Source organism: Bubalus kerabau, chromosome X (assembly GCF_029407905.1).
Source record: "Bubalus kerabau isolate K-KA32 ecotype Philippines breed swamp buffalo chromosome X, PCC_UOA_SB_1v2, whole genome shotgun sequence".
In the NCBI taxonomy this organism is placed as follows: domain Eukaryota; kingdom Metazoa; phylum Chordata; class Mammalia; order Artiodactyla; family Bovidae; genus Bubalus; species Bubalus kerabau.
The window spans coordinates 7,670,138-7,814,316 of NC_073647.1; the positions used below are offsets into that span (position 1 = coordinate 7,670,138).

The 144,179-nt window shown below is 41.7% G+C and overlaps 2 protein-coding genes and 1 pseudogene across 5 annotated transcripts; 1 reads left to right on the forward strand and 2 right to left on the reverse strand.

The window, feature by feature from the left end:
* The first annotated feature begins 20,673 nt into the window (after window positions 1-20,673).
* LOC129639518 (RNA-binding motif protein, X-linked 2-like) lies at window positions 20,674-22,011 on the forward strand (annotated as a pseudogene).
* Window positions 22,012-32,071: 10,060 nt separating this feature from the next.
* Window positions 32,072-105,605, reverse strand: LOC129638938 (fibrous sheath-interacting protein 2-like). Of its 4 annotated transcripts, XM_055563700.1 has the most exons (20): window positions 104,678-105,605; window positions 104,175-104,300; window positions 102,202-102,363; window positions 101,416-101,505; window positions 101,073-101,212; window positions 99,856-99,997; window positions 95,274-95,384; window positions 94,712-94,859; window positions 73,796-73,864; window positions 69,711-69,811; window positions 67,842-67,887; window positions 66,664-66,749; window positions 64,878-64,938; window positions 60,288-60,324; window positions 55,561-55,594; window positions 42,840-43,328; window positions 40,295-40,395; window positions 36,717-36,760; window positions 34,594-34,660; window positions 32,072-32,280 (listed from the first exon to the last, which is right to left on the reverse strand). In XM_055563700.1, exons 1-18 carry the CDS (start codon window positions 104,774-104,776, stop codon window positions 36,751-36,753), a joined length of 2,052 nt encoding a protein of 683 aa, XP_055419675.1. In that variant the 5' UTR covers window positions 104,777-105,605; the 3' UTR covers window positions 32,072-32,280; window positions 34,594-34,660; window positions 36,717-36,750. The 4 variants fall into 4 exon arrangements, with proteins under 4 accessions (XP_055419675.1, XP_055419674.1, XP_055419672.1 ...); XM_055563697.1 differs by lacking the exons at window positions 32,072-32,280; window positions 34,594-34,660; window positions 36,717-36,760; window positions 40,295-40,395; window positions 42,840-43,328 and adding an exon at window positions 51,246-52,719; XM_055563699.1 differs by lacking the exons at window positions 32,072-32,280; window positions 34,594-34,660; window positions 36,717-36,760; ... (1 more) ...; window positions 42,840-43,328; window positions 104,175-104,300 and adding an exon at window positions 51,231-52,719.
* On the reverse strand, window positions 91,815-92,401 carry LOC129638939 (adenosine 5'-monophosphoramidase HINT1). Its single transcript, XM_055563702.1, has one exon. The coding sequence runs from the start codon at window positions 92,347-92,349 to the stop codon at window positions 91,969-91,971; it is 381 nt and encodes a 126-aa protein (XP_055419677.1). The 5' UTR covers window positions 92,350-92,401; the 3' UTR covers window positions 91,815-91,968.
* Window positions 105,606-144,179: the final 38,574 nt, after the last annotated feature.

Here is a 144,179-nt window from a genome sequence, read left to right on the forward strand (position 1 = left end):
ATTGGCCCTTGGTGGATACTGTGCACATGATTCATGGTTGTGAAGTAATCTTTTAAAAAATAGTTATTTATTTATTTATTTGGCTATGTCAGGTCTTAGTTGCGGCATGTGGGATAATTCATTAAGGCACACGGGCTCTGTAGCTGTGGGCGCATGTGGCTAAGTAGCTCCGAGCCATGTAGGATCTTAGTTCCCTGGCCAGAGGTCAAATCTGCATCCCCTGCATTGGAAAGTGGATTCTTAACCACTGGACCACCAGAGAAGACTGTAAGTAATCTTAAGACCATAGATTTTCTTTGTCCTTACTGATTCTTGTTTTTCATTAAATGATACACAGCATGTAAAATACGCAGGACATGCTTAGTAGAGTTATGTAACATACTTAATTATTTTAGGAGAGTTGAAATTGAGTTCTTTTCCCCCAAAATCTAACAGACAATGCCCTTGTCAACAAAGTTTATTAAGTATAGATGAATAGGCTCACCAATACATCATCTTTCACCTACTAATTACTTGCTTAAAGCCTCTGCGCCTCAGTTTGCTCATATATAAAATGGGCATGTTGATAACACTTTACTCGTAGATTTTCTTTTTGATTAAATGAAGAGAAGGGTGCAAAACCACCAGGACATTGCTGAGAAGATCTAAGCAACTCAAATTTTTTTTTAATACAGAGAATTGAAATTGGGATTTTCCTCCAACAATCTAGCCAGAAAATACCCTTTCCCACACAGTTTTAACTAAATAGATAAACATGCTCAACAAAAAGCACGTATTTCCCTAACTAGTAACGACAGTAATGTCTCTGTGCCTCAATTTCCTCCTCTATAAAATGGGAATGCTGATAACACATTCCTCGTGCATTTTCTTTCTACCGAAATTAAGGCGAGCATGTAAAACCCTGAGGACATGCTTAGTAGAGTAACATACTTCATTTGGGTTTTTTTGTTCAATAGAATAGAAATCAAGTTTTTCCCCCAAACATTCTAGATAGACAATGCCCTTTCCCACAAAGTTTACTAAATATGGATAAATACGGTTAGCAAAAGCATCTCTCTCACTTACTAGCAAATTCATTAATCCCTGAAGTATAAGCTTCATTAAGCTTCCTGAAGTATAAATAGGAATATTGACAACAATTTCCTTGTAGATTTTGTTTTAATTAAATGAAGCAGACCATCTAAAACACCGACGACACTGCTTAGCAGTCTAAGTAACACACTTAACTTTGTTTTTTTTTTTTTTTTTCCTTTCAGAAGAATGGGTTGAAATCAAGATTTTCCCCCAATATTCTGGACCGACAATGCACTTTCCAACAAAGTTTCCTAATTATAGATCTGTACACTCACCAAAAAGCATCTCTTTCACTTTCTAGTTACTTCATTACCTCTGGGCCTCAGTTTCCTCATCTATAAAATGGGAACGTTGATTACACCTTCTGTGTAGTTTTTCTTTGAATTAAATGCAGGCAAGCAGGTAAAAGAAGACAGACTTTGCTTGGTAGATCTAAGTATCATACCTAATTTTGTTTTTTTTTTCTAATAGATGGAGTTGACATTGAGCTTTTTTCACCAACAATCTACAGACAGTGCCATTTCTGCAAATTTTACTGTGCCCATAAATACGCTCACCATAAAGTATCTTGTTCACTTATTAGTCACTTCCTGAATGCCTCTGTGCCTCAGTTTACTCATCTACACAATGGGAGTGCTCTTTGTTTTTAATTAAATGAAACAGAGCCTATGACACATCCAGGATGTTACTTAGTAGATCTAAGTAAAATACTTCATTTCTTTTTTTTAGAAGAGAGAGTTGAAATTGAGTTTTTTTCTCCAACAATCTAGAAAGACAATGCCCTTTCCCACAAAGTTTATTGAGTGTAGATAAATACACTCTCAAAGACATCATCCATTTCACTTCTTGTAACTGCATTACTGCCTCTGTGCCTCAGTTTACTCATCTGTAAAATGGGAATATTGACACCACCTTCCTCTGAGATTTTCTTTTGAATTAAATGAAGCTTAACATGTAAAACGCCCACCATTGCTTAGGAGATCTAACTAACATACAAAATATTGTGTTTTTTCTTTTAAGAGTGTTAAAATCTTTATTTTTACCCCACAGCCTTGTAGATTTTCTTTTACTTTACTGATTCTTGTTTTTCATTAAATGAAACAGAGCATGTAAAATACACAGGACATGCTTAGTAGAGTTAAGTAACATACTTAATTATTTTAAGAGAATTGAAATTGAGTATTTGTCCCCAAAAATCTAACAGACAATGCCCTTATCAACAAAGTTTATTAAGTATAGATAAATAGGCTCACCGATACATCATCTTTCACCTACTAATTACTTGCTTAAAGCCTCTGCACCTCAGTTCCTCATATATAAAATGGGAATGTTGATAACACTTTACTCGTCGATTTTCTTTTTGATTAAATGAAGAGGAGCGTGCAAAAGAACCAGAACATTGCTTAGAAGATCTAAGCAACTCACTTAATTTTTTTTAATACAGAGTATTGAAATTGGGTTTTTTCCCCAACATTCTAGCCAGACAATGCCCTTTCCCACACGGTTTAATAAATAGATAAACGCGCTCAAGAAAAAGCATGTATTTCCCTAACTAGTAACGACAGTCATGTCTCTGTGTCTCAGTTTCCTCATCTATAAAATGGGTATGTTGATAACACCTTCCTCGTGCATTTTCTTTGTAAATAAAGCCTCAAATCAAAATAAATAAATTTAAATTAAAAAATAAATGAAGCAGAGCATGTAAAACACTGAGGACATGCTTAGTAGAGTTAAGTAACATATTTAATTTGTTTTTTTAATACAATTCAAATCAAGTTTTTCCCCTAAACATTCTAGATATGAGGCCTTACAAAGTTTACCAAATATTGATAAATATGGTTAGCAAAAGCTTCTCTCTCACTTATTAACAATTTCATTAATGCCTCAGCTTCCTGAAGTATAAATGGGAATACTGACAACAATTTCCTTGTAGATTTTGTTTTCATTGAAATGAAGCAGACTATCTAAACACCGAGGACATTGCTTAGCAGTCTAAGTAACATACTTAATTTTGTTTTTTTTTTAGAAGAATAACTGGAAATTGAGTTTTTTCCCCATAATCTGGACTGACAATGCACTTTCCCACAAAGTTTCCTAAGTATAGATCTGTGCACTCACCAAAAAGCATCTACTTCACTTTCTAGTAACTTCATTAATACCTCTGGGCCTCAGTTTCCTCATCTATAAAATGGGAAGGTTGATTCCACCTTCTGTGTAGTTTTTCTTTTGAATTAAATGCAGGCAAGCAGGTAAAAGAAGACAGACTTTGCTTGGTAGATCAAAGTATCATACCTAATTTTTTTTTCTAATAGATGGAGTTGACACTGAGCTTTTTTCACCAACAACCTATGGACAGTGCCATTTCTGCAAATTTTACTCTGCATAAATACGATCACCATAAAGCATCTCGTTCTCTTATTAGTAACTTCCTTAATGCCTCTGTGCCTCAGTTTACTCATCTACATAATGGGAGTGCTCTTTGTTTTTAATTAAATGAAACAGTGCATATGACACATCCAGGATGTTACTTAGTAGATCTAAGTAAAAACTTCATTTCTTTTTTTTAGAAGAGAGAGTTGACATTGAGTTTTTTTTTTCTCCAGCAATCTAGATAGACAATGCCTTTTCCCACAATGTTTATTGTGTCAGGAGCCAACACGGGAGATCCCACCCATGACAAGGTCATGCTGAGGAGACCTGACAGGCAAGCCGGATCAGGACTCGAGGGACTGCCTGGACCTGCTCGAGCATCGACCCCCAAAGCAAAGTCTGTCTGTCTACTGTTTACTGTATTATGCCTTTCACCAACTCTTCTGACATTAACAGGGTGCTAACTCCGACCACCTTTCTCTGAAGAAAATCAACTTAAGGATCTAGTTAATAAGTGTCCTGGTCTTAAAAGGAGTATTTTAACTTTAACCCCTCAGTTACTATTTTAGTTTGCTTGGCAGGTTTATCCACACTCTTGCAACTAACACACATGATTGTTCACAACACCCCAAGCATAACCTTCGAGCGATAAAAAAGTTTTATTAAACAATACAGCATTGTTGAGCCAATGTTTGTTACTGAGTTTCCTTGTCTTTACCCAATGTGCGCCTGGGAGTGCATTAGCTAGTATAGTTGGTATGCAAGAAAAACAAGCAGTAGCCTTGGAATTAACAACATAAGACCCTTGAGTTAATACATTCTTTCTTTGTTGTAACCCACTGCACCTTTGCTCCATAAGAATGTAGCTGTGTTTCCTGAGGGGGACTGCAGACCGGAAAGATAAAGGGAAAGCAGGTTTTCTGGTTGACCAACCTTTATCAAGAAAGAGTCACAAATATGTTAATAGGCCTCTGGGCCAAAAGATAATGTACATAACACAAAGACCCTTGTAAATGAAAAGGTATGCAGAAAACATCCTGGTGCCAATGAAGGTCAAACTGCTCTAATGTTGAGCTGACTCTACATGACTTTGTATCTTTCATGTCTGGAAATGTGTAACTCAGGGTATAAAAGCTCCCTTTAAAAATAAAGCTGCAGACCCGGCTTCATCAGAGCTTGGCCTCCCCGTGTCATTCTTTCTCTCTTTCTTTCTCTCTCTTTCTCTATCTCTTTTTTTCAGGCTTATTCCCTGGAGCACAGAGGCTCTCTGAGTTCACTTTTCTGCCTGGGCTTCTAAAACCCAATTGAAAAGGCGCTCTGCGTCTTCACTCCGGAGAAAAGGTGCTCTGAATCTTTGCCCCACGTTGGGCGCCAAAGAATATCAGCCTCTTTCTCTCTCCTTTTACTTTCATCTCTCTTCGCCGACGCTGTTCATCCTGAGGGTATCCCTAGATCCTGCTGGGGCTGGACCCCGGTATTATTGAGTGTAGATAAATACACTCTCAAAGACATCATCCGTTTCACTTCTTGGAACTGCCTTACTGCCTCTGTGCCTCAGTTTCCTCATCTATAAAATGGGAATATTGACAACACCTTCCTCATAGATTTTCTTTTGAATTAAATGAAGCTTAACATGTAAAATAGCCTCCGTTGCTTAGGAGATCTAACTAACACACATAATATTGTTTTTTTTTTCTTTTAAGAGTGTTAAAATCTTTATTTTTACCCCACAGCCTTGTAGATTTTCTTTTATCTTATGGATTCTTATTTTTCATTAAATGAAAAAAACAGAGCATGTAAAATACATAGGACATGCTTAGTAGAGTTAAGTAGCATACTTAATTTTTTAATGAGAATTGAAATTGAGTTTTTTTCCAAATATCTAACAGAAATGCCCTTATCAACAAAGTTTATTAAGTATAGATAAATACGCTCACTGATACATCATCTTTCACCTACTCATTACTTTCTTAAAGCCTCTGTGCCTAAGTTTCCTCATATATAAAATGGGAATGTTGATAACACTTTACTCGTCGATTTTCTTTTTGATTAAATGAACATGAGAGTGCAAAACAACCAACACATTACTTAGAAGATCTAAGCAACTCACTTAATTTTTTTTTTTAGTACAGAGAATTGAAATTGGGTTTTTTCCCCAACAATCGAGCCAGACAATGTCCTTTCCCACACAGTTTATTAAATACATAGACACGCTCAACAAAAAGCATGTATATCCCTAACTAGTAATGACAGTAATATGTCTCTCAGTTTCCTCATCTATAAAATGGGAATGTTGATAACACCTTCCTCGTGCATTTTCTTTGTAAATAAAGCCTCAAATCAAAATAAATAAATTTAAATGAAAAAAAAAATAAATGAAGCAGAGCATGTAAAACACTGAGGACATGCTTAGTAGAGATAAGTAACATACTTAATTTGTTTTTTTTTTTTTTAATAGAATTAAAATCAAGTTTTCCCCTAAACATTCTAGATAGATGAGGCCTTACCCACAAAGTTTACTAAATATAGATAAATATGGTTAGCAAAAGTATCTCTCTCACTTACTAAAAATTTCATTAATGCCTCAGCTTCCTGAAGTATAAATGGGAATACTGACAACAATTTCCTCGTAGATTTTGTTTTCAATTAAATGAAGCAGACCGTCTAAAACACCGAGGACATTGCTTAGCAGTCTAAGTAACACGCTTAATTTTGTTTTTTCATTCAGAAGAATGAGTTGAAATTGAGATTTTTCCCCAATAATCTGGACTGACAATGCACTTTTCCACAAAGTTTCCTAAGTGTAGATCTGTACACTCCCCAAAAAGCATCTCTTTCACTTTCTAGTAACTTCATGAATACCCCTGGGCCTCAGTTTCCTCATCTATAAAATGGGAACGTTGATTCCACCTTCTGTGTAGTTTTTCTTTTGAATTAAATGCAGGCAATCAAGTAAAACAAGAAAGACTTTGCTTGGTAGATCTAAGTATCATACCTAATTTTGTTTTTTTCCTAGTAGATGGAGTTGACATTGAGCTTTTTTCACCAACAATCTACAGATAGTGCCATTTCTCCAAATTTTACTGTGTGTATAAATACTCTCACCATAAAGCATCTCTTTCACTTATCAGTCACTTCCTTAATGCCTCTGTGCCTCAGTTTACTCATCTATAAAATTGGTCTGCTCTGTTTTTTTTTAATTAAATGAAACAGACCATATGACACATCCAGGATGTTATTTAGTAGATCTAAGAAAAAGATTTCATTTCTTTTTTTTAGAAGAGAGAGTTGAAATAGCGATTTTTTTCTCCAACAATATAGATAGACAGTGCCCTTTTCCACAAACTTTATTGAGTGTTGATAAATACACTATCAAAGACATCATCCGTTTCACTTTTTGTAACTTCATTATGGACTCTGTGCCTCAGTTTCCTCATCTGTAAAATGGGAGTATTGACAACACAACACCTTCCTCGTAGATTTTCTTTTGAATTAAATGAAGCTTAATGTCTAAAACACCCACCATTGCTTAGGAGATCTAACTAACATACATAGTATTGGTTTTTTTTCTTTTAAGAGTGTTAAAATCTTTATTTTTACCCCACAGCCTTGTAGATTTTCTTTTACCTTACTGAGTCTTGTTTTTCATTAAATGAAACAGAGCATGTAAAATACACAGGACATGCTTAGTAGAGTTAAGTAACATACTTAATTTTTTTAAGAGAATTGAAATTGAGTTTTTTTCCCCAAAAATCTAACAGACAATGGCCTTGTCGACAAAGTTTATTAAGTATAGATAAACAGGCTCACTGATACATCATCTTTCACCTACTAATTACTTTCTTAAAGCCTCTGTGCCTCAGTTTCCTCATATATAAAATGGGAATGTTGATAACACTTTACTTGTAGATTTTCTTTTTGATAAATGAAGAGAAGCATGCAAAACAACCAGGACATTGTTTAGAAGATCTAAGCAACTCACTTAATTTTTTTTAATACAGAGAATTGAAATTGGGTTTTTTCCCCAACATTCTACCCAGACAATGCCCTTTCCCACACAGTTTACTAAATAGATAAACACGCTCAACAAAAAGCATGTATTTCCCTAACTAGTAACAACAGTATTGTCTATGTGTCTCAGTTTCCTCATCTATAAAATGGGAATGTTGATAACAGCTTCCTCCTACATTTTCTTTGTAAAGCAATTAGCCTCAAATCAAAATAAATAAATTTAAATTAAAAAAATAAATGAAGCAGAGCATGTAAAACACTGAGGACATGCTTAGTAGAGTTAAGTAACATACTTAATTTTTTTTTAATAGAATTGAAATCAAGTTTTTCCCCTAAACATTCTAGACAGATGAGGCCTTACCCATAAAGTTTATTAACTATAGATAAATACGGTTAGCAAAAGCATCTCTCTTACTTACTAACAATATCATTAATGCCTCAGCTTCCTGAAGTATAAATGGGAATATTGATAACAATTTCCTCATAGATTTTGTTTTCAATTAAATGAAGCAGACCTTCTAAACACCGAGGACATTGCTTAGCAGTCGAAGTAACACACTTAATTTTTTTTTTTTTTTGGAAGAATGAGTTGAAATCTAGATTTTTCCCCAAGAATCTGGACCAACAGTGCACTTTCCCACAAAGTTTCCTAATTATAGACTGTACACTCACCAAGAAGCATCTCTTTCACTTTCTAGTTACTTCATTAATACCTCTGGGCCTCAGTTTCCTCATCTATAAAATGGGAACATTGATTCCACCTTCTGTGTAGTTTTTCTTTTGAATTAAATGCAGGCAAGCAGGTAAAAGAAGACAGACTTTGCTTGGTAGATCTAAGTATCATACCTAATTTTGTTTTTTTCCTAATAGATGGAGTTGACATTGAGCTTTTTCACCAACAATCTACAAACAGTGCCATTTCTGCAAATTTTACTGTGTCCATAAATACTCTCACCATAAAGCATCTCGTTCACTTATTAGTCACTTCCTGAATGCCTCTGTGACTCAGTTTACTCATCTACAAAATGGGAGTGGTATTTTTCTTTTTAATTAAATGAAACAGAGCATATGACACATCCAGAATGTTACTTAGTAGATCTAAGTAAAACACTTCATTTCTTTTTTTTAGAAGAGAGAGTTGAAATTGAGTTTTTTTCTCCAACAGTCTAGATAGACAATGCCCTTTTCCACAAAGTTTATTGAGTGTCGATAAATACAGTCTCAAAGACATCATCCGTTTCACTTCTTGTAACTGCATTACTGCCTCTGTGCCTCAGTTTCCTCATCTGTAAAATGGGAATATTGACAACACCTTCCTCGTAGATTTTCTTTTGAATTAAATGAAGCTTAACATGTAAAACACCCACCATTGCTTAGGAGATCTAACTAACATACATAATATTATTTTTTTTCTTTTTTTTATTTTTAATTTTATTTTTTTTAAACTTTACAATATTGTATTGGTTCTGCCATATATCGAAATGAATCCGCCACAGGCATACACGTGTTCCCCATCCTGAACGTCCTCCCTCCTCCCTCCCCATACCCTCCCTCTGGGTCGTCCCAGTGCACCAGCCCCAAGCATCCAGTATTGTGCATCGAACCTGAACTGACGACTCGTTTCATATATGATATTATACATATTTCAATGCCATTCTCACAAATCATCTCACCCTCTCCCTCTCCCACAGAGTCCAAAAGACTGTTCTATACATCAGTGTCTCTTTTGCTGTCTCGTATACAGGGTTATTGTTATCATCTTTATAAATTCCATATATATGCTTTAGTATACTGAATTGGTGTTTTTCTTTCTGGCTTACTTCACTCTGTATAATAGGCTCCAGTTTCATCCACCTCATTAGAACGGATTCAAATGTATTCTTTTTAATGGCTGAGTAATACTCCATTGTGTATATGTACCATGGCTTTCTTATCCATTCATCTGCTGATGGACATCTAGGTTGCTTCCATGTCCTGGCTATTATAAACAGTGCTGCGATGAACATTGGGGTACACATGCCTCTTTCCCTTCTGGTTTCCTCAGTGTGTATGCCCAGCAGTGGGATTCCTGGATCATAAGGCAGTTCTATTTCCAGTTTTTTTTTAAGGAATCTCCACACTGTTCTCCATAGTGGCTGTACTAGTTTGCATTCCCACCAACAGTGTAAGAGGGTTCCCTTTTCTCCACATCCTCTCCAGCATTTATTACTTGTAGACTTTTGGATCGCAGCCATTCTGACTGGCGTGAAATGGTACCTCATAGTGGTTTTGATTTGCATTTCTCTGATAATGAGTGATGTTGAGCATCTTTTCATGTGTTTGTTAGCCATCTGTATGTTTTCTTTGGGGAAATGTCTATTTGGTTCTTTGGCCCATTTTTTGATTAGGTCATTTATTTTTCTGGAATTGAGCTGCAGGAGTTGCTTGTATATTTTTGAGATTGGTTGTTTGTCAGTTGCTTCATTTGCTATTATTTTCTCCCATTCTGAAGGCTGTCTTTTCACCTTGCTAATAGTTTCCTTTGTTGTGCAGAAGCTTTTAAGTTTTATTAGGTCCCATTTGTTTATTTTTGCATTTATTTCCAATATTCTGGGAGGTGGGTCATAGAGGATCCTGCTGTGATGTATGTTGGAGAGTGTTTTGCCTATGTTCTCCTCTAGGAGTTTTATAGTTTCTGGTCTTACGTTGAGATCTTTAATCCATTTTGAGTTTATTTTTGTGTATGGTGTTAGAAAGTGGTCTAGTTTCATTCCTTTACAAGTGGTTGACCAGATTTCCCAGCACCACTTGTTAAAGAGATTGTCTTTAATCCATTGTATATTCTTGCCTCCTTTGTCAAAGATAAGGTGTCCATATGTGCGTGGATTTATCTCTGGGCTTTCTATTTTGTTCCATGGATCTATATTTCTGTCTTTGTGCCAGTACCATACTGTCTTGACAACTGTGGCTTTGTAGTAGAGCCTGAAGTCAGGTAGGTTGATTCCTCCAGTTCCCTTCTTCTTTCTCAAGATCGCTTTGGCTATTCGAGGTTTTTTGTTTTTTTCATACAAATTGTGAAATTATTTTTCCTAGCTCTGTGAAGAATACTGTTGGTAGCTTGATAGGGATTGCATTGAATCTATAAATTGCTTTGGGTAGTATACTCATTTTCACTATATTGATTCTTCCAATCCATGAACATGGTATATTTCTCCATCTATTAGTGTCCTCTTTGATTTCTTTCACCAGTGTTTTATAGTTTTCTATATATAGGTCTTTAGTTTCTTTAGGTAGATATATTCCTAAGTATTTTATTCTTTCCGTTGCAATGGTGAATGGAATTGTTTCCTTAATTTCTCTTTCTGTTTTCTCATTATTAGTATATAGGAATGCAAGGGATTTCTGTGTGTTGATTTTATATCCTGCAACTTTACTATAATCATTGATTAGTTCTAGTAATTTTCTGGTGGAGTCTTTAGGGTTTTCTATGTAGAGGATCATGTCATCTGCAAACAGTGAGAATTTTACTTCTTCTTTTCCAATTTGGATTCCTTTTATTTCTTTTTCTGCTCTGATTGCTGTGGCCAAAACTTCCAAAACTATGTTGAATAGTAATGGTGAAAGTGGGCACCCTTGTCTCATTCCTGACTTTAGAGGAAATGCTTTCAATGTTTCACCATTGAGGATAATGTTTGCTGTGGGTTTGTCATATATAGCTTTTATTATGTTGAGGTATGTTCCTTCTATTTCTGCTTTCTGGAGAGTTTTGATCATAAATGGATGTTGAATTTTGTCAAAGGCTTTCTCTGCATCTATTGAGATAATCATATGGCTTTTATTTTTCAATTTGTTAATGTGGTGTATTACATTGATTGATTTGCGGATATTGAAGAATCCTTGCATCCCTGGGATAAAGCCCACTTGGTCATGGTGTATGATCTTTTTAATGTGTTGTTGGATTCTGACTGCTAGAATTTGGTTAAGGATTTTTGCATCTATGTTCATCAGTGATATTGGCCTGTAGTTTTCTTTTTTTGTGGGATCTTTGTCAGGTTTTGGTATTAGGGTGATGGTGGCCTCATAGAATGAGTTTGGCGGTTTACCTTCCTCTGCAATTTTCTGGAAGAGTTTGAGCAGGATAGGTGTTAGCTCTTCTCTAAATTTTTGGTAGAATTCAGCTGTGAAGCCGTCTGGACCTGGGCTTTTGTTTGCTGGAAGATTTTTGATTACAGTTTCAATTTCCATGCTTGTGATGGGTCTGTTAAGATTTTCTATTTCTTCCCGGTCGTGGTTTGGAAAGTTGTACTTTTCTAAGAATTTGTCCATTTCTTCCACGTGGTCCATTTTATTGGCATATAATTGTTGATAGTAGTCTCTTATGATCCTTTGTATTTCTGTGTTGTCTGTTGTGATCGCTCCATTTTCATTTCTAATTTTATTGATTTGATTTTTCTCCCTTTGTTTCTTGATGAGTCTGGCTAATGGTTTGTCAATTTTATTTATCCTTTCAAAGAACCAGCTTTTGGCTTTGTTGATTTTTGCTATGGTCTCCTTTGTTTCTTTTGCATTTATTTCTGCCCTAATTTTTAAGATTTCTTTCCTTCTACTAGCCCTGGGGTTCTTCATTTCTTCCTTTTCTAGTTGCTTTAGGTGTAGAGTTAGGTTATTTATTTGACTTTTTTCTTGTTTCTTGAGGTACGCCTGTATTGCTATGAACTTTCCCCTTAGGACTGCTTTTACAGTGTCCCACAGGTTTTGGTTTGTTGTGTTTTCATTTTCATTCGTTTCTATGCAAATTTTGATTTCTTTTTTGCTTTCTTCTGTGATTTGTTGGTTATTCAGCAGCGTGTTGTTCAGCCTCCATATGTTGGAATTTTTAATAGTTTTCCTCCTGTAATTGAGATCTAATCTTACTGCCTTGTGGTCAGAAAAGATGCTTGGAATGATCTCAATTTTTTTGAATTTGCCAAGCCTAGATTTATGGCCCAGGATGTGATCTATCCTGGAGGAGGTTCCGTGTGCGCTTGAGAAAAAGGTGAAATTCAATGTTTTGGGATGAAATGTCCTATAGATATCAATTAGGTCTAACTGGTCTATTGTATCGTTTAAAGTTTGTGTTTCCTTGTTAATTTTCTGTTTAGTTGATCTATCCATAGGTGTGAGTGGGGTATTAAAGTCTCCCACTATTATTGTGTTATTGTTAATTTCTCCTTTCATACTTGTTAGCATTTGTCTTACGTATTGCGGTGCTCCCGTGTTGGGTGCATATATATGTATAATTGTTATATCTTCTTGGATTGATCCTTTGATCATTATGTAGTGACCGTCTTTGTCTCTTTTCACAGCCTTTGTTTTAAAGTCTATTTTGTGTGATATGAGTATTGCTACTCCTGCTTTCTTTTGGTCCCTATTTGCATGGAAACTCTTTTTCCAGCCCTTCACTTTCAGTCTGTATGTGTCCCCTGTTTTGAGGTGGGTCTCTTGTAGACAACATATGTAGGGGTCTTGTTTTTGTATCCATTGAGCCAGTCTTTGTCTTTTGGTTGGGGCATTCAACCCATTTACGTTTAAGGTAATTATTGATAAGTATGATCCCGTTGCCATTTACTTTATTGTTTGGGGTTCAAATTTATACACCCTTTTTGTGTTTCCTGTCTAGAGAATATCCTTTAGTATTTGTTGGAGAGCTGGTTTGGTAGTGCTGAATTCTCTCAGCTTTTGCTTGTCTGTAAAGCTTTTGATTTCTCTTTCATATTTGAATGAGATCCTTGCTGTGTACAATAATCTGGGCTGTAGGTTATTTTCTTTCATCACTTTAAGTATGTCTTGCCATTCCCTCCTGGCCTGAAGAGTTTCTATTGAAAGATCAGCTGTTATCCTTATGGGAATTCCCTTGTGTGTTATTTGTTGTTTTTCCCTTGCTGCTTTTAATATTTGTTCTTTGTGTTTGATCTTTGTTAATTTGATTGATATGTGTCTTGGGGTGTTTTGCCTTGGGTTTATCCTGTTTGGGACTCTCTGGGTTTCTTGGACTTGAGTGATTATTTCCTTCCCCATTTTAGGGAAGTTTCCAACTATTATCTCCTCAGGTATTTTCTCATGGTCTTTCTTTTTGTCTTCTTCTTCTGGGACCCCTATGATTCGAATGTTGTAGCGTTTAATATTGTCCTGGAGGTCTCTGAGATTGTCCTCATTTCTTTTAATTCGTTTTTCTTTTTTCCTCTCTGATTCATTTATTTCTACCATTCTATCTTCTAATTCACTAGTCCTATCTTCTGCCTCTATTATTCTACTATTTGTTGCCTCCAGAGTGTTTTTGATCTCATTTATTGCATTATTCATTATATATTGACTCTTTTTTATTTCTTCTAGGTCCTTGTTAAACCTTTCTTGCATCTTCTCAGTCCTTGTCTCCAGGCTATTTATCTGTGATTCCATTTTGATTTCAAGATTTTGGATCAATTTCACTATCATTATTTGGAATTCTTTATCAGGTAGATTCCCTATCTCTTCCTCTTTGGTTTGGTTTGGTGGGCATTGATCCTGTTCCTTTACCTGCTGGGTATTCCTCTGTCTCTTCATCTTGTTTAAATTGCTGAGTTTGGGGTTTCCTTTCTGTACTGTGGCAGTTTGTGGAGTTCTCTTTATTGTGGCGTTTCCTCGCTGTGTGTGGGTTTGTACAGGTGGCTTGTCAAGGTTTCTTGGTTAGGGAAGCTTGTGCCGGTGTTCTGGTGGGTGGAGCTGGATTTCTTCTCTCTCCTTTCGAAGACAATGGGCTGCTTTTCTGGGCGCCTGATGTCCTCTGCCGGCATTCAGAAGTTGTTTTGTGGAATTTACTCGGCGTTTAAATGTTCTTTTGATGAATTTGTGGGGGAGAAAGTGTTCTCCCCGTCCTATCCCTCCGCCATCTTAGCCTCCAATTTCTTAAACACGCAGATGAGCTCTTCGTCTTCCCCGAGCTCCAGTCCTCTTCATACGTAGCCTGTAGTCTGGCTCCAATAGCTGCTGAAAGTTCTCTTCTGGCAGGCCTACCCCACTGTCCACAATCAGCTCTTAGTTTTGTTGAAATTCTGGGTACTCTGAGAGTAGAGTCAGTCCCTCTCACAACCTCAGCCCCTTTGAACCCTCACCCACTGGGAAAGTGCCACCTCCTCCACCAGAGGCACATTTACCCACAAAACAAGAACTCTGATCTCATCTTTCAGTTATTCAGGGCTCTACCATGCCCGGAGAATATTTATATACATAGCGCAGGAAGGCAGAGTGGATCTTATCCCCATTTCATAGATGAGGAACATTACCTCAAAAAAATCATGCACACTAGCGCGGTCACATCAGTTCATTTAATGCCGAACTAATTCTAAGCCAAGTAGTACATAGCCATTGCCCCAAGACTCCTAAGTCTATTGTCTTCTTTTCAATGTCGGGCATTATTTCCAATATTTTGCTGTTATGAATTATACTGCAGTGTACATTGTGATATATACATCTTTGTCTGCCTCCCTGATGGTTTCCTTCATGAAATTAATTTATAAACATTGTCAAATTACTCTCCGAAAAGGTTGTATCAGTTTTCACTCTGACTGGAATGCTCATTTTCCTGAATCCTAATCAGTAATGGTTATTTTAAGAAAATATTGCCATATGATTTCTCATTATTATTTTACTTTGCCTTTATTTCATCATCCGGGAGGTTGAACATCTCTTCGTAGATTTATAGGCCCTTATTCTTTTTCTTTGTAAGTTGTCTATTAAGATCATTTGCCTAGTTTTTCCCTGTTAGTGTGTTCCTCATTTTCTTACTGATTTTACAAGAGCCCTTCATGTATTAAGGATATTAACTTATTGTTTTTAACACTTTATCATGTATTGTATTGCTGTGGACTTATTTTTTTAATTTGATGTGTTATACTACATTGCCATTATTATTATTTCTTGATGCTCAAACTGTCCCAGTTTGGTCTGTAGTTATCCTGTCAAGCCAGCTCCTGTATTCTTTTTTTCTTTTACTTTTTATTTTGAAATACTTGAAAAAATTTCTGGGTTAAAACAGGAAAGTTATGAAATAGAATGAAGAATACCTATATCCCCTTTACTCAGAGTCCCCAGATGTTAGCATTTTGTCACATTTGCTTTATTATTTCTCTCCACCTGTATGCATATTATTTTTTTTCTGAACCATTTGGGGGTCAATTGCAGACACGATGCACATTTACCCCTAAATTCATCAGTGTGTATTTCCCAAAATACCGGGACATTTAACTTCAGGATAGTGATCAAATTCAGGAAATCAACACTGTTACACTGTTATCTAATCTATAGACTTTATTTGACTTCCAGTTGTCCTGGTAATGTCCTTTATAGCAAAAGGAAAAAAAAATGGCTTTCTAGCCTTAATCTGTGATGTAAATTGCAGACGTTTTCTCCTAGTTTGTCATTTGACTTTGTTTATTGTGATTTTTTTTTCTTTGCAAAATTATTATTTTTAAATTTTTATGCGTTCATTTATTCATGTGTTTAAATGATCTTATGGTAACATTGACTTTTTAGGGGATGTACAGTCCTATGAGATTTTTCTTTTTAGTACTTGAATAGATTTGTGTAATCACCCTTACAATCAGGATGAAGGACATTTCCATCATCCCCCAAACTCCCTCATGCTGTCCCTGTATAGTCTGTCCTCTAATTGCTGGAGAAGGCAATGGCACCCCACTCCAGTACTCTTGCCTGGAGAATCCCATGGATGGAGGAGCCTGGTAGGCTGCAGTCCATGGGGTCGCTGAGAGCCAGACACGACTGAGCGACTTCACTTTCACTTTTCACTTTCGTGCATTGGAGAAGGAAATGGCAACCCACTCCAGTGTTCTTGCCTGGAGAATCCCAGGGATGGCAGAGCCTGGTGGGCTGCCGTCCATGGGGTCGCACAGAGTCGGACACGACTGAAGCAACTTAGCAGCAGCAGCAGTGGTCAAATTTATCAGTCTTTTATTGCTTCTGGATTTGAGTCATAATTAGAAAGTATTTCTTCCCACCCATCCACGTTCTCTTCTAATACTTGTATGGTTTCAATTTTATGCATTGAAATCTCTGATCCATTTAGAGTTATTCTGATGTGTAGTGTGAGATATGGACCCAATTTCATATTTTTTCAAATGGCTATCTAGTTGTCCCAACAGCATTTATTTAAAACTCCATATTTACCCCCAGAAAATTGGAGTGTCACCCTTATACATAAGTATTAACTTGGGAGGTGATTTTGATATCTTTATAATGTTGAGTCATCTTATGCAAGAAAAAGAGGTGTCTTTATATTTATTGCAAACTGTGTTTGTGTCTTTCAGCAGTTTTTAAGAGTTTTCTTTGCATAGACCTTGTACATTCCTTGTTGTTAGATTTATTTCTAAGTATTTTATCTTTTTGTTGTTGCTGTTACAAATAGGGCTCCTCTTTCCTTATATCTTATGATTATTGTTTGTAAGAGGGTGGTTTATTTTTGTTGTCTTTATATCCTGTTATCCTACAGATCTGTTATATTGTTTGTTTTTAACACTGTTTCTCATTGCTTCTCTTGGGTTTTCTATATATATCATCATATATAATCTTCATACAGAGATAGCTTTACTTTTTCATTTTTAAATTAGTTTTTAAAATTAGAGTATAGTTGATTTACAGTGTTGTACTAGTTTCTGCTGTGCAGCAAAACGTGTCAGTTATACATACACATATATTTACTCTTTTTTTATATCTGTTTTCTCCTGTCTAATTGCATGGGCCGATACCTACAATATTAAATAGTGTTAAATAGCTGAATACCATATACCATAGTTGAATCATTTCTAGTGTTTTCTTTTAAGTAAGATGCTAGATTTGGGGCTGAGGTATATGTATGTGATCATGTTATAACATTTCCATCAGCTACTATTGTATTTTTATGACTGTAGTTTTAAGTTTATGAAGCTTTCTGGAATTAATTTTTATATAATGAGTAAGGTAGAATTTTTTCTTTTTTTTTTTCATTAAATTATGTCTTTACTAACTTCCCCCTACCTTCCTAAGATTTACTATCCCCCACTCCCCTGTGGCTTGTGGGATCTTAGTTCCCTGACCAGGGTTTGAACCTGAACCCTGGCAGTGAAACACCAAGTCCTGACCACTGTGACTGCCAGGGAATTCCCCTTTCCTTTTTGACAATAACATTCTTTAATGTCACAGATTTTCCTGAGTGTGGTTTTAGCCACATCCTGTAAGTTTTGGTGGGCTCAGACAGTAAAGGTAAAGGTAGCTCAGACGGTAAAGCGTCTGCCTGCAATGCAGGAGGCCTGGGTTCAATCCCTGGTTCAGGAAGATCCCCTGGAGAAGGAAATGGCAACCCACTCCAGTGTTCTTGCCTGGAGAATTCCATGGACAGAGGAGCCTGGCGGACTATAGTGCTTGGGGTCGCAAAGAGTCGGACAAGACTGAGCGACTAACACACACAGACACCAAGTTTTGGTATATATTCCCATTTTTGTTGTTTTCTAAATAGTCTACCATGATTTCTTTATTTTATTTCACTTTCTCTTTCATCCAGTAGTTAGCCTGGAGAACAGGTTTCAAGTTCTAGTTAGGGCATTTTTTGTTTTGAAATTATTGTTCTCAGCTGTTTCACATTATGATTGGAGAACATGGTCTGTGCTGTTTTTGGCGATGATTCAGGTTTACTTTGAGATCTAGTCTACAGTCAGTTTTAATATGTGTTTCATGGATTCTTGAGAAGAAACTCTCTGTACAGTCGAATATATCTGTATATCTACTAGTCTGATGTTAATATTTTTAACAATGTAAGTGTTATATTATTAAGTATATGTTTATTTGTAGTTATATAATTTTATATTAATTCCTCTGACTTATTTTTCTCAATTTTATGTGTTGTGAACTCAAAGTGGTGTGTTAAAATCTCTAATAACTTGAACTCTTAGTTGCTCTTTGTATTTTTAATTAAAATTTTGGATGTGTTATTTATGTATAAAATTTCATGACTTATGTATTAGGACCTTTTTCTGTGTAAAAGAGCCCTCTTAGTCACATTTAAATGTCTTGTTTTGGTTGGCCTTGAATTCATCTTTGATCTTAATGCTACCACCCATTTTTAAAATCAGGTGTTCTTGATATATCTTTTTCTAACTTTTGATTTTTAACCTTTCTTTGTCATCTTGTTCTCAGCGTGTCTCCTGTACAGATTATATTATTTGAATTTTGTTTTGTCGTCCAATCTGAAAGTTTTTACATTTTAAGTCAATAGTGTCTTACTCTTTTATAAATTAAATAGATACAGGGAGATTGTTAACATTAATCTGGTACCGGACAAGAAGACTGGGAAATCCAAAGGATTCTGTTTCCTCTGCTATGAAGACCAGAGGAGCACAACTCTGGCTGTTGACAGTTTTAATGGGATCAAGGTGAGTATGCTTACTGAGCAGAACTTTTCCATTGGGTAGGGTGTCAGTTTCATTTCCCAGCTGATGACTACAGGCTCAAGGGCAGTACTGCTCAGCTGGGTTGCAGAGGTGTGGGGACATACTGACTGGGAAATGACCCCAGGACATAATTCCGTTGGCTCATGACCCTGTCAACATGCGTTTCTTTTCCCCATCACTTAGCAAGCTATGTCCTCAGGAGCATAGGTACCATGACCCCCCACTCCCCTTCATCTTGCACCCAACCAGGCGTCTGTTTTTCACCTTTTCTTCCTCACACTCCACTCTCGTTTCTGCTGTATTGGAGGGCAAAGAGACTAGCAAACACTGCTGTTCTATGCTGTCCTGTATCAGGGAATTTGGGGTTCTATCATGGTTTCGTGGCTGAGGACCTAGCCATGTATGTCTCTCATATGTCTCCATTGACTTAGCAGTACTGGGCCATGAAAATTCTCTAGTTAAAATCTTATGACAAAGTCTATGAAAGTAACTCATTCTGAAGGTTTCTGTCCTCTATTCTCTCTCCTCCACCCTTGTAAGTGCGACGGTGAGTGATGACATGAGAGTGAGGCATGAAAAGGGGATGGGGCAAGTCAGGGTTACCTATGCTCCACATGCTCCCTGTGCTCATTTAGGAAAAGCACTGCCATTGAATGAGCATTGTCACAGGTTGGAGGGGTGACTCTTGACTTGGAGAATCTGTCACTGATTGCACCAGCAGTGAAAGGGAGTCACCATAAAAGGTGACTTTATTCCACCTTTTATGGTGGAATGGGATAGGTGAAAGTACTCAGGCTTAGGGGTAAGAGTAAAAACTTGCTCTTGAATGGAACAGTAAAAGCCAGACATTTCACATTTCTGATGGCATTGCCTATAGAATAAGTCTGTATCTGCCCGAATGTTTTTGTTTTAAGTGAAGGTTTAATTTTTTGTTGTTCACCTGGAGAGTTGGGATTCGCAGTGATAGTATCAGCATGAGCCAGTGGTTCCAGTATGGTGGGGGTGGAGCAAGGAGTGAGGGCTTAAGAGAAAAGAAAGTAGTCCTTTCTAGATTCCTTACCCCCTCCCAGCTGTTGTTCGCTTTGGCCTCATCCATTTGTGTTGAGAAAGCAGCTGTAGCATTGAGCTGAATTTTAGGAATTCCCTTTAGCTTCCAGGCTTCTTAACAGTGTGTTTCACTGTAAATTAATGTTACAGATGGAAGGTAATTCATGTTTGTGCATCTAAACTCTTGCAGTTTTCCATGCTGCTTATGCTTTGGGGCAGTACTTCCCAGGCTCCTTTCACTTCATGGCACACTTATAACATGGAGATATTTATATAGAACTCTGGGATAAACTGATGAGGCTCCCAGGATCTCCAGCTGCCCCAGGCTCTACCTGACTGCCCCCAGGGTTGAGCGAATGTGTAGGGATGTGTGCTGTGACACATCACTTGAGCAGGTCTGCTTTTGAGATTTTCTGAGAAACAGAATTAGCAAGAGGATAATGGGAATGGCTCAAACCATGGATTTCTGCAGCTGGGTTCAAATAGATGGAAGGCTGTGTTTGGTAGCAAATAGTCAGCTATCTGCCAAAGCATTGCCTGTCTGTCTTAGATCAAAGGAAGAACTATCTGAGTGGATCATGTATCTAACTATCGACTTCCTGAGGACTCAGAAGAAATGGATGAGGTGACCAGAGAGCTGCAGGAGAGGGGCTGTGGGACTCATGCTCCTCCACCAAGTTCATCTGAGGGCTCTGAAGATGACAAACCCACCAAAAAAAAAACACAAAAAAGGTAAATGGTTAAGGCCTATGAGAAGACACTGGGTAGGCTTAATGTTTGCTCTTCTTAGCCTTCACTGAGATTTGGTAGTCAGTTCTCAAGTGTGAAGGGGGCAGGTGTGGGGAACCTTACCTTAACTGGGAAAGAAGAAGTATCAGCAGAAGACTAATGCTGTGGGCTAAATTCTGGCCACCAAAATGTGTATGTTGAAGTCCTAACCCTCTGGTGCCTAACGTGACTGTTTGGAGGTAGGGTCTTTAGAGAGAGAATTAAGAGCTGGAGTTGCCTTATATAGCAACCTGACATATTAAGGGTGACAGACATCCAGCTTGGATTCTTGGAGGCACTTTTCTAGAAGTAGAGACCGTGAGTGTTTCATGCTGCTGCCAAGCATGCTTTTCTTTTGTATATCCTCCATCTTTTCCATCTTCTTTTTCTTACTGATTGTGCCCCTCTTTTCCTCCAGACAAAACGGAAGAAAAGAAAAAAAAAGAAAGACAGAAGACTGGCCGGGAGGTACAGGCAGAGTAGCCAGCCTCCTCTTCCTTGCCCAGAAGCAAGATGATAAAGGAAAAGGATGACCCTGGCTCTAAAAAGCACAGTGGCAAGCACTCAGAGAAGGCAGAGAAGGGTCAGAAGTCAGAGTCCAGGGAGGTGCGGAAGTCCCACCCCAGTTCCCCTGAGGTCAGGAAGACCTGCCGTGGTAGAATGGAGGACCGAGAGAGGGAGCCAAGAACGGAGAAGTCCAAGCACGAACACAAGTCATCAAGCAGAAGGGAAGAGAGAGAAGACAGGCACAGGGAGAGAGACAGGGGTTGAAGCTCAGACATACATTCCAGATGGCATGACAGGCGCTCTGAGGGGCGGCATGACAGGTGCTCTCTGAGGGGCGTAGTCACAGGAGTAGAAGTAGGCACCAAGATAAATCCCACTGGCACAAAAGGTCCCGGCACTCCCGGGACCCGGAGTCCTCTAATCCCAAGGAGTGCAGGCATCACTGATGCCGCAGCCTGTTCAGCTATTCAGCACGGTAGAATTAAAAATGAACTGTATTTTTCAAATGCAATGAAATTCAGTTATTCTTTTACTATATTTACATGTAAAGTCTCTGAAAATGAATTCTTTTGATCCCTTGAGTATAATAATCATCAAGAGAGCTGTAGTTTTTAACAGCTAAATGTCCTGGATTTTTGAGCAGAATCCATTGTCCCTGGGAATATACTTGGTACTTTTGGTACTTACCAGAGCATGTACCTAAATCTGGGTTTATCAATAGGGCCATTGAATTCATGACCCCAATTTCTGATGAAATGGCCAGGAAGGAGAAATAGCAGACAGTTCTAGAATTCCAGTCTTTGTGCTACATGTTAAGAACCTTTCCAGTTGGCAGCTATAACCACTGAGCGGAGAAGTGTGGCTTAACTAGGTTCAGACGGGTTGCTATACATGTGATAAGGATTCTTAACATCAGCCTGCTCCTTCCTTATTTTTGCCTACCTGCCCCCTGTTTTTTGAAATTGTAGACATCTTTTTTTCAATTTTGCTGTTTTTGTTTTGGTTGGTATGTCTACATTTTTTCCCTTATAACTTATTTATTTATTTGATTGAGAAGAAATTCACATGAAATTAACCATTTAAAAAATATATATTTATTTATTTATTTTTAATTTATTAAAAAAATTTTTTTTACATTTCTTTCATTTTATTTATTTTTTTAAGTTAATTTTATGTTTTAACTTTACAATATTGTATTGGTTTTGCCATATATCAACATGAATCCGCCACAGGTATACACGTGTTCCCCATCTGGAACCCTCCTCCCTCCTCCCTCCCTGTTCCCTCCCTCTGGGTCGTCCCAAACTGGAGTTTATTTTTTAATTTAAGGATAATTGCTTTACAGAATTCTGTTTTCTGTCAAACATCAGCATGAATCAGCCATAGGTGTACATATGTTCCCTCCCTCTTGAGCCTCCCATCTCCCTCTCCATCCCAACCCTCTAGGTTGATACAGAGCCCCTGTTGGAGTTCCCTGAGACATAACAGTAAATTCCCATTGGCTATCTATTTTCCATATGTTATTGAAAGTTTCCATGTTACTCTCCGTACCTCTCACCCTCTCCTCCCCTCTCGCTGTGTCCATAGCCTGTTTTCTATGTTTCTCCATGTCTGCCTTGCAAATTCGTCAGTACCATCTTTCTAGATTTCGTATATATGTGTTAGTATACGATATTTATCTTGAGATTAACCATTTTAAAGGGGATATTCAGTGCAGTTGGGTACATTGACAGTGTTATAAAACCACCAACCCTATCTAGTTCCAATATATTTTCATCACCCCAAAATGAAACCCTGTATACCCTTGAAGCAGCTCCTCCCCATCCCCTCCTCCTCTTTGTCCCTGGCAACTACCAGTCTGCTTTCAGTTCCTGTAGATTTACCTATTCTGGGCATTTCATGTAAGTGGAATTGTACATGTGGCCTTTTGTGTTTGGGGCCTTTCACTTAGTATAATAGTTTTGAGGTGCATCCATATTGTATCAGTGAAAATGTTACGCAATCGTGTCCAACTCTTTGTGATCCCATGGACTGTAGCCTTCCAGGCTCTTCTGTCCATGGAATTCTCCAGGCAAGAATATCAGAGTGGGTAGCCATTCCCTTCTCCAGACACCTCATTCGTTTTTGTGGATAATGTCCCATTGTATAGATATTCCATGTTTTGTTTGCCACTCCTGAATGGATAGACATGTGGGTTGTTTCCACCTTTTGGCTAGCCAGGTATACCAACCTGCTTCTGTGCTTAGTCTGCTTTTCGAGTAGCTGCTCTTGGTGAGGTGGGAACACTTTGTCAGCTCCATTGCATATCTGTCTGGTCTGCTGGGTAGTTCTTTCTCATTTTGAGATTTCTTTTTATTTATTTATTTTATTCTACTTATTTATTTAATCAATCCTTTATGAATTTGATAGGAACAGTCCACAAAACCTTAATACCTCTGCTGAATTATTAAAATGGAATTTCTGACACTGTAAAGCAGAGGACTAGAGCTTTAATAGTGAATGTGCTAAGTTAAATCAACTGGTGTGTTTGTATGGGTCCTAGATGAGATGTGCACCTAGACTGGTGGTTGGGATGTCCATGAAGGAGAGTGGGGAGGGAGCTGGCGGAGATTGGGAAAGCCGTCAGACTATGACGTATGTCTAACTTGTGGAGAAGAAAGGGAGGGAAAGAAGGAAGTTACATAGGAAAAGTCTTAAGACTGCAGTGGAGTTCTAAGACTATTTCAGCAAGACCAGTGGTGAGCCCTTGATCAAGAGTCACCTGTCAGAGGAGTCCCAGGAGATGAGCCTTGGTAAACAGGCGTCCTTGCTGCTGGACTTCCGTCAGCCATCGTGACCACTCTGCTCGTGTCCATCATGCCAGTTGTGTAGTAACTAACGAAGGCCCCTGCACCTGGCTGAGTCGTTGTGTCTGCCTGGTGGTTCAGTGCCTCTTCCATAAGAGATGTTTTCTGGTGGTGGTTAACATATGATGCAGAAATCTTCACACTTTGCATGCTCCCATGTGTCAGTCCACGGCCTTTGCATCAGATCGCCTTGTCTCTGATCTTCCAGCCCTTTTCCTTCCAGGCTTCCAATTGGATGGTCAAGCCATTGGCCACTTCCTAGAGTCTTATGTATTCAATAAACGGTCTCACTTTGGGCCACTTTTTCCACACCAAGTCAAGTGCCCTGCTTGTTCCATCCACTGGAAAAATGTTCCTTCTCCCCCGTGAATGTATCTGCTGTTATATAGATACCACCCATCTTCGTTTTGTACTTAGATATTGAGTGCTGACCCATCTGTAAACCAGGCTCAAGCTGTTTCCTCCTTCAGCTGGTCATACAGGAATCCCCATATGGCCATAGGTGCAGAGTTACCATAGAGCCTACCACTGTCTGCATCATTCAGGTGTTTAAAAGCAGTGCTGATCTACTGCATCTCCATGGAATATGTATTTGATTTATGTATCAATTAGGGTTTTTCCAGAGAAACAGGGTATACATATATGAATGTGTGTGTGTGTGTATGTGTGTGTGTGTGTGTGTATATATATATATATATATATATATATATATATATATATATATACACATACACCATATATATCTTGCATCCAGTATTCAAATGTCTGGCTATTCTTGCCCCAGTGTACATACAGCGTTAGTGCTGGGAGAAGCATTACATGGCATTGTCCTTCCTTCTAGGGGCCCAGCTACTTCTTCTAGATCTGAGGATGGGCTGATGTCTGGAAATTGAGCAAGTAATTTGGACTTTTTATTGGGGAGAACCTCCCTTGGCCCCCTGTTTCTCCACTTTTGCCTTTTTCAGCTTGTAGATCTTGAGTGATAACCCTTGGTGGCTCTCTGTATTGCTTCTAGGGACACCATGGTCCGTTTGCGCTATTTCCATGAGTCCATGTGGGTGAAGCCCGCTTGGTTGCCCTTCTGACCTTGAGGTTCACTTTAGTATTTGTGTCTTCCTGGCTTCTGGGGATAAGCACCACTCAGTTCAGTTCAATTACTCAGTCATGTCCGACTCTTTGCAACCCCGTGGACTGAAGCACACCAGGCTTCCCTATCACCAACTGGAGCTTGCTCAAACTCATGTCCATGGAGTCAGTGATGCCATCCAACCATCTCATCCTCTGTTGCCCCCTTCTCTTCCTGCCATCAATCTTTCCCAGCGTCAAGGGGCTTTTCTAATGAGTCAGCTCTTTGCATCAGGTGGCCACAGTGTTGGAGCCTCAGCTTCAGCATCAGTCCTTCCAGTACTATTCAGAATTGATTTCCTTTAGGATTGACTGGTTTGATCTCCTTGCAGTCCAGGGGACTCTCAAGAGTCTTCACCACCACAGTTCAAAAGTATCAATTCTTCGGCACTTCCTAGGTTTTTATTACTGTGGGGCCCCAGCTCTGTGATGATCTCTTACTGCCATCCCTGGCCTGCAGAGGAGGCCACCTCTGAACCTAATGAGCCTCTGAGTGGGATATCCTCTGGACCCTGCTATGGAATACTACCCTCTGGTGAGGTTTCTTACCTCATGCAATCTCTCCAGGATACCTACTCCCCTTGGCCTCGTCATTCCTTCCTTGGTCCTTTGCCAGGACAGCTCAGGTGTTTCTACTTTGCCTGGTGGTGGCCAGCACTTTCTCCAGTCCTCTGTGAGCCACCTCAGTGGAAGCTGCTCACCCCCTGCAGTTCTTGCCTGGGGGTTAAATTCTGTATGTATGTGTGTGCGTGTGTTCAGTCGCCACAGTCGTGTCTGAGTCTGCAACCCTATAGACTGTAGCCCACCAGGCTCCTCTGACAGTGGACTTCTCCAGGCAAGAATACTGGAGCGGGTTGCTGTGCCCTCCTCCAGGGGATCTTCCCCACCCAGGGATTGAACCTGCATCTCCTATGTCTCCTGCATTGCAGCTGGATTCTTGTACCACTGAGCCACTTGGGAAGCCCTCTAAATCCTATATGCTGAGTTCTAAGTCTGAATTCCTGCTTTTCTGATTCTTGATACAGCACCCTTGAAAACCAAACCCAGTGTTCCCATGGCTCCTGCCAGTTAATTCTTGCAGCTTTTTGGTAGGCCCAGCACTTCCCTAGCCAGGTAATGCTGGAATTTAATCCTAGATAGCAGTTTGGTAACCAGGAAAGAGGCTGGACACAGCTCCTGGGTCAGGGAGGAGGCGGGGGGGGGTGGCCGGCGGGGCACTGCATGTCTGGTGAGGGGAGCAGCCTCTAGCATCTTCCAGCACAGGGTGTGCAAGCCCTTGTTTGGAAAGAATGGCCCCCTTTGCATACTGAGAGCTGGGTAGGGGTGTCTCCAGAGCCACCACCTTCAGGAAAGTCTAACCAGATGTTCCTATCCCACGTTTCAGGGTCCCAAGGATTTTCCAACCATATGAAGTCATGTGGCCCTGACTGCAGCAAAGCCGACCTGCCATATGTTAGATATTGAGTATTTAATCTCCCTGGAGTTATGCAACTCTTATGGCTTCTTTGTTGCTCTGCTGCATCCACTCCTCCACTGCAGGAACTGAGGGGCTCTTGGGAAGCTCGCTGGAGGCCCTCTGGCTCTCACACATACTCTTTACTTAACGGTCATCCATTTCTCATTACCCTGCTGCAGGGCATCAGTATACTTAACAGTATGCAGCCATTTCCACTGTCTTTGTAGGCCTTCCTTATTCCTCCATTTTCAAAAGTCTGAATCACCACATCTGGCAGCCTGTTTTCTCAGTTTTCCCACATCATCTCCAGAGAAATCTGTAGCAGTTGGGTCCTCAAGGCCTAGGACTATCCGTGCCCCACATCCCCTCAGGACAGTGTCCATTCTGCCCACCAGGCAGTGACTGAAGCAGTCCCAGGCCCCATCTTACACAGCCTGTTCTCTTGGACCACTGATGGCACCATCTGTGATAATTCGGGTTCTCTGAGAAGCAGGGGCCAAGGTGGGATCAAACACATAAGAGATTTATCAGGGTAAAGGCCTATGAGGGAGAGTGGGGAGGGAGTCAGGGGAGAGCTGTGGGACTAGATGCGGGTCTCTAACCCCGGTGGAGAGAGGGAAGGAAGGAAGGGTGGAGAGGAAAATTCTTAACCAGGTGGTGCAATTCTAAGGACATTTTGCGAAGCAAATGCGTCTTTCAGGACAGGCAGTCCACCATGGGCCCTGAGCATCTGCACATTCTTGCTGAGGTTCTTGAAAGCACAGTTTACCTGCTTCTTGATGCTGAACCATTTCTGTGTAGGGCAAAGTGACCATAGTATGACTACTGTTTAACCACTCGCTTCCCAGGGGAAGGAGCACTGGTTTGTTTGTTCATTGCTCAGAAGGTCCTGGGCCCTTGACCCTGGGTTCCTCGGCAGTGATGCAACCCGCCACATAGGTAGCATGTCTCTGAGCCCATTGCATTGCCCTTGGGGGACTGGCAGAACTCCACTGATACCCATGCTGTTTGCTGATAAAGTATTACTATCTTGTTCTGCCCCATGAAGTCTGTCTACTTTGCATCTGTAATGTGGGATCAGGTCGACCTGCCATCCTTTGTGAGGATGGGCTTCTTCCCTGACAGCATCCCTGCCCAGTCACCTGTGGGGGAAGTCCTGTGTCTTGCAGGAATAACCAATCTTAGCATCTCTGCTACACTCTGCCATTGGCCGAGAGTAGCCCATGAGAAATTTGGCCTTGGTGAAAATGCAGCGGTGATGGAAAGTGCAGCAGCACTGCATTTCAGAGCTCAATAGCTGTGGCAGTCAGTCACTTATGCTCCCTGGAGTCAGAGATCTGAGAGGGGCAAATACACCCTGCACTACGCCCAGCTGAGAACAGCCAGCTAGCTATTGGTTTTACTTGATCTTTGGCAACAACGAATGCTTACTGGTTTCTTTCATGGGTTCACTTCACAGAAGAGTTGCAATTCATTGGTGGACAAACTCGCAGTGACCTCAAAGCTGAACAGCCAGTGAATAAAGTGCTCATTAAGAACAATTTTTACTTCTTGGCATATCAGTATTTCTTTCATGTGGCCTGATTAACACCCTAGTCTGTCTCTTTCCTTCCTCTAACCTACTGGAATGTGTACCTCATAAGTATCTATCTTGGCCGTTTATGGACTCAGTGAACCCTAAATTGGAAGTGATCCTTATCTAGTACAGATGTTCTGTAAACAGGTTTTAAAGCTTTTTGAAAGGAGTAGCCTGGTCATTGTCTAAATGGTAGTCCAGTGAAGTATAAAGTGCTGTGCACTATGCTGTTGAGACCAAACAATAGTCAAACATTTGCTGATATCTTTCATCTGAAAAGTTAAGCTTAGAAGACATGTTTGGGTGTGACTATTTGCACTGAAAGGATTTAACCTAGTATCTTTCCTTTACTAAATAGGTGGCCCGTGATTTCTGCAAGTGTTACTGGGAACTCCATCATAAAATGAATGATAAGAACAGATCAGTTTTTCCAGTTGGAAATAATAATTGTATCTGTGATAAGCATTTGTTATTCTTTAAGTATGGGCTTCCCTGGTGGCTCAGTGGTACAGAGTCCGCCTGCAGTGTACGAGGTGCAAGTTTGATCCCTGTATCAGGAAGATGCCCTGGATGAGGGCATGGAAACCCACTCCTGTATTCTTGCCTAGAGAATTCCATGGACAGAGGAGCCTAGCAGGCTACAGTCCATTGGGTTGTAAAGAGTTGGACACAAATGAAGCAACTTAGCATGCATGCAAACTAAGTATGACCAATAGCGTGTCATCAAAGACACATTGGTCCCTAGATGAATCATTAAAAATACTGAAATTATGTGCTGGGTCCTAAAAAGGGGCAAAACCATATGACACAAGTTACTCTAAAATATATGCTTGTCACCTAGCTATATAGCTATTGTATATTTGATGCCAATATACTTTCTATAATGAACATCAGTCAAAAATTTGGTTACCTTTTGTCAGCTTAGAATTTAGAAGAGCACCTTGGGGTTGACTGAAGATGACCTACTATCTTTACAGAAGTTGTTCGAAAAAATCTGAACTAATGCTTTGTTTTTCTACGCCTCATAAGAAACTGAGGCATTTGGTATTATCCACCTTAGGCTAGGTTTAGAATTGGCATAAGAACTGATGTTGGAGATGGTTGTGATGATGTTTCCTCAAGAGAAAGGCATTTGTTAGCAAGCAGCTAACAGCAGCCAAAAAAAAAAAAAAGTCCTTCATGATTATTTAGATCTCTTAAGTTCCTTGAATTTTTATTAGTATATTATATGGTTGCCAAATCATAAAGTATACTGTGTAATTGTTATCAGTGTGACATCTTTTTTTTTTTCCTCTAGCCTTCCCTGGTGGTTGTGGGAAACCCCGGGGTCTCCTTGGGTCTGTGGCCGCATTCTGGCCCTTCCGGTTCATGTCCTGCTTGCTTGGCAGGCCCGGTTGGGCCCCTTGGAACACGTCCACAGCACGAGGGGAGGGGAGGGGCACTGACGCCTCCCCTCCCAGCGCCCCTGTGTGGGGAGGCCCGAACAGGGCCTTATTCTGTGCTCACATCTTATCTGTGTGCTGGTTTTACTTATTTCATATCTGCATTTCTTTGTGTGTATATTTTCACTAGCATTCTTTCCTGATAATACACCACACCAGTGTCCCACTAGGATTGTTTTAATTTGTCTTCATAATTAATAGTAATGCTATGTACATTTTCATATAGTCTTTTACATTTGTTTTCACTTTATATTATTCCCTTGGACCAAATTTACCTAAATGCAGTTACCAGGTCCAAAAGTACAGCTGGAACCATAACCCATCTTATTGTTAGACTGCTTTTCAGAAAGATCAGATTTGTGGGATTGCCACCACTGTAGAGTTGAAATGTAATTCCCCACATCTGGGCAACACTGGATTTTTATCATTTTATTCCTGTTTTCTTCTCTGAAAGGTATATTGTGATACATTTGCGTTATTCTAATTTGCATTTTATTTCATGGCATTGTTACTTTTAGTGCTTTCGTTTTTAAAAAATATTTAAATGGTTCTCTCTCTAAGGACTGTAGTTACCAGCTCATACATTCTTAATGTATTTTGGCCAGCAGACTTGGAAGAGCTATGGTAAGCACCTTTCCTCCCATTCTGGCGCTCACCTTTTGACATTTAATTCATTAGACAAAAGAGCATTTGAAAAAATGACTGACTTTGAGACTACGAATGCAGTGATATTAGGACATAGTAGCCGTCAGATAGCGTGCACGCATTCTCTCCTTCCATTCTCACCTCCCTCTTCCTCTCTGTTTTCTGCCTTTTTTGAGGGAGGATATTAGACTTCTTGCTAAAGTCATATGAAAATACACTTGTTATCCAAAGCCTATCTCTGAGAAGGATACTGGTCCCATTGGTAATAGAGATTGCTTTGGGAGAGGTGAACCAGGCCAACAGCTGGGAGAGGAGAGGGAAACTTTTCACTGTAGCTTTCATACCTTTTGATTTCCAAACTGGATTGCTATTACTTTAAAAAAGTTTTATTTTTTGGTATTACTTTTTAATAAAAACAAAGGCTTATGTAATATCAGTGCTTGCCATTATTGTAGATCTTTCAAAGCTAACTTTAAACTTATGCTGCTGCGTGCGATGAACTTCAGTATGTAAGGGCAGAAATGAGATGAAGGCAGTGCAATTTAGGTATATGTGATATTTGGGCAGAACTGCCTGCCATTCTATTTACTAAACGTCACTTAACATTTCTGGACTATAGGTACAGCATAAAGGAAATTTACTTTCATAGAAATAGTTCCCTTGGGCATTAGTATAAGGCTGAGACCTTCCACTGACCTAAATTCCTGGATAAAGCTGGGGTATGAGAATGACTAGTGAGTGATCATCTTCATGTGTTGCTGTCTCCTGGAAGCCGTTTCTAGCCAAGCACTGCTTGAGGCCAGCTGGCAGATGCAGGTTCCAATTTTCTGTTTGTGATTCCCTGACTTTGGTGTTCTCCATGGGGCTTATCCTTTCTCCATCAATTGAGTTTCGACAAGTGCAGCGGCACAAATATGGCTGGAAACCATGAGCTCCTCTCTGGCCACACGGGTGGTTCATGTCTCTTAAAGGGACCAAGAGGATGCCTGGAGGCTTCAAAGCCCCCCTGAGGAGTTAGATCTCTACACGTCTTTGTTTGAGGATAGACTTTGGAAATGAACTTTCGGGGAATCCTTCAACCTAATTGGAATTGGCTGCTGTCCCTGAGGCCTTGTACCGATTAGACTAGTGCTGTCTGATAAGGCAACCACTAGCTACATGTGGCTATTTAAACTGAAATAAAATGGAAAGACTGGGTTCCTCAGTCACGCTAGTGACAATAGCCACGTGGGGCTGGTGCCTCCTGTACCAAACTGAGCAGATACAGACCATTTCCATCATCGTAGAATGTCCTATGGGCCAGAGCTAAATTGTTCAGGCGTGGCGGCAGTGTATGCAGGTGTGTGACCTGAGGGGATAGCCTTCCCGGTGCCGTCAAGGCCTCCCTAATCCGAACGGTCCTTTGAGGATTGTCTGAATTCCAGTTCCTCCAGCAAATGTATCCTGACCACTCCAGCCCACAGCGATGACTCCCTTCTTTGAACACCTAGGGTGCCTGAAAGATGTGATGACACGTTGTTTTACTGGTATCACACGTTTGCTTTGAAGTTAGTTCTCATCTTCCCGGCAAGGCTGCAGGGCCCTCAAGAGCAGAGCTTCAACCCCACACTGTCTGCTAGATGGATCTCTATGTGACACAGAGCTGCTCTTTTCATCCCAAAATGCTTGTCAGAAGCATTTATCAAAACCCTCCTTTTCTCCAACTGCCTGTTTATGCTTTCTTTGCTCTTATTTTCAATATAAGAATCAGTGTGTAGGACACAATGTCAGCTTTAACAACCGTTTATTTTTTGAGGAAGGTCAACATGCTTACTGTTATTGGGTATTACAGTCTCAGTTTCTGTTTTGGTGAGGGGGTGAGGGTGAGGAAGGTTTCGGAACACTGGTGTTAGATTCTTGAAAACACTTGGGAGGAAGTTGATGATATCTTCCTCATCATTTCAGACCCATCTAGAGGAAGTATGGGGCTTTTCAAAGTCTGTGAACAACCAAAAGAGAAATGTGATCAGTTACCAGGCTTTCCAATTGCTGTCAGGCCCCGGGGAGTGATCATTTAGGATTCAGAAATAAGTAGTTATATCATAGCTTTTGTTTTTAAAAGTGCTTTCACAAAGAGTATTTTGCTCCTTCTGACAGCCTTGGGAAGAAAGCAGGAGAAACCCAGTGAAGTCAGATGCCTTGGCTAAGGTCACATGGGTAGCCTGATGAGCTAATTCCACACAAGAAGGTAACTTTCAACTCTCAACAGTACCGGTGTCCATTTCAAAATGTCCAGGCAAAAGCAGCTGCGCACTACAAAAGGCTAGCATTTCTCTCAGTCTGGGAACATTTTCAGTTGTCTGACCTTAAGTGATCTGTTTGTTGTGTGAGCTATACAGGACTTGTGTGGCCAATAAAAGTCTCCATTTGGACTCATTGTTCTATACCACTTGTCTTGTGCAAAGGGCTCTTAAAGCGTCTAATAGTTTATGTTAACAAAATGACTGTTGTATCTGTAAGGACAGAAATGAGCATTTACCTTTGTTGCTGATGAACTGTGACAAGATGTCATAAAAAGACACAGGGCAGTAAAGAACATACCTTCTTATTTCTAGTAAAAGACAGGGTTCTCCTAGACCTCTTGCAAATCCTCAGCTTTTCTCATTAGCAATATAACCTTAGGAACCTCAAGGATCTATGATTAAAACTAAGGTAGCAGATAGCAAATTTAACCGCAAATAAAGTGGGGGGTGGGAATAGTTTAGCTCTTCAGATCAATAATGCAGTACTGGAATGTGCTGATAGCTCAAACAAAATAAGAACAACCAAGAAATTAATAAGGAAAAAGCCAAAATTTGCAAAGGCAAAGGTAAAGGCTTGAATGGAGAGATCTCTTCTGAAAAAGTAAGACAAAGACAGTTACAGAATTCAAGCATATACTGCAAGGCCACATTCTGAAAATCTTGAGGGGAAAAATAAAGCTTTGTTTTTGCAATTTGCGGGTCTTGTTAAAAATGTAGATGCCTGGCCACCATTTCCAGGTCTCCTTCAAGACACCCTGCTGCTGCTTTGATCTGCTTTGTGGGCAGCACCATGGACTTCACTTGGTTGGTACTGGTCACTCTCAAGAGAGAAATGTACCTGGGTGTTTATGGCCATGACACATGCCAAGGGCTAGGGAATGACACGTCGTACCATGAACTGATTTTGATTCCCCCAAAATCCTATTCGTGAAAAATAAGCTGTAATGAGCCTGTGTTGGTCCAGAAGTCCCCTCTTTTGGGGTGGGTTTTCCTAAGCAGGTATCATTGTAATTTCAAATTCAATGTAAATTCTCCTCTGTGGGGAGCTTTACTACTTTGAGCACCTTAGCACAGGGTGAGCCATTTCTGCATTTCTTCCTCCAAAAGCCCTTATCAGAGCAAAAATAGGTTATCTGAACTGCTTCTCAGTGAACTCCTCTAATGTGTGGAATGTAGGGGTTGGGAGGAGGCGTCCCCATCAAACTGAAGTCACAGAAGAATGGGATTTTACTCTTTGACTGGACATGCTACTTGGAAACCTAGATGGGATCTTTTCTACTTATCACTAAACTCTGCAGGAAGTTCCTGGTCACCGCTTAGTTCTGAGATGTGACCCCTGTTTGGCAGGAAAAAGAATATGGGAGAGAGCCTCAAGACCTGTGATGTTAGAGCCCTGGCTCAGCCACCTGCTGGCTGTGCCACCTCAGGCAGGTCATTTGCCTCCATTTTCTCCTCTCTGAGAGAGAGCTTCAAGACTTGCAAGGAAGCATGGTATGATAAGCTTTAGTGACTGTTACCTTGTCGATATAATGGAAATGATGCTTCACAGGGTGGATGTGAGAAAAGCACTTAGCAGAATGCCTGGTACATGGCCGGTCCCTAATAAATGTTACTCCCATGACCAGGAACTGCCTGCAGGTTTAAGTCAGAGAACTGCATAATAACCTGCAAATTGCAATCTACATACATACTAAGGGAGAAGGAAATGGCCACCCACTCCAGTATCCTTGCCTGGAGAATCCCATGGACAAAGGAGCCTGGAGGGCTACAGTCCATGGAGTCGCAAAGAGTCAGACACAACTGAGCGACTCACATACACACACACACACACACACACACACATACATACTAAGTCATATTATCTCATCCTCATATTGGTGGTGGGTGGGTGTGCTGCAAGGCAAGACCCATTCAATGTGATGGGCAAGGGGGGGTGAATGATCAAAACTCCTCTATGTTCAAAATGACATAATTGAGAGCTTCATTCTAAAATGATAAATTTGTTGTACCTGAAGTGCCATCGTTTGAGGAATATTGGCTGGTCCGGTCACTTCTGCATTGATAGAGGGTGAGAAACTGCCAAGACAAAGGTGAAATACTAGCTTAAGCCTCTGCCCTTTGATGGACAGCGAACACTAGAAACCCTGAAGGGAGCACAACCATGGTGGCATCATACATAGTAATCTCAGGGCCCCTCAGTCTCAAAGAATTATCTTCTGGGACTTTGGTTATTCCTAGGCATGACTTCTCATAATTCTTGCTAATTAGGACACCCAGGATTGGCGCCAGACTCAGACAAGGGCTGCCCCTGGCGGATAATTTCAAGGGCTCACGTGTCCCAGGTCACAGAACAATGTCAGCCATGCTGCCCTTCCCCTCCGGGAACTTGGAACAAATAAAACATTTTCGATCCTTCTCTGAGCAAAGCTAATGATAGTGGAGGTCTTAAGGGAAGGAGGAGGCAAGGGGAGGTCCATTTTACTACCCCAATCTTCTTTGAAATAATTCTTAACCATTGTGAGGTCTGGAGCAAGAAAGTGGTAGTGTGAGGTTGCAGCAGCCTGGAGGGGGCAGGGCGGAGATGGTGGCTCAGGTGCTGGCTTTGCTCTGTGGACCTTCCTCACCCCCTGGAATGCAGAAGCAGCAGGGTCCCAGAAGGGCCTGCAGTAGGCTGGGGGAGGTGGCTGGGCTAGGTGTGCCATGGTGAGGGCGGTTAAAAAGGATGGGGCAAATCAATGAAGGCAAGATGAGAGAAGCATGAGAGATGAGAGAACTCTCCACACCAACACCTACCATTGGTATGGAGAGCAGAGTATTATGGTGAAATTTTGGATTTGAGGCAGTTTATGGATTAAGATATGGAGGATAGGATATATAAAGGGATAAACTGGGACAGAACAATCTAAGGGACTGGTTCTCAACGTTGGCTGCACAACACAACCATCTGGAGAAATATTACAAATAGGCATGCTTGGACCCCGCCCCAAATGAACAGGAATCCTTGAGGCTGGGGCAAGCATTGTTCTCTTTTCTAAGTTGCCTAGGTGACTCTAGCATGAAGTCAGGTTGAGAATTCCCTATCTAAAGGAAGGAGGGGAAGGGGCAGATGCTACTAAATGGCCAGACACAAGTCCGCTAACTCAGTGGTTCTCAACACTGCCTGTTCGTCAGCATCACCCAGGGCCCAGGCTGCAACCCAGACCAACTGAATCCGAATCTCTGGGGATGGAACGCTGGGCGTCCGTTGTTAAAGTTGATTCCAGGCTGCAGCCAGGGTTGAGAACCTCTGCTCTGTGTAACAGTTCCCACACAGGGCTGTCCATCAGCTTCATGGGGGTAGGAGTTGAGGCCCTCCTGACGTGGTTGAAATTTGACTCTGATGGTGCTAAGGCAGTTATTCTGACAAGACAAGCCCTTGCTGTCATGAAGCTTATACTCAAGTGAATCCTGTGCCAGAGGATGAGGGCAGGAATATTTGACAGCTTTGTTTACTTCTGAATCTCTAGCCCTTGGCACATAGTAGGCACTTGATAAATGTTGAATAAATGACTAAATGGTGACCTAAGTGGTGTGAAGAAAATAACGCAGGATAAGGGGGATGGTTTGTGTTTATGTGTGTGTACACGCATGCTGGGGGATGGTTAAAGTGAACCAAGAGTAAAGCAAAAGTAATACAAAACAGAGAGGAGGATCTAGGAGGAGCTGTAGTTTCAGTCTCCTCAGAGACTTCCTAAGAGGGCTTTAGGTGGAGGGAATTTCTTGGGATCACACTAAGGAGTGGGCCAGATTTTTGGAAAGCTGCCTAGGAAGGGTACCCTGCAAAGCAGATGGAGCCAGCGTTCACTTCCCTCAGCCAGCGCCCCTTCCTCTTCGAAGCATCTGTTCCCTCGCTGCCCCCACCGGGCCCTCCAGTTCCAGGGCCTCACTCCTTGCGTGCCATTGTTCTCAGGTGCTAAGGGGCTTACCCTATGCGCTTACTCGGGGACAATAACTTCAACCAGAGGTTGGTCCCAACTGGGAGTGCTTCCTGAGGCAACCTCAAGGCATGCCACACCCTTACTTTAAGGCACTCCCTCATTTTTGTCAGGGTTCCACTGGCTCACAATGAGGGGACCCAGTGAAAAATATTTACCTCAAGACTGCTCAAATTCTCCAGACATGGACATTCAAGACTTTCTGTGATCAAAACACAATATTGGAAAATAGTTATTTCTGAGACATATACACATTTTAGCACAAAAATAACCTCAATAATTTCATCAGAGAATCGCAGAAACTAGGCAAGCAGAAGAAACCAAAAGAGGTGAGATCCTCAAATTCAGGGCACAGGTTGTGGGGAAGATGCCTCTAACATGCCAAACTCATCCCATCTAGGGTCCGTTGCACTTACTGAACTCTGTGCGTGGGACCCTCTGCTTCCAGATCTTCTTGTGGTCACTTCCGTCTCATTATTAAGATCTGATGTTTCTAGACTTCTTGGACCAAACTAATCTAGCCAGTCATTCTATATCACTTGGGCTCTTCTTTATTTTTTTTTTTTTCATATTCATTCATGAATTTCACAAATACGTACTGAGTATCTACTCTGTGCTTCTTTTGTAGACATGTGGGGATACAGTGAACAGAGAAAAATCCCTGCCCTCATGGAACTAACATTCTAGGGAAGGGAGAGAGTCAATAAACAATTTTTTAAAAAAAGCTTTCAGATGGTACAAATGCTAGGGATAAAATTAAAGCAGGGAGTGCTGGGGTGGCATTGGGGTTTCAGTTTTAAAGAAAAGTGTTCAGGGAATTTTTGACTTCGAATATAATATTTCAGCAAAGATCTGAAGAAGATAAATGTTCATGTGGCGGGAGTGGAGGGATTAAGAGGGATCATAAAGAGAGGTGGTCAAGACAGGTCACCAGGAGGGGAGAATGGAATCCAGACCATGTGTGGCCTTGTAAGCCATTGTAAAGACCCCGGCCTTTATCCTGGGTGAAATGGGAAGTACTTATTCCTATCTAGAATTATTGTGTTTATGTGCTGTACTCAGTCACTCAGTCCTGGCCAACTCTTCACCACCCCAGAGGAAGCCCTATTGTGTTGATATCCCCTTCCCAATTAGAAGGAGGTGAAGACTTTGTCTCTCATTCGCAGCTCTATCTCCACAACTTAGAACAGTGTCCAGCCCGAAGAAAGTGCCCAGTGACTCTGTTGAATGTGAATGAATGCATGAACTGGACAGGTGCAATATTAAATATTACCACAGGATACCTATATCTAAGCGTGACTCACTGCAGTGAAGTTGAAGAAAACAATGACATTGAGTTCAGATTTAGGAGACGTGGGATCTATATTCTGACTGACAGTATGACCTTGGACAAGTCACTTCCCTACCCTGAACCTCAGTCTCTTCAGCTGTAAAATAAGGTTATACCAGCTACTTTCTGGCTCTGACAGCCTATGATTCCATAATACAGGAAACACGCCAGTGACGTATCATCCTCTGACGATGACCTATTTATGGGATTCTGGCAACTTACCTCCATTCTATGATTCATCTTTTAATAAATGTTATTCCCACTCTCAAATGGAGAGGATATATTTCTTGAGTAACTTCTTGAGTGGGTGCAGGCTTGAAACAACCAAGGCCAACTCCAGCTCTGTAGTTGGAGTTTTCAGGCCATCTTTACCGTAAACATGATACCCCTACCTCAGTGCTGTCCCACTGTTAGAGCCACATTGATCCTTTGAGCTTTAAAAGAATAGAGGACCAAACCCAACTCATAAATAAGGAGTCAGTTTTAACAGAGACAGAATTAAAGTGGGGCGCACCCTAGCCAGGATTTAATGCAAGCAAATAAACGTAGGTTTCATTTTTAGCTTTAAAAGCTTTTAAATATATTTTACTGGGGCTGACCTAGTTATACAAAGCAAGCATACCTACTTAAAGAGATGATTAAACCCTAGTAGCATGGGCTGTAGTCTACATATAGATGTGATAAACCTTTATTTCCTGGATATTTCCCACAGGATCATGGTAACTGTAAACTTATAGTCACACTACATACTTTTCGCCACAATTATTAATGGAATCTTACTAGTGTTTCAGAAAAAGCAAACTAGTTCATCACACTAGCTGGTTAACTGACTCAGTATTCTTCCAATTTAGATCAGCCTACTGGAAAACTCAGTATTCATCAATGTGATGAACAAACTCTCTTTTTAAATACAATCTAATTTAAAGTAAGAAAAGAAATCAATCCAACCTTCTGTAACTGTGGCACTTGGATCTGTGGAACTCTCATCATCAAAACTAAAGAAAAGATACAAGACATTTCATTTTCCTTGTATTTTATATGAAGGAATGAATAATTATTAATGAATAATAATGACTGTTAAAGAACCATCTGTGCAAGTCTTTATTTATATAGATGCAAACCTGGCGTGGAATGTCTGTGAGTTCTCAAAATAAAAATGACAGCTACATTGACTTTGGTTTTATATGTTCCCACTTGTGTTATGCAATGATACCAATAGTTGAGATTTGCCTGCAATACTAATTATGTATGTTAAGACAAGCGTGAGTGGAGATAAAGCCAGTGGTGGGCCAGGAGTGGATGTCCTAAAATGGCATCGGGTCAAAAAGAAACCTTGATTTCATGGTGCCAGGTGGAAAAGGATATAGTTGGGACAGGGTGGATTTTCTTCCTTATGCCCTATTTCTCCCATGATACAAAGTGCTACTGTTCCGAACTTATGGTTACCAGCGGGGAGGGTGGGGTGAAGGGGTGGTTAGGGAGTTTGGGATGGACATGCACACACTGCTGTATTTAAAACGGATAACCAACAAGGAAGTACTGTATAGCACAGGGAACTCTGCCCAATGTTATGTGGCAGCCTGGATGGGAAGGGAGTTTGGGGGAGAATGGATACATGTATATGTATGGCTGAATCCCTTTGCTGTCTACCTGAAACTCTTACAACATTGTTCATTGGTGATACCCCAATATAAAATAAAAAGTTTTAAAAACCAAAAACAGAGTGCTACTGTTCCCAGTTTGTGAATATTCTTATGGACACAAGGGCAATTTTAGACATGTTTTGGCTATTCTAGAAAAACTATTAAGACTTCAGTGTACTTTGTTCCTCCCTGTCCCTATAGATACCACATGGTCCAGCCTTTCTCTTATAGTCTTTTCCGAACGGATGGTCTTATCTAAATCTTATCCATCATTTAAAGCCCAATTCCAACTCTAATGCCTTTGAGAATTCTTCCCTGAGTGCTCTAATTTACATTGCCCCTCTGTGTCCTTGGGATTCTTCTGACAGGGCCACCCTGCTGAGCATTTAGGTACATACATGAACTAAGTGGGAACTCCTTTAGGTGAGCCGTTAGTGTGGGGACTGTTGACTCAGAGCCTGTCTCCCAGATTCAAGAACCTAACACATTAAAGACTCAAAGTAACTATACTATAGACCACTATACTAGAAAGCAGATCCCAGGAGAAGAAAGTAGAGACCAGATAAATAGGAATAGGAGAAAAGATGTGAAGGGAGGGCCCAGGAAGTAAACACAGAGGGGAGTTAGGGGAAGGAGTGAGGGGAGATTGAAGGGCTAAACTGGCTTCCTCACAGGTGTACCTGAGAGGCCCATTCTTCCCATCAACGTAATCTTCATTTCAGATTTCTATTTCCTTAGCCAACTAGTATTACTTTGACTGTACCTAGAGAATGAAGCCAGATCTTCTTCATCATTTAAAGATACACTCATCATTCTATGGATGAAGTCATGTGTTGGTTCGGTGCTAGGTCTCATTTCTGTTTCCTGGAAAAATACAAGTAAGACACAAAAGAGTGTGTATAATAAATAAAATATACCACAACATTTCCTTAGTTATCTATATAGCCAGCATTTCTGACCAGGCACACTTTGTTTGCTCATGAGATTTCACATGGCTTTCCAGTAAATAAACAGATCCCAATACACAGAGTTTGTGCAAGGCTATTGACCTGATGATGAGCTCCTGAACTGGCCAGAGTCATATCCCTGTGTTTTGTTTTCTCTGGTTCATTGCTGCTTCTGAGTTAATTGGAAAGAAGTGAAAGTGAAAGTTGCTCAGTCATGTATGACTCTTTGCAACTCCGTAGACTGTAGTCGATGGAATTCTCCAGGCCAGAATACTGGAGTGGGTAGCCTTTCCCTTCTCCAGAGGATCTTCCCAACCCAGGGATTGAACCCAGGTTTCCTTCAAATGGATAATCCATGGGATTGTTTTACTAGGAAATTCTAAATCATGTGTAATCCCCATACATATGAGTAAGGTACGATTTTTGGGGTAGGGCTAACCCAAGAGGTCAGTGAGGCCCAGATCACCACTAGAAGGGTACAGAACCAGGGATAAGAGCTAGAGTTTATGGGCTGTTAACAGGGGGAATATTCAACATATTCAACTAGCAAGCTGGATAAGTAATTTTTAAGAAGATAGTTGGTTAAATAACTTTCCCCAATGTCACATAGCTACTAAGTGACAAAGCCAGAATTCAAACCCAGATAGGCTGAATTTGCATGAATGTTTTTACTCCCCTTCAAGTCCATCTTCTGTTCCTGCCCACTGGAATGGAGTTGGTACACACAAAACTTCCAATGAATATTTACAGGTCAGTGTACCAAACCCCCCCACAACCTATCATTTTAAATAATTAGCTTGTGTTTCTCCTAACCAGTTTCTATTTTCTGTTTTTCTTGTCCTTCTAAATAGCCTAGGACTCTTTCCATGATCTGTTGTTCTTCAGTTGAGGCTCCTGGCTGCCGGGAGCCAGCGTGAGGAACTCTGCCCGTGGCAAAGGTCATGAGGAAGGAGGCTTGGCATAGGCAAAGGCGGGATCGAGCCTCAGGAGTCCCCCTGGAAATTCTCGAGCATCTACCCCCATAACCAGAGTCTGCCTACTTTACTGCTTTGTGCTCTCACCTACACCTCTGACTTTACGGGGGGCTGTCCCCCACCACCACCTCTCTCTGAAAAAGAGTTAACTTACAGCTCCAGCTAATAAAGTTCCTGGGCGTGACAAGAGTGTTTCAACCTACAGACTCCTTTGGAAGTCCTCTAGCCTGCCTGAACAGATTCTTCCGGCCACGTGTGATTGTCCATAGCCTCCCAACCGTGAGAGGCGTGAGATGTTCTAAACTGTCTAAATACAGATTCCTTGGAGCAGTTAAAAGATTGATTAGAAATTGTATTGGTGAAGGGTTTTTCACTTGTTGGGCCAATGTTTGCTGCTAAGTTTCCATATCCCTTACCTTCTGTGTCCCTGGGAGTGTATTGATTAATATAATTGGTGTATAGGAATGTAAGTAGTAGCTTTAATGTTTGTAACCTTGGACCCTTGAGTTAATTCTTTTCTTGTTATAGCCCACCACACCTTTGCCCTATAGGAATGCAACTTTATCTAATGCTTTTGGAGGGTGGTGCCTGACTTTAGAATAATCACCTTTAGAGAAAAATGAGTTTTCTGAAGAAAGGATCTTAAAATGTTAACAGGCCTCCTGGCCAGAAGATGATGTACATCACCTACACTTTTGCATATGATAAGTTTGCAGGAAGAAAGCCTGGCTTACTGCATGACTCTACCCCTTCCCCCATTATCCTCTATGCACAACTTAAGGTATAAAAACTACTTTGGAAAATAAAGTGTGGGCCTTGTTCACCGAAGCTTGGTCTCCCCATGTCGTTCTTTCTCTCACCTTCTGGCTGAATTCCCATCTGTAGCGTGGAGGCTCGTCAAGCCTACTAATTTTGCCTGGGCTTCTAAGATCTGACCAGGGAGGCCTTAGTGTCTCCTCTCCTTCGGGAGAATGGGAGGACGCCTGCGGCCTACGTAGGTGACGCAAATTCCTTGTCTTGGAATTTTATTAGCTTTCCATGTAAACCAACTTATTCAGCCTCTTTTCTTCGCTGAATTTTCTCACTGATTCTTTCTCACTATCCTTATTTAACCACTCTTTATATCTTTAATTCTATTGTATCCTGATCACCGAAGCCATCTCCCCTTCCAATTCCCTGGACCCACCAGGGCTGGACCCCGGCACCTGGCTTCATCTGTTAATCATTTCCCTTTTGTTGTAAATATCATCAGAGCTGGGAGAGACTACTTGGGATCCAGGTGATGCCCTTATCTTCCTACCCAATGTGTATTACTTGGACTAAGTTTGTGAAACTCTCTACCCTTTCTAGAGACACCTGGTCACTGATAGTTACATTTCTCACTTACGCTCAGTTGTGTCTTTTTCTCCCAAGGCGAGTTTGTGACAGTCAAGCATTTTGAGGTAGTTACATCAATGTTAGAATCAGTTATTAGTGTCTGTTCAGATTCCGTCTGTTTTGCTGGTGACACTTCAGTCATTATAGTTACTCTGGATTTGGGCTGACATTTTCCTACTGACAAAAATTTTTTCAGACTGCATTTGCTAACTGGTGGCTTAGGGTGAGCCACTGTGCTGGTAGTGAGCTTCATGTCTTCTTTTACTTGATCTTCAAGTGGGCTTTCTAGAAATTCTTCTTCTTCTTTTACAACCTCTTGTAAAACAACTTCATCTTCATCAGAATCTAAGCTTTCTTCTTTATTTTCTAAATTTTCTTGAATTATTGACCGAATGATTAACCGAATGATAAGATCTTTTTTGCTTTGAACATCTTTTAAAAGCTCCACTTTGGTGATGTCGGGCTTTATTAAGCTCTGAAATGAATTTCTACTAGAAGTCTGGAATTAAAGAGACAGTGAATGTTAAAAAACAATCAACTCAGTCATTTTTGCTGTGGTTCTACTGTATTGAATAGTAAGGCAACTTTCACATGGTTTCTATTTCAATTTAGTAAAATTACTTATCTTTAAGTGCCTTTTACTTATATATTAGTCATATGTTTAAAAGAAAAAATAAATGAAAATCACAAGCAATATTTCCTCTTTTCGATAATTCTTTTTTGCATTCAAGATTAACAGTCCAGTTCAAAGAAGAGACCCTAAGGTTCCTCCTTTTGCTTCAAAGTTTACATTTTACTCATCAAGAAATGCAAAATGCATACTTTAAGTACACTGTTTTCATCATTTGCTTTGCAAGTCTTTTAACAGATTTAGACACGATAACATGTTTTTCTGAACTTCTTACTAGGGAACTAATACACCAATCTAAATAAAGAAATTTTCATGGAAAAGACAAAGTGTTGGCTGACCGGGATTTTTAAAACTGATGACTAATGGCAAAATTGTGAAGGACTTTGAATGTTCACTCCTCACCCCTCCAACACCCTAATCCTTGGAACATATTTTCCAAAGGAAGCTTCAAAGAGTAAATTTTCATTCTCCTCACCTCCCTAGTCAAATGTTACTTTCCATTTTGCAATGTTAAAGCCAGATTAAGGAAGAGACCATTACAGTTAAACAAATAACTTTTCCCATTTCTGTAGCCTTTTGATGATGCCACAGAACTTTTAAGTTAATTTGAGTTATCAATCCTAGATCCCTCTGTAACACTGCAAACCAGATTTTCAGATAAATGCTGCCTTAAAGGAATATCCTTTGTGCAAAACAAAATCTGAGTTAACAACTGGTTTGAGGGGCTCATAGTGAAGCACTCTTTGATTTTCACCCTCTTCCGCTTCTTTGAAAGACATGGGGTGCTCTAGTGCTGCCTGTGCAGAGTCACTGGATTTCTGAGATGAAATTTGTAAGACAGTGCCTTCTGGGAGAGAGTAGTCTCCTTTCACAGCTTGATCAAAATGGCTGAAGGCTTGGGCTTCACTTCTAGGAGATGATGGTTTAAACTCGGATTCGAGCCCTTCCATTGGCTCTATGGTTTTAGTTGAATCTCCGGTAGAGTATCTGACATATGAAGGTACATCTAAGGAAGTCTTGTCCTTTATTTTCATATCTTCCTCTGAATAAGACAACAAGCTGGAGACTTGTGGAGGATCATCCCAGCAGCTAATTCCCTTTGACTTTGAAGTGGACATTTCTGGTCCAGTTGTAAATCGGGAGCAATTAACACTGTAGACATTTTTAGCTCCTTGGAGCAGATTTTCCTTTGCATGGCTTTTGATCATCAACTCATAGAAATAAGTGCACTGGTTTATCAGTGTGCTGATGATCTGACTTGCTACAATGTTTTCTTCAAATATGCTAGTTGAAGATGGTTCCTTGTGCATTTTTGTCTAGTTTGTTCTTAATTATACTAAGCATGTCAGTAACAGTATTAACAGCATAAGTAAGCAATTCTGAATGGAAAAAAATAAAGCTGTTGAAGGCGTTGTTTATCTTTTCCTGGGAAATCATACTACTTGGTTTAGATTCATCAGGAAACGTAGTCAGTGTTTGTAACTTGGGAAATGTTGTTTTCATTGGTGGTTTCTGTTGCACAGCAAAAAAGTTTTCAATAGGTGTTCTCACAATTTCAGAAAAAGCATATGTAGAGACATGTTTAAACTGTAGGTCTGCAAATGACTCTAAGGTGTTCAGAACCCCTTCCAAGATCTCTTGAGTGATTTGGTGGCCAGCGATCCCCAGTGTTTTGTCTTTCAACTTTGTGTTGTAAGTTGGTACATCGTTAAGATTGTTCATGAGGAACCACATTTTCTTCTAGCAGCAGTTTCTTTCTTGCTTTGTAGTGTTTCTTTACTATCCGTTGTGAACATCTGAGTCAAGAAGCACAACTCTAATTTTTCAAATAGTTTTTTAATGATTTCCTGGCCAAATATATTAATTTGTGCTTGAGAATCCTCAACTCTAGAAGCAGCTCTTTTAAAATGATGGTGACTGCTTTCACATGGCTCAAGAAGTGACAAACCTAAAAGTGAAATGGAGTTTTAATTCTTTTGCTTTTGTTGAAATTTCATTCAAAACAGCCTCGGCTATCATTGGTAGCTTATATTTTTCGTTATCCATGTTGCTTGATTCTGTTTGCCATTTGTCAAACATTTGTTTAAAAATATCTTCTTTGGGAAAGAGTTTGTCTAGTTGTGAAGAAACATTCTCCAAGGAGAAATGGGCTTCTGGATTTGCAGCAGAGGTTGTACTAAAATACCCCCCGTGGAAGTTTGAGATCATCTGAATGTGAGCCTTTTATTGGATTGGCCAAATTATTCTTCATAGCATGTAGTCCTTGCAAAACTGCACTCACTATTCCACTTGCTCTCTCAATTTGATCAGAAAGTAAAGTGTTTACATTTGCCACTGCTCTGTTTTGCCTCACCTCTTCAAATTCATTCACAGTTGTTTGCAGAATATTACGTAGTATATCCCTGGCATACATTTTTAGCTCTGCAGTGGGGAGTTTTGCTCTCAGTGAGGGACTTTTGGCCTCCCCTATTGACAGTAGGTGTGGGAGCCCAATGGAAGTCTTGGACCAGCTACCTTTTAGGGTCTTTTCTCTAGGACCTAACTTGGTTTTGCTTTGGGCTTTAGCTCCACTAGGTCTGAGCTGTGGTTTTGTTCCAAATTTAGACAAAGAGTTAACTTTTGATTTTGTTTTAAAATTTGTCTTAACACTTGCCCTAGGGCTGCCCTTGGGGCTAGCTTTAGAATTACATGGCCTCAGAATTTCATCAGATTGACCTTTAGGGGACGAATTCTCTTCTAGATTCAGCAAAGCAAAATCTGTGATCTTTTTGAGAACCTTTTGAACCAAGTGTTTACCCAGTCACAATGGAGAAAATTGCAATAAGGTGTTTTCCAATGAACTGACACTTCCAATGCCTGTGTAAGGATAAACTTGTGGTATCACAGGTTTAGGGGGAACACTGCTTTTTTCTGCTTGTTTCAGTTCTCTAAAGCATGATGGATTCATCAGTAATCCATCACTGCCAGAGGCTTCCATTTCTCCTCTGGTCTCACTGTTTTCATATAACGAGGTCATAATTACTGAGAACAGTTTTGTGTAAGCACTTTCAACTGTGTCATTTACAACACTGCTTATATGTGACTGTAAGGCTTTTTTTCATGCTGATGTTTTAATTTTAGAATCAGATGTAAAGTGGGGGAGTTCATTGAATGGAGAACAATGTTCTGTGTTTTCCAATACCCTTTGATATGCCTTCTTTAAAATTTCCTTAACTACACTTAACAAAGAATTTGTTTTTTCCTGTCCAGATTCTCCATTTCTAAATATTTCTTCCAATGTCCTTCTCTGGTTTTCCACTTCTTGTGTTTTTTGGTTTTCACCTGACTATTTTGAAAAGAGAGACAGTTTGGTGTTGTCTTCCATTTTTCTTTGACCTGGCACTATTTCATTTTGTACAGCTAGTTGGGTAAAAAGATCAGGGTCCTGCTTTGAGTAAAAGCCACTTGCCTTCAAAGATACTTTATTACATAAACTCTTTAAGATGTTGTTGACAGTTTCACTTGCAATGATGTTTTCTTGAAATGAAGTATTGTTTGATATGTATACATCTTTTGGATTTCTAGGTCTTTGTCATTTTTTATAAGCGTCAAAATGGTACTGGCGATGAGGTCAGCATATTCCTTAAGACTAGCTTGTGATATATGAATTGCAGGTCTATGGTTTTCTCTGTAATTAGCTAATGTGTAATTTGTGACTTCTTGATGGACAATGGTTCCAGCTGTTGATATTTTCGGGACAGTCACATCTAATGGCGTTTGGTTTGATTCAAGAAACACACTGTCATTTTGTTTCCAATTTGTAAATTCTGAGCCAACATCCGGTTTTTCTCTAGTCTCAGGATCAAGAATAAGTAGCAAATCTATTCTTTCTGTGGCAAAAGATTTTAATCTATTCAAAATAGTTTTAGTAATAAAGTAACAGTAAGCATTTTCCTTACATGGATCAGGAGTAGGTTTCTTAGCATCTTGTTTCTTAAGTACAGTTGTCTGATTATCATCAGAAAGAGCTGATTTCAGCTGAATATCTCTTACCTTTCTTGCAAGAGGAAATCTCTCCCTTTTCCTTTCATTCACTGAATCTATAACAGGAGGTTGCTTACGCTTTGCCCTTTCATTCACTTAGTCTGTAACAAGAGGTTGTTGACGCTCTGCCCTTCCATTCACTGAGTCTTTAATGGGAGATTGTTGATGCTCTGCTTTGGAAAATGCATCAGAAAATGCTGTAGACAATCTTGGAGAAATGGAATCATTTGCACTGATGCGAACCATGATAGCAGAAGTGAGATTTTAAAGAACAATATCCACCATATCATTGGAAATCATAGCAACGCGCTCCTTAGGAACTAAAAGTGTAAGAATAGCCTTATTTGTATACCTAGGGTCCCTTTCAGAGTTTGTTTCTAAATGTCTCCCACTTACATTACATTTAAGAGTGGATACAGCAAGTGGGAGATTATTCTCATCTATTGTTTCCTCACAGATATCAATTAAGATACCTTCAATGGTATCTAGTACTTGAAATTGAAGTTCTTTTACGATAATCACTTTTATTGAATAGCTTTTCAATAATATCTTCTGGTGCAACTGGATCAGTCTCTCTGTCAAATACATTTTTTTCATATTTGCCTTTAGTAGACACAGTATCTAGCACTGTGCTAACAACCTGACTTGGAATACTTTCAAAGGCCACAACACTCTGAGTTAAGAATGGACTTCTTATGTCTTGATCTAATTTATGTTTGATTCCTTGTAAAATTTGTCTAGCCACTTCTGTTGCATACATATTTAATTTAGAGGCACTCAGTTGACATATCGAGGCGGTCTTTCCGGATTTACTGTGATCCATTGAGCAACAAGAAAATTGGTCTTCAGAATATGAATCTTTGGTGGATAACCATGGTTGTTGTAAAGCAATCTCATCCTGCTGTGAAGGTAAAGCCACAGGAACTGTGAAAATGATGTGAGGACAAAAGAGAGCCTTTACTGTGGAAGTAGCAAATGCTTCTAAATTTGTTAATATTGACTGTATAATATCTTCAACTACATTTATTTTGGTCAGTTTACCAATATTGAAAGTGGACTGAAATGTGCGTGGATTTCTATCCAGTATGGTAGAATAAACAGGGGACTTTCCTCCATGGGTAGGTTTAGGAAAAGAGATTATCTGCTGGAAAGGTGATAGTATTATTATACCTATTTTCACTTTCATTTCTATCTGTCATGGCAGCAGAATAAAGTTTTTGAAATATGGTTCTAACGACACCATCTGCAACAATGGTTACATCTGCTTCAGATACTAAAGGGCCCACTGTTTTCTCCAGGGACTGAACAGATGTTTGAGCAAATGGTTCATCTTCAGCATGAGGAATGTCACATAAATGGGACTGGGGAAGAGTGAACACCTTTAACTGACCAATTAAATCATTGTGAAAAATTTCATTCAAAGTATTTCTTACAATGGGCACAACTGGGGACTTTTTTGGCTCTTTGAGTTCCACTTCAAAAGTTTTTAGTGTTTTTTTCTAGTTCCTGTTGCTTAAGAGAATTGGATTTAGTTTCATCTTCTGCTGGTCTTTCCTCCACAGCACTTTCTTTCTCTGTATCTGCAGGATCTTCTAGATATGAATCTGGGTCAGCTCCTCCAGGAAGAAAATTTCCATAGATTGGCCTATATCTGTAATTTTCAATGCCTCTCTCTTCTGGTTCAGGTTCGTTAAACATATCTGGAGACACTGCATCTAAAATGAAATTGACTAAACTCTTAAGTATTTGTTTCTCTTGTAGTGGCTTACTTATACATGTTTCCAAATCTGGCAAGTTCATGTTTAATTCAGTTTGAAGAGCTTTCAAAATAGTACTTGACACTTTCTTTGCATGCCTGTATAAAGTCGACTGCAATCGTTTTTCATGTGTGTTACCACAAATGTTGGTATTTTCACTTTCACAGTATGTCTTGTTCTTTTTATATCCACAGATTATAGCACCAAGATTTTCCAAATTTCTATTGGCAAACCCTTCCAACTTAGCAAAAACCATTTCAAAGATGTCCGAGGCCAAGGTTTTCAGTTTATTCAGATGCTTTTCTTTTCTGGTTCCTATTTTGGGGGCAGTAGTTTTCCCCTTGTTAGTTATCTCTTGGCTACCTGTAGTTTTCCCCTTGTTAGTTATCTCTTGGCTACCTGGCCAGGTCACATTGGATGCTATGCTTGAGATTATGTCATAGCATCTGCTCATTTCCTCAAGAAGCAAAGCAAATGACAGGCTGTCAGTGTCAATACACTCTGAGATAGCTTTAAATTCTGAATTTTTGAAAATGCCATCTGTCTCAACACCACATAGTTTTCAAACAATACCTTCTAGAATTGTACGAGAAATGAGCTTAATACTGGACTGCAGTGTACTGGTTGTTCTCAAATTCTTATTGATCCCCTCTGTATTTTGCTCATCAGATAGGGGAGCATGTGGGTGGTCTCCAGTGAGCTTGCATAACATACCATACAAGGCATCTCCAATTCTACCTAACACTTGAAATCTAGTACATTGGTGAACTTCCTTCTGCATGCGAGGGCAATGAGAAGGCAAAAGTTTTTGTTGATCAATGCCATCAGTCCCATGTGAGATTTTAGACCTTAGCTTATCTGAAGGGAGTAAAATATTACTTTTATCTGTGTTTCCACTTAACACCTCACAAATGCAAGTAGCTAATGAACTTGTCATAATGTCATTATTTAGCTTTGTGACAACAGAGTCTAATTCATTTTCGGCGTCAGCAAAAAATCCTGTATCTCTAAAGTTCTTGGGAGGGCTATTCTTCCTAACATTTAGATTTTTCTTATTGTGTCGTAGTTCTTTCTGGATAGCACCCAAAACAATTTTTACCACTTTAGTTGTGAAAGTACTAAGGTGAGATCGAAATGAAGATTTCTTGTCAGGAGCAGGCTTTGAATGGGCAGCATGGCTTTCTGGTTTGAAGCAGGTTTGTAATTTTGGACAAATAAATGAGTTCAACTTCTTAAAAATTGTGCTAATGGTTTTATCATTAAGGTTATCTACAGATTCTGATGTTGAGCCATTTGTTCCAGATTCTACCCAGGAAAGTTTTGTAGGGTCCACGCTAAGTGCAGATAAAATTTTCATCTTCCTTTTACTGTCAAACCATATTTGTAATAACTCTTTGCTTGGTACATCAGCATTATCTAGAGGAGTTTGATGTACTGATGAAGAATGTTCGATAATATGACAAGAAGTTACGTGAAGTATTTTTAATATAGCATCTACAGTATCTTGAGATACCGTATGGATTTCTGACACAGAGGACATCTGGTCCATCCATTCTTGATGTGATGGATCCTGTGGTTCTCTTGAGGTAAGAAGTGAAGCCTCTCTACCATCTTCATAATCTGAGCGATCAGATGGCCCAGAAGATAGATCTTTGAGCATCTTTGCTAAAATACTCCTAATTATATATCTTCTGAGGCTTTTTGTATTTGATATGTTTCATCTTGACTGAAAAGCAAAATGTCTTTATTCCAACTTGGCTTGTCCTTTAAAGGGTCCTTATTAAAAGCTGGAAAGTCAGTATTTAATCCCTGATCGTGAAATGCTCCTTTGCGTCCATAAGCAGGCTTTGTAGGTAAGTTCATATTTCTTCTGCGTTTAAAATCATTGTTTTCTCCAGTTAACCAGTAGTCAGGAACCTGTTCTTGTAATTTTGCTTTTTCGTCTTTGACAGATGAAATCAATACATTTTCTACAATTCTGTCTCTTTCTTCATTTTTGTCTTCAGAATAAAGGGCCACACCAGGAACATTAACAGGTGGAAACAGGCTCCCATACCTAGGAGCACTAGCTACTCCAGTCCTGGTGAGTCTGTTCCTTTCTTCAGTGCCAGAGGGACTGCTTATTCTGGAGTGTCTGCTCTTTCGGACATCTGTTTTCACTGGTTTCTGATGCAGCTGAGCCAAGAGAGCATCAAGTAGCTGTAGGATGATCACTGTTTCTTCAGTTGCAACTAGCCTTTCATTATGAAGTCCAACTTGTATATAACCTAGTATAGTGCTGACTGCTTCCTTTATATAACCAACCAGAGAGGACTTGGAACAAATAGTTGAGACTAAATTTTGTATTTCTTCTTTGCAATCAAACTGGGAGCATCGGTCTTAGCACTGGATTTCCGTTTGCTGGCTCTTTGAAGGAACGTATACGTTGGGTCTTCTCTGTGTTGCTGATAAGCTGGGTCAGTAGTGATTTTAAGATGAGCCAATTCACTTTGCTTAGCAGATGCAAGGACCGTCAGCTTTTCTAAAATCACACGAACCATGTCCTCTGCAACATCATTCATGTTCTCCAAAGCATAAGGCAGTGAAACTTCTGAAGTTTTTTCTTTTGGAGAAATAAAATGTTCTCCACTGACTTAATCTGATTTAAAGTGAACTGATACATTTCCTGGTGAAAATTCCTCAGTACATGTTTTCTTAACTGCAGACTGTAACTTCCCAAGCACATTTTCCATAATTTCAGCAGCTGCTGAGGAAATATCAACATTGGAGAGCAAGTCTCCTTTGTCAGTGTCAGTTTGGGCAGGCAAAGGTTCGGTCGTAACAGAGGAAAGGGTGGGGATGGTCTGGGTTAGTTCAGACACCATTTCCTGAAAAACGTTTCTTAAAATCAACTCAGCTTCCTCTTTTAGATGATGTTTAAAGTTAACATAAACATTATTTAACTCCTGCATCTCATTGATAGCTTTTGCTTTTTCATCTGAAGACAGTGGGCATTCTAGGCTATCTGTTTCATCTTTACATTTCCTAGTGCCTGTTTCAATCCGTACAACAAGGTGACTATCGGATTTACAGGTTTTAAGGTTGGCGGATTCAGATATCTCATTATATTCAGGTTTGGGGGCTTTAGGTTTGTCTTCCAAGTGTTCTTTCCTGTGATATGTTGTTTCTACATCTGTTCTTTCTTTACGGGCAAGAGATGATTTTGATGGGGCCACTGGCTGCTCTATTGACCTGTCAGCTGCCTCTGTACAGGGCTCCGCCTGAACCATCTTACTTGTTTCATACAGAAATGTCTCACAGCATGAGCTGCAGCAACTCGCACTATCAGAAGAGAGGGTGGAGTTATCAGGCATCGGGCATGTAATATTTTGCAATCTTTCTTCATATTTTGTGATGGCTGGGTATAATACACTGGTCACTGCAGCCACGACCCAGGTCATGACATTTTGAATTCTACTGTTCAGTTCTTCAGAAGTTACCTGGAAGGGAGGTGAGTGGGGATAGAAGGGAAATCATGGATAAATTACTCGTTTTAGGGACAGCAACTAACTTTTAATTCCTTATATCAAACAATGCATAGTTAGAATCCAGCCATGGTGTATAAGGAGAACATAGGAAATCTATTTAGAACACCAGATTAATTTCAAGTTGGTTTATTCTCTATGGCTGTGATCTATTTTTTGAATGAGATTTCCTTTGATTCAAAATCTCTTGGACGCTATACTTGTGCTCCTAAATGTATACTTGTATCATCCCCTAGATTGCCTAATTGTTGAATATTTATTGTGCAGTGTAGCACCCTTAAAGCTGTCTGTCCATTTTATCTTTATTTCAAAAATCTGAACGTATGCCTAGCATATACTTGAGCTCACTGTTGGTGAAATTTAAATGTTAATAAAGTAGTACACCCATTGAAAAATAAAGCAGAAAAAAAAAAATCCCTTGGAACTATATAATAGTTTATTACTGAGGGTAAATGGCTTCTTGGTTAGAAAAGATAGCCAAGCTCATAGAAAACAAATTCTCTAGCAAGAGGTAAGACTATGTTATGATCCAAGCGATACCTAAAAAAACCAGATTGCCTCTAACAAACTATTTCATGAAACAAATCTGCAGTTCAAACATGTATGTGCCTTTGTGGACAGAGTCTCCTTTTAGGCATCTGTTTAGCTAGGAGATGAGGGTGAAAAATAAAGCCTCACTGTGGAGAGGTCAGCCTGTGGGCTCCCTGGCTGGTCTGTTGCTGCCTTTCTCGGTCAATTGACTGTGTTGATTTGCATATGCAAATCACCACAGCTACTTGTTTAAGTTTAATCAATGGGCAACAATTAGCACTGATGATTTAAGGGAAATGAACAGGCTTAGGTCCAATAAAAGATTATCAGTGCAAACTGTCTTAGATTGGGAGGCAGAGGTCAGCTCAAGAAACAAATACATTAATTTCAGAAGGAAAAAAGGCTGAGCCCGAACTTGGCTCAAACAGCCAGAAGGTGGAGCACTTGAGGGAAGCTGGGGTCTCTTTCAGTAAGTGCTGAAGTAGAAACCCAGGGCCTGGACTTGAACAGCCATTTCCTCATGTTTAATTGTGTTTATTGTTACAGCTTAGACAGGGGACCAGGGGCAGATGACAAGTGCACCTGCCAGACTCTATAACTGTTTGTGTACGTTTACTTATTGCAGATATATTTGGGGGTCATAAAAATCCTTTTGCCTATAATAAAATAGCATTCTTTTTAAAGTTGTTACTATCCTCAAGACAGCCAGACCAAGCATGTGTACCTTCCACAGGAACTGTTTCTCAACGCTGTGGCTACAAGCCAGTGGCAGCAAAGGCTGGATGCCTGGCATTTTAGCTGTGCATTGTTTGATATCCTGGCATTTGGGCACCGGATTCCCTATCATGTGGTTGTTAATTCACAATTATCTCTGAAGTTAGCCTCAGATTGTTCAAGGTTAGGCCAACATTCAGAGAAAAGTTAACACCTTGCTGAATGTAGCATATTCTCTCCTGACCAGTTAGAGAAGGTTTGGAGGACACCTCCAGGAAAAGTCGTGTTATTAGAATCCTTCCCAAATCTCTTAATGTATGTTTTATTGTGATAAAATGCACATAACATAAAATTGACCGTTTTAAATTGTACAGTTGAGCAGCATTAAGCACATTCACAGTGTTATGCAAACATTACTACTATCTAGTTCTTGTAAAGCACTTTTTTTCACCTACCGTGCAGACCAGAAAATGGCTACTGAGTTTGAAGAACATATTAATAATTTGAAATGACAGCATACGGTTGAAAAACACTTGTTTTACATAAACATGACCTAAATCAGACACTTCTAAGAATCACATTTAAACATTAATAAATAAGCTACTCACCTTCTTGGTCTAAATTGATTGAAATCTGTTCCAATACATATGAGCTAAGCATTTCAATACATATTATTTTCTTGTTACCAGAGATAATGTACAGTAAGTAGATCTACATTATTACTCTTAGGGTAGCTGAGAAGCATGTCCAACTTTGACATATAAAATTGGGACATTTGTCAAGTTTTTAATGAAGTGAAATGTGATAAGTAGAATCTGATTTTTAGCTCATTTTCACTATACTAGTAAACCAAGAAATATCTTCCTGGTGCCAGTATGTCTCAGCCTTTGTGTTTGTTGGACGGTCTATGAAACTCTCACGTACGTGTGAAAAAGTATGTGAATGTGCTACTCCCCTGAACCCCTTTCTAGTTCATGTTTCTTCTAGCCCCAAAGTTGGGGCTTATCAGACTTACCTTATGCTCTTCACCTGGTCCAAGTTGCAGCTCTCTTGAGACCCCCTTCTTCTGATGGAGTAGCCATCCTAAGATTCTTCTTACTCCCAGGAGAATTACAAGATAGATCTAGGCATCTTGGTTCACTTACCTGAGGGGCAGGGTGCTCAGCCCTTCAGCCAGATCTGCAAGGGTCTGCAAAGGCATTTCCTGTAATGCCTTCCCATTATGGAGTGAGTGTGTGGTATTGGATGTTTTCTTTGTGATGATTAAACCTCCCAAAGCTCCCCCAATCTACCCTCCTGAGGACCCGGGGCAAAATGGCGGTAACAGTAACTTTGTACCCCGCATAGCAATAACTCTTTGAACAATAATTTCGGACCTTGGCAAAATTCAAGATTAACAGAGAGTGAAAGTCAAGGAAGAGAAAAAGGCAAAGAGGAAAACGGACTAAAATCAATAGATGATTTTGCTGGTAGTCTGATTCACAGATTTTTCTCTAATAACATATCGGAAAATATCCTTAATTGCTCTATAGTGAATTTCATCATACATACTTTCTCTTGACAGCGATTTGGATGGTAGTCTTGTCTGAAAAAGTAAAAAGAGATTGATTTTATTACTCATGGTTAATCATTTATGTAACTTTCCTCCAAATTCCTAATCATTGAATCAGATTACCTGTTTTGTGCTTGGGAGTTTTGTTTTCTCCCCAGCAATTCACAAAGAAGAATAAGCTTTATTTTTTTATCTAATCTCCCCATTTATCCTCTTATTTAGATATTGGCCCCTGGGCATAGGACATGCTCTATTACCCAGAAGAATTATTACGCAGAATAATTGCGGCATAAACAGTAGAATAATAGGTGCTGTATAAACTAACACTTGATGTTGCCACTCTTGACCCACCTTAGCCATGTTTGTTCTGTAGTGAGTTGAGAAGAGCATGGGGTTGGAAAGACAAGGGATGGGCTAGTTCTTTCCACTTGACCTGCCTGATCAGAGCTTTCTGATAATTCACTTTCTACTCACCCCCTCAAAATTCCTAATCTCCTCTCCTCACCCTGCAGTAGAAGATCTATGTATGATTACTGACAAGGACATTAAAATAATGGGTTTCGGATGACATGCAAAGCCAAATTAGATGGAGCCCCTTTCTAGGTATCACAATATTCTCTTCTATGCTCTAATCAGGATTATTTATTCTGATCTACTACATGGAACCAAAATTATATTTTATTAAATTGTAGCAAGAGAACAACAAAATCATGTAGATTATAGGATAACACAAAGTTAAAAAAAAAACAAAGCCTAAGTCTGATTTACTTTCATATTTTACTGCCTCCATGGACCCCTTGCCATAACCTCTTGACCCTCTTAAAGGAAACATGGTGCTCTATTTTCATTTTTACTTGGCCTGCCCTTATGTTATCAAATTTACTTTTTTCTACCAAGGCCTAACAATCCAATATTGAGACATACAGTCAGACTGTGAAATGACAACTTTAACACTAGTAGGAAAAGGTCTCAGCTAGGGTTAGGCAGCAATAGCCCATCCTAGGATTAATACCTTTTTGCAATATGGAACCTAGAACATGAATGCTCACCATCAGTGACATAGTTCCTATCCTTTGGCTTCACTAATTTTTCTGAGACCCAGTTTCTCAGGCCATCTCCAGCACAATTTCCTCTTTGTAGATCCTCTGCAATCTAACGCACCCAGATTCTTTTTTTCCTGCTCTCCCTAACCTCATACCATAGGCAGCAAGTGGAGTCCTATGTATGTTTCTACCTGTCTCCAGACTTTCTGTCCCAAAGGCATACTTTAAGATAAAAGGAAACAGCAAAGACCTAAGAACAAAACTAACCATATAGATTTAAAAAACCTTATATAAGACCACTAGCAACTAGTTGTAATATTGGATACAAATCTGCAGTTTGCCGCGAATTATCAGTTTCTCATTGGAGTCAATTGAGCAGAAACACGCAAATAAACTCACTGTTATGTGGGAAAGTTCCACCACAATTCTAGGAGTGCCATGATATTACATCTACTTTTCTCTAGTCTTCAGTGTTTTTCCCTGATAGGTTGATACTACTAAAGTGTCAAAGGTTTAGGTTCGTTTGTACTGCCAACTCTACTTCTTAAAGAGGGCAGTGATATTAATGACACTTAGTTTAGAAGCCCCAAACATAAGGCCCAGTTTTTCACAGTTTAATTTTCCATGTTATAAAACTATAAACATAACCTTTCTGTTCCTAACCTTTTCCGCCATACAACCTTACTTTAGTCCAGAAAATAACTGGCCAACCACCCCTTGAAGATTAATGTAACAAGACTACATTTTAGTCCGTCTGCCTAATCCTTCTGAATATCTAAGTTTTAATCTAATTGTAATTGGTGAGCCTCTATTGGTACCTCAGGCCCCTAGCTTGGGATGATGCCTGATACCTCCTGATCATACATACGTGTGGTCCATTCTATCACCAAATCTGTTGAATTATTACTACTGTTTACCCCCCATCACTATCTTATCACATTGGCATCCTCTTGTCCTGATTTTTTTGGTTCCTAATTCTATTTTATTAAGCTCACCTGACTGCCTCTTGAGAAACCTGTATGCAGGTCAGGAAGCAACAGTTAGACCTGGACATGGAACAGCAGACTGGTTCCAAATAGGAAGAGGAATATATCAAGGCTGTATATTGTCACCCTGCTTATTTAACTTATATTCAGAGTACATCATGCAAAATGCTGGGCTGGATGAAGCACAAGATGGAATCAAGATTGCCGGGAGAAATATCAATAACCTCAGATATGCAGACGACACCACCCTTATGGCAGAAAGTGAAGAAGAACTAAAGAGCCTCTTGATGAAAGTGAAAGAGGAGAGTGAAAAAATTGGGTTAAACCTCAACATTCAGAAAACTAAGATCATGGCATCCAGTCCCATCACTTCATGGCAAATAGATGGGGAAAACAGTGGAAACAATGGCAGACTTTATTTTTGGGGGCTCCAAAATGACTGCAGATGGTGGCTGCAGCCATGAAATTAAAAGACACTTGCTCCTTGGAGGGAAAGTAATGACCAACCTAGACAGCATATTCAAAAGCAGAGATATTACTTTGCCAAAAAAGGCCCGTCTAGTCAAGGCTATGGTTTTTCCAGTGGTCATGTATGGATGTGAGAGTTGGACTATAAAGAAAGCTGAGTGCCGAAGAATTGATGCTTTTGAACTGTGGCGTTGGAGAAGACTCTTGAGAGTCCCTTGGGCTGCAAGGAGATCCAACCAGTCCGTCCTAAAGGAGATCAGTCCTGGGTGTTCATTGGAAGGACTGATGTTGAAGCTGAAACTCCAGTACTTTGGCCACCTGATGCGAGGAGCTGACTCATTTGAAAAGCCCCTGATGTTGGGAAAGATTGAGGGCAGGAGGAGAAGGGGATGACAGAGGCTGAGATGGTTAGATGGCATCAACGACTCAATGGACATGGGTTGGGTGGACTCCGGGAGTTGGTGGTGGACAGGGAGGCCTGGCGTGCTGCAATTCATGGGGTCGCAAAGAGTCAGACACGACTGAGCGACTGAACTGAACTGAACTGAAGTTTACTGTGTATGTCTTTATGTTAGCATTAGAAAAAACAGAGAACTAAGGAGGTGGAGGAAGAGAAGAGAGATGAGGTATGTGATGGAATAGACATAATGCACCCACACTTGAGTCTCAGGGAGCAAGGAGCTGCAACAGATCAAGAGGACTAAGCCAGAGGCCTTGAACCTGTGTTCTTTCCTGTAAGGTAAAGAGGTGTGGCATGGGTGCAATGGGCAGAGCCATACCAGATGGTATTCTAGCTGTGTTTTCTTGTGTTCTGGCTTGGAATTGTCCTGCTGCTGCTGCTGCTAAGTTGCCTCAGTCGTGTCCGACTCTGTGCGACCCCACAGACGGCAGCCCACCAGGCTCCCCCATCCCTGGGATTCTCCAGGCAAGAATACTGGAGTGGGTTGCCATTTCCTTCTCCAATGCATGAAAGTGAAAAGTGAAAGTGAAGTCGCTCAGTCATGTCCGACTCTTCGAGACCCCATGGACTGCAGCCTACCAGGCTCCTCTGTCCATGGGATTTGCCAGGCAAGAGTACTGGAGTGGGGTGCCATTGCCTTCTCCATTGTGTTCTGGCTTGGAATTGTCCTAGGCTCAGATAAAGGTGTCTTAACTTGTGTATTTGTGAGGAATGAGATAGCAGCTCTGGGTCATGTGCATAGCTCTTCATCTTAGCTGATTTTTATAATAAAGGGCTATCCAGAACATTTGCTGTTGAAAAGACTGAAGTGATTCTGTAGTTCTGTAGTCTAGGATGATAGTGGGGACAGGAAGAAGAGGCAGGCAGGAATTAACACTCTATAATGCACACATTCTCTCACCTTTATTTCTTGAAACTACCTTGATACTGAGCTAGTCAGTTTCTTTCCTTCAGCATCCTTGTACCCCATGAGCCCTCTGTAAATGAAACTGACTGCAATTACTCCTACCTCAAAATCCTTTTCTAAGAAGCCTGGTCTGAACATCAACACCATTTACCATCATACACTACTTCCCTTTACCTAACCAATTCATCAAAGTTTGGGATTTATAAAAATTATCCTGAACCTAATTTGGTTTGTTGAGGGTTTATAAAAGATGATAGGTATGTACATTCCATCAGGAGGTATTTTATATGCATGAATTATTATTCAAGTTTGAGGGGAACAGGACATCAGCAGAATGGGTGGCCATCAATGTTTGAGAGCTGAAAGGCCCCAGGCCAAAAGAAAACTTCTCCACTGGCCTTTATTTTAGATCATGAGAGATTGACTTACTTTGGATGAAAATGCAAATATCCTCAGGGAGTAACAGATTACGTCATTAATACTATACGGTAAACTAATTTATCATCATTTGAAAACCAATAACCTCAAATGGTACAAGTAATGCATTTTTGAGTGGGGACGGGGGAAAAGAACAGATCTAGATCCTAGAAGGAGTAATGCTACGTGAAAGGGGAGTCAAAGTATTGCCTATGAGGAGAGCCCAGGACTAAAGTGAGATCAGAAGAGGAACTGGAAGAGCATGAATGATTAACTTTGCCTACTTTACAATTTTAGCTTAGTCCTGAGAGGTTGCAAAAGGTGAGACTTTTACTACAGACAAGTAAAACTACAAGAGTAGAGGATTCAAGCAGCACTCTTGTGTAATTATTTAAATATTAATTTAAAATAACACATTCCTTTATTAGCTTTCTTAGATACTTACCTAATGGGTGAGTCGTGAATGAAGGAGACTCCGGGAGCTGCAGATGAATTTTTAGAGAGAAAAAGAAAATCACTATTTGTTGGTATCCTTCACAGGCTACTTATAAAATTGTAATTAAGGCTGTGGTTTTTCCAGTGGTCATGTATGGATGTGACAGTTGGACTGTGAAGAAAGCTGAGTGCCAAAGAATTGATGGTTTTGAACTGTGGTGTTGGAGAAGACTCTTGAGAGTCCCTTGGACTGCAAGGAGATCCAACCAGACCATCCTGAAGGAGATCAGCCCTGGGATTTCTTTGGAAGGAATGATGCTAAAGCTGAAATTCCAGTACTTTGGCCACCTCATGTGAAGAGTTGACTCATTGGAAAAGACTCTGATGCTGGGAGGGATTGGGGGCAGGAGGAGAAGGGGATGACAGAGGATGAGATGGCTGGATGGCATCACTGACTTGATGGACGTGAGTCTGAGTGAACTCCGGGAGTTGGTGGTGGACAGGGAGGCCTGGCGTGCTGCAATTCATGGGGTCGCAAAGAGTTGAACACGACTGAGCGACTGAACTGAACTGAACTGAATAGGTCTTTTTTAAAAAAAAAAAAAAAACAAAAAACTTTTATTTATTTATTTGGCTGTGCTGGGTCTTAGTTGCAGCCTCAGGATCTTCCATCTTCGTTGTGGCATATGGGACTTTTTTACATGTTTTTTTTTTTTTTTTTTTACTTTTTTACTATGTTACAGCATGTGGGATCTCCTTCCTTGATCAGGGATTGAACCTGGACCTCCTGCATTAGGAGCTCGGAGTCTTACCCACTGGACCTCCAGGGAAGTCCCTTAATAGGTCTTTCATTTCCTGCTGTCAACACTCTTTTTAAATCCTCCAGGGACTACCAGACAGGCATCAAGTACCTTAAGATTTGGGGTGACTGCCTACCTCATCAGCCTCATCTGTGGTCACCATTCTACATATATTCTCTGCTCCAGAAGTACTGAACAACACACAGTTCCTCTGCCTTCACTATTTCCCTTGTAACTCAGGTCCCTTTTTAAAACTTTCCATCCTTTAGGACTCATTCAGCTTGTGTCACCTCCTTCAGAGAGCCTTCCTTTATATCTGCCCAGATAGACAGGCGTTCTCTGTCAAGCTCCTGAAGCGCCCTATACATCCCTCTGTTATAGGACTTACTATGCTGTATTGTACTAGTTTACAGTGCCTGGCATATAGTAAGCACTCAAGAACATTTACTTGTTCAATTAATTCTTTAATATACGTGTTGGCTCAATGTTCATTCATTAGTCTTCCTGTCATTAATCTCTTCCCACTTAAATACTAACATGCTTTGTATGCCGTCTAGCAAAGTTCGCAAGTGGATTTTAGTAACTATTTCTGGATAATGATACTAAAGCAAGTCTTCATGTAGAATATGTCCATAGGAATACTGGGATGGTGTATGTCAGTTATGCACGTGTGTGCGTGCTAAGTCGCTTCAGTCATGTCCAACTCTGTGCAACCCTATGGACTGTAGCCCACCAGGCTCCTCTGTCCATGGGATTCTCCAGGCAAGAATACTGGAGTGGGTTGCCATGCCCTTCTCCAGGGGGTCTTCCCAATTCAAGGACTGAACCTGTGTCCCCTGCATTGCAGGCTGATTCTTTACCTCTGAGCCATTGAGGAAGGCCATCAGTCATGCATATACATGACTAAACAGTCTTAGACAAACAGAATACTTTGAATAATAAAAAGTAATGTTACCAATTAAAAGTCAGTTCATAGTCAGGGTGAATAGCTATTGTTCTCCCAATAAATATAACATGTATTTTGAATAATCAATGAATTCCAATGATCTGCATCAAAGTTAACTTCAATTCTGTGTACTTTCTTAAGTGTCTTTGTGTGTGAGTGTATGTTTGAGTGTGTACAGTTTTGAAAGGAAGGAGCTGGAATTAATAGTGCACATACCTGAAAAAATAAGTGTGAAGATAATACTGTTGTGGTGTTTTTAAAATACGTCTACAAATTCTCTGATAATACTCTCTCCAAGTGGTGGAGGCTAATTCTTTTCCCCCTTGAGTGCGGGTTGTACTTAGAGACTTGCTTCCAATGAATAGAGTGGAAGTGATGAGTGGAAGTGAGAGTGTGCTGAGACTAGGCTATAAAATATAGTGTGGCTTCTGCCCCTCTCTCTTGGACCACCCACTCTGGGAGAAGCCAGATGCCATATCATGAGGATATTCAGAGATGTATGCAGATGCCCACATGGTGAGGAACTGAGACCTCCCGCCAACAGCCATGTGAGTAAGCCACCTTGGAAGTGACTTCTTCAGTCCCAATCAAGACTTTAGATGACTGAAGCAGCCCTGGATGACATCTTGACTGTAACCTCATGAGAGCCCCTGAATCAGAACCATCCAGCTAAGTTGTTTCTGTATTCCTAACCACAGAAACTGTGAGATAATGTTTTTTTAAGCTGCCAGGTTTTAGGGTGATTTGTTATTCAGCAAATAGTAGACCAAAAAATTAGAAAAGACATATAACAGTTGAATAATATAATCAATAAGTAGAATTTAAAATTCATTTAGAGCCTTACAGCCTTTAAATAGAGAATATATATTTTTTGTATATCTATGGAATACTTTCAAAATATCAATCACATATTTGGCCACAAAGAAAATGTCAACAACTTCAATGTGTTGAATATTTACAGGCTACATTCTCTGAATCTAACTTTAAAAATGTGACTGAAAATATGAATTTCTTGATAATTAAGAAACATACTTAAGGATAACTCTTAGATCAAAGATGGAATAAAGAGGAGAAAGTATAACCTACCTTAAAAAGAACAGGTATATCAAACCTATGGGAACGGCTTTCATTATTTCCCATAGGTTTTGACATAAGGCGTTCCTTTCATTTCTTCTCCCATGCATCCCAGACCAATACCTATAACTGCCTCCTTGACTGCTCCACTTAGATGTCCCATTTGGATGCCCTCAGGCACCTCAAACTCAATATATTCAAAGCTGAACTAAATATTTGTCTTCCAAACTTGTTCGTCTTTCTGTATTGCCTATCTATTGAATGGCACCACAATCCATTAAGTTGCCTGTACTAGAAATATGGGCGTTGTCTTCAATTCATTCTTCTCCCACATTCAATCAGTAGCCAGATCTCATCCATTTGCCTTTCTTAGTCTGAGTCAAATCTGTGCCCAGCTCTTCATCTTTACTGCCACTGACTTTGTTCAGGACTCATTTCTAGCTTTGACTATTATAATAGCCTCTTAATTGTAATAAGGGGCAGTGTGGTATTGTGGTTAGGATTGGTTGAGTAAGATAGACCTGGCTTTTAAAACCTTGGCTTTGCCACATGTTATGTGAAATCTTGGGCATGATAATTTACAACTCTGAGACTTAGTTTATTCATGTGTAAAATGGTAGGTAAAACAGTTTTGTTGTTCAGAGGGTTAAATGAGAGAATACGGTTTAGCGTAGAACCTGCACATAGTGAGTGCTCAATATGCTATTATTTTTATTGTCTCATTGTCTCAAGTCTCCTCACCTCTAATTCTGCTTTCCTTTTTTAGAAAAGGCAAATTCTTTCTTTCTTTTTTGGGTCATTTTTTGAAGTATAATTAATTTACAATGTTGTGTTAGTCTCAGGTGTACAACAAAATAATTCAGTTCTATATATATTATATATTATATATATATATATATACATACACATCCCTTTTCAGATTCTTTTCCATTATAGGTTATTACAAGATATTGAATATAGTTCCCCATGCTATGCAGTAGGTCCTTGTTGTATATCTACTTCATATATAGTAGTGTGTACCTGTTAATCCCAAACTCCTAATTTACTCATCCCCCCAAGCCCACTTTCCCCTTTGGTAACCAGAAGTTCCTTTTCTATCTCTGTGGGTAGAAAAGGCAAATTCTGACCATATTAGGTTCCTGTCAATATTCTTCAATAGTTGTACTTTGATAATAGGATAAAAGGTAGATCTCCTGGCACAGCTTACCAGAATCTTAATGATCAACCGATATCTACCAGTCAAGCTTCATCTTCTGTAATTCTCTGACTTGAACTTTTACCTAAAACAATTCTGAAAAAAAATCTGCATTTCCACAAACCCACTAGGCTCTAATGTATATATCTTGGTAAATGTATTCCTTTCTCCTGGAAGTTCTCTTTCCATTAGTCTGCTTAGAAAATTCTTTCTCTTTTTTTTTTCTTATAAATTTATTTTAATTGGAGGCTAATTACTTTACAATATTGTATTGGTTTTGCCATACATCAACATCTCGTCCTTCATGTCTGAGCTCGTGTGGCATCTTCTGTAGAAGCTTCCTTGTCTCCCCTATGCTTCCAGTGGACTTTGTATTTGCCTCCTTTATTGCACTTATTATATTATGTTGTGATTACTGGCATGACTGTTTTATACCACACTGTAAAATCCAGGGTAGGAACCATGGCTTCTCTACTTTGTTCAATAATTAGTATAGTGCATGGCGTGTAGCAAAAGCTTAGTAAATGTTAGTTGAATGTATTAATGCATTGCATGATTTCCTTAACAGCTGTTGATAATGTTTACCTGGCTCATAGTTTAAGCTTGATTTCTTGGCCTTTTCCCCATTCAAATCAGCACGTGTCACCTATACATGCCACAAGAAAAATGAAAACAAAAAAAATCCTTAAAGGAGTTTTCAAAGAATTTGAGCATCACCTATGTCTCACAGAAATTTAATAAAATGATTTTAGAAATCTATTTATCATAAATATTTATGTTTTATTTGGTTTCCATTTCTTACATAATTCAAAGGCTTACAGAGTTCCTAGTATGCTAAAATTAATTAACTGAAGAGTGCACTGACCAGCATGGAAGGTAATCAGTTGAATAGCTAAAAACAATATGTGTGGGTTTTAAAGAAAGTTAAGCACAGGGGGAATGCTGTGAGGGAGCTGGAAGGCAGAGAGCAGTTTTTCTGCATATGTGCGATGGGGCTCTCTCAGTTGGCCAGGAGCTCCACCTGCTTAGGTAATCATACAGGAAGAGAAATCCAGCAGAGTAGACTTTGCTTTTTCCTAGGCCTGAGAACTGAACACAAGCCACCAGAAGTACATTTCATGACACTGATGGGATGGGTGAAGTAAGCTGGAAAATAGTATTGGATTTTGTTGGATAAAAGTGGTCGTACTATTTCTCAAACCGAATTAGGTATTTGTGACAATTTGACTTACTCATATTGTCCAGTGTATTTTAAAGCCTTAAAAAACAGATGGTCTAAATTTGTTTATTGCTTATTTTTTGGATAACATATGTATTGATAGTATTAAGTTTCCCATCTATACTACACTCAGAAAATACTTTTTTTTCTGACTGTATAGTGAGGCATGGAGAAGGAAATGGCAACCCACTCCAGTATTCTTGCCTAGAGAATCCTGTATACAGAGGAGCCTGGTGGGCTGCTGTCCATAGGGTCGCATAGAGTCGGACACGACTGAAGCGACTTAGCATACATGCATAGTGAGGCAAGTGAAAAAAGTTATTAACTCCTGATGTGCAACTCATATATTGTCTTAAGGTAGTTAAGATTCTTTCTTCAGATACTGAGAATACAGATTATGCATTCAACATAGGATATAGGAAAATGTGTTAACTTTTTAGAACAGGTGAGTCATTTAATACAGTGCTAATGGAGCCAAGGATGTGGGTTTGAGTCTGAAAGTGAATGACCAATTGGTGACCCACAGAGATGACAGATGCTGTGACCAGAGGCTGTACCCTAAATGTTTGTTGTCAATTTCCCACCATCGACTGAGTGATCACTGACCACAAAGGCGAGAGGGTGAGGCTGTATGGCTGTTTCTGTACAACCCATCAGCATGAGAAGAGAAATGATTCACGAAAGTCCAGTATGTTGCTTCCTGTGTGAATGGACTTGAAGCTCATCTTTTAAGAAGCCTACATACCTAAGAGCTAAGTGAGAACACTCACATTGTTTCTGGTAATTTCTATTAAGAATTGAGACAAGTATTCAAATTTTGGGTCTATTTAACACATTTAAAATCTCAGGCTCACCTGAGATTTTTCTTCTGTTAGCTTACTAGTTGTTATTGATACTCCCTACACTTAGAGTATGGCAACACTAACACAACAGATAGCCATAAGCATTGGAAGTCTGAAGTAACAGGATTATTACTGTGGATTCGCATTTCAATTTTTTTAAATAAAATCTTACTATAAGATGCCTAATTTCAGGGAATAAGACTGTTCTGAATTGTCATTTAATGAATGAAATTGTGTTATGTCAGTCTTGATCCTCATTTTATACTTCATTGTTTCTGTGTGTATGTGGGACAAAAGAAAAGTTACTTGCCTGTTGTTTTGAAGTATCCTGTAGACAGTATCTACAGATACTTGGTGTTTTCGCAGAAACACCTGGACTCTGAAGTGTAGTAATTTCTAGGGAAAAGAAGAGGTAACTTTAAATATGAAAAAATCATATAGTTCTCCTTGCTGGGCTGCCATAAAGTCTAAGATTACCATAATCGAGAATGTATGTATTTATGGACATTAAGGCAGTATCTCCGAGTATAAGATCCCCTTTTGTGAAGTCCCCTGCTTACCAGCTTCCAGGGGCCACTGCTGCCATTAGGGACAAGCCTGAACTCCCTGGCTCTAAGTTACTTCGCCAGCTAAACTTCTCACCACTCCCCTGCCCTAGAGCAAACTGTTCTGCACTTCATTCAGTAAGCAAAGGGGAACCACAGAGGACTTTTGGGTAGAGGCATTATATGTTCAAACCTGTATTTCAGGAAGGTTACATTCACAGCAAAATGTAGGACAGATCAACAAGAAAAAGAAATTGGAGACTAATTATTACAGTGCTTAATGGCACAGGAAGCATGAATGGAAAGGAAGGGAGTTATGAGAGAATTTAAGGAGGCAGACTGGACTGGAGCAAATAGCAAAGAGTCAAAAATGACTCAGGTTTTGTGCCTGAATAAAGTTAGGAGGAACAGAGCGCTGGTTTGGGGATGAATATGGTTTTGCGCATGTTGGATCTGAGGTACTCATGGGCCGCCCAGGTGAAGATGTCCCAGCGCTCTTGGTAAGTGTGGAGGTTACGCGTGGGAATCTTTTATGGAGACGAACAGAGACTTAGCTAATCTCTAGTCCAGCCCTGGGAGATGGGAAACAGGATGGATTTTTATGTCTGGGGAGAAAAGATGGTAAAAGAGACCTTCCTGGGGAGACATCTCTTCACTGGGACTCTCTAATGGCCGCATTGTCAGGAACTTACAGAGGCAGTCACAGCAGAAACTCTAACTTCCTCACACCTTGTCGATTCCAGAAGGCCTATTCTCCCAGCAATCACTTAAAAATGTGATGCTTATATTTACAACCATGAATAATTCTTCTGTCTTCCTTTATCAAATTAATCATGGATTGTATAATCAGAGAAAAAAAGCATAACTTGGAAGACTATATGACACAATGAATTATTTAACCAAAAGATATCAGAGCAATTATAAATATTGTTCCTTTTCTTACCTCCATCATTTGAAGGATATGATGTCCTAATGGTTTCTCTATCTTTCTGTATGGTTTAACATTCAAGAAAAAAATTAATTAGTAATTCTTCTTCTAAAAGACACTTTTGCTGATTCTAAAGCAATCAGAATAATACAGTATCTTATCTCCCCCTTCCCCTCATCTCTACCTCTCTACTACGTGCTGGTCTCAATGCTAATACATATTATTAACCTCTTACTGGATATCTTTTACAGGTACCTCACTTTATAACTAGTTTAAAATGAAGCGTATATTGTACCCAGGTACGCTATCTTTTCCTGTCTTTTCAAACTTGCTACTTGTCTGTCTTCCACATTTTGGTTATAGGTATAATAATCCTATAACCAATAATAATCATCCAGTGCTCCATTCCAGAAAGCACAGAATTGTTCTGTTTATTTCAGATAAGGCTAGTTTAATCCAGTCTAATGTTTATTGAGTACACTGCCTGGAACTAAGATACATAATTCCTGACCTCAAGAAGTTTATCACCCAGTAGAAAAGACAGACAAATATGATGGAGGATAATGAGCTCTGAGATAGAAGTAGGCCTCAGCACTATGAGAGCATACCAGACCTGCACACAAAAATTAAATCATCACCATCGTTGTCATCTCCTTTTCTCTAGGTCCACACATCTGTTGAGTCACCAAATCCTGACATACTCTGACTCTGAAATATCTTAAATCTGTGGCCTCTGGTTCACCCTCATTGTCACAGCCTTAGTTCAGGCCTTTATCATTTTTATCTGGACTATCCCAGTAGACTCAAAACGATCTTGCCTCTAATCTCCTCTATGTAGCTATCTCACACTGCAACTAGAGTATCTTTTAAAACCCAAATCATTTGTATCTCACATCCTACTAAAAAACCGGCAATGGTTTTCTACTACTGAGAGAATGAATTCATACTTCAGCAAGGGATACAAAGTTCTGGCTTCAACCTACCATTTCAGTCTCTTCTGTCCCACTGCTCTGGTTTTGCTGGCTTGAGCTTTCATGCTTTCACTTAACACTGTAAGCCTGTCTGCAATACTGCCTCACTACATCCTCACATCTAACTCATCTGAAAACTTCCCACTCATGTTTCAAGACCTAATTCAATGAAAGTGAAGTCGCTCAGTCGTGTCCGACTCTTTGCAATCCCATGGACTGTAGTCTACCAGGCTTCTCTGTCCATGGGATTTTCCAGGCAAGAGTACTGGAGTGGGTTGCCATTTCCTTCTCCAGGGGATCTTCCTGACCCAGGGATTGAACCCAGGTCTCCTGCATTGCAGGTAGATGTCTGCTTTACCCTCTGAGCCACCAGGGAATACTACAATTCAATGAAGCCCTCCTTTTATAAAGCTTTTTTCGATTTCTCTAGGCAGGGCTATTTCTCCACACTTTCTGTGCTTCATATTTTATGCAAAGCAAAAATCTCCTCTCATTTGACTGTAAGGACTTTTGTTTATGTGTCTGATCCCTGGACAGTGCATCCCCAAGAGCAGTTATGTCTTTTCTATCTTTGTAGCCTATGTCACCTACTTCCCCCCTTTCCCCTTCCTTCTACCTTTCCCTACTTTCTACTAGGACCTGGCCCACAGCAGGTTGCCAATAAACATTAGCTAGCGTCATCATCATCATCATCATCAAATATTTGTTAGTTTCTGCTCAACTACATGGTACATTTAGCATGAAGCTGACTCAGAACCTTCTCTACCAGGAAGACTGTTCAGATCTGTGTAGAACTCCATTATTTCTAACCAATCAGTACCATGCCCAGTGAATGGGGATATCCCCTAGAAAGAAAAATTAACCTGATAAATGAGAGGCCAATACAAAGCACCTGAGACATACAGCTCTCTACCTTTTGTTCTGTTGTGTTACTCTTTACATCATGTGGAGAATGCAACAAGGTTGATCTTCTTTCGGGAGTCTTTACAGAACTATACAAATGCTGGGATGGTCCTATAGGCAAATGAAAGAGAAATCATTTAATTTTTAAATTTGATTGAACTGTAATTGAAGTACAATAAACTGAACATATTTAAAATGTACCATTTGGCTTTGGCATATATATATATATGTACATATATAAACCCTTGAAACCATCACCACCATCAAGGTAAACATTTACATCATCCCCAAAAGTTTCCTTGTGCCCCCTTATAGTTCATCCCTCTCTCCTCTCCTATCTCCCAGGCAATCACTGATCTGCTTTACTATAAATTAGTTTGCATTCTCTAGAGTTTGCTATAAATGGAATCAAACAGGGGTTGTACCACCCTTTTTTTGTTGGGGGAGGGTGGTGATCTGGCTTCCTTCATTCAGCATATTTTGATGGTCATCAATATTGTTGCCTATATTAATACTTTATTCCTTTTTATTTCTGAGTAGTATCCCATGGTATGGATACACTAGTTTATCCATTTGCCTGCTGAAGGGCATTTAGGTTGTTTCCAATTTGACTATAATGCTGCTATGGACATTGATGTACAAGTCTTCATCTGAACATATATTTTCATATCTTGTGGGCACCTACCTAGGAGTGAAATGACTGAATCACATGGCAGATGTAGTTTAACTTGAGCTGCCAAAATTTTTTCCACAGTGGTTGTACCATTTTACATTCCCACCTGCATTGTCAGACAGTTCTAGTTGCTTCAAGTCCTTGCAAATACTTGGTATGGTCAGTTACTTCAATTCTACTAGACATTCTACTGGGTGTGTAGTGGTATCTCATTGTGGTTTGATTTCTTTTTCCCTAAGGAATAAAGATATTAAGCAGTGTTTTGTGTGCTTATTTGCCATCTGTGTATCGTCAGTAAAATGTTTGTTCATGCCTTTTGCCCAAGTTTATTACGTTCTCACATTACATATACTATGTTTTTCTATATTTTACACTTTTTTTACAGTGATCATGCCTTCTAGATGTAGGTCTGGAGACCACCTTTTGTTGTACTCACTTTTGGGGCTTGAGAAATGAGAAACAGCCATTATGCAACAGGGCTATTTTTTAAATTTTATATTACTTTTTCATTTTTGACTAAGTATAAGATCGCTACCCTCATCTTTCATAGGCTTTCACTTGCCTGGGGGTGGAGCTAGGGAAGGAAGGAGAGGTTAGAATTTTTAACAGGACAAATGCCATGATGAACACCCAGGTAATAATATTCAATATCTGTCATCCCCCAAAATGATGACACAACCAAGACATTATGCCTTGCAAGCCATGCAGTTGTCTCAAGAATTTCGTTAAATTTTATCTTCCTTTTTGTGTAGAAACATCCTGGAATGCTTGAGAAAATTCTTCACAGTGTCCTGGAGATACCCTTAGCTTACCAAATAAAGAGTTATCTGGGCTCAGGAAGAAAAAGGATATGACTTTAGGAAAGTTAGGGGGAAAATGTCCACTCCTTTAGCAGCTCAGAGATGGTGGGAAAATGGGAAGGTGGTGAGAGTGACTGGAGACCAAAGAAATCAGACAGGGCTTCACATTTTGCTTACTTTGGGCCTTGGTGCTTCAGATAACTGAGGTTAACAGAGAGAAAAGAAGAACTATTGCTCAGCTCTCTGTTTAAGACTCTAGAAAGAGATTTCCTTGGCTACCCCTACTCTGACTCTTCCTCCTCACTGGGGTCATGGACCCCAAACTTTGTAATACAGTGTGGTCAGGCAGAGCAAGGCTCTCGCCGAGGTTTTGCTTTCTTTTTCTTCCAGTTTTAAAACATTTCAGCTTTACTGACTTATATGTAATCAGTTCAGTTCAGTTCAGTTGCTCAGTTGTGTCCGACTCTTTGCGACCCCATGAATCGCAGCACGCCAGGCCTCCCTGTCCATCACCAACTCCCGGAGTTCACTCAGACTCATGTCCATTGAGTCAGTGATGCCATCCAGCCATCTCATCCTCTGTCGTCCCCTTCTCCTCCTGCCCCCAATCCCTCCCAGCATCAGAGTCTTTTCCAATGAGTCAACTCTTCGCATGAGGTGGCCAAAGTACTGGAGTTTCAGCTTCAGCATCATTCCCTCCAAAGAAATCCCAGGGCTGATCTCCTTCAGAATGGACTGGTTGGATCTCCTTGCAGGCCAAGGGACTCTCAAGAGTCTTCTCCAACACCACGGTTCAAAAGCATCAATTCTTCGGTGCTCAGCTTTCTTCAGAGTCCAACTCTCACATCTATACACGACCACTGGAAAAACCATAGCCTTGACTAGACAGACCTTTGTTGGCAAAGTAATAGCTCTGCTTTTGAATATGCTATCTAGGTTGGTCATAACTTTTCTTCCAAGGAGTAAGCGTCTTTTAATTTCATGGCTGCAGTCACCATCTGCAGTGATTTTGGAGCCCCCCAAAATAAAGTCTGACACTGTTTCCCCATCTATTTCCCATGAAGTGATGGGACCAGATGCCATGATCTTCGTTTTCTGAATGTTGAACTTTAAGCCAACTTTTTCACTCTCCTCTTTCACTTTCATCAAGAGGCTTTTGAGTTCCTCTTCACTTTCTGCCATAAGGGTGGTGTCATCTGCAGATCTGAGGTTATTGATATTTCTCCCAGCAATCTTGATTCCAGTTTGTGCTTCTTCCAGCCCAGCATTTCTCATGATGTACTCTGCATATAAGTTAAATAAGCAGGGTGACAATATACAGCCTTGAGGTAGTCCTTTTGCTATTTGGAACCAGTCTGTTGTTCCATGTCCAGTTCTAACTGTTGCTTCCTGACATGCATATAGGTTTCTCAAGAGGCAGGTCTGGTGGTCTGGTATTCCCATCTCTTGAAGAATTTTCCACAGTTTATTGTGACCCACACAGTCAAAGGCTTTGGCATAGTCAATAAAGCAGAAATAGATGTTTTTCTGGAACTCTCTTGCTTTTTTGATGATCCAGAGGATGTTGGCAATTTGATCTCTGGTTCCTCTGCCTTTTCTAAATCCAGCTTGAACATCTGGAAGTTCACAGTTCACGTATTGCTGAAGCCTGGCTTGGAGACTTTTGAGCATTACTTTACTAGCGTGTGAGATGAGTGCAATTGTGCGGTAGTTTGAGCATTCTTTGGCATTGCCTTTCTTTAGGACTTATATAATAGACACATAAAATTGTAAGATAGCTAAAGTGTACACTGTGGTGATTTGATAAATATGTATACTGTGAAAGGATTTCTCCCCGCTTCCATTTAGTTAATTAACATCCATCACCTCACATATTTATCATGTTGTTCTTAGCAAATTTCAATTATACAATACAGTGTTTTCACCGATAGTCACCATGTTATACATCAGATCCTCAGACCTTATTAATCTTACAGCTGAACATGTGTACCGTTTGACCAACCTCTCCCTATTTCCCCTTAAGGTTTTGCTTTCTTAAGCCACTCTTGGTTCCCATGTGGTATACACATGGCCCAGGAAGGGCTGAGGGTCTAGCTGGGAAGCTCGTCAAGGGGAGTCACTGGGCTGGGGGTAAGAGGGCTCCTCCCAGAGTGTTATGGAGCAGGCAGTCAGGACTCAGGTGGCGTGGGAAATCCAGAGGGTTCTACTAAGCCCAGCGAGACCAGACCATGAGTCATTGCAGTGATGGCCAATTTAACTGTGAATGATGACAGGCCAAGCACTATATCAGTGGAGATAAGGGTATGTCTCTGAAGACCAGAGGAGGCAGAGGACAAATAGTCATCCGAGCACCCTTACTTTATTCTGCCTCCATGGGGCTATGGAAGCCAGTGTTCCCCAAAAGTCAATGTGCGTGTCATGCACTGGGGTCTTGTGAAAATGCAGGTTCTGATTCAGTACTGGGGCAGTGCCTGAGACTGTGCTTTTATAATAAGTGCCTCAGTGGCCCATACTGCTGACACGTAGAGGAGTAAGAACATAAGTCACACCTCTTGCCCCAGACAACACCTTTGGGAAAGAAGCACAAATGACTATTTTAGTATTTCTAATTATTTCCATTACTTTTTTGTCCTTGGTGTGACTTCTGGTGACCGGCAGTGACACTCATTTTCTTGATCTTTGGATAAGAAGCTTAAAATAATAAAAAAAAAAAAAATTAATAGTGGTGATGACAAAGATATTCAAGATAGATTCTATTTATCCTTTTATGCCCACTAGGGGGAGAACCATATCCTAATCTGTATATGGGGAGAAACTGGAGAGGGGACGTAGTAGGTCTCAGTGGGAGGCAAATTTGTACCCCAGAGGACAATGGAATTGGGACATGTCTGGAGACATTTGTGGTTGTTACAAATCAGGGAGAGGGATTTCTCCTGGCATCTAGTGGATAGGGGCCACGTATGATGCTACACATACTACAATGCACGGGATGGTTCCCATAATAAGCAATTATCCAGTGCAACATGCCAAGTGGCAAGGTTAAGAAACCTTAGGATAGATGTGATGGGGAGGCAGGACAATCACTTTTATAATATTATCTTGTATAGTTAAAGCTCTACTGCGCGGGGGGGCAGAACTGTCTTCTGGCAAAAGGGAAAAAACTCCACCCCTCTGTCCTGCTCAAGAAGAACATGGCTTTTTCTTTGTGTGGGGATGCAGACCAGCATAATACCTGTGCTAGAGACCCTGGAGGCCATGTGCTGGAGACCCCACAATGGCCATGACAATTCTTGGTTGTGCCTCAAAAATCTGGCTGAGGCAACCATACATATATACACCTGATTTGTGAAAAAGGTGACTGCCGTTCCTGTTTCTAATCATTTAGAAATAGACAAAAGGATTCTAAACTATATGTGTGCTAACTGGGTTTTCATTAGAGTTATGTATATTCCTTGGTGTTGACATGATAGAACATGATGTCTTTGTTACAGTGATAAGTCAATTTCATATGTGAAATAGACATCTTCATTCTCCTGTCACCTCTGTAATACTGTGAACATCAAGTTCTTTTATGTTTTCTTTTTCAAAAAGCATTTGAGGTGGGCACTGTTTAAGATGCCTACCTGAAACTTTCCTCCTACTGGAAGGGGAAGTTAACAGTTGAAGATGGAGGGAGAAAGCTGGCTGCTAAAGTGATGTACTGTCTCAGAGGCAGAAGGTTACACCCTCATCTCACTGAACTGAACTGTGAGCTTTTGTTACTGACTCTTCCTTCACAAACTTTTCGTTCCTTCCTCCCTCTCACATTGTGTTTACTGACTGGTCCTTTTTAAAAGTTCTCTTGAACCCATTCTCTTGCTCATTTCTTTAAAAGTGAAGTCTTTTCTGCTTTCCTTTAAAACTTCTTTTTATCTGGTTCTTTTCCCTTCTTTCTCTTTTGTCCCCCCTCACACATCTTGTCTCCTGTCCTCTCTTTTCTTCCTTTTTACTATTTAGCAACCCACTTTTAAAAAGTTTTTCATTCCTTCTCTTTCCAACTCTCTACCTTTCATGTATTGACTTTTCACTGGTTTCTCCTTTTCCACATCAGTTCTATGTGTATATGTGTATGCAGGGATGTATGTATGTATGTTTCTACCTATCATCTATCTACCTATCTGCAGTACCTACCTATCCCTCTACCTACCTAGCCATCTATCCATCTATATTGTATTCTTTTTTAAAAAACTGACTTCTACTTTTTAAACCCATCTCCCTCCATCACACACAATTGCACTTGGCTTTATTGGTTCTCCCCCTCATTCTCACATTGTCTTTTTCTGCTATTTCTCACTTTCCCCTACTGACTCATCACTTAGAAACCTCTTTTCTTTCTTCATTATTTCTTACTTCTGTTCCATCATCCTTTCTTCCTATCTTCCTTCCTTCCTTCTTTATCTTTGCCCTTCCCACCCTCCTGTCTTCCTTCCTCCCATCCTCCTTTTACTCTCTTTCTGCTGGCTCCCCTTTTATTTTTTCCTTCCTGCTCTAACTCTCTCATTCTCTTTTTCATGCATTCCTTCTTACTGGCTTCCACTTCTAAAATTATATACCTACCTACCTACTTACCTATCATCTGTATAACTGCCTACCTACCTATTCAGCTCTCAACCATTTATCTTTGTCTTTATTTTTGTCTTTGCTTTCCTGACTCCTACTTTTACGATCTGTCCCCCACCACACAACTGTTTTAGGTTTTTTGTAGGAAAATGGTTCCTACATTTTCACTCTTACATTCTCTTCCCTTCTTTAGCTTACTTCCCTACTGACTCATCTTTTATTTTTAAATTTTTATGTATTTTTGGTTGCACTGGGTCTTTGTTCCTGCTTGCAGGCTTTCTCTAGTTGCAGCAAACAGGGCCTACTCTCTAGTTGCGGTGGGCAGGCTTCTCATTGCAGAGCCAGACTCTAGGGCGTGAGAGCTTCAATAATTGCAGCTCACAGGTTCTAGAGTGTGGGCTCAGTAGTTGTGGCACATGAGCTTGGTTGCTCCACGGCATGTGGGATCTTCCTGGACCAGGGATCGAACCTGTGTCCCCTGTACTGGCAGGTGGATTCTTATCCACCGAGCCACCACGCAAGTTCCACCCTTTGTAAACTTATTGCCTGCTTGCCTTCCTCCTTCCCTCCCTATCTCCCCTACTTCCTGCCTTCCTGACCTCCTTCTTCCTTTCCTTCCTTCTCCTTTACTTCCTTCCCCCTCTCTTCCTCTTATATCCATTTTTTTGGGTTTCCTCTTTTAAACCTGTTTCTCTTCATCTTTTTAATATTGACTTTTAAAAACTAGATCTTCCACATAAAAATCCTGTCTACTTACCCATCTATCCATCAACCTACCAAACTACCTAGCTGTTCTGCATTCATCTTTATTTGTTTTTAACTGAGTTCCTCTTTTTTAGAGCTTTCTTTCCTCACTCCCTACAGCCTCCCTTTCTTCTTCCCTCCTTCCTGCCTCCTCTCACTTTCTCCTCTTTCTCTGTATTCTCCTCACTCCATTCCTTCCGTGGTCTCTGTCTCTCTTCTTTCCCCGCCTGCATGCATGTCTTCCCCCTCCCCTCCCTCGCTTCCTCCCTTCCGCCATCCCTTCCTCCCCTCTTACTGTCCACTGCCCCTTCGCCCTTTCCTCATGTCTTTCTTCCTTGCCCCTGCCTCCTCCTTTCCTTTCTCCATCCATCCACCCACGCTCGCTCTCTCATCCTCTTTCATTTGCTTCTCTCTCCTTCTGTCCATTCCTGTCTCCTTCCTCTCCCCCCCCACTTTCTCTCTCATTTCCTTCTTTCTTCCCTTCCTCCTTCCTTCCATTCTTCTTTTGCTTTGTTTATACTACTCCTTTTGCAAAACATTTTCTTTGTTTCCTTCTCCCTTTCTTTATACATTTTGCTATTATCTTTACTACTGCTTTCTCCTTTAAAAATCTGTTCTTTCTACCTATCTACCTACCTAGCTGGCTGGCTCTATATCCAGCTGTCAATCACTCTTAAATTGGCTCCTACTTTTAAAACTTTTTGGCCCGTGAGACATTCTTCCTTTCTTTCTGTGTCTGACTCTCCTTTTTTCTTTCCTTTCTGTCTCCCATTCTCGTATTTTTCTCTATTTTACATTTTGTTATAATTTTATTCCATTTGAAACCTCTCCTCTTTTTTGCTTTCATATGTCTTCCTTTCTTCCTTCGTTCTTTCCTTCTCTTACTCGATTTCTGTTCATCATTTTTTTGTTCCCTTTCTGTATTTCTTTCTTCTCTGTTAGCCTCCCTGCCTTCCTGTTTCCCTTTCCTACTTTACCCTATCCTATCCTGTCCTTTCCATCTTCCCTTTTTCTTTTATTCTCTGTGTACTGGCCCCTTTGAAAAATATTTTTTAACTTCTTTCCCTTTCTCTTTTTCTATCTTTTATGTACTGACTTTTATTTATTTATTTTAATATAAATTTATTTATTTTAATTGGAGGATAATTACTTAACAATATTGTATTGGTTTTGCCATACATCAACATGAATCTGCCACGGGTGTACACGTGTTCCCCATCCTGAACCCCCCTCCCACCTCCCTCCCAGTACCATCCCTCTGGGTCATCCCAGTGCACCAGCCCCGAGCATCCTGTATCATGCATCAAACCTGGACTGGCGATTCATCTCACATATGATATTATACATGTTTCAATGCCATTCTCCCAAATCATCCCACCCTCGCCCTCTCCCACAGAGTCCAAAAGACTGTTCTATACGTCTGTGTCTCTTTTGCTGTCTCGCATACAGGGTTATCGTTACCATCTTTCTAAATTCCATATATATGCATGAGTATACTATATTGGTGTTTTTCTTTCTGGCTTACTTTACTCTGTATAATAGGCTCCAGTTTCATCCACCTCATTAGAATTGATTCAAATGTATTCTTTTTAATGGCTGAGTGATACTCCATTGTGTATATGTATGTACTGACTTCTTACTGACTTTTAGAAACTTGGTTCTCTTTTTAAAAATAAGACCTACCCATCCATCCAACCATCAATCATCTATCACTCACCTATCTATGGTTCTATCTATTTATATTTTATATACTTTCCTACTTATCAACCTACTCTCCTGTCAATTCATCCATGAATCTTATATCACTGAAATATTTTAACTGGCTTCTTTTTAGATTTCTTTCCCCACTGTCCACAACTGTGCTTAATTTTTTTATTAATGCATCCTTTTCAAGCCCTTCACACTCTGTTTCATTTCTTTTATATTTTACACTTTCTACAGGCTCATCATTTTAAACTTCTCTTTCCTCCCACTTCCTCCTTTCGATCTTGCCTCTTCTTTTTGTCCTTCTTTAAAAGCTTCTTTCCGTCCCTTCTAGCTCTGTGTCATTCATTGTCCTTTTCTCTTTGTCTTTCCTCCTCTCTTTTTCTCTCTCCCTTCTGTCATCCCTTTTCTCTCCTCTTTGCTTCTTCCATTCCTTCCCTACTTCCCTCTTTCCACTCTTCTTCCATTCTTTTCGCATTGTCTCCTATTTTTAAAGATTTTTCTTTTCATCACTATTTATTTTTAGTGTGAAATTAATTTTATTATTATTAAAATATTTGTGTATTTGGTTGGGTCTTAGTTATGGTATGTGGAATCTAGTTCCCTGACCAGGAATCAAACCCAGGCCCCCTGCGTTGGCAGTGCAGAGTCTTAGCCATTGGACCACCAGGGAATCCCTCTTCTTCCTTCTTAAGCTTTTATACTGGCTTCTTTTTAAACTTCTCTTTCTCCCCGCCCCCCGCCCCCCATTCCGCTCTCCTTTCTTTACACTGTCTTAACTGGATTGTCCTTTTAAAGTTCTACCTACCTAGAGGGATGGAACCCAGGCTCCCTGCATTGGGAGCTCAGAGTCTTAGCCACTGGACCACTAGGGAAGCCCCTCCTCTCTCTTTCCTTCCTGTCCCTCCTCCCTTTCCTCGTGTCTTATTCCTTCCTCCTACCTCCTTTCATCATCCACCCTACCACCCTTCTCCCCTCTTGTCTTCCTTCATTTGTATTCCCTCCTTCTCCTTTCCTTCCTCCCCACTCCTTTCTTCTATTACTACTCCTAAAACTTTTTTCTTTCCTTCCCTCTCTCTTTCTTTATACAGTCTTCTCCTTACAACTGCCTTCTCCTGTAAAAACTTTTTTCTACCTAAATTTCCTACCTATCTAGCTGGCTATCCACATAGGTATCAATCATTTAGCTTTATGTTACGTTTATTGTCTTCTACTTTTAACTATTTGCACATCACACAGTTGTACTTGGTTTTCCTACTTATCCTCCATCACACTCTCACATTCCTTCTCCTTCTGTATGCCATTCTTTTCCTTGACTCATCCTTTATAGAATTTGATTCTTCCTTTCTTCTTTTACTGTCTTCTTTGAAAAAACCTTTTTCTTCTCTCATTTTCTGTATTCTTTGTCCTGTCTTACTACTACTGGTTTCTCCTTTATGAATATCTATTATCAACCTGTCATCTATCAATGTATCATTATTTTACCATTTTAAACTGATTTCTTTCAGATCTCTCTCTCTCCATGCCTTCAATTATACTTAATTTTATCAACATCTCTTTTTAATCTCCTCAGCATCTCTCACTCACATTTTGGTTTTTATTTCATATTTTTTCCTAGCCTCATCCCTTTTAAAAAAATTTTATGTATTGGAGTAGGGTTGATTTACAATGTTGTGTTAGTGTCAAGTGAATAGCAAAGTGAATCAGTTATACATACATATATCCACTCTTTTTGTGTGTGAAATTTGAACAAAGTCTATATTTAATAACTGTATCACATGTTAATTTTCTGGGGTTTTTTTCTTTTACAACATAGTATTTCTTTATATTCTCAGAATTGAACTAGAAGTTTCAAGCCTCATTCAAATTTTTAAAAAGTCACTAAGGTTATAAACTTTCTAGACTTTTAGCAGGAATAACAGATGCAAAATACATGGAACTATATCAGACTTCTGAGTGAATGTATAAATTAGAAATCTAGCATTCTATTCATACTGAGTCAAACAAGTGGAATGCCATAAATGTCATAAATTTTTTAGCTAGGCAAAAATTCATAAGCTTTCTAAAAAATATATATATATATAATCCATACTATCTATCTATCTATCTATCTATATATATATATATATACATGTATACAAAAGCTTTTCTACTATACTTGATAAAGGCTTGAGAAAGAACGTCAAAAATAAAAAAGAGAAATTGGAAAACATAAACTAAATGACATGGGAGCACTAAACATGAAATTAAAAAAGTGAAACAAATTAGATAAAAGTAAAAAATCATCATATAGTCCAGTTGCTTTTAAACATAGCTGCTCATTAGAAACACATCTGGAGCTCTGGAGAAAAAAAGCAATACCTGGGCATTTGTATTTTTCAAAAAATTCCAAGATTAATTCTGATATGCATCTGGATTTTAAAAAGTGATTACAGGTTTTTCTATTAAATAGTAGTTTTAGTGATGTAGAACTTTATTATTTTCTGTTGACCAATCATGATACAATGGTATTAAGTGAATAACAGTTAGATAACCAAGAAGCACAAGCTGGAATCAAGATTGCTGGGAGAATATCAATAACTTCTGATATGCAGATGACACCACCCTTATGGCAGAAAGTGAAGAGGAACTCAAAAGCCTCTTGATGAAAGTGAAAGAGGAGAGTGAAAAAGTTGGCTTAAAGCTCAACATTCAGAAAACTAAGATCATGGAATCTTGTCCCATCAATTCATGGGAAATAGATGGGGAAACAGTGGAAACAGTGTCAGACTTTATTTTGGGGGGCTCCAAAATCACTGCAGATGGTTATTGTAGCCACAAAATTAAAAGATGCTTACTCCTTGGAAGGAAAGTTATGACCAACCTAGATAGCATATTCAAAAGCAGAGATATTACTTTGCCAACAAAGGTCCGTCTAGTCAAGGCTATGGTTTTTCCAGTGGTCATGTATGGATGTGAGAGTTGGACTGTGAAGAAAGCTGAGCACCAAAGAATTGATGCTTTTGAATTGTGGTGTTGGAGAAGACTCTTGAGAGTCCCTTGGACTGCAAGGAGATCCAACCAGTCCATCGGCAAGGAGATCCAACCAGTCCATCCTAAAGGAGATCGGTCCTGGGTGTTCACTGGAAGGACTGATGCTGAGGCTGAAACTCCAATACTTTGGCCACCTCATGTGAAGAGTTGACTCATTGGAAAACACCCTGATTCTGGGAGGGATTGGGGGCAGGAGGAGAAGGGGACGACAGAGGATGAGATGGCTGGATGGCATCACCGATTCGATGCACACGAGTTTGGTTGAACTCCGGGAGTTGGTGATGGACAGTTAGGCCTGGCATGCTGTGATTCATGGGGTTGCAAAGAGTTGGACATGACTCAGCGACTGAACTGAATTGAACTAAACCACAATAGTAAAAGATGTTCATCAGTTTTCACAATCAATAGTCAGACAAAAAATAAAAGATAATTACGATTGCAAGCCATAATGGAAACATGATTATCCTAACAATATAAAACAATTACATACAATTTGGGGGGTTAAGTAGAGTGATATGGTAAGTGGAAGTGCATATATGCACGTGTTCTCATCCACCCAGCCAGTCTATGTCTTTTGTTTGGTGTACTTAATCCATTTACATTTAAGTTAATTATCAGTATATATGATACTATTGCCATTTCCTTAATTGTTTGGGGTTTATTTCGTGTAGGTCTTTTCCTTCTTGTGTGTTTCCTGCCTAGAGAAGTTCCTTTCGCATTTGTTGTAAAGCTGGTTTTGTGGTGCTGAATTCTCTTAACTTTGCTTGTCTGGATAGCTTATGATTTCTCCATCAAATCTGAAGGAGAGTCTTGCTGGGTAGAGTTTTGGTTGTAGGTTCTTCCGTTTCATCACTTTAATATCATGCTGTTTCCTTCTGGCTTGTCGAGTTTCTGTTGAGAAATCAGCTGATAACTTTATGGGAGCTCCCTTGTATGTTATTTGTCGTTTTCCCCTTGTTGCTTTTAATATTTTATCTGTCTTTAATTTTTGTCAGTTTCATTATTATATGTCCTGGTGTGTTCCTCCTTGGGTTTATCCTGCCTGGGACTCTGTGTGCTTCCTGGACTTGGTTGACTATTTCCTTTCTCACGTTTGAGGAGCTTTCAGCTATTATCTCTTCAAATATTTTCTCAGGTCCTTTCAGTCTGTCTTCTTCTGGGAACCCTATAATGTGAATGTTGGTGTGTTTAATGTTGTTCCAGAGGTCTCTTAGGCTGTCTTCGTTTTTTTGTTTTGTTTTGTTTGTTTGTTTGTTTTTTTTCATTCTTTTTTCTATATTCTGTTTTTCAGCAGTGATTTCCACCATTCTGTCTTCCAGGTTACTTATCCATTCTGCCTCAATTATTCTGTTACTGATTGCTTCTAGTGTATTGTTCATCTGGTTTTATGTTCTTTAGTTCTTCTATGTCTTCGGTAAACATTTCTTGCATCTTCTCCATTCTTTTTCTGAGATCCTGGATCATCTTCGCTATCATTAGTCTGAATCCTTTATGTGGGAGGTTGCCTATCTCCACTTCAGGTTTTCTCTTGTCCCTTCATCTGGGACATAACTCTCTGCATTTTCATTTTGATTAACTTTCTGTGATGTGGTTTTCATTCTGGCAGCTGCAGGATTGTTCTCTTCTTGCTTCTTCTGTCTTCTGGTGGATGAGGCTAGGGGAGTTGTGTAAGTTTCCTGATGGGAGGGACTGGCAGTGGGGAAAACTGGGTCTTGCTCTGGTGGGCAGGGCCATGTTCAGTAAAGTTTTAATCCAATTATCTGCTGATGGATGGAGTTGCACTCCCTCCCTTCCTAGGGGTTCCCAGGTGGCCCTAGTGGTAAAGAACCTGCCTGCCAATGCAGGAGACATAAGAGATACAGGTTCAGTCCCTGGGTCAGGAAGAGCCCCTAGAGGAGAGCATGGCAACCCACTTCAGTATTCTTGCCTAGAGAATCCCATGGACAGAGGAGTCTGGTAGGCTACAATCCATAGGGTCTCAAAGAGTTGGACACGACTGAAGTGACTTAGCATGCAAGACCCAGGCCCGGGGTCTACAGGCTCTATGGTAGGGTTAATGGCCACTTGCAAGAAGACTTACGCCAAGGGGCACCTTCCAGGACTGCTGCTGCTAGTACAGCAGTGAATCACTGCGACCCATGCCTCCACAGGAGACTCTCAATACTAGCAGGTAGGTCTGGTTCAGTCTCCTGTGGGATCACTGTTCCTTTCTCCTGGGTCTTGGCGTGTGCAAGATTTTGTTCATGTCCTCCTAGAGTGGAGTCTCTGTTTCCCCCAGTCCTGTGGAAGTACTGCAATCAAATCCCACTGGCCTTCAAGGTTAGATTCCCTGGGGAGTCTCAGTCCCTTTGTGGGATCCCCAGGCCAGGAAGCCTGATGTGGGGCTCAGAACCTTCACAACAGTGGGAGAACTCCTTTGGTATTATTGTTCTCCAGTTTGTGGGCTGCCCACTTGTCGGGTATGGGATTTGATTTTATCGTGATTGCACCCCTCCTACCATGTCATTGCAGTTTCTTCTTGTCTTTGGAAGTAGGGTATCTTTTTTTGATGGGTTCCAGCATCCTCCTGTCAATGTCTGTTCAACAGCGAGTTGTGATTTTGGTGCTCTTGCAGGAGGAGATGAGCGCATGTCCTCTACTCTGCCATCTTGAACTGGAAGCTCCCTCATCCTTTCAAAAGTCTTACTTTTCTTTTCTCCCTCTTTCCCTCCATTCTCTTTACTTCCATTATATTTTATTCTGTCATTCTTGTTCTATGCATTCTTTACTGGTTCCTCCTTTTAGAACTTATTTTTTTTCTCTCAAATTTTTTGTAATGATATTTCTTATTTTCTTTTTTAAACAACTTCTTTGTCTCTCTTCCCCTTTCTTTTCTTCTCTCTCTTCAAAAAAAAAGTATGTATTTATTTTTGGTTGTGCTGGGTCTTCACTGCTGTGTGGGCCTTTCTCTAGTTGTGGCAGGTGACGGCTACTCTCTAGTTGTGGTGTGCAGGCTTCTCACTGTGGTGGCTTCTCTTATTGTGGAGCATGAGCTCTTGGGCACGCGGGCTTCAGCAGCTGCAGCTCATGGGCTCTAGATCACAGGCTCAGTATTTGTGGCAAATAGGCTTAGTTGCTCCATAGCATGTTGGATCCTCCCAGATCAGGGGTTGAACCCATGTATCACTCTCATCTCACACTCACATTTTTTCTCTTTTGATTTTACTCTTTTTCCTAGGGACTCCATAACCTCTGTTTCTTTCCTGCCTCAGTCTTCTTTTTATCTGTCCCCTTCCCTTCTTTGATTCTTTCTTTCCTCCCCACTCTCTTGCTCCCTTCATATTTCCTTTCTTCTCTCGTTTCTTTCTTATTCAATAATGTTGTTTTCCCATCCTCTCCCTCAGTGCTTCACCCTCTACCTTTCTTAATTCCTTCTTTCCTCTTTCCTCCTTCTTTCCTTTCCTCCTCTGTCTCTAACTTTTCCCCTTCCATTCTCCTTTTATTCTCTTTTAGTGTCCTCTTTTTAAATCATTCTTTCCATCCATTTCTAAGTTTTTCTTTCTTTTTTATTGGCTTCTGCCTATGAGTGTCCTTTCTATATGTGTGCATGTTTGGATGAATCTATCTCTGTCTTTTCTTTCTTCGATCATATATTTGTCTTCCTTTGCACATACCTACATGCCTAGCTGTCTATCTGGCTATCAATCATCTATGTATGTTTACTGTCCTTTACTGACTTGTACTTTTAAAATCTCTCCCATACCACACACAATTGTACTTGATATTCTTACTCACACAGTCTCTTTTTTAAGACTTTGCATATATTATGACAGTCATTAGTGACACAAGCTGTAAAATATTTTTCCATACTTTTGAGCTTTGCATGTGATGATTCTTCATCAGTCACTGTGGATAAATTATGTGAGTTTTGTTTTTGTGTTTTTTTTTTAACATGCATTCAACTAGATATGATTCAGAATAGATGAATACTCCCTTTGCTTAATTACAGTTAGCTAAAAAATTGCCTGACAGCCCACCAAACAGGATTTGCTTTAAGACCAACCCACAGAGTCAACTGGAGACTGAGTGCACTGGGACCTGCTGGGTCAGCCGTAGTAGTGTTTAGCTAATTGTATAGAGCATTAACCCCTGGAAAAGCGAATGGCAACCCACTCCAGTATTCTTACTTGGAGAATCCCATGGACAGAGGAGCCTGGTCAGCTACAGTCCATGGGGCTGCAAAGAGTCAGACATGACTGAGTGACTAAGCATACATCCTAGCGCATAAAGAAGAAAGTCCTGGTTGGAGACACGAGGCCTGCGGCACCAGCTGTGGACCCTCCATGATGTGACTACACAGCTCCATCTGCAAATGTCTGTGGGGTGACCACTGAGGGGGCACACAGCTGTAGGCAGGCATTCTTGGGGCTGCATACATTGGCACAGTGGTGGGGTGGGTGGGTGGGTGGTGACAGGAGTTGGGGAGTGGGCAGTTAGCAGGGTACTGTTTGGAAGGTAGGATGTGCTCCAGGATATATGTTGAGGGAAAAGGCTGGAGCTGCTGCTGTATAGCCCATGGCGAAACCAGCCAGATAACCAATTCCTTTGGAATCTGCATGGGGAACCCCACAAGAACCCAGGCTATAAACAGGATTGGTGACTTCAGGCCCCTGGGCTGGCAGTTGGGCTTGGCAAGGGCCTGCCATGGAGGCCTGCTCCCATGAGAGGCTGAGTCACAAGGCCTGTGCCCTGCCTTGCCTGGGCTCCCCGCCCACTCTTTCTTTCTTTTTCTTGCAGTCTCATCTCTAAACCTTTGCTTTTATCCCTCCTCTCCCTCCCTCCCCACTTATACTTTTAAATTTTTAATTATTTATGCTTTATTGCATATAGTTGTTAACAATGTTAACAATGTTGTGTTAGTTTTAGGTGTACAGTAAAGTGATTCAGTTTCTATGAATCACACTTTTCAGATTCTTTTCTTATATGTTATCACAAAATATTGAGTATAGTTCTCTGTGCTATACAGTAGGTCCTTGTTGGTTATCTATTTTAATTTCTTATACTTTTTAAGTGACTCCCCTTAAAATTTTTTCTTCTGTCGTCTGCACTTCTTTTATACTGCCATTCTTATTGGCTTCTATTTTTAAAATCTGTTTCTTATCTAGCTATCCAATCTTCCTATCTATTTTAATGTATTTTTAGATCTGTCCATGACTTTATTTTCTCACTAGTTTCTCCTTTTCAGCATTCTCTTGCTGCCTCTCACGATCACGCTATGTTAGCCTTTTTCCCAGAGATTCTTCCCTTATAAACTTTCTTTCCTGCCCCTTTCTTCCTTTTATTCACCCCTCCCTCCTTCCATTCCTACCTCTCCCCCTTTCTTCTCTCTTTTTATATCCATACACCTACATACATACATAAATACCTACTTACCTAGCTATCTATCCAGCTATTAATGATCTATGTTCATTGTACTCTTTCTGTACTGACTTCTACCTTTTAGAACTCTCTCCCACCCTGCACAGTTATACTTAATTTTCTTACTGTATCTTCCTCTCTCATTCTCCCCTCTTATTCATGCAATTGTCTTCTGAAACATCCTCTCTAAACTGATTTTCTTCCTCCCTCCCTGCTTCCCCTCCCTGCCTTCCTTATTTCCTTCCCTCCCTCTCTCCCTTCTTCCATTTTTTAAAATAATGTTTTGACTTATTTATTTGGCTGCACTGGATCTTAGTTGTGGCATGTGGGATCTAGTTCCTTGACCAGGGATCAGACCCAGGAGTGCAGAGCCTTAGCCACTGGACCACCAGGAAAGTCCCTCTTCTTCCTTCTTACGTTTTTACTGGCTCCTTTTTAAACTTCTCTTTCTCCCCGCCCGCCCCCTTCTCTCCTTCCTTTGTACTGTCTTTACTGGACTGTCCTTTTAAAGTTCCACCTACCTAAACCTGTGCACTTATCTTCCTTGCTATGTACCTATCAGTCATCTTCATTTTACTGTATTTTTATTGACTTAAAAAATCTGTCATTCTCCCCTTTCCCAACTGTACCTGAGTCTCTTCCTTTTAAACCTCTTCTTTCCTAATTCCTAATTCCTTTCTTTCCACTATTCCTGGCTGTGTCTCTCTAGCTCTCCCTTTCACTGTGTCTCTGTTCTTTGCTGGCTACCTGCATCCCTCCTTTCCTTTGTCTCCCTCCCTGACCATACATCCTTCCCTTACCCCTTCTTCTCGCCTTCCTCCCTCCCTCTCTTCCTTCTGCTTTTCCTGTTGAGTTTTCTGACTTGCTTTTTTAATTTTAAGAATGTCTATTAATAATCTCTGTATATACATTTTTTTTATTTTCTTTTGTGACTGACTTCTTTTTAAATTCCCCTTCCCCACCTAGTGTGCTAAGTTTCTCACTGGGTCCTCTTTTTCAATCTCCTCTCCCTATTTCAATCATTCTTTTGTTCTCTTTGTCTCCTTTATTCTTTTAACTTACTCCTAGCATCTTAACTTCTTTATTTTCTTTTGTCCCCTCCTTTCTTTCTTTCTTCTTTTTTTTTATTTCCCATGTCTCTTTCTCATTCCCTTTCTTTCCCACTCTGTATTTGTTTCCTTTGCCTCCATGTATGGATGCTTTCTTTTCTTTTCGCTTGATTTTACTGTATTTTCACAGGGACCTGGTTTTACACTTTTTTGTTTTCTTCTCATCTTTCTCTTTTCAACACTATCTTTCTCTATTATTTTTTTTTTTTACTTGGCTTCTTTTAAAATTATACTCTATTTTCTATCTGTTTATCTATCTTTTACTGTCTTCTTCAACAACTTCTCTTTAAATCTCCCATCCCCAAAGTCCTACTTGAGTTTCTTACTGACTCCATCTTTTCAAGCTTCTCTCACTTTCAAACTCTTTCTCCTACCAATTCATTCTATTTCAAGTTGCCTGCCTGCTCTCCTTCCCTCCATCCCATCTTCCCACCTTCTTTTACTGTTTTTCTTCCTGCCTGCTGCGTTTCATTTTTTGCTCAATTTTTCTTATGCTTTTTTTATACTTTTTTTTTTTTTTTTTTACTGGTACTTCCTATTTATAGTCTGTTCTGTCCCTCTGACTGCCTGCTACCAAACTATAAATCATCTATTTTTTAATCTATATATTAGGGTCTTTAAAAAATTATTCCTTCTCATCTTTGAATCTCTTTCACTTGTACAGACCATTGTACTTGATTGTTTTTCTTACTGGCTACTCCTTTTCAAACACTTTCATGCTCATCTTTAATCTCTTACCTTTTCCTTTTTGAATGACTTGTCCTTTTCTTATTTTCCTCTCATTCATCCTCTTTTCCTTCCTTTTTCCATCCTTTCCTCCCCCTCCCTTTCCTTCCTTCCTTTCCTCCTCTCTCCCTCCATTCCTTCTTTCCTTTCTGTGTATCTATTGCTCCCTTTTTTCGCTGTGTCTTTCTTCTCTTTTCCTGTCTTCATTCCCTCCCTCCCCCTTCTCTATATATCTTGATGGCTTTCTCTCACTCTCTCTGGCTTTTCTGTCTTCTTTGCCTGCTGCCTGCAAGCCCTTGTTCCCCCTCCTTCCCTCTCCTTCCTCTTTGCTTTTCCCCACTGCTTCTCTCCTCCTCTTTCTTCCTATATTCCTCTCAATTTCCCTCCACCCTCTTTTCCTTTGTCCTTCATTACTTTTCTCCTTCTTATCTTTCTCCCTCTAACAGCCTGTTCCCTCTGTCATAGCAGCCTCTCTACTCCTTCCCTTCCTTCCTCTCCTCTCAGTGTCTCCAGTGTTTAAACACTCTTCTTTACTTCTTCTTGCTTTTCTTTTCTGTATTGTCTTTTTTTATTGGCTTCTTTTTACAGTCCTACCTATACCTATGTGTTTATCTAGGTATCAAATCATCTATCTTCATTTTACTGTATTTTTTATTGGTTTTTACACTTTAGCTGTACCTCAGCAACACACCACATAGAATTTTATTTGATTTTCTTACTGGCTTCATTTACAAAACCGTTCTTTCTTCTCTTTCCCCCCCAAAACGTTCCTTCTATTCTTTTTGCACTGTGGCTCAGATCATGAACTCCTTACTGCCAAATTCAGACTTAAATTGAAGATACTGGAGAAAACCACTAGACCATTCCGGTATAACCTAAATCAAATCACTTACGATTATACAGTGGCAGTGAGAAATAGATTTAAGGGACTAGATCTGATAGACAGAGTGCCTGATGAACTATAGACGGAGGTTCATGACATTGTACAGGAGGCAGTGATCAAGACCATCCCCAAGAAAAAGAATGCCAAAAAGCAAAATGGCTGTCTGAGGAGGCCTTACAAATAGCTATGAAAAGAAGAGAAGCCAAAAGAAAAGGAGGAAAGGAAAGACATACCCATTTGAATGCAGAGTTCCAAAGAATAGCAAGGAGAGATAAGCAAGCCTTCTTTAGTGATCAGTGCTAAGAAATAGAGGAAAACAATAGAATGGGGAAGACTAGAGATCTCTTCAAGAAAATAAGAGATACCAAGGGAACATTTCATGCAAAGATGGGCTCAATAAAGGACAGAAATGGTATGGACCTAACAGAAGCAGAAGGTATTAAGAAGAGGTGGCAAGACACAGAACTGTACAAAAAAGATCTTCATGACCCAGATAACGATGATAGTGTGATTGCTCACCTAGAGCCAGACATCCTGGAGTGCAAAGTCAAGTGGCCTTAGGATGCATTACTACGAACAAAGCTAGTGGAGGTGATGGAATTCCAGCTGAGCTATTTCAAATCCTACAAGATGATGCTGTGAAAGTGCTGCACTTAATATGCCAGCAAATTTGGAAAACTCAGCAGTGGCCACAGGACTGGAGAAGGTCTGTTTTCATTCCAATCCCAAAGAAAGGCAATGCCAAAGAATGCCCAAACTGCTGCACAATTGCACTCATCTCACACACTAGCAAAGTGATGCTCAAAATTCTCCAAGCCAGGCTTCAACAGGACGTGAACCGTGAACTTCCAGATGTTCAAGCTGGTTTTAGAAAAGGCAGAGGAACCAGAGATCAAATTGCCAACATCTGCTGGATCATCAAAAAAGCAAGAGAGTTCAAGAAAAATATCTATTTCTGCTTTATTGACTATGCCAAAGCCTTTGACTGTGTGGATCACAATAAACTGTGGAAAATTCTGAAAGAGATGGGAATACAAGACCACGTGACCTGCATCTTGAGAAATCTGTATGCAGGTCCGGAAGCAACAGTTAGAACTGGACATGGAACAACAGACTGGTTCCAAATAGGAAAAGGAGTTCGTCAAGGCTGTATATTGTCACCCTGCTTATTTAACTTATATGCAGAGTACATCATGAGAAACGCTGGGCTGGATGAAGCACAAGCTGGAATCAAGATTGCCAGGAGAAATATCAATAACCTCAGAGATGCAGATGACACAACCCTTATGGCAGAAAGTGAAGAAGAACTAAAGAGCCTCTTGATGAAAGTGAAAGAGGAGTGTGAACAGTTGGCTTAAAGCTCAACATTCAGAAAACTAAGATCATGGCATCTGGTCCCATCACTTCATGGGAAATAGATGGGGAAACAGTGGAAACTGTCAGACTTTATTTTTCTGGGCTCCAAAATCACTGTAGATGGTGATGGCAGCCATGAAATTAAAAGACTCTTACTCCTTGGAAGGAAAGTTATGACCAACCTAGACAGCGTATTAAAAAGCAGAGACATGACTTTGCCAACAAAGGTCCATCTAGTCAAGGCTATGGTTTTTCCAGTGGTCATGTATGGATGTGAGAGTTGGATTATAAAGAAAGCTGAGAACCCAAGAGTTGATGCTTTTGAACTGTGGTGTTGGAGAAGACTCTTGAGAGTCCCTTGGACTGCAAGGAGATCCAACCTGTCCATCCTAAAGGAAATCAGTCCTGGGTATTCATTGGAGGAACTGATGTTGAAGCTGAAACTCCAATACTTTGGCCACCTGATGAGAAGAGCTGACTCATTTCAAAAGACCCTGATGCTGGGAAAGATTGAAGGCAGGAGCAGAAGGGGACAACAGAGGATGAGATGGTTGGATGGTATCACCGACTCAATGGAGATGAGTTGGAGTAGACTCCAGGAGTTGGTGATGGACAGGGAGGCCTGGTGTGCTGCAGTCCATGGGGTCACAAAGAGCTGGACACAACTGAGCGACTGAATTGAACTGAACTGAACTAAAGCCACCAGGGAAGCCCCCTCGGAAGTCTCCTTTTTAAAGTTAATTTTTTTTATTTTATTTTATTTTTAAACTTTACATAACTGTATTAGATTTGCGGAAGTCTCCTTTTTAAACAGCCCTCTTCCCCAAATTGTACTTGGATTTTTTACTTACTCTTTCTTTTCAAGCCTCTTATACAATCACATTCCCTCTTTTTATTTTACTTTTTCCTACTGTCCCATCCTTTAAACACTTACCTTCTTTTTCTTTGTTTTCTGATTTAATTCTCTTTGTCTTTTACTTGCTGCCTTTCATCCTTTTGCTTTACATTTTTTGTCTTCCCTCCTCCCTCCTTCACCCTCCCCCGGCACTTGCCCCATCCCTCTCGCTCCTTTTAAACTCACTTTTTTTTTTTTTCAGGCCATGCAACAATGTCTTTTATTACGTATGGGTTTTTTAAATCATTTTTGCAATACCTCCATACACAGGCCAAAAAAAAAAATTATTTAGCATATTGGAACTTGCAAACCTGATCATAGAAAAGGCAAAATTATCCCTACGGCACACTTAACCAGGAGGCCAGTTCATCTGCCGACCTCCAAGAACATGGAGATGAACATGATAGACAGACTGGCCCCCATCTGAACCTTCATTCACCACCATTCGATAGCCCTTCTTCAGGCCCAGATCAGCAGCACATTTCTTGCCAACAATCATCAAATGCCCAAGAAGACTTTCATCATCATCTTCTGCTGCAGAAATCTGGGATATATATTTCTTGGGTATCACCAGAAAATGTGTTGGTGCTTGAGGGGAAATGTCATGGAAAGCAAGACACTGGTCATCCTCATAAATGATTTTGGCTGGGATTTCCTTGCGAATGATCTTCCCGAAGATCGTGTCGCCGCCAGGCCGGGCGACCTGAGCCTTGGCGATCTCATCTGCCATCTCTGCCTGACTCCCGTGCGTCCGGCCGGGGAGAAGGTCGGGAGGAGGGAGGAGCCGGGGGCGCGGGCCGAGGGCGGGAGCGAGCGGACAAGCTTGCGCAGGGACTTAAACTCACTTTTAAGGGCTCCTCTTCTGAAACGTTTCTTTCTTTCTTTTTTTTTTTTCTCATCTGCTGTCTTGTTTTGTACTTGCATTTATTTCTGGGTTACTCTTTTAAAAAGTATTCACTTATTTGGCTGTAGCAGGTCTTAGTTGTAGCGTGTGGTGTCTCTGGTCTTTGTTGGGCGTGTGAGATCTTTAGTTGTGCTATGCAAACTCTTACTTGTGGCATGTGCATCTACTTCCCTGACCAGGGACTGAACCGGGCCCCTTGTATTTGAAGCACAGAATCCTAACCACTGGACCACCAGGAAAGCCCTCTGGATTATTCTTTTAAAAGTTGGTTCTACCTATCTATTATCTATCATGTTTATTTTACAGGTTTTTTTAATTCCTCTGACTCCTTTTGAAGTCTCTCTCTCACACAGTCACATTCTCTTTTCATTTTATTTTTTCCTGTAACTTATTCATTAAAAATTTTTTCTTTCCTTCCTTCCTTTTCTCATTTATTCCCATTTTTAATAGCTCCTTTCATGCCTTTTCTTTTGCTTTCTCTTTTCTTTGTCCGCCTGCATGCCTGCCTTCTTCCCTTTCTTTCTTCCTATTTTATTCTCTTTTTACAGGCTTCTCTTTTCAAACTGTCTGCTTTCCTTCTCCCTTTCTCTCTTCCTTCCTTCTATTTTTTTTTGTCCTGCCTTTTTTACTGGCTCCTATTTTATAAACTCATCCTATTTACCTCTTTTCTATATTTCTTTCCTCTCTCTTTCTCTGTCCCTTCTCTCTTTCTTCCATGGTCTCTCTCTCTCTATGTTCCTGTACTGCTTTTCTTACTGGCTACTGGCTCTTCCTTTTTGAAGTATGTTCATATTTTCTGCCTTCCATCTATCCATCTTCCCTCCCTTCTACCTTCCCCTCCCCCCTTATTTAATGCTAGTCTTCTGTAACTTTTGAAATCCTTCTCTTTCCTTATTGTACTATACTTTTTCTCTCCCTTTTGCTCTGTGTCTCTGTTTCTCCTCTTTTCATTTCCTACTTTGCCTTTTTTATCTTTTCATTTTTTGTTTTATTTTATTTTACTGACTTTTTAACGTCCTCCTTTTTAATATTAATATTTTCCTTTTCTCCTATTCTCCCTCTCCTACTGGATCCTTTTATTCCATTCAGTCTATCTTCAATGTACTGCTTTTTCATATTGGCATCTCCTTTTTAAGTCTCTCTTTCTTTTACTAACTTCTCATTTTTTCCCCTATTACTCCCTGCCCAAATTGTATTAGATTTTCCTACTGGCTTCTTTTCAAATTTTTTTTCTCACATTCTCACTCTAACATTCTTTTTTTTTTTTTTTTGATTTTTTCTATTCACACATCCTTTTTAAACTTCTTTATTCTCTCTCTTCCTCCTACTCCTTTGTTTCTCTATTTTTGTCTCTTTGTCTTTTTCTTGCTCCCTTTCTTTCATTCTTTGTCTTCTTTGTTTGCTTTTCTTCCTCATACTCCTTGTCTTTTTTTCTTGTTTCTTTGCCTTTGTCTCCTTCCACTCCCTCATGGTGTGTGTGTGTGTGTGTGTGTGTACACATGCACACGTGCATGTATATTTTCTTACTAGGTTCTTCTGCTTAATATTCTTCTTTTTCATTCATTCACTTTCCTCCTCTTTATATCTCCATTTCATTCTTTCTTTTTGTATCATATTTTCTCCTTTTCAACCTTTTTGTTCTTTCTATTTCTATTTCTTGTTTAGGATATTTTAAATGTCTCTTCTTTTTTTCTACTTAATTTTTTTTTCTCTTTCTCTTTCTAGCTTACTGTTTTGTATACTCTTTTCTTAGTGGACCTCAGTTAAAATTTTCCTTCTATTTTTCATTCATTGTCTCCCTCTTTGTTTCAGTCTGTTTTAGAGGTAATGTTTTGTCTTACTGGCTCATTTTCTCTATCTATATATAACTGTCTCTTTCCCTTTTTGTTGTTGTTCTGTCTCCTCTACTGGCTCCTTTTTAAACTCCTAGTAAAGGCAGTCTTGTCTGCTGAGCCACTTTACAGAAGTGTGTAATTTGTTATAATGTCTGTAACATAACAGTATTGTGTGAATGTGTGGGGGTGTCTGTGCATTCTCTACAACTTGACCTGTAACTGGGAAGTGCCTGTAAGTGTGAGCTTCTAGAATTTCTCTTTGCAAGGGCTTTGTCACCTCACTATATTAGCACATAGAGGGCTTTTTTTTTACAAAGCCACTGATAATAAATATTTATGCATATTCTACTTACCTTTGTCTTTCATTGTTTCTCTCTCACCTTCTGTTTCATCTTGACTTCTGTTTGCAAATACATTTTCTTCTGATCCTTCTCTCTGAAGGTAATTCCTTTGCATTTTTTGTAAATAATAAGTGATTTTTTTCTCGAGTTGTGCTTGTTTCTAAATATTAAAAAATATATATTCAATGTTTAAAATTGAATATCAACTTGCCACTGGAAATGTATAACAGATACTTCAAATATGATGGTACATTTTAAGGAAGCCCTCTTTCTTGAGATTTCTAAAATCAGAGTACAGAGCTAGGAAGGTAATAAGGGTAAGTTTCCTTTTGCTGTCCAGCTTGAAGAATGTATTTTAATAACTAGGTCCAACTGAACTCATTGCCTACTTTCGGGAGACTGGTCCCATTTTAGACCAGCCCTTAAAGTCCAGGTTCAGACCAGACTGGCTCTTTCCATCAATAGCTATCCTTGTGAATTTAAGTCACTTTTGAAAATCCACACTTTAAAATATCAACATTAGCAAAACCCTTTCCTCAAAATAGCCCAAGTTATTGTTCAAAGGTCACTCTACCTTACGGTGAGCATCTTCTTTGACTTTTTTACGTTGTTCTTCAAATCTCAATTCTCTGTTTACTTCTTCTCCAATCTTTGACAGCAGTAACATTTCTTTGGTTTTCCATTCCTAAAGAGCACAATGTCATAGTAGTCAGCAGGGCTTCTCTTTTATAATCTTTTTTTTCTTTTTCTTTTTTTTTTTTTTTTTTGGTCAATAAGCAAATTAGAGCAAATTGGGGCTCAGAGGATAAAGCGTCTGACTGCAATGCAGGAGACCCAGGTTGGATCCCTGGGTTGGGAAGATCCCCTGGAGAAGGAAATGGCAACCCACTCCAGTATTCTTGCCTGGAGAATCCCATGGACAGAGGAGTCTGGTGGGCTACAGTCCACGGGGTCGCAAAGAGTCGGACACGACTGAGCGACTTCACACACACAAGGCCCTTATAGGAACTTGGACAACCATAATGAAAATCTTACATTGGCTTTAGAATGGGCTTATGCTTCAAAGGTAGATCTAAAAAGATGCTGGAAAGGTGATCTTCTCTTATAGATTTGAGGAATTATTATATGTAATATGTTGCCCTTAAATGTATTCTGACAGAGAGCCTGAACAAATAGCCTTGTCTGGGCATTGCGGGAGGAGCTACCCCACGCCCCCATGCCCGAGGCCAGGGGCGGCGAGGAGAGGAGTTACCCTGCGTCCAAGGTCAGAGGCGGCAGCCAAGAGGAGATACCCCATGCCCCAAGCCCAAGGCCAGGGGCGACGGGCGGGAGGAGGCCAGGGGCGATGGGCGGGAGGAGCCACCCCACGCCCCTAAGCCCGAGGCCAGGGGCGGTGGCCGGGAGGACCAACCCCACGTCCAAGGAGACTTGGCTGCGCGGGCGCAAGAGGGCCTAGAGGAGCTATCCCACATTGAAGGTCAGGAAGGTCGGCGGTGAGGAGATACCCCTCGTCCAAGTTAAGGAGCAATGGCTATGCTTTGCTGGAGCAGCCGTAAAGAGATACCCCACGCCCAAGGTAAGAGAAACCCAAGTAAGAAGGTAGGTGTTGCAAGAGGGCATCAGAGGACAAACACACTGAAACCATACTCACAGAAAACTAGTCAATCTAATCACACTAGGACCACAGCCTTGTCTAACTCAATGAAACTAAGCCATGCCCGTGGGGCAACCCAAGACGGGCAGGTCATGGTGGAGAGATTTGACAGAATGTGGTCCACTGGAGAAGGGAATGGCAAACCACTTCAGTATTCTTGCCTTGAGAACCCCATGAACAGTATGAAAAGGCAAAATAATAGGATACTGAAAGAGAAACTCCCCAGGTCAGTAGGTGCCCAATATGCTACTGGAGATCAGTGGAGAAATAACTCCAGACAGAATGAAGGGATGGAGCAAAAGCAAAAACAATACCCAGCTGTGGATGTGACTGGTGATAGAAGCAAGGTCCGATGCTGTAATGAGGAATATTGCATAGGAACCTGGAATGTCAGGTCCATGAATCAAGGCAAATTGGAAGTGGTCAAACAAGAGATGGCAAGAGTGAATGTCGATATTCTAGGAATCAGCAAACTGAAATGGACTGGAATGGGTGAATTTAACTCAGATGACCATTATAGCTACTACTGCGGGCAGGAATCCCTCAGAAGAAATGGAGTGGCCATCATGGTCAACAAAAGAGTCTGAAATGCAGTACTTGGATGCAATCTCAAAAACGACAGAATTATCTCTATTCGTTTCCAAGGCAAACCATTCAGTATCACAGTAATCCAAGTCTATGCCCCAACCAGTAACGCTGAAGAAGCTGAAGTTGAATGGTTCTATGAAGACCTACAAGACCTTTTAGAGCTAACACCCAAAAAAGATGTCCTTTTCATTATAGGGGACTGGAATGCAAAAGTAGGAAGTCAAGAAAAACCTGGAGTAACAGGCAAATTTGGCCTTGGAATACGGAATGAAGCAGGTCAAAGACTAACAGAGTTTTGCCAAGAAAATGTGCTGGTCATAACAAACACCCTCTTCCAACAACACAAGAGAAGACTCTACACATGGACATCACCAGATGGTCAACACCGAAACCAGATTGATTATATTCTTTGCAGCCAAAGATGGAGAAGCTCTATACAGTCAGCAAAAACAAGACCAGGAGCTGACTGTGGCTCAGACCATGAACTCCTTGTTGCCAAATTCAGACTTAAATTGAAGAAAGTAGGGAAAACCACTAGACCATTCAGGTATGACCTAAATCAAATCCCTTATGAGTATACAGTGGAAGTGAGAAATAGATTTAAGGGCCTAGATCTGATAGATAGAGTGCCTGATGAACTATGGAGTGAGGTTGGTGACATTGTACAGGAGACAGGGATCAAGACTATCCCCATGGAAAAGAAATGCAAAAAAGCAAAATGGCTGTCTGGGGAGGCCTTACAAATACCTGTGAAAAGAAGAGAAGCGAAAAGCAAAGGAGAAAAGGAAAGATATAAACATCTGAATGCAGAGTTCCAAAGAATAGCAAGAAGAGATAAGAAAGCCTTCTTCAGCGATCAATGCAAAGAAATAGAGGAAAACAACAGAATGGGAAAGACTAGGGATCTCTTCAAGAAAATCAGAGATACCAAAGGAACATTTCATGCAAAGATGAGCTCGATAAAGGACAGAAATGGTATGGACCTAACAGAAGCAGAAGATATTAAGAAGAGATGGCAAGAATACACAGAAGAACTGTACAAAAAAGATCTTCATGACCCAGATAATCACGATGGTGTGATCACTGACCTAGAGCCAGACATCCTGGAATGTGAAGTCAGGTGGGCCTCAGAGAGCATCACTTTGAACAAAGCTAGTGGAGGTGATGGAATTCCAGTTGAGCTATTCCAAATCCTGAAAGATGATGCTGTGGAAGTGCTGCGCTCAATATGCCAGCAAATTTGGAAAACTCAGCAGTGGCCACAGGACTGGAAAAGGTCAGTTTTCATTCCAATCCCAAAGAAAGGCAATGCCAAAGAATGCTCAAACTACCGCACAATTGCACTCATCTCACATGCTAGTAAAGTAATGCTCAAAATTCTCCAAGCCAGGCTTCAGCAATATGTGAACCGTGAACTTCCTGATGTTCAAGCTGGTTTTAGAAAAGGCAGAGGAACCAGAGATCAAATTGCCAGCATCCGCTGGATCATGGAAAAAGCAAGAGAGTTCCAGAAAAACATCTATTTCTGCTTTATTGACTATGCCAAAGCCTTTGACTGTGTGGATCACAATAAACTGTGGAAAATTCTTCAAGAGATGGGAATACCAGACCACCTGATCTGCCTCTTGAGAAATTTGTATGCAGGTCAGGAAGCAACAGTTAGAACTGGACATGGAACAACAGACTGGTTCCAAATAGGAAAAGGAGTTCGTCAAGGCTGTATATTGTCACCCTGTTTATTTAACTTATATGCAGAGTACATCATGAGAAACGCTGGACTGGAAGAAACACAAACTGGAATCAAGATTGCCGGGAGAAATATCAATAACCTCCGATATGCAGATGACACCACCCTTAGGGCAGAAAGTGAAGAGGAACTAAAAAGCCTCTTGATGACAGTGAAAGTGGAGAGGGAAAAAGTTGGCTTAAAGCTCAACATTCAGAAAACAAAGATCATGGCATCCGGTCCCACCACTTCATGGGAAATAGATGGGGAAACAGTGGAAACAGTGTCAGACTTTATTTTTCTGGGCTCCAAAATCACTACAGATGGTGACTGCAGCCATGAAATTAAAAGACGCTTACTCCTTGGAAGGAAAGTTATGACCAACCTAGATAGCATATTCAAAAGCAGAGACATTACTTTGCCAACAAAGGTTCGTCTAGTCAAGCCTATGGTTTCTCCTGTGGTCATGTATGGATGTGAGAGTTGGACTGTGAAGAAGGCTGAGCGCCCAAGAATTGATTCTTTTGAACTGTGGTGTTGGAGAAGACTCTTGAGAGTCCCTTGGACTGCAAGGAGATCCAAGCAGTCCATTCTGAAGGAGATCAGCCCTGGGATTTCTTTGGAAGGAATGATGCTAAAGCTGAAACTCCAGTACTTTGGCCACCTGATGCGAAGAGTTGACTCATTGGAAAATATTCTGATGCTGGGAGGGATTGGGGGCAGGAGGAGAAGGGGATGACAGAGGATGAGATGGCTGGATGGCATCACTGACTCGATAGACGTGAGTCTGGGTTAACTCAGGGAGTTGGTGATGGACAGGGAGGCCTGGCGTGCTGTGATTCATGGGGTTGCAAAGAGTCGGACACGACTGAGGGACTGATCTGATCTGATCTGATTTTTCACTAGTTAAATTCTAAAACTTTAAGAGCAGATGAAGTGTGTCTATCCTATGATGGGTATGTAATTTGTGGTATCAGTCTCACTATGTTAAGTAAAAGCTTGTCTGTTATAATGGTGATACAAGATTAATAGCATTTATCATTTTAAAATAATGAATTTTTTAAGCAGTGGTTTATTTCTTAGACCTGAAATAACTTCAGGTAATATGGTGGGACTGCTAAAAATGTTTATGAATAAAATAATCACACATAATTTCCCCATCAATATTTATAATTTGGTGTTTCTCACTTCTTCAATTTGTCTCCAGAGACTAAGTTTTCTTCTAACGTGGTCCCGATGTCGTCTTTCTTCTTCCTTTATCCGGAGTACGTTCTGCTTTTCTGCCGTGTGTTCAAGCTTGTTTAATTCCAAGCTAGTCATATCTAAATTTCTAAGTAAAAGTGAAAATTTAAGGGAAGATGAACTGGGTGTTTCCCTTATGCTGGTATTATCTACTCTGATATTCCCAAACCACCTTCTGGGTTGCTTTTTATTTCTTAAACTACAGGAATGTAGAGTTCTTTAAGCTAACCTGATCCACCAACTCACCATGATGTACTCATCAGACTGTTACTGTGGTTGGGACAATGGCAAAATGTAGAACAGACTGATTTAAAGCATTTTATACAGAGATTAGTCATAATTCAGGAGCTCTGTAACATGAGTTTCCAAAGACGGCTGAAGTCAACTTAAGGACTGACTTCAAAAAACAAGTATATTTGAATTTTCCTTAAAAAATAAGTGGCTATTGGCCTCTCTGTCATTGTCAAGTCCTTGAACAATCTCTCATGTGTAGACAGGCCTGAAGACTGCCAGTCTGCCACTTTGGTGAATCAGTATATATTCTGGCATATCATGACATGAATCCATAGAATATAAGAGGTAGGTGATGGGGAACTGGCCCTCACCCCTGATAAAGGAAAAAGAGAAGGAACTATAACTCATCCATTTGCCTCCTGGGGCATGGGCTCAGCTGCTGAATCATAAGATTGAATGTGTGTGAGTAATAGCTAAATGAACATACACGGTTGGTTGGGGGGTAACACCTGTTTATATTAACATCAGATGAAGTTATAGCAACTCTCCCTGCTTTATCCGGCAGTAATTTCCTTAAACTTAAGTTTGAAATGTGCTAATGACACCTTTCCCTCTACTACTATGAACTTGGGTTTCCCAAGCTCAGGGAGCTGTACTTCGGAATTGTTCTTCAAATATCAGTTTGTCTTACCTCTTGGGTTCCTCATGACTCCATTTTCTCAGGAAGAAACTCTTTCCTAGCTATGGTATCAAAGTTTCCAATCCCTGCTATCTCTTAATCTCCTTTCTTTTCAGTCCACATTGAAGACTATAGGAAGTTAAATTGTCTAATACTTTTTAAATTCTGCTTTCAATTATTTCTAGTACTTTTACAGTTTTCTGGAGTCCACAATACGTCCACAAAAAATATGCATTAACTTTGGTCATACCTTTGCTTTATCAACAGCTCTTGGTCTGGAGTTGTTTGTTTATTTTCTTGTAACAGCCAACCTTGGAACTGTGTACTGCCATGACTGTCACAGGCTGTCTTGGTTTTATACAATTTATTTACTTGTTTTTCAATCATTTCCTGGGAGGGAAAAAAAGAATTGCAGTGTTTATATTGGCCAGAAATAACCTCGTCCTTTGATATGACTTCTCATGTTTTGGGCTTGGTAAACGTCCTGTAGTTTACAAATGGTTAATTAACCTGCATTTAAGTCTTTCTTCCACAACCTACATAAAAACTTTCTTACAGGCCTCAAATAAAACAAATTCAAGTATTTAACTTACTTGTTCCCTTACATAGTTTCTTTCAGAGTCTAATTTCAAACTGGTGAGATACTGCCTGTACTTATTCAATTCCTTCAAGGTGCATACAACCTATAAAAACAAATATATAAATAGAAAGTTGTAACAATCATGAAACTTTCCAGAGAAAAGAGTCATAAGAACGTTCATTTTAGAAACAATTTTGGGATCAAGGCTAGTGATAGCACATTTTGGCAATAGTTTAGAAGGCAATATCTCTCTACAGTGGCTGTATCACCAGGAAATGTCTACCTAAATAATATTATTTCAATAATATGGTTCACACAAAATAAATGTTATTAAAGTTCAGTATAATAAGGATGTTTAACTTTCAGAAGAATTTATTCTATCAAGCTGTATTCTGTTAGGTTTCCATTTTGTCTCTAGTCTTCTCAAAGGGTATTGGAAGTATCCCTTGATGGGTATACAGTGCCATTAATACTTTTAGAGCCAAAGGAAAGGCACTAATAATACAGCTGAGAGACAATGCATAAATAAATGTGTATGCATATGTCTTTACATATTCAAATCATTTGGCGTTTACCTTTTGCTTTTATCAAAGAAAAATGATCAAGTGGGAACAATTTTATTTAGAAACAGCCACCTGATTTCTCTTTACTCAAATATTGAGTAATTCATTGAGTTTTCTGTCAGGTATTCTTTATTGCTCAATTGAAAGTTGACACAGGTTCCCAGTGAAGTACAGAAGCAAGCTTACATCAAGACCATGGGTTTATGCTGGTTAACTGGAAGCAAACTTCAACCCACCTTATTATTGCTGGTGATATAGCCGCCTTTCTTTAATCTCCTCAAGATATCTTTTCGCCTATAGTATGATTTTAAATGTGGATCGTGCAGGCTTTTATAGCCAGTTTCCAGCAGCCGACAGTAAGGATCAGACAGGTTAAAGTCATAAGAAGGTTTATAAAGCTGCAAACACATAGATTGAAAAGTGTTACATATGTAAAATGAATGAAATCACACTTTTAAACCTCAATTTGTTAAGGTGATTAGGCTGTTCATTGAAAATAAAACATGCAAGAAGAATCTGAAGTGAGAGAATACTGACAATGGGCTGATCTGAAAAGAAGACAGTAGAATACTGTAAGTTTCCTTCCACTTGCATTTAAATCAATATAAAAGACCTTTAAATTCCATTTCCATGGTATTCTGCTAAAGTGATTGTAGTTCACAAAGCAGCAAGGTCAGGTGAAGAAGCATGGCCTAAGAAATTGGGAGACTGTGGTTCTAGTCTAAACTCTGCTACCATCTACCTGTCATAGCTTCACCTTACAAGGTGGTCAAGGGTGCTGCTGCTGCTGCTAAGTCGCTTCAGTCATGTCCGATTCTGTGCGACCCCATAGACGGCAGCCCACCAGGCTCCCCCGTCCCTGGGATTTTCCAGGCAAGAACACTGGAGTGGCTTGCCATTTCCTTCTCCAGTGCATGAAAGTGAAAAGTGAAAGGGAAGTCGCTCAGTCGTGTCCAACTCTTAGCGACCCCATGGACTGCAGCCTTCTAGTCTCCTCTGTCCATGGGATTTTCCAGGCAAGAGTACTGGAGTGGGGTGCCATTGCCTTCTCCAAGTCAAGGGTAGAGTTTAAAAAAAAAAAAAAAAACAACTAAATGTGCAAAATATAGTGTTACTTCCTTGAGGAGATATTGCTAAAAGATAAAGAAGGATCCCACTGAGTTAGTGGTTAGGGTAGTTGAATATAGTACCTGATCATAATTAAATACATGTGTTTGGGGGGAATCAATATAATAAAGTGTAGAGCGATCAGTGTAAGTATGGGGGAAAAAATCAGGAAATAAGTAGCTAACAAGTGAATAAAAGAGTAACACAATGTAAATATGGGAAATAGAAGATAGTGGAACAAGAAACCAATGAAGAGGGCTACATTTACAAACTCAAAAGGAGTGTTATCACTTTTTAGTCAAATAGGCTTTGAGTGTGTTTTAGGAATGATAATTAGTGGGAAGGGGTAGAATGTATTGGTTTTGAAAAGAGAAATTATATTGCTTTCCAGCAATAAAACTTAAAAAAATCATATATATTTGACAAGTATCAGAAATACCAGGGAGCCCCCTATGCATCCTTGATGACACCCTAGAGAGGAGAATGGTAAGGAAATAAGTAAAATCAGGAAATAAGTAGAAATAATGTGATGAAAGCACACACTCAGAGTTCCAAACCTCCTTCAGGCTTGGCCTAAAGCTAAGGACAGGGTGGGGAGTGTTAGGCAGAGGACTTAAACAGTGTGTGCAGCACTCTGAACCAGAAAAACAGTACTTTGGTGCTGAGTGAGAGAATGCAGATCAAGGGCAATGTAAATTCTAAGGAAAGATGAAACCGTTGGGGTTTGGCTTCATATAGTAGCTCTTGAAAGATGGCTCAAATTGAAGATCAGGAAGGAGAGGAGAGCATGCCAGGTTTCAGGACCCAGATGGACAAAGGCACAGAAGTAGAAATTATCATACCATGTGTGGACAGGGAGAAAAGACCCCGACCTTTCAGAGCTGAGGTCTGGGTCAGAGATAAGGCTGAATTGGGTGGCGGAGGCCTATCACGAAGCCTTCTATCATTAAGTTCAGACACGGAATACTTCAACTCATTTTAACTTCACTTGGTGTGTGAAACTGAAGTTGACTCAAAGCAAAATAATAGCAGTGTTTCAAGTTTAATAGCAAGCAGAAAACAGTCAAGAAAATCACTTAAGCACCATTAAAAGTTAGTTTACCTTTTCACTTAAATTTGTAGTATAGAAAACATTATTACTTCCAGGAACAACTGGAAGCTTGACCCCCAGAGGAAGATCCAACAGATTAGTGGCTCCGATCTCTGGGATGGGGTCTTTTTGTGAGCCCTGTCAGATATAAGTAGAAACCTTATTTTTGTTTCTAGTACTATTATTTTAGTTTAGACTAATCTACTTAAACTAATACCTCCAAATAAACCAAAGACACACACTCAGGGTTGAAAGAAACCGCCCTGTTGATAACCTGAAGGCCTCCCAGTTTACCCCTGTTACCAACCCAATCTCTGAGCTCCATTCAAAGCTAATCTCGACCAGAGGGAGCTCTAGTCACTGCAGAGGGTCTGGGAGCCAGAAACCCAGCTTCAAGGACCCACACGCCTCTGCTGAGTCCTCCCCCATAGTTTTTCGTCTGCCCGCCCTCCTTCCCTCCCAAGACCCAGCCCTGGAGCCAGAAAGAGGAGGATGACCGACTGGCCCCCACTCACGGAGCCACACTGCTCCCTGTTGGCAGTTCGGCTTCTGGCGGCCGCCTTAGAGGCAGCGGCCTGAGCAGCCTTGTAGCAGTTATTGAGGTACCGGTCCATGGCCACCCATCAGCCCCCAGGGGGCCGGGGCCTGGGGGTGCCACAAGCCGTCTCGGTTTCTTCTCTTCGCGCACACCTTTCCCTCTCTACGCCCGCAGCTAGCCTGGGCAACCCAGACAGTGGTCACGAGGGTAACGGCTCCTCCAGGCCACGCCCCTCACAGTGCTGGGTTCCAGGCTGCCGCGCTGACGTCCTAAAAGGGCGCCTCCCCAAAGCGTGTCGCCCTCAAGTGAGGGGATGGGGCGTTGTGACCTCACTAGCTGCCACCCGGGGCCTCCGGCGCATGCGCAGAGCCCAAGCCTCAAGGGCCAAGCGAGATGGGGAAGTGGTCCAAAAGACTTGGTGTAGGAGGACCACAGTTGACATTACCTTTCAACCTGAAACCAATAGCCCTAATTTAAATTAAGCCAGAAATGTATCAGTGTTTGTCAGTGTATTGTTCTTGTTTATTCCTTAAATCGTGTCCGACTCTTTTGAGCCCACCAGGCTCCTCTGTCCGTCGGATTTCCCAGGCAGGAATACTGGCGTGGGTTGCCACTTCCTTCTCCAGGGGATCTTCCCGACTCAGGGATCGAACTCACATCTCCTGCATTGGCAGGCGGATTCTTTACCACTGAGCCACTAGGAAAGCCCTTGTCTCTGGATAGCTGCCTGTAATTCTTCTAATTCTTCCCGACGCCCAAAGAGCTATGATTCTGTTCAACACATGTGCCTCTGAGTAATTGTATAGTTTGCACTAAGACCAGAGGACTGGCTTTATACATCTGCCCACTTTATCGATCCCGTGACCGACCACGTCCACTAGGCATATCCTTCCCCTAGTCTCATTTAGAACATACTGGTTTTTCCAGGACTCAATGCTTTCTTTCCTGTCTTGGGCTCTTCATCTCTCTATGCTCCTTGTCCTTCCTTTCTCATTCTTCTATTTCTATCTTATAGTTTCTACCTTATCAGCACTTCCCAGGTGGCGCTAGTGGTCAAGAACCCACCTGCCAATACAGGATACATACCCCAGGCGGCGCTAGTGGTATAGAACCCACCTGCCAATACAGGATACATACCCCAGGTGGTGCTAGTGGTAAAGAACCCACCTGCCAATATAGGAGACAGGAGGTGTGGGTTCGATCCTGGGTGGGGAAGATGCCCTGGAGGAGGGAATGGCAACCCATTCCAGTATTCTTGCCTGGAAAATCCCATGGACAGAGGAGCCTGGCAGGCTACAGTCCATGGGGTTGCAAAGAGTCAGACAGGACTGAAGCGACTTAGCACGTAGGCACCTTACATTAGATTAGCCAACATTTATTGAGTGCCTGCTCTGCCAGACACTGTGCTGGGTGCTGAGGATACAACAGTGAGTAGAGCATAGTTCTTGCTGTCCAGGAACTCACTAGACAGTAAATATCTTAATAGCTGAGACTGCACTTGGTTTGTCGGGAATCTGCACTTTTGTCTCCATGTTTTTTCATGAATCTTTTTATTGTGCTAAAAATGCATAACATAAAATTTACCATCTTAACCATTTTTAAGTGTACAGTTCAATAATGTTACATATATTCAAATCGTTATGTAACAGATCTCCAGAATTCTTTCATTTTCCAAAACTGAGTCTGTACCCATTAAACAATTCTCCTTTCTTCCCTTGTCCCAGTTCCTGGCGAACTACCATTTTGCTTTCTGTTTCTAGGAATTGGACTACTACAGATACCTTATATAAGTGATATAAGTGAAATCAAGGAATATTTGTCTTTTGTGATTGGCTTATTTCACTTAGCATAATAACTTCAAAGTTCATACATGTAGAAGCATGTGGTATGATTTCTTCCCTTTTAAAAGGTGAATAATAGTCTGTTAAATGTATCTATCTCTATCACATTTTCTTTATCCATTCAACCATTAGTGGACATTTAGCTTGCTTCCACTTCTTCAGTTCATTTCAGTCGCTCAGTCGTGTTTGACTCTTTGTGACCCCATGGACTGCAGCACACCAGGCTTCCCTGTCCATCACCAACTCCCAGAGCTCAAACTCATGTCCATCGAGTCAGTGATGACATCCAACCATCTCAACTTCTGTCATCTCCTTCTCCTCCTGCCCCCAATCCCTCCCAGCATCGGGGTCTTTTCAAATGAGTCAGCTCTTCTCATTAGGCGTTTCAGCTTCAGCATCAGTCTTTCCAATGAATATTCAGGACTGATCTCATCTTGGATGGACTGGTTTGATCTCCTCGCAGTCCAAGGGACTCTCAAGAGTCTTCTCCAACACCAAAGTTCAGAAGCATCAATTCTCAAGCACACAGCTTTCTTTATAGTCCAACTCTCATATCCATACATGACTACTGGAAAAACCATAGCTTGGACTAGATGGACCTTTGTTGGCAAAGTATTGTCTCTTCTTTTTAATATGCTGTCTAGGTTGGTCATAGCTTTTCTTCCAAGAGTAAGAGTCTTTTAATTTTATGGCTGCAGTCACCATCTGCAGTGATTTTGGAGCCCGAGAAAATAAAGTCTGACACTGTTTCCACTGTTTCTCCATCTATTTTCCATGAAGTGATGGGACCAGATGCCATGATCTTAGTTTTTTGAATGTTGCGTTTCAAGCCAGCTTTTTCACTTTCTTTTTTCACTTTCATCAAGAGGCTCTTCAGTTCCTGTTCAATTTCTGCCATAAGGGTGGTGCCATCTGCATATCTGAGGTTATTGATATTTCTCCTGGAAATCTTGATTCCAGCTTGTGTTTCATCCAGCCCGGCATTTCACATAATGTACTCTGCATATAAGTTAAATAAGCAGGGTGACAATATACAGCCTTGACGTACTCCTTTCCTGATTTGGAACCAGTCTGTTGTTCCATGTCCAGTTCTAACTGTTGCTTCCTGACCTGCGTACAGATTTCTCAGGAGGCAGGTAAGGTGGTCTGGTATTCCCATCTCTTTCAGAATTTTCCACCCTTTGTTGTGATCCACACAGTCAAAGGCTTTGACATAGTCAATAAAGCAGAAGTAGATATTTTTCTGGAACTCTCTTGCTTTTTCTATGACCCACTGGATGTTGGTAATTTGATCTCTGGTTCCTCTGCCTTTTTCTAATCCAGCTTGAACATCTGGAAGTTCTCAGTTCACATACTGTTTTGCTTTTTAATGTTTCTTTTAAAAAAAATAATTTTTTTTAATTGGAGGCTAATTACTTTACAATATTGTAGTGGTTTTTGCCATACATTGACATGAATCAGCCATGGGTGTACACGTGTTCCTCGTTCTGAACCCCCACCCACCTCCCTCTCTATCCCATCCCTCAGGGTCATCCCAGTACACTGGCCCTGAGCACCCTGTCTCATGCATAGAACCTGGACTGGCGATCTATTTCACATATGGTAATATACATATTTCAATGTTATTCTCTCAAATCATCCCACCCCCGCCTTCTCCCACAAAGTGCAAAAGTCTGTTTTTTACATCTGTGTCTCTTTTGCTGTCTCACACATAGGGTCATTGTTACCATCTTTCTAAATTCCATATACATGCGTTAATATACTATATTGGTGTTTTTCTTTCTGACTTACTTCACTCTGTATAACAGGCTCCAGTTTCATCCACCTCATTAGAACTGATTCAAATACACTCTTTTTAATAGCTGAGTAATATTCCATTGTGTATATATACCACAGCTTTCTTATCTATTCGTCTGCTGATGGATATCTAGGTTGCTTCCATGTCCTAGCTGCGATGAACATTGGGGTACACGTCGGTTCATGTAATGTTGAAGCCCGGCTTGGAGAATTTTGAGCATTACTTTACTAGTGTGTGAGATGAGTACAATTGTGTGGTACTTTGAACATTCTTTGGCATTGCCTTTCTTTGGGATTGGAATGAAAACTGACCTTTTCCAGTCCTGTGGCCACTGCTGAGTTTTCCAGATTTGGTGGCATATTGGGTGCAGCACTTTCACAGCATCATCTTTTAGGACTTGAAATAGCTCAGCTGGAATTCCATCACCTCCACTAGCTTTGTTTGTAGTGATGCTTCGTAAGGCCCACTTGACTTTGGACTCCAGGATGTCTGGCTCTAGGTGAGTGATCACACCATTGTGGTTATCTGGGTCATGAAGATCTTTTTTGTACAGTTCTTCTGTGTATTCTTGCCACCTCTTCTTAATATCTTCTGCTTCTGTTAGGTCCATACCGTTTCTGTCCTTTATTATGTCCATCTTTGCATGAAATGTTCCCTTGGTATCTCTAATTTTCTTGAAGAGATCTCTAGTCTTTCCCAGTCTATTGTTTTCCTCTATTTCTTTGCATTGATCACCTAGAAAGGCTTTCTTTTCTCTCCTTGCTATTCATTGGAACTCTGCCTTCAGATGGGTATAACTTTCCTTTTCTGCTTTGCCTTTTGCTTCTCTTCTTTTCTCAGCTATTTGCAAGGCCTCCTCAGACAACCTATTGTGAATAGTACTCCTATGAACATGGATGTGCAAATGTCTCTTTGAGATCCTATTTCAAAAATTTTTGGATATATGCCTAGAAGTGGGATTGCTGGATCATATGGTGATTGTATTTTAAATTTCTTGAGGATCTTTACTGTTTTCCATGGGGGTTATTCTATTTTACCATCCCCCCCCAACAGTACACAAGAGTTTCAATTTCTCCACGTTGTTGCCAACACTTGTTATTTCCTTCCTTCCTTCCTTTTTCTCTTCTTTTTTCCCTCCTTCCCTCCCTCCTTTTCTCTCTCTCTTTCCTTCTAATACTAGCTCTCCTAATGGATGTGGGGGTGCTATCTTATTGTACTTTTGATTTGCATTTCTCTGATGATTAGTGATGTTAAGCATCTTTTCAAGTGCCTTTCGGCCACTTCTTGGCTCCATGGTTTTGGTCTACCTCTTTGTTATTTCTTGATCATTTAGTAACAATATCTGCCACTTATTGAGAATTCATTAATTTTAGATTCTTTGCTAAACCTTGCCTCGTTTAATCCTCACAACAACCTTGTCTATATTTACTCTGTCTCTGTAGATGAAGACATTTTTTTCTCAATGACTGTGGTTAATATGTGGTGGAGCTGAGATTTGAATCCAAGTTAAATGAGCCCAAAAGCTATACTCTTAATCGATACATTGTATGTGTTCTTGTTTTATTTTCACATATATGACTACAACTCCTGCATTTAAAACTCTAGCCTGGTTATATACATTACTGCCAGCCAAACATGTCTATATGGATGTCTGACAAACAACTGAAACTGACATACTCAAAACTCAACTCAGCCTCCCCTCACTAAAAAGAACTAAAAAAGGCCTTATCATTCTTCCTATAGTTCCTGCCTCAGCGACTGGTACCAGTTCTACTGAAGCCAGACCCCAGACAATGCTCCTAGATGCCTCCCTTTCCTCCACGACCTTGACATTCAATCCATCCTTAAGCCCTAGTGTATTTACCTCCTAAGGAAGAAAGAATGAAAACAAAGCATAAAACATTTTTGTGCCTCGGTCCCTGTCTACCTCTACAAGACTCTATTGCAATACTACCTCTCAAACCTGACCTTACAGAAATATAGAACAGCACACAACCAGCCGGTTTGTGACTCTGTGCCTCTGCCTTGCATGAATATGCCCTGTCTTTGCCTGTCTAATTCTGGGGCCTCAACTGGAATGACCTGTATAATTGGGCTCTCACTCCACGAGTTTTTTAATCCTCTAGGAGCTAAGGCTATGCTGCTTCACATGGTGGTCTTAGGTTCCCCAGCAGTAAGAAAGGGCAAACCCCAATGTACAACTAGTTTCAAGATTTCAAGATTTTGCTTTCATCATCTCGGCCAAAGCATGTCACACAGTCAAGCCCGTGGTCAATATAGCAGAGGATTAACCATTGTTGGTGATTAATATGACAGTATAGCACTGTCCTCTCTCTGGTACTTGTGATTTGTGTTCCTCCTACGTGCAAAATATACTTACCTTTCCTAAGACCTCAGATATTTCATCCAATTATAGCCTCAGCTCAATGTCCAGAATTTTGTCATCTACAGTCACACCCAGAGGTAGCTTCTCATAAAACACTTTGCATTTGTTATCTACTGCCACATAACAAGTTACCCCTATACTTTAGATCAGATCAGATGAGTCTCTCAGTCATGTCCGACTCTTTGCGACCCCATGAATGGCAGCACGCCAGGCCTCCCTTTCCATCGCCAACTCCCAGAGTTCACTGAGACTCATGTCCATCGAGTCAGTGATGCCACCCAGCCATCTCATCCTCTGTCGTCCCCTTCTCCTCCTGCCCCCAATCCCTCCCAGCATCAGAGTCTTTTCCAATGAGTCAACTCTTCGCATCAGGTGGCCAAAGTACTGGAGTTTCAGCCTCAGCATCAGTCCTTCCAAAGAAATCCCAGGATTGATCTCCTTTAGGATGGACTGGTTGGATCTCCTCGCAGGCCAAGGGACTCTCAAGACTCCACACCACAGTTCTCCAACACCACAGTTCAAAAGCATCAATTCTTCGGTGCTCAGCCTTCTTCAGAGTCCAACTCTCACATCCATACATGACCACTGGAAAAACCATAGCCTTGACTAGACGAACCTTTGTTGACAAAGTAATGTCTCTGCTTTTGAATATGCTATCTAGGTTGGTCATAACTTTCCTTCCAAGGAGTAAGCGTCTTTTAATTTCATGGCTGCAGTCACCATCTGCAGTGATTTTGGAGCCCAGAAAAATAAAGCCTGACACTGTTTCCACTGTTTCCCCATCTATTTCCCATGAAGTGGTGGGACCGGATGTCATGATCTTCGTTTTCTGAATGTTGAGTTTTAAGCCAACTTTTTCCCTCTCCACTTTCACTTTCATCAAGAGGCTTTTGAGTTCCTCTTCACTTTCTGCCCTAAGGGTGGTGTCATCTGCATATCAGAGGTTATTGATATCTCTCCCGGCAATCTTGATTCCAGCTTGTGATTCATCCAGTCCAGCGTTTCTCATGATGTACTCTGCATATAAGTTAAATAAACAGGGTGACAATATACAGCCTTGACGAACTCCTTTTCCTATTTGGAACCAGTCTGTTGTTCCATGTCCAGTTCTAACTGTTGCTTCCTGACCTGCATACAAATTTCTCAAGAGGCAGATCAGGTGGTCTGGTATTCCCATCTCTTGAAGAATTTTCCACAGTTTATTGTGATCCACACAGTCAAAGGCTTTGGCATAGTCAATAAAGCAGAAATAGATGTTTTTCTGGAACTCTCTTGCTTTTACCATGATCCAGCGGATGCTGGCAATTTGATCTCTGGTTCCTCTGCCTTTTCTAAAACCAGCTTGAACATCAGGAAGTTCACGGTTCACATATTGCTGAAGCCTGGCTTGGAGAATTTTGAGCATTACTTTACTAGCGTGTGAGATGAGTGCAATTGTGCGGTAGTTTGAGCATTCTTTGGCATTGCCTTTCTTTGGGATTGGAATGAAAACTGACCTTTTCCAGTCCTGTGGCCACTGCTGAGTTTTCCAAATTTGCTGGCATATTGAGTGCAGCACTTTCACAGCATCATCTTTCAGGATTTGGAATAGCTCAACTGGAATTCCATCACCTCCACTAGCTTTGTTCGTAGCGATGCTTTCTAAGGCCCACTTGACTTCACATTCCAGGATGTCTGGCTCTAGGTCAGTGATCACACCATCGTGATTATCTGGGTCATGAAGATCTTTTTTGTACAGTTCTTCTGTGTATTCTTGCCATCTCTTCTTAATATCTTCTGCTTCTGTTAGGTCCATACCATTTCTGTCCTTTATCGAGCTCATCTTTGCATGAAATGTTCCTTTGGTATCTCTGATTTTCTTGAAGAGATCCCTAGTCTTTCCCATTCTGTTGTTTTCCTCTATTTCTTTGCATTGATCGCTGAAGAAGGCTTTCTTATCTCTTCTTGCTATTCTTTGGAACTCTGCATTCAGATGTTTATATCTTTCCTTTTCTCCTTTGCTTTTCGCTTCTCTTCTTTTCACAGGTATTTGTAAGGCCTCCCCAGACAGCCATTTTGCTTTTTTGCATTTCTTTTCCATGGGGATGGTCTTGATGCCTGTCTCCTGTACAATGTCACCAACCTCACTCCATAGTTCATCAGGCACTCTATCTATCAGATCTAGGCCCTTAAATCAATTTCTCCCTTCCACTGTATAATCATAAGGGATTTGATTTAGGTCATACCTGAATGGTCTAGTGGTTTTCCCTACTTTCTTCAATTTAAGTCTGAATTTGGCAATAAGGAGTTCATGGTCTGAGCCACAGTCAGCTCCTGGTCTTGTTTTTGCTGACTGTATAGAGCTTCTCCATCTTTGGCTGCAAAGAATATAATCAATCTGGTTTCGGTGTTGACCATGTGGTGATGTCCATGTGTAGAGTCTTCTCTTGTGTTGTTGTAAGAGAGTGTTTTACCCCTATACTTAGTGGCTTAAAACAATGCAAAATAATTTATTACCTTCTTGGCTTCCCTTTCAGACAGGGCATCAGAGGGTATAGTTTGTCTCTGTTCCATGATGTCTGGGGCTTCAGTTGGAAGACCCTTTCAGTGAAGGCCAGCGTCATCTTAAGGCTCTGTTTACTCACATGTGTGGCTTGTAGCTGTTGGCTAGGAGCCTGTCTGTGGTTGTCAGCTAGAACAGCCACACTAATCTCTTCGTATTGACTAGGCTTCCTCACAACACAGCACTGCATTTCCAGGGCAAGGGGAGAGAGAGAGCGAGAGCAAGAGCAAGAGCATGTGAGAGAGGGGGCCAGGCAAAAGCTGTTACCTTTCGTGACCCAGCTTCAGAAGTCATACGGCATCACTTTCACCACATTTTATTTGGCTGAGGCAGTTACAAAAGTCCACCCAAGCTCAAAGGCAAGGAACATGGATGCCACCATCTTGAAGAGACTTGTCAATGTCACATTGTGAGAACAGCATATAGGATCATCTATATATTAATGTGCCCATATTTGGAAAAATGCAATCTGCCACACAAGTTATCTAGTACTGCCCTCCAACCACAATGGTGATATGGGGACAAGATAACTACAGTAAACACTCCCACTTGAAAAGAGAGGTACAAAGGAGTCATTGACCCATAGCAACCATAGAACCACCTGGATATGTGCTGCCAGGTCCCCCTTTTCTTGGAGCAGAGAAATCCTTGACTCAATCCTCATTCTATTCCCTGGGAGTGGCTTCCTAGTTTACTGTTATTCATTGTTCTTATTTTCATCTTCTGGGCTCTTGACATGGCCCCATGGGTCATACTTTTATTTTTAAAAAAAGGCCTATGTTTGCAGCTTAGTGGCTTTCTCAGCCTGCTCCCTCCCTACGCACAGAAAGTTGGGGGCCCAGTTGGAATTTGCAAATGGAGCAATCTCAAGCCTTCTTAGATCTATTTGAAGGGGTTTTGCTAGTTCAGTTCTCTTAAAAATATGGGTTCAGCATTTGAGTCATTTCTAGTGAGGTGGTGAACCTAGAGCCTGTTATACAGAGTGAAGTACGTCAGAAGGGGGAAAACAAATATTGTGTATTAACACATATGTATGGAATCTAGGGAAATGGTACTGATGAACCTATTTGCAGGGCAGGAATAGAGATGCAGACATAGAGAACAGACTTGTGGGCACAGCAGGGGAAGAAGAGGGTGGGATGAATGGAGACAGTAGCATGGAAACATATACATTGAAACTGAAAGTGAAAGTGAAGTTGCTCAGTCATGTCCGATTCTTTGGGACCCCATGGACCCCATGGTCCAACTCTTTGGAACCCCTGCCAGACTCCTCTGTCCATGGATTTCTCCAGGCCAGAGTACTGGAGTGGGTAGTGGTTCCCTTCTCCAGGGGACCTTCCCAACTCAGGGACTGAACCCAGGTCTCCTGCTTTGCAGCCAGATTCATTACCAGGGAAACCAGGTATCTGAGCTACCAGGGAAACCCTAGCATATACATTACCATGTGAGCACATGCACACACATACTTTTTTAATTATTATATTGTAGTATATTTGTACAGAACTTAGAGTGACTTTTAAAATTTATTTAATTGGATAATTGCTTTGCAATGTTGTATTAGTTTCTGCCGTACAACAACATGAATCAGCCATGAGTATACATATGTCCCCTCCCTCTTACCGTCCCCCGTCCCACCCCTGTAGGTTGTCACAGAGCACCGGGCTGAGCTCCCTGGGTTATATAGCAACTTCAGTTGGGGGCGCAGTAAGAGGGAGGGGACATATAGAACATTTATAGATTCAAGGGAATAAAGTATGGGGTTCATATGAATCTGAGTCCGTAGAATGCAAGTTATACCCACAACATTTTTTGAGATGGGCTTCTTTCTACTTTGGATAGCATGTCAAGGGCTGGGGACAATGCCTTTTTTCTTTTTAAATTGAAGCGTAGTTGATTTGCAGTGTTTCATTAGTTTCAGGTGTACAGCATAGTGATTCAATATGTTTACAGATTATACTCCATTTAAAATTATTATAAAATATTGGCTATATCCCCTGTGCTGTACAATATATTCTTGTAGATTATTTTATGCATAATACTTTATACCTCTGTATTGCCCCTCTTCTCTTCCCTCTCCCCACTGGTAACCACTAGTTTGTTATCTATATCTGTAAGTCTGTTTCTGTTTTGTTAATATTAGTAATTTGTTTTATTTGTTAGATTCCACGTATAAGTGATAACATATGTATTTGTCTTTCTGTATTTGACTTAAGATTCAGTGAGAATAATACCCTCTGGGTCCATCCATGCTGTTGCAAATGGAAAAATCTCATTCTATTTTTATGACTAATATTCCATTGCATCTTCTTTATCTGTTCATCTGTTGAATGGGCACTTAGATTGCTTCCATATAAGTGCTGCTATGAGCATTGAAGTGCATGTATCTTACTGAATTAGCATTTTTTTTTTTTTATTTTTGGCTCTGCTGGGTTGCTACTCAAGCTTTTCTCTAGTTGTAGGGGAGGTGGGGGTTGCTCTCTAGTTGTGATGTGCAGGCTTCTCATTGTGGTGGCTTTTCTTGTTGTGGAGCATAGGCTCTAGGGTGTGTGGGCTATAGTAGTTGTGTTATGAGGGCTCAGTAGTTGTGGCTCCCCGGCTCTAGAGCACAGGCTCAATAGCTGTGGTGCAGGGGCTTAGTTGCCCTGCAGCATGTGGGATCTTCCTGGATCAGGGACTGAACTCTTGTCTCCTGATTGGCAATCAGATTCTTTATCACTGAGCCACCAGGGAAGCCCTGAAACAGTGTTTTTTACTTCATTGGATATGTAGCCATGAGTGGAATTGCTGGATCACATGGTATTTCTATATTCAGGCTTTTTAAGAACCTCCATACTGTTTTCCATAGTAACTACACCAATTTACATTCCTACCGACAATGTACTAGGGTTCCCTTTTCTCCACATCCTTGTTAACATTGGTCATCTGTAGTCTTTTTTGATGATAACTATTCTGACAGGTGTGAGGTGATATCTCATTGTGCTTTTGACTCGCATTTCTCTGATGATTAGCTGTGTTGAGCATCTTTTCATTTGCCTGTTGGCCATCTGAATGTCTTCTTTGGAAAAAAGTCTATTCAGTTCTGCCCACTTTTAAATTGGATTTTTTTTTATGTTGATTTGATGTTGATTTTGATGTTGATGTTGATGTATGAGCTGTTTATATATTTTGGATAGTAACCCCTTAACAGTCATATCGTTTGTAAGCATATTCTCACATTCAGTGTATTATCTTTCCATTTTGCTGATGGTTTCCTTTACTGCATAAAGCTTTTAAGTTTAATTAGGTCCCAATTGTTTATTTTTGCTTTTGTTTCTTTTCTCTTAGGAGACAGATCCAAAAAACATACAGGTATGATTTATGTCAGTGTTCTGCCTATATACAATGCCTTTTTTTTCCTATTTGAAAAGGTCTCTTAAGCACCAACTTATATCTTTCTGGGGTCTTCACAAAGGATCTTACGTTACACTCTTAATCTTTGCTGGCTCGGAAAACTAGAAATGCAAAAGTTTTATTTTCTGACCCAGAGAATCCTGGCTCTTCTATATTTCCTCTAAAATTCCATTTGCAAATGCTGCTCGGCTCACCTCTCTCTTTGTGTACATTATCACATGCGGCTAAATGTTAAATGGCACTATCAGCATTCTGCTTGACTGGACGTTCTCCTTAGGTAGATACACAAGTTCATTAGGTACATATTTTCCATCTTCTGTTTACTGCAGATGACAGTTTTGCCAATTGTTTTTTACGTATATGACACGAGATGTCATTTTCTAACCTTCTATTACAGTTTCCTCACTACTCTTAGAGATTCTACTTTGTTCACCCATTTCCCAACCTTTACTAACATTTTCCTAGCTGTTTTTCTAGCCTCTCCCCACAACTCAGTCCCAAAGTTAATACACCTGTTTTAGCTTTTTCCTTTCTTCTTCTTTTCTTTTTTTGCAAAAGCACATTATTTTTAAGTACCAGTTTCAGTGGTCTAAGATGGCTCTACTCGTGTATCTGGGGCCTTGGCTCTGAAGGTTGAAATAGCTGGACTGTCTTGGCCCTTCTCTCCACATGCCCTCTTATTCTCTCTCAGGATTCAGTCAGGGGAGTGGCAGGGCCACTATATGTATAATGAAATAATATTGGACCTTACACAACTTTCAAAGAGTTGGAGAGAAAGAAGATCTGAGAAACTGTCACTAAGTATCTATGCTGAAGTGCTGGCTAGAGTGGACAAATAGGAGATTACAGGGCCATCTGAGAAGCTAAGCATGTTTAGTCAGTGAAGTGAAACAGTGAAGGGGGAATTAGTGGAGACAGGAAAGCTGGGCCTCAGTATTACTCTTTTTGTGGCTTCACAGCTAAAAATATGTTGGGGGTCCTGGTTAACAAACAAAAACCTGGTGGAACCTAAAAATAAATCAATATGGAATCCTAAAATCATGTGCAGGTAACCCAAAGAGAGGCAAAAAAAAAAAAAAAAAAAAAAAAAAAAAAAAAGAGAGAGAGAGAAAGAAATGAAGTAACAAGAAACAGAGCCTTAAAATACATGAAGCAGAAACTTATAGACAGGAGAAAAACAATAGATAGATTATTCCCTGGTGGATCAGTGGTAAAGAATATGCTTTCCAATGCAAGAGATGCAGGTTCAATCCCTGGGTCAGGAAGATCCCCTGGAGAAGGAAATGGCAACTCACTCCAGTATTTTTGCCTGGGCAATCCCATGGACAGAGGATCCTGGCAGGTTACAGTCCATGGAGTCGCAAAATAGTCAGACACGACTGAGTGACTAAACAACAACAACAACGTGGAAATAGCTCAACACTCCTGTCTCAGTAACTGATGATCAAATAGACAGAGAACCAGTAAAGGACCTAGGAGACCTGAACTGAACTGTCAACAAGCACATCCCAAGTGACATTTATACCACACTTCACCCAACAACCCCAAACACACATTCTTTTCAAGTGCCAAGACAGACAGAACATATTCTGGGCCATAAAACAAGTCTTAAGTTCAAAAGCATTTAAATGATGAAAGTATAGTCTTTGATAATGTTTTTGGTTAAACTGTATTCTCCCAAGACATATATTGTAGTCATACCTTAGAATGTGACAGAATTTGGAAATAGGATCATTGCAGATGTAATTAGTTAAGATGAGGTCATCCTGGAGTCCGGTGCCCTTAATCAAATATGACTGGTGTCCCTCTAAGGAGACACATGAAGGTAGAATGCCATGTGACAACAGAGGCTGAGACTGAAGTGCTGCAGCTGCAAACCAAGGAATGTCAAGGATTAGTAGCAATCACCAGGAGCTAGGAGGAAGAAAGGAAGCATTTTCCCCTATAAGTTTTACAAGGAGCATGGCCCTGCTGGCACCTTGATTTCAGGCTTCAAGCCTCCAGAACTGTGATATGATAAATTTCTGTTATTTTAAACCACCCAGTTTTTGGTACATTGTTATGGCAGCCCTGGGGACCTAATACAGACCATAATAGAAATAAGCTAGGAATCAGTAACAGAGATGAAGATTTGCACTTCTGGAAAGGTGGAACTGGTATACTTTTCCCTGTTCTTCCCACTAAGTGTAGTTAAAAACCATGTACATTGCATATAAAAACAAAAACAAACAAACAAAAAAAAACACAGGACGACTCTAAATGATCTTCTCTGAAATAGAAGAGAAAGACCTGCTGGAGACCTTAAAACCTGAGATGAATTTCCTGGGTTTCTCTTCATATGTCCCAGACTGAAGACTGGAGAAACTAACAACCCAGAAAAGCCAATGAGTGCAAACAAAGAGTCTCAAGAAAATCCTGCTCTCTTCAGCCAAAGACCAGGAAGGGGACAGCCTAGCGAGACAGAAAACTTTTAGACAACTGTGTAACATGCGAACACTGCAGACAAAAGCTCTGGTTCCATCCCTACCCACGGCAGATAAGGCTGAGTAGAACACCTTGCAACCCCACCTTGACAGACTGTAATATGGTGTCCCAGCTGTTGCTGCTGGGGTAATGTCAGAGAAGCTGACTCAGGAGCTGGGACTGTTAGACTCACTGGGCAGTAACAATCTCCTTTCCCTCTACCTCTTAACCTCTCTACCTCCACACAGAAAGTGTAGACTTCCACCACCACTTAGCAGTAACGAGGTACCTTTACTATTTTCTGCTAGAGTGGTGGCAAGGTAGCCTAGTGGACATTAGAACACCCCCCTCCACCCAACCCTAATATGAATGAGGCAGCACCCCCTCCCCCATTCCCGTGCTAGAGCAGTGTCAGGGGAGGCCTCCTAAAGCAAAATTTATAAACAAGATCCAGGCCTTATAATACTTAAAATATCCAGGTTTAAACAGCAAGTTTCTCATCATCCTGAGAACCAGGAAAATCACAACTTGAATATGACGGCAACAGTCAGATGAATCAGATGTCAGAATTATCTAACAAGGATTTTAAAGCATTCATTAAAAAATGCTTCAATAAGCAATTACATACTTTCTTGAAATAAAAAATAGAAAAATCTCAGCAAAGAAATAGAAGCTTAAAAAAGGACTAAGTGGAAATTATAGTACTGACTGAAAATATGATAACAGGAAATTAAAAAAACCCCACTCATTGGATGGGCTCAATAGCAGAGTAAAAAAGACAAAGGATAAACTCAGTGAGTTTAAAGAGAGATTAATAGAATTCGCCCAATCTGAACCATAGAGAGAAAAGAAATTAGAAGACTTAGAACTTCAGAAAGGAAAGAAGAACATCAAAATGGGTAAAAATAGGGACAAGAATAATGGACTATCTTATTTTTGTGTGTGTTTCTTAAATCATATTTTATGGTTAAAGCAAAAATTATAACACCATCTGATGTGGTGTTTGTATATGTAAAGGAAATATTTAAGACAATTATATTTTAAAAATGGGCAGTGTAAAGGGATATAAATGGAAGTAAGTTTCCTATGTGTCACTCAAAGTAGACTTTGGTAAGTTACCTATGTATATTGCAGTTCCTAGAGCAATCATTAAAAAAAATTATTCAAAATGCTTTTAAAAACATGATACATAAATCAAGATGGATTCCTGAAAATTTTCAAGTAACCCACAAGAAGGCAATAAAAGAGTAACGAGAAACAGAGGAAATGAACAGAAAACAAATAAAAAATAGCAGACTTAAAACCTAACCTAGCAGTGATTACCTTAAATGTAAATAATCTAAACACAGTAATTAGTGAAAAAAAGTCTCTTCAATAGATGGTGTTAAGAAAACCAGACAGCTGTAAAAAATGAAACTAGACCACTTTCTACATCATTACACAAAAATAAACTCAAAATGAATTAAAGATTTAAATGTAACACCTGAAACCATAAAATTCTTAGAGAAAAACACAGGCAGTGTAGTATGCCCTTTGACACTGGTCTTAGCAATATTTCTTTGGAAATGTCTCGTCAGGCAAGGGAAATAAAAAGCAAAAATAAACAAATGGATTACATTTTAAAAAGCTTTTTCATAGTGAAGCAAACCATCAACAAAATGAATAGGCAACCTCTTGAATGGGGGAAGATATTTGCAAGTGAAATACCTGATAAGAGGTTGGTATCCAAAATATGTAAAGAATCACACAACTCAATATTTTAAAAACCCAGTCATATTAAAAAAAATGGGCAGAGGACCCGAATACACATTTTCCTGAGAAAGACAGAGAGCCAAAAGACACACGAAAAGATGCTCAACATCGGTAATCGTCAAGGAAATGCAAATCAAAACCACAATGAGTTATCATCTCACACCCGTCAGAGTGACTGTCACCACGATAACAAGATCAAGTGTTCGAGAGGGTGTGCAGAAAAGGAGACCTTCATGCACTGTTGGAGGAAATGTAAAATTGGTACAGCCACTATGAAAAACAATTAGGAGGTTTCCTCAGAAAATTAAAACTGGAACTACCATGTGTGTGTGCTAAGTTTCAGTCATGTCCGACTCTTTGTGACCCCATGGACTGGAGCCCACCAGGCTCCTCTGTCCATGGAGATTCTCCAGGCAAGAATTCTGGAGTGGGTTGCCATGCCCTCCCCCAGGTGATCTTCCCAACCCAGGGCTCGAGTCCAGGTCTCCCGCATTGCGGGTGAATTCTTTACTGTCTGAGCTACCAGGGAAGCCCACAATGGAGTATTACTCAACCATAAAAAAGAATGAAATCTTGCCATCTGTGACAATATGCATGGACCTAGAAGGTGTTGTACAAATTGAAATGTTAGAGAAAGCTAAATACTGTGTGATATATATATAGTGTGAAGTCTATAAAATGAAACAAATGAACAAATGAAACAAAACAGAAACAGACTCATAGATAGCAGAGAACAAACTAGTGGTCTCCTGAGGGGAGGGGAGTAGGAGGTTGGGTGAAATAGGTTAATGGGATTAAGAGGCACAAACTTCCAATCGTGAAATAATCACAGGGATGTAATATACAGCACAATAATATTGCAATAAGTTTGTATGGTGAGAGATGGTTACTAGAATTATTGTGGTAATCAATTTTTAATGTATATAATGTTGAATCACTATGTGGTACACCTGAAACTAATATATCAACTATACTTTGGTAAAAAAAGAAAACTAAAAAAAAAAACCCAAACCTATTAAAAGACAGAGATTAGCAGAGTGGATTAAAAATATTCTCCAACTATGTATGTCTATAAGAGACGCACTCACTTCATATATAATGACATACGTAAGTTGAATGTAATACAATGGAACAAAGCATTCGAAGCAAATATTAATTTTAAAAGAAAGCAAGACCAACCGTATTTATATCAGATGTAGTAGACTTTACTTGGTAGACACAAAGAGGCACATTACATAATGCTAAAAGGATCAATCCACCAGGAAACCAAATGATTCTAAAATATACATGCCCCAAAACACACAGCCTCTAAGTACATGAAACAAAAATGATATAGAGAATGTAAAATATGACAAATCCACAGTTATAATGTGGGACTTACTAAATGCCTATCAACAGGAGATTCAGTAAATAAAAATTATGCTACACTCACGCTTATGCAGTAACTTAAGTGAAAGACTTGGAGCTACGTATTAACAACGTGTACTTTAAAAACATAATATTGAGCAAAACCCAGTAAGCTGCAGAATGATAGAATTTATTTGAAGTTTGAACCATGTTTATGGGTAACCGTTTATGTAGTAGTAGCAGTATAAAATCCTGCATGAAAGAGAAAAACATTTAGGATAGTAGTACCCCTGTGGGGAAAGGGAGGTGAATGAGACCATGAAAGAATATGAAAGAGACTTTGACTTCATATTTCATATTTTATTTCTTAAAACCAAGTCTGACTCTTCTTTTACCCCTTCCTTTCCTTCGCTTCCCATCTCTTCTATAAATATTTAGTCCTAAAGTCAATAGATGGGACAGAGCAAGATAGCTGTCCAAGCAGAGGAGTGGTGCTGGGTCGGGCTGCTCAGTTGTGGTAAGGGGGAAAACCACAGATGAAGGCAGCCTGGGGTGGAGTCAGAGCCTGAGAAGGATGTTTTTCTATGGGGGTTGATATGGAGAAGGAATCGGCAACCCACTCCAGTATTCTTGCCTAGAATAGATGCCTCCATAGATGGAGGAGCCTGGCGGGCCACAGTCCACGGGGTCAAAAAGAGTTGGACATGACTGAGCGACTTCACTTACTTTCTTTGATTTGGTGTAAAGAATCAGAATCCAGGACTGAGCGACTTCACTTACTTTCTTTGATTTGGTGTAAAGAATCAGAATCCAGGAGGAGAGAGGAAGGCATTACATTTATGAGCAGATTACGAGCAGCTCAGTGTGGAGTGTCAGAGCCCAAGCAGGTCAATGAGGGTATTTTCATGGAAGGGTGGTCTAGCATGGGGATTCAGGGCATGAGTAGGAAGGAGGATTAGCAATGTGTGGGACAGCATGGAGTATCAGAGTCTGTATTAGTTTTCTTGGGCTGCTGTAACAAAGCATCACAAACTGGATGGTTTAAAACTACAGAAATGTGCTGTCTCAGAGTCTTGGGGGCTACAAGCCTAAAAGCTTGGTGTTTGTGAGGCCATGGTCCCTCTGAAATCTGTAGAGGAATTCTTCTTGGGCTCTTCCTGGCTTCTGATGTTTATAGCAGTCTTTGGTATTCCCTGACTTGCAGCAGCACAGCTCCAGTCTCTGCTTTCATTGTCACGTGGAGTTCTGGTGTGTAGTACCAGGGCTCTTCACGTGTTTGTCTTCTAATAGAAAAGACACCAGTCATAGCAGATTAGGGGCTGTAGCAAAGTATAGAAAAGACACCAGTCATAGCAGATTAGGGGCTGTAACAAAGTATTTGGAGAAGGCAATGGCACCCCACTCCAGTACTCCTGCCTGGAAAATCCCATGGACAGAAGAGCTTGGTGGGCTGCAGTCCATGGGGTCGCAAAGAGTCGGACACGACTGGGCGACTTCACTTTTACTTTTCCCTTTCATGCATTGGAGAAGGAAATGGTAACCCACTCCAGTCTTCTTGTCTGGAGAATCCCAGGGATGGCGGAGCCTGGTGGGCTGCCATCTATGGGGTCACACAGAGTTGGACACGACTGAAACGACTTAGCAGCAGCAGCAACAACAAAGTATTACAAACTGGATGGTTTAAAACCACAGAAATGTGCTGTCTCAGAGTCTTGGGGGCTACAAGCCTAAAAGCTTGGTGTTCCTGGGGCCATGGTCCCACAGTTCAGTTCGGTTCAGTCGCTCAGTTGTGTCCGACTCTTTGTGACCCCATGAATGGCAGCACGCCAGGCCTCCCTGTCCATCACCAACTCCCAGAGGCACTCAAACGCACGTCCATCAAGTTGCTGATGCCATCCAGCCATCTCATCCTCTGTCGTCCCCTTCTCCTCCTGCCCCCAGTCCCTCCCAGCATCAGAGTCTTTTCCAATGAGTCAACTCTTCGCATGAGGTGGCCAAAGTACTGGAGTTTCAGCTTTAGCATCATTCCTTCCAAAGAAATCCCAGGGCTGATCTCCTTCAGGATGGACTGGTTGGATCTCCTTGCAGACTCTCAAGAGACTCTCCAGAGTCTCTCACGAGTCCTCCTGAGAGGGACTCTCAAGAGTCCTCTCCAACACCACAGTTCAAAAGCATCAATTCTTTGGCGCTCAGCTTTCTTCCCAGTCCAACTCTCACATCCACACATGACCACTGGGAAAACCATAGCCCTGACTAGATGGACCTTTTTGGGCAAAGTAATGTCTCTGCTTTTGAATATGCTATCTAGGTTGGTCATAACTTTCCTTCCAAGGAGTAAGCATCTTTTAATTTCATGGCAGCAATCACCATCTGCAGTGATTTTGGAGCCCCCCAAAATAAAGTCTGACACTGTTTCCACTGTTTCCCCATCTATTTCCCATGAAGGGATGCCAAAACTAAGACCAGATGCCATGATCTTCGTTTTCTGAATGTTGAGCTTTAAACCAACTTTTTCACTCTCCTCTTTCACTTTCATCAAGAGGCTTTTGAGTTCCTCTTCACTTTCTGCCCTAAGGGTGGTGTCATCTGCATATCGGAGGTTATTGATATTTCTCCCGGCAATCTTGATTCCAGCTTGTGCTCCTTCCAGCCCAGCATTTCTCATGATGTACTCTGCATATAAGTTAAATAAGCAGGATGACAGTATACAGCCTTGACGTACTCCTTTTCCTATTTGGAACCAATCTGTTGTTCCATGTCCAGTTCTAACTGTTGCTTCCTGACCTGCATGTAGGTTTCTCAAGAGGCAGGTCTGGTGGTCTGGTATTCCCATCTCTTGAAGAATTTTCCACAGTTTATTGTGACCCACACAGTCAAAGGCTTTGGCATAGTCAATAAAGCAGAAATAGATGTTTTTCTGGAACTCTCTTGCTTTTTCCATGATCCAGAGGATGTTGGCAATTTGATCTCTGGTTCCTCTGCCTTTTCTAAAACCAGCTTGAACATCTGGAAGTTCACAGTTCGCGTATTGCTGAAGCCTGGCTTCGAGAATTTTGAGCATTACTTTACTAGTGTGTGAGGTGAGTGCAATTGTGCGGTAGTTTGAGCATTCTTTGGCATTGCCTTTATTAGGAATTGGAATGAAAACTGACCTTTTCCAGTCCTGTGGCCACTGCTGAGTTTTCCAAATTTGCTGGCATATTGAGTGCAGCACTTTCACAGCATCATCTTTGAAGATTTGAAATAGCTCAACTGGAATTCCATCACCTCCTCTAGCTTTGTTCACAGTGGGCTTTCTAAGGCCCACTTGACGTCACCTTCCACGATGTCTGGCTCTAGGTCAGTGATCACACCATCCTGATTATCTGGGTCGTGAAGATCTTTTATGTATCGTTCTTCTGTGTATTCTTGCCACCTCTTCTTGATATCTTCTGCTTCTGTTAAGTCCATACCATTTCTGTCCTTTATCGAGCCCATCTTCGCATGAAATGTCCCCTTGGTGTCTCTAATTTTCTTGAAGAGATCTCTAGTCTTTCCCATTCTGTTGTTATTTTAACTAATTATATCTGGAATGACTCTGTTTCCACATAAGGTCACATCCTGAGACACTGGGGGTGAAGACTTCAATATATCCTTTCCTGGGGACACAATCCAACTGGTAACAATCTGCCCTTTGCCTCCCCCCTAAAATTCATGTCTTCTCCACATGAAAAATACATTTATCACATTCTAATCGCCCCCCAAGTCTTAACGCATTTTAGGATCAACTCAAGTCCAAAATCACATCTAAATATCATCTAAATGAGGTATGGGTCGATCCTGGGGTAAAGTTTCTCTCCAGCTGTGAATCTGTGAAACCTAGAAAACAGTTACCTGCTTTCAAGATATAACAGTGGGACAGGCATAGGACAAACATTTCCATTCCAAAACGGGGAAACTGGGAGGAAAAAAAGCTGTTGCTGCTTTAAAACAGTTTGTAACACAACAGGGCAAATCCCATTAGGAATAACGGGTTTAGAATAATTCTCTGTGGCTCTATCCACTGGCCCACCTCAGCTCTAGGTGGCAGCCCACCATCTGGAAAGAAGAGGTGGCCAGGCCCCCTGGCTCTCGGGGGTGTCCCCAAGCCCTGCGTGGAGGTTCTGCCCCTCAGACCCGAGCAGCTATGCTGCCCTCTGCTGCTGAGGACTTAGCCCCGCCCTCTGTAACCGGGAGGAAGCCCTGCCCTCAGGAAAGGAGGAAGTCTGAACCTTGAGCCCTGTGCAGAGACTCCAACCGCTGGACCCAGGAGAGAGCCCCACTCTCTGGAACCCAGAACATGGACAGTCCCTGGTGGCCACCTGCCTCCATCATGGGCAGGAGGCCTGCCCTCTGCAACCGAAGGAGCAGCTCTGCCTTCAGAGAAACAGGAGGCAGCCTGGCCCTCTGCACCCTGGGTGGTAACTTTGCCCTCTGATCTTTGTGCAGTGACCCCACTGTCTGATCTCTGGGCAGTGACACATCCTCTGATCTTTAGACAGAGATCCCACAATATCAGGCCTGGACAGTGACCCCGCCCTCTGATCATTAGGCAGTGACCTCGCCCTCTGATCATTAGGCAGTGACCTCACCCTCTGTTCTCTTTGGAGTGACCACACTCTCAGGCCCGGACTGTGGCCTCACCTTTTGATCTCTGGGCAATGACCCTACCCTCTGATCTTTGGGCAGTGACTACCCTCTCAGGCCTGGGCAGTGACCCCAACTCTGATTATTGGGCGGTGGCACCACACTTCAGGCCTGGGGAGTGATACTACCCTGTTATCTCTGGACAGTGACCTCACCTTCTGATATCTGGGCAGTGACCTTGCCCTCTGTTCTCTTTGGAGTGACCACACTCTCAGGCCTGGACTGTGGCCTCACCCTTTGATCTCTGGGCAATGACCCCACCCTCTGATCTGTGTATAGTGACCCTGCCCTCTCAGGCCTGGACAGTGACCATACCCTCTGATCTCTGGGCACTGACCCCACCCTCTGATCTCTGGACAGTGACCACATCCTTTCAGGCCTGGACCAGCCCCACTATAGGGTTCAGGAGTGACCCGAACTCTCAGGCTTGGACCATGAACCCACTCTCTGATCTGTGTGCAGTAACCCCACCTTCTCAGGCCTGCCCAGTGACCTCACCCTCTCTCTCTCTCTGGTTAGTTACACCTCCCCTTTGGCCTGGAGACTGATCACACCCTCTGATCTTTGGGAAGTGACCTTTCCCTCTCATATGAAGGCACTGACCTTCCCCACCCTCTGATCTCAGGGCGATGACCTCAGCCTCTGATCTCTGAGCAGTGACCCCACCCTCTGATCTCTGGGCAGTGACCCTACCCTCTGATCTCTGGTTAGTGATCCCACCATCTGATCTCTGGGCAATGACCTCAGCCTCTGATCTGAGCATTGACCCCACCCTCTGATCTAAGGATACTGACCCAACCCTCTGATCCCTGGGTAGTGACATCACCCTCTGATCTCTGTGCAGTGACCCTGTCCTCTCAGACATAGACAGTGACCCCAGCCTCTGATCTCTAGGCAGTGACCTCACCCTGTCAAGCTGGACATGACTTCACCCTGTGATCTCTGGGCACTGACCTCAATCTCTCAGTCCTGGAAGTGACCCCACAGCCTCAGACCTGTGCACTTGACCTCATCTTCTGATCTGTGTGCAGAGATAACACTCTCTGATCTCTGGACAGTGACCCTGCCCTCTCTGACCTGGACACTCACCCCACCTTCTGATCTCTGGGCAGAGATCCCACCCTCTGATCTCTGCACAGTGACCCCACCCTCTCAGACCTGGACAGTGACCTCATACTGTGATCTCTGGACAGTGACCCTCCCTCTGATCTCTGGGGAAAGATCCCACCCTCTGATCTCTGCGCAGTGACCCTACCCTCTGATCTGTGAACAGTGACATCACCTCCTAATCTCTGGACAGTGACTCTGCCCTCTGATCTCTGGGGAGATCCCACCTCTGATCTCTGGGCATGAACCCATGCTCTGATCTCTGGGTACTGACATCACTCTCTGAACTCTGGGCAGTGACTCCACCCTCTGAACTGTGGGCAATGACCTCAGCCTCTGATCTCTGAGCATTGACCGCTCCCTCTGATTTAAGGATAGTGACATCACCCTCTGATCCCTTGGTAGTGACATCACCCTCTGATCTCTGGACAGTGATCTCATCCTCTGATCTCTGGGCAGTTACCTCACCCTATGATTTCTGGGCAGTGACCCCACCCTCTGGTCTCTGGGCAGTGACACCCCACTTTGATCTCTGGGCACTGACCCCACACTCTCATCTCTGGAGGTGACCTCATACTCAGAACTCTGAGTAGTGACCCCACTCCCTAGTCTCTGGCCAGTGACCTCACCCTCTCAGACATGGACAGTAGCCTTACCCTCCGATGTTTTAACAGTGATCCCATACTCTCAGGACAAGACAGTGACCCAACCCTCTGATCCCTGGATAGTGACATCACACTCTGATCTCTGTGCAGTGACCACACCCTCTCAGACATGGACAGTGACCCCAGTCTCTGATCTCTGAGCAGTGACCCCACCCTCTGATCTAAGCATAGTGATCTCACCCTGTGATCTCTGGATAGTATATCACCCTCTGATCTCTTGATATTGACCCAACCTTCTGATCTCTGGGCAATGACCTCAACCTCTGATCTCTGGGCAGTTACCACACTCTCTCAAGGCTGGACATGACTTCACCCTGTGATATCTGGGCACTGACCTCAGTTTCTCAGTCATGGAATTGACCCCACCCTCTCAGGCCTGTGCAGTGACCTCACCCTCTGGTCTCTGGGCAGTGACCCTACTGGCTGATCTCTGGGCACTGACCCTACCCTCTGATCTAAGGATAGTGACGTCACCCTCTGATCTCTGGACAGTGACCTCATACTCTGATCTCTGGACAGTTACCTCACCCTCTCAAGGCTGGACATGACCTCACCCTGTGATCTCTGGGCATTGACCTCAGTCTCTCAGTCTGGAAGTGACCTCACCACCTCAGACCTGTGCAGTTGACCTCACCTTCTGATCTGTGTGTAGAGAACCCGCCCTCTGATCTCTGGACAGTGACCCTGCCATCGCAGATCTGGGCACTGACCCCACCTTCTGATCTCTGGGCAGAGATACCATCCTCTGATCTCTGGACAGTGACCCTAAACTCTCAGACCTGGACAGTGACCTCATACTGTGATCTCTGGACAGTGACCCTCCCTCTGATCTCTGGGGAAAGAGCCTACCCTTTGATCTCTGGGCAGTAACCCCACCCTCTCAAGTCTGTGCAGTGACCTCACCCTGTGACTTTGGCTAGCAACCCCTCCCCCCCCACTGACCACACCCTCTAATATCAAGGCACTGACCTTATCCTCTGATCTCTTCGAAGTGACCCCACCCTCTGATCTCTGGGCAGTGACCTCACCCTCTGATCTCTGTGCACTGACCCCTCTCTGATCTCTGGGCAGAGATCCCACCCTCTGATCTCTGGATATTGACATCACCGACTGATCTCCAGGTAGTGACTCCACCATCTCAGGCCTGGACAATGACCCCACCTACTCAAGCCAGGGAAGTGACCCCATCTCTGAAATCTCATTAGTGACCGCACCCTCTCAGGACTGGAGAGTGACCATACCCTCTGATGACTGGACCGTGACCCCACCTTCTGATCTCTGGGCAGTGACCCTACCCTCTGATCTCTGGTCAGTTATCCCATACTCTAATCTCCGGGCAGTGACGACCCTCTGATCTCTGGGCAGAGATCCCACCCTCTGATCTCTAGACAGTGACCCCACCCTCTCAGGCCTGGACACTGTCCTCACCCTCTGATGTTTTAGCAGTGATTCCCATAATCTCAGGACTAGACAGTCACCCCATCCTTTGATCTCTGGGCAGAGACTGATCTCTGGGCAGTGACCCCTCCCTCTAGACCTGCAGAGTGACCCCACTCTCTGATGTCTGGACAGTGACCACACCCTCTCAGGCCTGTGCAGTGACCACACCCTCTGACTTCTGGGCAGGAATCCCACCCTCTGGTATCTGGGCAGTGACCCTACCCTCTGATCTCTAGGCAATGACCCTACTCTGTTATCTCTGGGCAGTGACCCTACCCACTGATCTCTGGGCACTAATCCTACCCTCTGATCTATGAACAGTGACCTCACCTTCTGATCTCTGGACAGTGACTGTACCCTCTGATCTCCGGGCAGATCCCACCTCTGATCTCTCAGCAGTGAACCCATGCTCTGATCTCTGGGTACTGACATCACCTTCTGATATCTGGGCAGTGACCTCACCCTCTGAACTCTGTGCAATGACCTCAGCCTCTGATCTCTGAGCACTGACCTACCCTCTGATCTCTTGATAGTGACATCACTCTGATCTCTTGGTAGTTGCCGGAGTCCAGCTCCAGCAGCCAGGGATTCAACCTGAAGGGATGAGTGGTGTCGGCAAGAAACTGAGGCAGCCTCTCATTTTTCTTGGACTGCCTGCTTATTTCAAGCTTATGATTCCATTTTATACTTTTACAAAAGCATTAGGTCAGAGGTTTGATATTTTTAGTTCCCATTGACCCAGATTTATTTTTCTCCAAAAATCATTGTTGCTCAACATCACTCATTATCAGAGAAATGCAAATCAAAACCACTGTGAGGTACCATTTCACACCAGTCAGAATGGCTGTGATCCAAAAGTCTACAAGTAATAATTGCTGGAGAGCGTGTGGAGAAAAGGGAACCCTCTTACACTGTTGGTGGGAATGCAAACTAGTACAGCCACTATGGAGAACAGGGTGGAGATTCCTTAAAAAACTGGAAATAGAACTGCCTTATGATCCAGCAATCCCACTGCTGGGCATACACACTGAGGAAACCCGAAGGGAAAGAGACACGTGTACCCCAATGTTCATCACAGCACTGTTTATAATAGCCAGGACATGGAAGCAACCTAGATGCCCATCAGCAGATGAATGGGTAAGAAAGCTGTGGTACATATACACAATGGAGTATTACTCAGCCATTAAAAAGAATACATTTGAATCAGTTCTAATGAGGTGGATGAAACTGGAACCTATTATACAGAGTGAAGTAAGCCAGAAAGAAAAACACCAATACCGTATACTAACACATATATATGGAATTTAGAAAGATGGTAACAATAACTCTGTGTACGAGACAGCAAAAGAGACCCTGATGTATAGAACAGTCTTATGGACTCTGTGAGAGAGGGAGAGGGTGGGAAGATTTGGGAGAATGGCATTGAAACATGTAAAATATCATGTATGAAACGAGTCGCCAGTCCAGGTTCGATGCACGATACTGGATGCTTGGGGCTGGTGCACTGGGACGACCCAGAGGGATGGAATGGGGAGGGAGGACGGAGGAGGGTTCAGGATGGGGAACACATGTATACCTGTGGCGGATTCATTTTGATATTTGGCAAAACTAATACAGTTGTGTAAAGATTAAAAATAAAATAAAATTTTTAAAAAAAGCTAAAAAAAAAAAAATCATTGTTGTCCCTCAAAAGGAATTCCTTCCTCAGAGATTTGCTTATCTACTTTTTCTCATGTGTCCTTGTGAATACACTGTAACTCATGCTAATGTCTGGGCTGCATACCACATTCCTCAGTTTAATTCTTATCTTTCTAAGTCCTGTTTGCCCCTAGTATCCTAAGCTCACTATTTCTTAGAAAGGGCTTCTTGCTAATAATATCTCTAAAGTCCCTAATTTCTATAAGCTATAGTAGAATATGCTAACATTACAGCAATCCTTAAAACTTTAGCTTCTAACTATTTTAATTATTCCTAAGCCCTCAATTCAGCAAACTCCTTTGCCATAAACACTTTTCTCACAAATGGGCTTCAGATAGCAATCCTTCCCATGGCCTCAAGCTGCGGCCTGTGTGCTCACCCTGGAACACTTTTTTGTAAAAGTCCTTGAACAAATGTCAGTGATTCACTTTATGAATTATTCTTTGCACACAGCTGCAGAAGGCTTTATGCCTTCTCATGCTCCTCTCAAAAACAATAAGCACCTTAATATTCTCTTCAGTCAACTCAGCCGAGGAAAGGAAAAAACAAGTCAGAATCACAAAGCCTAACTCCTTCATTCCGGGTCCGTGCCTACGGAACAAAGGGAGGGGTTTAGGGCCATGCCTCCATTTTGTCAGTAATGCCTAACTTGGCTCTCAACAGATAGTGACATCACCCTCTGATCTCTGGACAGTGACCCCATACTCTGATCTCTGGGCAGTTACCTCACCCTCTCAAGGCTGGACATGACTTCACCCTGTGATCTCTGGGCACTGACCTAAGTCTCTCAGTCCTGGAAGTGAGCCCACCCTCTCAGACCTGTGCAGTTGACCTCACTTTCTGATCTGTGTGCAGAGAACCCACGCTGTGATCTCTGAACAGTGATGCTGCCGTCTCAGACCTGGATACTCACCCCACCTTCTGATCTCTGGGCAGAGATCCCACCTTCTAATCTCTGGACAGTGACCCCACCCTCTCAGACCTGGACAGTGACCTCATACTGTGATCTCTGGACAGTGACCCTCCCTCTGATCTCTGGGGAAAAATCCCACCCTCTGATCTCTGGGCAGTAACCCCACCCTCTCAGGTCTGTGCAGTGACCACATCCTCTGACTTTGGTGAGCAACCCCCCCACTGCATGCCTGGAGAGTGACCACATCCTCTAATATCAAGGCACTGACCTTACCTTCTGATCTGTTCGCAGTGACCCCACCCTCTGATCTCTGGGCAATGACCTCACCCTCTGATCTCTGTGCACTGACCCCCACTCTGATCTCTGGGTATTGACATCACCATCTGATCTCTGGGTAGTGACTCCACCATCTCAGGCCTGGACAATGACTCCACCTACTCAGGCCAGGGCAGTGACCCCATCTCTGATCTCTCATTAGTGACCGCACCCTCTCAGGACTGGAGAGTGACCATACCCTTTGATCACAGGACAGTGACCCCACCTTCTGATTTCTGGGCAGTGACCCTACCCTCTGATCTCTGGTTAGTGATCCCACCCTCTGATCTCTGGACAGTGACGACCCTCTGATCTCTAGACAGTGACCCCACGCTCTCAGGCCTGGACAGTGTCCTCACCCTCTGATGTTTTAGCAGTGATTCCCATAATCTCAGGGCTAGACAGTGACCCCACCCTTTGATCTCTGGGCAGGCAGCTCATCCTCTGATCTCTGTGCAGTGACCTCACCTTCTCATCTATCTCTGATGTCTGGGCAGTAACCTCACCCTCTCATGCCTGGGCAAAAATCTCACGCTCTGTTCTCTGTGGAGTGACCTCACACTGTCAGGCCTGATCTGTGACCTCACCATCTGATCTCTGGGCAGCGACCTCACCCTCTCAAGGCTGGACATGACTTCACCCTGTGATCTCTGGGCACTGACCTCAGTTTCTCAGTCATGGAATTGACCCCACTCTCTCAGGCCTCTGCAGTGACCACACCCTCTGATTTCGGGGCAGGTATTCCACCCTCTGGTCTCTGGGCAGTGACATCACACTCTGATCTCTGTGCAGTGACCCCACCCTCTCAGGCCTGGACAGTGACCCCACCTTCACAGGCCTGGTCATTGACCACAGCAGTGACCTCACCTTTTGTCTCTGGTTAGTGACCCCTCCTCTCTGGCTTGGAGAGTGACCACACCCTCTGATCTTTGGAAGTGACCTCACCCTCTCAGATCAAGGCACTGATCTTACAATGTGGTCTCTGAGCATGGACCCACCCTCTGATCTCTGAGCAATGACCCCACACTCTGATCTAAGGATAGTGACACCACCATCTGATCTCTGGATAGTGACCTCACCCTCTGATCTCTTGATATTGACCCAAACCTCTGATCTCTGGGCAATTACCTCACCCTCTCAAGGCTGGACAAGACTTCACCCTGTGATCTCTGGGCACTGACCTCAGTCTCAGTCCTGGAAGTGACCCCACCCCCTCAGGCCTGTGTAGTGACCTCACCATCTGATCTGTTTGCATAGATGCCACCCTATTTTCTCTGGCAGTGACCCTACCATCTGAACTCTGGGCAGTGACCCCACTTTCCTGTCTCTGGGCAGTGACCCCACCCTCTGATCTATGGATAGTGAACCTGCCCTCTGAGACCTGGACACTCACCCCACCTTCTGATCTCTGGGCAGAGATCCCATCCTCTGATATCTGGACAGTGACCCTCCCTCTGATCTCTGGGGAAAGATCCAACCGTCTGATCTCTGGGCAGTAACCCCACCCTCTCATGCTCAGCAGTGATCTCACGCTCTGTTTTCTGTGGAGTGACCTCACACTCTCAGGCCCAATCTGTGACCTCACCATCTGAGATCTGGGCAGTGACTTCACCCTCTCAGGCTTGGACAGTGTCGTCACCCTCTGATGTTTTAGCAGTGACCCATGCTCTCAGGACTAGACCGTGACCTCACCCTCTGATCTTTGGGCAGACACCTCACACTCTCATCTCCGGACAGTGACCCCACACTCTGATCAGTGAACAGTGATCTCTGGGCACAGATCCCACTCTCTGATCTATGGACAGTGATCCCACCCTCTCAGGCCTGGACAGTGACCCCACACTCTCAGGCCAGGACAGTGACCCTATCTCTGATCTCTAGGCAGTAACCCCACCCTCTCAGGCCTGTACAGTGGCCACGCCCTCTGATGTGGGGGCAGGAATCCCACCCTCTGGTCTCTGGGGAGTGACACTACCCTCTGATCTCTGGGCAGATCCCACCTCTCATCTCTGGGCAGTGAACCCATGCTCTGATCTCTGGGTACTGACATCACCCTCTGATCTCTGGGCAGTGACCCCACCCTCTGGTCTCTGGACAGTGACCCCACCCTCTGGTCTCTGGCCAGAGACCTCACCCTCTCAGACATGGACAGTGGCCTTACCCTCCGAAGATTCACAGTGATCCCACACTCTCAGGACAAGACAGTGACCCAACCCTCTGATCCCTGGATTGTGACCCCAGCCTCTGATTTCTGGGCACTGACCCCACCCTCTCATCTCTGGACAGTGACCTCATACTCAGAACTCTGAGTAGTGAATTCAGCCTCTGATCTCTGTGCAGTGACCCCGTCCTCTCAGATCTAGACGGTGGCCTTAACCTCCAATGTTTTAACAGTGAACCGGAGACCAGACAAGACAGTGACCTAACCCTCTGATCTCTTGATAGTGACCCCAGCCTCTGATCTCCGGGCACTGACCCTCCCTCTGATCTCTCGGGAAAGATCCCACCCTCTGAACTCTGGACAGTAACCCCACCTTCTCAGGTCTGTGCAGTGACCTCAACCTCTGACTTTGGTTAGGAACCTCCACAATGCATGCCTGGAGAGTGACCACACCCTCTAATATCAAGGGACTGACCTTACCCTCTGATCTCTGGGCAATGACCTCACCCTCTGATCTCTGTGCACTGACCCCTACTCTGATCTCTGGGCAGAGATCCCACCCTCTGATCTCTGGATATTGACATCACCGTCTGATCTCTGGGTAGTGACTCCACCATCTCATGCCTGGACAGCGACCCCACCTACTCAGGCCAGGGCAGTGACCCCATCTCTGATCACTCATTAGTGACTGTGCCCTCTCAGGACTAGAGAGTGACCCTACCCTCTGATCTCTAGTCAGTGATCCCACCCTCTAATCTCGGGCCAGTGACAACCCTCTGATCTCTGAGCAGAAATCCCACCCTCTGATCTCTAGACAGTGACCCCACCATCTCAGGCCTGGACAGTGTCCTCACCCTCTGATGGTTTAGCAGTGACCCATACTCTCAGGACTAGACTGTGACCCCAACCTCTGATTTTTGGGCAGACACCTCACCCTCTGATCTCTAGACAGTGACCCTGCACTCTGAACTCTGAACAGTGACCCCAGCCTCTGATCTTTGGGCACAGATCCCACCCTCTGATCTATGGACAGTGATCCCACCCTCTCAGGCCAGGACAGTGACCCCACCATCCCAGGCCTGGACAGTGACCCCAGCAGTGAACTCACTCTCTGTCTCTGTTTAGTGACCCCCCCTCCCCTCTGGCTTGGAGAGTGACCATACACTGTGATCTTTGGGAAGTGACCTCACCCTCTCATATCAAGGCACTGACCTTACTCTGTGGTCTGGGGCAGTCACCCCACCCTCTGATCTCTGGGCAATGACCTCAGTCTCTGATCTCTGGGCAATTACCTCACCCTCTCATGGCTGGACGTGACTTGACCCTCTGGTCTCTTTTCAGTGACCTCAGTCACTCAGGTCTGGCAGTGACCCCACCCTCTGAACTCTGGGAAATGACCTCACCCTCTGATCTCTGAGCATTGACCCCACCCTCTGATCTAAGGATAGTGACATCACCCTCTGATCTCTGAGCAGGGACTTCACCCGATGATTTCTGGGCAGAGACAGATCTCTGGGCAGATATCCCACCCTCTGATCTCTGGATAATGACACACCATCTGATCTCGGCAGTGACCTCACCAACTCAGGCCTGGACAATAAGCCACCTACTCGGGCCAGGGAGGTGACCCAGTCTCTGATCTCTGGGCAGTAACCCACCCTCTCAGGCCAGGACAGTGACCCTACCTCTTATCTCTGGTTAGTGACTGCACCCTCTCAGGACTGGAGAGTGACCACACCCTCTGATCTCTGGGTGCTGACCTCAGTCTCTCAGTCCTGGAAGTGACCTCACCCCCTCAGACCTGTGCAGTGACCTCACCTTCTGATCTGTATGCAGAGATCCCACCCTCTGATCTCTGGACAGTGACCCTGCCCTCTCAGACCTGGACAGTGACCCCACCTTCTCATCTCTGGGCAGAGATCCCACCCTCTCACGGCTGGACGTGACTTCACCCTCACTCTATCAGATCTGGCCATGATCCCACCTCTCAGACCTGGACAGTGACCCCACCTTCTCATCTCTGGGCAGAGATCCCACCCTCTCACGGCTGGACGTGACTTCACCCTCACTCTATCAGATCTGGCCATGATCCCACCCCTCAGGCCTGTGCAGTAACCTCACCCTCTGATCTCTGGGGAAAGATCCCACCTTCTGATCTCTGGACAGTGACCACATCCTCTCAGGCCTGGACTATGCCCCCACACGCTGGTCTTTTGGAAGTCACCCTGAACTCTCAGGCTTGAACTGTGACCCCACCCTCTGATATCTGGGCAGGTATCTCACCCTCTGATCTCCAGATAGTGACAGCATTCTGTGAGCTGGGCTCTGACCTCACCCTTTCAGGCCTGGAGAGTGACCTCACCCTCTGATCTCTGGGCACTGACCTCAGCCTCTGATCTCTGGGCAGTGATCCCACCCTCTCAGGCTTGGGCAGTGACCCCACCCTCTGATCTCTGGGCAGAGATCATACCCTCTGTTCTCTGGATAGTTACCCTGCCCTCTAGGCCTGGACAGTGCCCCACCCTCTGATCTTTGAGCAGTCACACCACCCTCTCAAGCCTGGGATTTATCCACATGCTCTAGGCCTGGGCTATGACTCTACCCTCTGATCTTTGGGCAGAGACTGATTTCTGGGCAGTGACCCCTCCCTCTCAGACCTGGACAGTGACCCCAGCCTCTGATCTCTGGGCAGTCACCTCAATCTCTGATCTCTGGGCACAGATCCCACCCTCTGATCTCCGCACAGTGACCCCACCCTCTCAGGCCAGGGCAGTGACCCCATCTCTGATCTCTTGGCAGTAACCCCACTCTCTCTGGCCTGTGCAGTGACCTCACCCTCTGACTTTGGTTAGCAACCCCCCACCCCATGCCTGGAGAGGACCACACCCTCTGCTCTTTGGGAAGTGACCTCGCCCTCTGATATCTAGGCACTGACCTTACCCTCTGATCTCTGGGCAGAGAGCCCATCCTCTGATCTCTGGATATTGACATCACAGTCTGATCTCTGGGCAGTGACTCCACCATCTCAGGCCTGGACAATGACCCCACCTACTCGGGCCAGGGCAGTGACCCCATCTCTGATCTCTCATTAGTGACCACACTCTCAGGACTGGACAGTGACCCTACCCTCTGATCTCTGGGCAATGACCTCACCCTCTGATCTCTGGGCAGTTACCTCACTCTCTAAAGGCTGGACATGACTTCACCCTGTGATCTCTGGGCACTGACCTCAGTCTCTCTGTCCTGGAATTGACCTCCCCCCTCAGGCCTGTGCAGTGACCTCACCCTCTGATCTCTGGGGAAAGATCCCACCTTCTGATCTCTGGACAGTGACCACATCCTCTCAGGCCTGGACTATGCTCCTACACTCTGGTCTTTTGGAAGTCACCCTGAACTCTCAGGCTTGAACTGTGACCCCACCCTCCGATATCTGGGCAGGTATCTCACCCTCTGATCTCCAGATAGTGACAGCATTCTGTGAGCTGGGCTCTGACCTCACCCTCTCAGGCCTGGAGAGTGACCTCACCCTCTGATCTCTGGGCACTGACCTCAGCCTCTGATCTCTGGGCAGTGACCCCACCCTCTCGGGCTTGGGCAGTGACCCCACCCTCTGATCTCTGGGCAGTAACCCCACCCTCTGATCTCTGGGTAGAGATCCCACACTCTCAGGCCTGGGAAGTGACCCTGTTCTGAATCCCTGATGCCTGCCCCAGTCTCATGGACTCTGGTGGCGGCCCCATCCACTAGCCCTGACTAGCAGCCCCATACCCTCCTTCACTAACTTCGAGCCCACCTGCTCATGCCTGGTCCGTGGCACTGCCCACTAAAACCACATCTTTGGCTCTGGTGTCTGCATCCATGGCTCTTCCAGTTATTCTTCCTTCATGTGTTCCTCTCTGTTCCTTCGAGGCCAGATTCAGTTGTAAAATTCTCAAAAACTCTGTCAGCCTCCCTGCAATTCACAGAAGTCCATGCCATTGGTAAAGGAGTTTATCCACAGAGCTCAACTGGACAACTACATCTCTATTCCTAGCTTCTGATGGTGCGGTTGATTGGATCCTAAAGTCATACTCATAACCTCTTATTAAAGATTGTCCAGCCACACCTTTGTTGTTCTCTTCAGAGTGACCTTTCTCATTTTTTGCAATGTGGTTAGGCTGAGAATATTTCAAATCTTCAAATTCTGATTCCTTTCTGCTTAACAGTGTGTTCCTTAATGTATCTCTATCCTCTCTCTTCGTCTTATAAGCATTAAGGAGAAACTACACTACAACCTTTTACACCTTGCAAGGAAATTTCCTTAGCTAAATGGGGTCGCTAAGAGTTGGACACGACTGAGCGACTTCCCTTTCACTTTTCACTTTCATGCATTAGAGAAGGAAATGGCAACCCACTCCAGTATTCTTGCCTGGAGAATCCCAGGGACAGGGGAGCCTGGTGGGCTTCCGTCTATGGAGTCACACAGAGTCGGACATGACTAAAGCGACTTAGCAGCAGCAGCAGCAGCAGCACCAGTCACTTTAGTCGTGTTTAACTTTTGGTGACCCTGTGGACTGCAGCCCGCCAGGCTCCTTTGTCCATGGGATTCTCCAGGAAAGAATACTGGAGTGGGTTGCCATCCCCTTCTGCAGGGGATCTTCCTGGTCCACGGATTGAACTTGAGTATCTTATATTGCAGGCAGATTGTTTACCGTCTGAGCCACCAGGCAAGAACCTCTCAAAAAGCACCTTTAATATTCATATTTCAAGCAAAATTCTCTTTGAGGCAATTTAGGCTTCTTCTATCACGAACCTCAAAATTCTTCTAGCATCTACCCATTTGTGTTTGTAGTCAGTCGCTAAGTCATGTCCAACTCTTCGTGACCCCATGAATTGCAGTCCACCAGGCTCCTCTGTCTGTAGAGTTTTCCAGGCAATAATACTGGATAAGTTTGTGCCATTTGGGGATAAGAGAATGGCAAATTACTTAAGTATTCTTGCCTTCAGAACCCCACGAACAGTATGAAAAGGCAAAAAGATAGGACACTGAATGATGAACTCCCCAGGTCGGTAGGTGCCCAATATGTTACAGGAGATCAGTGGAGAAAGAACTCCAGAAAGAATGAAGATATGGAGCCAAAGCAAAAACAACAGCCAGCTGTGGATGTGACTGGTGATGGAAGTAAAGTCCAATGCTGTGAAGAGCAATATTGCATAGGAACCTGGAATGTTGGTCCATGAATCAAAGAAAATTGGAAGTGATCAAACAGGAGATGGCAAGAGTGAACATTGACATTTTAAGAATCAGCAAACTAAAATGGACTGGAATGGGTGAATTTACCTCAGATAACTTTTATATCTACTACTGTGGGCAAGAATCCCTTAGAAGAAATGGAGTAGCCATCACGGTCAACAAAAGAGTCTGAAATGCAGTACTTGGATGCAATCTCAAAAACGACGGAATGATCTCTGTTCGTTTCCAAGGCAAACCATTCAATATCACAGTAATCCAAGTCTATGCCCCGACCAGTAATGCTGAAGAAGTTGAAGTTGAATGATTCTATGAAGATCTATAAGAACTTCCAGAACTAACACCCCAAAAAGATGTCCATTACATTATAGGGGACTGGAATGCAAAAGTAGGAAGTCAAGAAATACCTGGAGTAACAGGCAAATTTGGCCTTGGAGTACAGAATGAAGCAGGGCAAAGGCTAATGGAGTTTTGTCAAGAGAACACACTGGTCATAGCAAACACCCTCTTCCAACAACACAAGAAAAGACTCTACACATGGACATCACCACATGGTCAACACCGAAATCAGATTGATTATATTCTTTGCAGCCAAAGATGGAGAAGCTCTATACAGTCAGCAAAAACAAGACTGGGAGCTGACTGTGGCTCAGATCATGAACTCCTTGTTGCCAAATTCAGACTTAAATTGAAGAAAGTAGGGAAAACCACTAGACCATTCAGGTATGACCTAAATCAAATCCCTTATGATTATACAGTGGAAGTGACAAATAGATTCAAGGGATTGGGTCTGATAGAGTGCCTGAAGAACTATGGATAGAGGTTCATGACATTGTACAGGAGGCAGTGATCAGGACCATTACAAAAAAAAAAAAAAGAAATGCAAAAAGGAAAAATGGCTGTCTGAGGAGGCCTTACAAGTAGCTGTGAAAAGAAGAGAAGTGAAAGACAAAGGAGAAAAGGAAAGATACACCCATTTGAATGCAGAGTTCTAAAGAATAGCAAGGAGAGATAAGAAAGCCTTCCTCAGTGATCAATGCAAAGAAATAGAGGAAAACAATAGAATGGGAAAGACTAGAGATCTCTTCAAGAAAATTAGAAATACCAAGGGGACATGTCATGAAAAGATGGGCACAATAAAGGACAGATACGGTATGGACCTAATAGAAGCAGAAGATATTAAGAAGACATGGCAAGAATACACAGAAGAAGTATACAAAAAAATCTTATGACCCAGATAACCACGATGGTGTGATCACCTAGAGCCAGACATCCTGGAATGTGAAGTCAAGTGGGCCTTAGGAAGCATCACTATGAACAAAGCTAGTGGAAGTGATGGAATTCCAGTTGAGCTATTTCAAATCCTGAAAGATGATGCTGTGAAAGTGCTGCACTCAATATGCCAGCAAATCTGGAAAACTCAGCAGTGGCCACAGGACTGGAAAAGGTCAGTTTTCATTCCAATCCCAAAGAAAGGCAATGCCAAAGAATGCTCAAACTACCGCACAATTGAAACTCATCTCACACACTACCAAAGTAATGTTCAAAATTCTCCAAGCCAGGCTTCAACAGTACATGAATCATGAACTTCCAGATGTTCAAGCTGGATTTTAAAAAAGGCAGAGGAACCAGAGATCAAAGTGTCAACATCCGTTGGATCATTGAAAAAGCAAGAGAGTTCCAGAAAAACATCTACTTCTGCTTTATTGACTATACAAAGGCCAAAGCCATTGACTGTATGGATCACAATGAACTGCGGAAAATTCTGAAAGAGATGGGAATACCAGACCACCTGACCTGCCTCCTGAGGAATCTGTATGCAGGTCAAGAAGCAACAGTTAGAACTGAACATGGAACAGCAGAGTGGTTCCAAATTGGGAAAGGAATACATCAAGGGTGTATATTGTCACCCTACTTTTTAAACTTAAATACAGAGTACATCATGAGAAACACTGGGCTGGATGAAGCACAAGCTAGAATCAAGATTGCCAGGAGAAATATCAATAACCTCAGATATGCAGATGACACCACCCTTAGGGCAGAAAGTGAAGAGGAACTCAAGAGCCTCTTGTTGAAAGTGAAAGAAAAGAGTGAAAAAGTTGGCTTAAAAGTCAACATTCAGAAAATTAAGATCACGGCATCCGGTCCCATCCCTTCATGGCAAATAGATGGAGAAACAATGGAAACAGTGACAGACTTTATTTTTGGGGGCTCCAAAATCACTGCAGATGGTGACTGCAGCCATGAAATTAAAAGACACTTACTTCTTGGAAGAACAGTTATGACAACCTAGAGAGCATATTAAAAAGCAGAGACATTACTTTGCCAGCAAAGGTCCATCTAGTCAAAGCTTTGGTCTTTCCAGTAGTCATGTATGGATGTGAGAGTTGGACTATAAAGAAGGCTGAGCACTGAAGAACTGATACTTTTGAACCGTGGTGTTGGAGAAGACCCTTGAGAGTCCCTTGAACAGCAAGGAGATCTAGCCAGTCGATGCTAAAGGAAATCAGTCCTGAATATGCATTGGAAAGACTGATGTTGAAGCTCAAACTCCAATATTTTGGCCACCTGATGCAGAGAACTGACTCATTTGAAAAGACTCTGATGCTGAGAATGATTGAAGGTGGGAGAAGAAGGGGTCGATTAAGGATGGGATGGTTGGATGGCATCACTGACTCTGGACATGAGTTTGAGGAAGCTCTGGGAGTTGGTGATGGACAGGGAAGCCTGGTGTGCTGCAGTCCATGAGGTCACAAAGAGTTGGACATGACTGAGTGACTCAACTGAACTGAACTGAACTTCCATGGGATCTTCCCTACCCATGAATTGAGCCCACGTCTCCTACATTGGCAGGTGGATTCTTTGCCACTGAGCTACCTGGGAAGCCCTCATCTACCCACTGAAAGTGGAAGTGAAGTCGTGTCCGACTCTTCGTGACCCCATGGACTGCAGCCTACCAGGCTCTTCCGCCCATGGGATTTTCCAGGCAAGAGTACTGGAGTGGCTTGCCATTTCCTTCTCCAGGGGATCGTCTCAACCCATGGATCAAACCCAGGTCTCCCACATTGTAGGGAGATGCTTTACTGTCTGAGCCACCAGGGAAGTCCTCAAATCTACCCACTACTCAGTTCCAATTTTTAAGACATTTAAAATTTAGGGTGAAATTTTAAGGTATTTGTTATAGCCATACAGTATCCCACTTGCCAATACCAAAATTGGTGTTAGTGCTCTAGAACGGCCTTAACAGAGTACTGAAAGGCGGGTGGCTTAAAGCAACAGAAATGTATTGTCTCAGTCCTGGAGGCTGGGAGTCTGAAATTAAGGTGTCAGTAGGGCCATGCCCCCTCTGAGTCTGCAGAGGGCTCCTTCTCTGCCTTTTCTTGGCTTCTGGGGATTTTCCAGCAGTCTTTGGTATCCCTTGGCTTTCAAGTGAGAACTCTAATCTCTGCCTTCATCATCGCCTGACATTCTCCCTTTACATGTGTCTCTTCACACAAACTATTGCAGTATAGCTGATTTGCAATGTTATGTTAGTTTGAGGTGTACAACACAGTGATTCAACCTTATTGGATGCCTTCTTTTTAAAAAAAAATTATTTATTTTAATTGGAGGCTAACAACTTTACAATATTGTAGTGGTTTTCGCCAAACATCGACATGAACCAGCCACAGGCGCACATGTGTTCCCTATCCAGAACCCACTTCCCACCTCCTTCCCCATCCCGTCCCTCAGGGTCATCCCAGTGCACCAGCCCTGAGCACCCTGT

Bases quoted from the DNA above. Each gene is read 5' to 3' on its own strand.
- LOC129638939 (XM_055563702.1), bottom strand. From the start codon at position 92,349: ATGGCAGATGAGATCGCCAAGGCTCAGGTCGCCCGGCCTGGCGGCGAC.
- LOC129638938 (XM_055563697.1), bottom strand. From the start codon at position 104,776: ATGGACCGGTACCTCAATAACTGCTACAAGGCTGCTCAGGCCGCTGCC. The intron at 64,939-66,663 runs GCAAGTAACTTT...TGGCATGTATAG, and splicing joins AGGATACTTCAAAACAACAG to GTGACACGTGCTGATTTGAA. The intron at 52,720-55,560 runs GTATGTATGATG...CCTCCCTTCCAG, and splicing joins CAAATCGCTGTCAAGAGAAA to GTAACTTCTGAAGAACTGAA.